General features: G+C 44.9%; 1 protein-coding gene across 1 annotated transcript; it reads left to right on the top strand.

The window, feature by feature from the left end:
• Nucleotides 1-45,787: 45,787 nt before the first annotated feature.
• Nucleotides 45,788-87,240, top strand: FRS3 (fibroblast growth factor receptor substrate 3). Its single transcript, XM_040421880.1, has 6 exons — nt 45,788-45,884; nt 51,471-51,553; nt 51,954-52,140; nt 57,152-57,313; nt 63,015-63,163; nt 86,166-87,240. Exons 2-6 carry the CDS (start codon nt 51,494-51,496, stop codon nt 87,153-87,155), a joined length of 1,548 nt encoding a protein of 515 aa, XP_040277814.1. The 5' UTR covers nt 45,788-45,884; nt 51,471-51,493; the 3' UTR covers nt 87,156-87,240.
• The last annotated feature ends 56,939 nt before the right edge of the window (nt 87,241-144,179 follow it).

Genomic DNA, 144,179 nt, shown 5'->3' with positions numbered 1-144,179 from the left:
ACCTAACCAAGGGACCTAAACTATCCTAAAACCTAACAGTCAATACTAGTGGAAAAAAAAAAGGGACAGTTTACACTGATCACTTTTTCCCCTTTCACTAGTGATTGACAGGGGCGATCAAGGGGTTAATTGGGGTGATGGGGGGTGATCTGGGGCGAAGTGTGGTGTTTGGTGGGTACTCACTGTGATGTCTGCTCCTCTGCTGGAACCAACCGACCAAAAGGACCAGCAGAGGAGCAGAGAAGCCATTTAACACCTTATATTTATAAATATAAGGTGTTAGATGGCTTCTGATTCGATTTTTTTAAAAATCAGCAACGATCATTGGCTGGCAGGTTGCTGACGAAATACTCCTTGAACTTTTGCCGGCCCGCGATGCGCATGCGCCGGCCGGCTTTGAGCAAAATCTCGCGTCTCGCAAGATGACGCGTATATGCGTGACTCTGCCTGCAGCTGCCGCCTCCGGAACGCGATCCTGCGTTAGGCAGTCCGGAGGCAGTTAAAGGGCTTCTGTCACCCCTTTAAACTTTTTTTTTTTGGTTACTTATAATCCCTATACTGCGATTTATGCATACATACTGTAATTAATCATTTTGGTTCAGCAGATTCTGTTAAAAACATACTTTTAAAATATGCAAATTACCTTGCTACCAGCAAGTAGGGCGGCTACTTGCTGGTAGCAGCCGCATCCTCCTATCCTAAAGACGCCCCCTCCGCATGTTGATTGACAGGGCCAGCGGACGGGATCGTCCTTTGGCTGGTCCTGTCTGCTATCAAGATCTCGCGCCTGCGCCGTAACGGTATTCAGTCGGTGCAGGCGCACTGAGAGGCGGACGCTCCTTCGGCCGCTCCTTCCTCAATGCGTCTGCGCCGATGACGTCACATCTACACCCGGCGCAGGCGCATTGAGGAAGGAGCGGCCGAGCGAGCGTCCTCCTCTCAGTGCGCCTGCGCCGACTGAAGACAGGTACGGCGCAGGCGCCAGATTTTTAATGCAAACAGGGCCAGCAGAGAAAGATCCCGTCCGCTGGCCCTGTCAATCAACATGCGGAGGGGGCGTCCTTAGGATAGGAGGATGCACCAGCAAGTAGCCGCCCTACTTGCTGGTAGCAAGGTAATTTGCATATTTTAAAAGTACGTTTTTAACAGAATCTGCTGAACCAAAATGATTAATTACAGTATGTATGCATAAATCGCAGTATAGGGATTATAAGTAACCAAAAAAAAAAAAAAAACAGTTTAGTGGGGTGACAGAAGCCCTTTAAGGAGCGGCAATACTTATACTTTCCATTGTGTTGTCTTCCGCTGTTACAGGAACACAGCGCCCATGGTTAACCTAGCCTCTCACTGATAACTGATTAAGTAAATATGTTTTTTGCAGGACTAGAGACACTTGTATAAGTGACAGGAATGGATAGTCAATAGTTCAAGACTGAAGCTGTAAACCATTTGAAAAACTGCTGTCATTCAACTAAGGCTATAAAAACTTTAAAAATGACTATGGGATTCTACTAGGGAAATCATGTTTTACAATAAATGCCCCTTCCCCGGCCCCTTCCTGGATCCTGCCACTGCCCTATCTTCAGCAGAAGATCGGCACACAAAGGAGAAGGCAGCAGCTTCTGCTCAACTACCTCTCTGCTATAAGAGCTTAGAAGAACTTGGTGGAACACATTGTGTTTGTCTTTTGCTTTAAAACTGTTCAATACAGTAGACTGTTGTCTTCCTAGCCAGTAGTTCTGTGGTAATGGCATGTATGTTGCTTTTCTTTCCTTCAAGGAATGTATAAAATACATTCGCATATTAAATACAGAGGAGTCGGAGTTGGAGCATTTATCTACCGACTCCACAGCCCTGCTATCACCCCAGACTCTGAGTTCCTTGGGGTGGTGGATGGATCGGCAAAAAAAACAAAAGAGTTCCTTGGATTAGGGAGGCAGTTATCCCCTTGACCACGGATGCGGTTGGGTAGCCCATGTGGGGTACCTGCTGTTAAAGGGGAACTGGGACAGCAGTTCTCTAGTCCAGTGTCACAATTTCAAGGAATTGAATGCCATAAAGATAGCCTTAGTACAGAGTCTCCCGGCTATCAGGGGCAGAAACGTGAGAGTCTACTCGGACAACACGACAGCAGTGGCCTACATCAATCGGCAGGGAGGTACAAGGGCTCAGGGCCTCATGTCTCTCACTCATCAGATTTTCAGTCTAGCTGAAGCTTGTCTTATTATCTCTTTCTGCAGTACATCTAAGGGGTTCAGACAATGTGAAAGCGGACTTCATCAGTCATCATCTATACCAGGGAGAGTGGTCTCTAGATCCGGGGGTATTAGTAACATAGTAACATAGTACATAAGGCCGAAAAAAGACATTTGTCCATCCAGTTCGGCCTGTTAACCTGCAAGTTGATCCAGAGGAAGGTAAAAAAAAAAACCCTGTGAGGTAGAAGCCAATTTTCCCCACTTTAGGGGAATAAAAAATTCCTTCCCGACTCCAATCAGGCAATCAGATTAACTCCCTGGATCAACGACCCCCCTCTAGTAGCTATAGCCTGTAATATTATTACGCTCCAGAAATACATCCAGGCCCCTCTTGAATTCCTTTATTGTACTCACCATCACCACCTCCTCAGGCAGAGAGTTCCATAGTCTCACTGCTCTTACCATAAAGAATCCTCTTCTATGTTTGTGTGCAAACCTTCTTTCCTCCAGACGCAGAGGATGTCCCCTTGTCACAGTCACAGTCCTGGGGATAAATAGCTGATGGGATAGATCTCTGTACTGACCCCTGATATATTTATACATATTAATTAGATCTCCCCTCAGTCGTCTTTTTTCTAAAGTGAATAACCCTAATTTTGATAATCTTTCAGGGTACTGTAGTTGCCCCATTCCAGTTATTACTTTAGTTGCCCTCCTCTGGACCTTCTCCAGCTCTGCTATGTCTGCATTGTTTACAGGAGCCCAGAACTGTACACAGTACTCCATGTGTGGTCTGACTAGCGATTTGTAAAGTGGTAGGACTATGTTCTTATCACGGGCATCTATGCCCCTTCTGATGCAACCCATTATCTTATTGGCCTTGGCAGCAGCTGCCTGACACTGTTTTTTGCAGCTTAGTTTGCTGTTTATTAAAATTCCTAGATCCTTTTCCATGTCAGTGTTACCGAGTGTTTTATCATTTAGTATGTACGGGTGACTTGCATTATTCCTTCCCATGTGCATAACTTTACATTTGTCAGTTAAACCTAATCTGCCACTTATCTGCCCAAGCCTCCAATCTATCCAGATCCCTCTGTAGTAGTATACTGTCCTCTTCAGTGTAAATTACTTTACACAGTTTAGTGTCATCTGCGAAAATGTATACTTTACTATGCAAGCCTTCTACAAGATCATTAATAAATATATTGAAGAGAATAGGGCCCAATACTGACCCCTGAGGTACCCCACTAGTGACAGTGACCCAATCTGAGTGTGTACGGTTAAAGGGGTATTCTCAACACGCTATTTGATACTTACCTGCTCCCGCCGCGCTGTCCACTTCCTGGTTTCGGCACTCGGCAGGGGGCGGGCCCCATCTTAATTGAAGTCTTCTCCCGGCCGGGCCGCTCGCTGTACTGAACGCGAACGCCGAGGCCGCGCATGCGCCCTGGTGACTTCTTACTGGCAAGTATACTATACTGGCCAGAAAGAAATCACCATAGCGCATGCGCGGCCTCGGCGTGCGCGTTCAGTACAGCGCGCAGCTGGCCGGGAGAACAGAAGAATTCATCTGCGCACGCGCGGCCACCGCGATTCCTGAGAAGAGTGGTGGCCGTAACCAGGGGAGACGGAAGTCAACAGTCAGGTAAGTATATGTTTTTTTACTTCTAACGGGTGGGAATTTGTTAATTAAATATATTTAGAAAAATGATCACTGTTAAATCATTAACAGATTTAACAGTGATCATTAAGATGAGAATACCCCTTTAATAACTACCCTCTGTTTTCTATCATTGAGCCAGTTACTTACCCACATACGGACGTTTTCTCCCAGTCCGAGCATTCTCATTTTATATACTAACCTTTTATGTTGGTACAGTGTCAAATGCTTTGGAGAAGTCCAGATATACGACATCCATTGATTCGCCGCTGTCAAGTCTAGAACTTACCTCCTCATAGAAACTGATTAAATTAGTTTGGCATGACCGATCCCTCACGAAGCCATGCTGATACGGCGTTATTTTCTTATTTCCGTTAAGATGCTCTAAGATAGCATCTCTCAGAAAACCTTCAAACAGTTTACCCACTACAGATGTTAAACTTACCGGCCTATAGTTTCCAGGCTCTGTTTTTGGATCCTTTTTGAATATTGGCACCACATTTGCCATGCGCCAATCCTGTGGGACATTCCCTGTCAGTATAGAGTCCGCAAATATCAGAAATAAAGGTCTGGCTATGACATTACTTAATTCCCTTAGGATACGGGGGTGTATGCCATCCAGTCCTGGCGATTTTGTCTATTTTAATCTTTTTAAAGTCACTGATTTACTTCTTCCTGGGTCAGACAGGACACTTTTAATGGGGAATTTATTTTTACATTCTGAATGTCATCTGACAGTTTATTTTCCTCAGTGAATACATTGGAGAGAAAAATATTTAACAGCTTTGCTTTCTCCTCGTCGCTCTCTGCGACTCCCCCCTCATTACTCTTTAACCACCTCAGCCCCCAGTGCTTAAACACCCTGAAAGACCAGGCCACTTTTTACACTTCTGACCTACACTACTTTCACCATTTATTGCTCGGTCATGCAACTTACCACCCAAATGAATTTTACCTCCTTTTCTTCTCACTAATAGAGCTTTCATTTGGTGGTATTTCATTGCTGCTGACATTTTTACTTTTTTTGTTATTAATCGAAATTTAACGATTTTTTTGCAAAAAAATGACATTTTTCACTTTCAGTTGTAAAATTTTGCAAAAAAAACGACATCCATATAGAAATTTTGCTCTAAATTTATAGTTCTACATGTCTTTGATAAAAAAAAAATGTTTGGGTAAAAAAAAAATGGTTTGGGTAAAAGTTATAGCGTTTACAAACTATGGTACAAAAATGTGAATTTCCGCTTTTTGAAGCAGCTCTGACTTTCTGAGCACCTGTCATGTTTCCTGAGGTTCTATAATGCCCAGACAGTACAAACACCCCACAAATGACCCCATTTCTGAAAGTACACACACTAAGGTATTCACTGATGGGCATAGTGAGTTCATAGAACTTTTTATTTTTTGTCACAAGTTAGCGGAAAATTATGATTTTTTTTTTTTTTTTTCTTACAAAGTCTCATATTCCACTAACTTGTGACAAAAAATAAAAAGTTCTATGAACTCACTATGCCCATCAGCGAATACCTTGGGGTCTCTTCTTTCCAAAATGGGGTCACTTGTGGGGAAGTTATACTGCCCTGGCATTCTAGGGGCCCAAATGTGTGGTAAGGAGTTTGAAATCAAATTCTGTAAAAAATGACCAGTGAAATCCGAAAGGTGCTCTTTGGAATATGGGCCCCTTTGCCCACCTAGGCTGCAAAAAAGTGTCACACATCTGGTATCTCCGTACTCAGGAGAAGGTGGGGAATGTGTTTTGGGGTGTCATTTTATATATACCCATGCTGGGTGAGAGAAATATCTTGGCAAAAGACAACTTTTCCCATTTTTTTATACAAAGTTGTCATTTGACCAAGATATTTATCTCACCCAGCATGGGTATATGTAAAAAGACACCCCAAAACACATTCCTCAACTTCTCCTGAGTACGGGGATACCAGATGTGTGACACTTTTTTGCAGCCTAGGTGGGCAAAGGGGCCCATATTCCAAAGAGCACCTTTCGGATTTCACTCCTCATTTTTTCCTGAATTTGATTTCAAACTCCTTACCACACATTTGGGCCCCTAGAATACCAGGGCAGTATAACTACCCCACAAGTGACCCCATTTTGGAAAGAAGACACCCCAAGGTATTCCGTGAGGGGCATGGCGAGTTCCTAGAATTTTTTATTTTTTGTCACAAGTTAGTGGAAAATGATGATTTTTTTTTTTATTTTTTTTTTTCATACAAAGTCTCATATTCCACAAACTTGTGACAAAAAATAAAAACTTCCATGAACTCACTATGCCCATCAGCGAATACCTTGGGGTCTCTTCTTTCCAAAATGGGGTCACTTGTGGGGTAGTTATACTGCCCTGGCATTCTAGGGGCCCAAATGTGTGGTAAGTAGGTAAATGACCTGTGAAATCCGAAAGGTGCTCTTTGGAATGTGGGCCCCTTTGCCCACCTAGGCTGCAAAAAAGTGTCACACATCTGGTATCTCTGTATTCAGGAGAAGTTGAGGAATGTGTTTTGGGGTGTCTTTTTACATATACCCATGCTGGGTGAGATAAATATCTTGGTCAAATGCCAACTTTGTATAAAAAAATGGGAAAAGTTGTCTTTTGCCAAGATATTTCTCTCACCCAGCATGGGTATATGTAAAATGACACCCCAAAACACATTCCCCAACTTCTCCCGATTACGGAGATACCAGATGTGTGACACTTTTTTGCAGCCTAGGTGGGCAAAGGGGCCCATATTCAAAAGAGCACCTTTCGGATTTCACAGGTCATTTTTTACAGAATTTGATTTCAAACTCCTTACCACACATTTGGGCCCCTAGAATGCCAGGGCAGTATAACTACCCCACAAGTGACCCCATTTTGGAAAGAAGAGACCCCAAGGTATTCGCTGATGGGCATAGTGAGTTCATGGAACTTTTTATTTTTTGTCACAAGTTAGTGGAATATGAGACTTTGTATGAAAAAAAAAAAAAAAAAAATCATCATTTTCCACTAACTTGTGACAAAAAATAAAAAATTCTAGGAACTCGCCATGCCCCTCACGGAATACCTTGGGGTGTCTTCTTTCCAAAATGGGGTCACTTGTGGGGTAGTTATACTGCCCTGGCATTTTCCAGGGGCCCTAATGTGTGGTAAGTAGGTAAATGACCTGTGAAATCCTAAAGGTGCTCTTTGGAATATGGGCCCCTTTGCCCACCTAGGCTGCAAAAAAGTGTCACACATGTGGTATCGCCGTATTCAGGAGAAGTTGGGGAATGTGTTTTGGGGTGTCATTTTACATATACCCATGCTGGGTGAGAGAAATATCTTGGCAAAAGACAACTTTTCCCATTTTTTTATACAAAGTTGGCATTTGACCAAGATATTTCTCTCACCCAGCATGGGTATATGTAAAATGACACCCCAAAACACATTCCCCAACTTCTCCTGAGTACGGCGATACCAGATGTGTGACACTTTTTTGCAGCCTAGATGCGCAAAGGTGCCCAAATTCCTTTTAGGAGGGCATTTTTAGACATTTGGATACCAGACTTCTTCTCACGCTTTGGGGCCCCTAGAATGCCAGAGCAGTATAAATACCCCACATGTGACCCCATTTTGGAAAGAAGACACCCCAAGGTATTCAATGAGGGGCATGGCGAGTTCATAGAAATTTTTTTTTTTTGGCACAAGTTAGCGGAAATTGATATTTTTAATTTTTTTCTCACAAAGTCTCCCGTTCCGCTAACTTGGGACAAAAATTTCAATCTTTCATGGACTCAATATGCCCCTCACGGAATACCTGGGGGTGTCTTCTTTCCGAAATGGGGTCACATGTGGGGTATTTATACTGCCCTGGCATTCTAGGGGCCCTAAAGCGTGAGAAGAAGTCTGGAATATAAATGTCTAAAAAATTTTACGCATTTGGATTCCGTGAGGGGTATGGTGAGTTCATGTGAGATTTTATTTTTTGACACAAGTTAGTGGAATATGAGACTTTGTAAGAAAAAAAAAATAAATTCTGCTAACTTGGGCCAAAAAAATATCTGAATGGAGCCTTACAGAGGGGTGATCAATGACAGGGGGGTGATCAATGACAGGGGGGTGATCAATGACAGGGGGGGTGATCAATGACAGGGGGGTTGATCAATGACAGGGGGGTGATCAGGGAGTCTATATGGGGTGATCACCACAGTCATTGATCACGCCCCTGTAAGGCTTCATTCAGACGTCCGGATGCGTTTTGCGGATCCGATCCATCTATCAGTGCATCCGTAAAAATCATGCGGACATCTGAATGGAGCTTTACAGGGGGGTAATCAATGACAGGGGGGTGATCAGGGAGTCTATATGGGGTGATCACCACAGTCATTGATCACTCCCCTGTAAGGCTTCATTCAGACGTCCGGATGCGTTTTGCGGATCGGATCCATCTATCAGTGCATCCGTAAAAATCATGCGGACATCTGAATGGAGCTTTACAGGGGGGTGATCAGGGAGTCTATATGGGGTGATCACCACAGTCATTGATCACGCCCCTGTAAGGCTTCATTAAGACGTCCGGATGCGTTTTGCGGATCGGATCCATCTATCAGTGCATCCGTAAAAATCATGCGGACATCTGAATGGAGCTTTACAGGGGGTTGATCAATGACAGGGGTGTAATCAATGACAGGGGGGGTGATCAGGGAGTCTATATGGGGTGATAACCACAGTCATTGATCACGCCCCTGTAAGGCTTCATTCAGACGTCCGGATGCGTTTTGCGGATCCGATCCATCTATCAGTGGATCCGTAAAAATCATGCGGACATCTGAATGGAGCTTTACAGGGGGGTAATCAATGACAGGGGGGTGATCAATGACAGGGGGGTGATCAGGGAGTCTATATGGGGTGATCAGGGGTGATCAGGGGCTAATAAGGGGTTAATAAGTGACGGGGGGGGGGGGGTGTAGTGTAGTGTAGTGGTGCTTGGTGGGACTTTACTGAGCTACCTGTGTCCTCTGGTGGTCGATCCAAACAAAGGGGACCACCAGAGGACCAGGTAGCAGGTATATTAGACGCTGTTATCAAAACAGCGTCTAATATACCTGTTAGGGGTTAAAAAAAACACATCTCCAGCCTGCCAGCGAACGATCGCCGCTGGCAGGCTGGAGATCAACTCTCTTACCTTCCGTTCCTGTGAGCGCGCGCGCCTGTGTGCGCGCGTTCACAGGAAATCTCGCCCATCGCGAGATGACGCATATATGCGTGACTCTGCGCAGGGCTGCCACCTCCGGAACGCGATCCTGCGTTAGGCGGTCCGGAGGTGGTTAAAGGGCCGACACCTTCAGATTTATACTTTTTAACATTTATATAATTGAAGAACATTTTAGGGTTAGTTTTACTCTCTTTGGCAATTAATCTCTCGGTCTCTAGTTTGGTCGCTTCTATTAGTTTTTTACATGTTCTATTTTTTTCCTTATAGTTTTTCAGTGCTTCCGTGCTACCCTCCTGCTTTAGTGATTTATATGCTTTCTTTTTGTCATTTATTGCTTTCTTTACAGTTCTATTTATCCACATTGGTTTCTTTTTGTTCCTTAACCTTTTATTCCCATACGGTATGTACTTCTCACAATGAGATTTTAGGATGTTTTTAAAGATATCCCATTTTGTGGCTGTATTTTTATTTTTGAGGACTTTGTCCCAGTTAGTTAGGCCTATGGCCTCTCTTAGTTGGCTAAATTTAGCTTTTTTGAAGTTTGGTATTTTTATTCCTCCCTGTAGAAACGCTCTTTTGAATGATAATTGGAAGGTTGTTACTTTATGGTCACTATTTCCCAGGTGTCCCCCAACCTGCACGTCTGTTGTTCTGTCAGGTCTATTGGTTAATAGTAAGTCCAGTATGGCCGTCCCTCTAGTCGGGTCCTAAACCAGTTGGAAGAGGTAATTGTCTTTGGTTATTGCCAAGAACCTGTTTCCCTTATGAGATATACAAGTTTCAGTTTCCCAGTCTATATCTGGGTAGTTGAAGTCCCCCATAATAACCACCTCATTATGATCTGCCGCCTCGTCTATCTCGTTTAGTAGTAGATTTTCTGTGGACTCTGGTATATTAGGTGGTTTATAGTAAACTCCTATTAGTAATTTATTGTTGTTTTTAGCTCCATATATCTCTACCCACAGTGACTCCACATGTTCATGTCCCTCACTTATATATTCACAGAGTGTGGGCTTTAGACAGGACTTTACATAAAGACAAACCCCTCCCCCTCTCCGGTTTTGACGATCCTTTCTAAACAGACTGTAACCTTGTACATTAACCGCCCAGTCATAGCTATCATCCAGCCATGTCTCAGTTATTCCCACTATGTCATAGTCCTCCTCACACATCACTAATTCCAGTTCACTAGTTTTATTAGTCAGGCTTCTGGCATTAGTATACATACATTTGAGAGGTTTATGTATATTTTTTACCCTACACCTTTCCTTCTGAACTGTTCTAGTCCCTCCTTCCATTCCTCCCCCAGTCCCACTACCTTGCCCCCGGTCTCTATCTGCACTATCTTCCCCTCCTATAGTGTAATTCCCCCCCCTCAGTCCCTAGTTTAAACACTCCTCCAACCTTCTAGCCATCTTTCTCCCCAGCACAGCTGCCCCTTCCCCATTGAGGTGCAGCCCGTCCCTACGATAGAGCCTGTAGCCGATAGAGAAGTCGGCCCAGTTCTCCAGGAACCCAAACCCCTCCTTCCTACACCAGTTCTTGAGCCACTTCTTAATCTCCATAATCTCCCACTGCCTTTCTTGTGTGGCTCGTGGTACAGGCAGTATTTCGGAAAATACTACCTTTGAGGTCCTTGCCCTAAGCTTTTGACCTAAATCCCTGAAATCATTTTTAAGGACTCTCCACCTACCTCTAACTTTGTCATTGGTTCCGATATGGACCATGACCGCTGGATCTTCTCCAGCCCCTCCCAGTAATCTGTCAACCCGATCCGCGATGTGTCGAACTCTAGCGCCAGGAAGACAGCACACTGTTCGGCGATCACGGTCTTTGTGACAGATTTCCCTATCTGTTCCCCTAATAATGGAGTCTCCCACTACCAGCACCTGCATTGCCCTGCTCTCCTGGTTCCCTGCTTACTGGAGCTGACATTCCCCTGACTGGCAGAGGAAGTGTCCGGCTGCAGCAGTGCCGTCCCTGGACTGACATCCCCCCCATCTGCCAAACGTGCAAACTTGTTGGGGTGTGTCAGATCAGGGCTAGCCTCCCTGGCACTCTTCCCTCGACCCCGCTTTCTAACTGTTACCCAGCTAGCTACCTCACTTTCCTCAGCCTCCTCTCTGTCACCCTCCCCCTCATCTACCGCAAAGAGTGCTTGCTCAGTGAGAAGCAAACTCTTTTGCAAATTGTCAATGCCTCTCAGTGTTGCAACTTGCCCGTTTTAGAGACTCGAATTGCGATTCCAAACGGGTAATTTGCTCACATCTTGAACAAAGATATACAGTCGTGGCCAAAAGTTTTGAGAATTACATAAATATTGGAAATTGGAAAAGTTGCTGCTTAAGTTTTTATAATAGCAATTTGCATATACTCCAGAATGTTATGAAGAGTGATCAGATGAATTGCATAGTCCTTCTTTGCCATGAAAATTATCTTAATCCCAAAAAAATCTTTCCACTGCATTTCATTGCTGTCATTAAAGGACATGCTGAGATCATTTCAGTAATCGTCTTGTTAACTCAGGTGAGAATGTTGACGAGCACAAGGCTGGAGATCATTATGTCAGGCTGATTGGGTTAAAATGGCAGACTTGACATGTTAAAAGGAGGGTGATGCTTGAAATCATTGTTCTTCCATTGTTAACCATGGTGACCTGCAAAGAAACGCGTGCAGCCATCATTGCGTTGCATAAGAATGGCTTCACGGGCAAGGATATTGTGGCTACTAAGATTGCACCTCAATCAACAATTTATAGGATCACCAAGAACTTCAAGGAAGGAGGTTCAATTTTTGTTAAGAAGGCTTCAGGGCGTCCAAGAAAGTCCAGCAAGCGCCAGGATCATCTCCTAAAGAGGATTCAGCTGCGGGATCGGAGTGCCACCAGTGCAGAGCTTGCTCAGGAATGGCAGCAGGCAGGTGTGAGCGCATCTGCACGCACAGTGAGGCGAAGACTTTTGGAAGATGGCCTGGTGTCAAGAAGGGCAGCAAAGAAGCCACTTCTCTCCAAAAAAAAACATCAGGGACAGGTTGATCTTCTGCAGAAAGTATGGTGAATGGACTGCTGAGGACTGGGGCAAAGTTATATTCTCCGATGAAGCCTCTTTCCGATTGTTTGGGGTATCTGGAAAAAGGCTTGTCCAGAGAAGAAAAGGTGAGCGCTACCATCTGTCCTGTGTCATGCCAACAGTAAAGCATCCTGAGACCATTCATGTGTGGGGTTGCTTCTCATCCAAGGGAGTGGGCTCACTCACAATTTTGCCCAAAAACACAGCCATGAATAAAGAATGGTACCAAAACACCCTCCAACAGCAACTTCTTCCAACAATCCAACAACAGTTTGGTGAAGAACAATGGATTTTCCAGCACGATGGAGCACCGTGCCATAAGGCAAAAGTGATAACTAAGTGGGTCGGGGACCAAAACGTTGATATTTTGGGTCCATGGCCTGGAAACTCCCCAGATCTTAATCCCATTGAGAACTTGTGGTCAATCCTCAAGAGGCGGGTGGACAAACAAAAACCCACTAATTCTGACAAACTCCAAGAAGTGATTATGAAAGAATGGGTTGCTATCAGTCAGGAATTGGCCCAGAAGTTGATTGAGAGCATGCCCAGTCGAATTGCAGAGGTCCTGAAAAAGAAGGGCCAACACTGCAAATACTGACTCTTTGCATAAATGTCATGTAATTGTCGATAAAAGCCTTTGAAACATATGAAGTGCGTGTAATTATATTTCACTACATCACAGAAACAACTGAAACAAAGATCTAAAAGCAGTTTAGCAGCAAACTTTGTGAAAACTAATATTTGTGTCATTCTCAAAACTTTTGGCCACGACTGTACACCCTCGAACGGCTGTTCCAGGACTGCATACATCATGCAAGATGTGCACTGGACTGCGTTGTCAATTGTGCAACACATACTAAATGGGGATTACAACAGTAAATATGATTTAGAATTAGACCCTGTCTGCTGTAGTTGAAGGACTACCTAGAATTAAGCCAACAACACACAAGGAAATTATATCCAACCTTAGTTTCCAACTCCTTTTCTTGAACTCCTTTTATTTTTTTTAACTCCACTTAATAAGAAGCCCACTTAGTAGAGCAAGCCTCAGGAAGAGCAAGCTCTAGAGCAGGGGTGCACAACCTGCGGCCCCCGTCCTCCTGGACAGAAACACGCGCAATGGATCATTACAGCCCCTGCCCCTGCACTGTAGCAGGACAGGTCGTCGGCTGTCAGTGACAGCGGGGGAGCCGAGGAAAAGGCAGAAGCAGTTTATCAGCGCTTCTGCCTTCTCCCTACACAGGTGAGCGCTATGTAGGGTGGACCCGGCTTGGGGGCAGAGGAGCGCAGAGCTGCAGGGTTAGGAGACCTGATCAGCTCTGCCTGTGTACAATGCCCCCACCGCAGGTTGGTTTCCCCTGTAACTGGGGCTCCTTTGGATGCCCTAGTTACAGTGGAAATAGTGCAAAAAAAAAAGAGTCTGTGTCCCCAAAGGTCTTTTAGTGACCTCTTGGGGACAAATTATGTGGAAAAAATATATTAAATAAGTTAAAAAAAAAATTTTTTTAAACTATAATAAATCACAAATAAAAGAAAAAAATAAATAAAATATGATGTGGCAAAAAAATATAAAATTATAAAAAAAAATTAAATTCAAATAAAAGGAAAAATTTAGGGGTGCACCGAAATTCCGGCAGCCGAAAATATCGGCCGAAAATGTACCTAATCCATTTCGGCCGATATTGTTACATATAGGCCGAAAATATGGGGTGTGGGATTTGTCACCCACCAAGTAGCTCACCATCTGCGGGCGGGAGCCGGGCGGGCGGTTTACTTTAAGTCACTGCATCTTTATTTTACCTTACAATCGTGACGCTCCAGTAACAACTCTGCAGGCAGAGCGGAGGGCGGCGTAACGTCACTTACTCACTTGACGCGCCTGCTCCGCCTCCTTCATTCATAAAGTGGGCGGAGCAGGTGCGTCACGTGAGTAAGTGACGTTACGCCGCCCTCCGCTCTGCCTGCAGAGTTGTTACTGGAGCGTCACGATTGTAAGGTAAAATAAAGATGCAGTGAGTGATTAGTCTGCTGTGAGCAGCAGGGCCGGGGCTGTTATGGGTAGGGGGATTGGTCTATGGCACTGCTATGGGGAGGGGGGATCTGTGCACTGTTATGCCCATAACATTGCACATATCCCCCCCTCCATAACAGCGCCACCCACAGATCCCCCTCTCCATAACAGCGCCACCCACAGATCCCCCTCTCCATAACAGCGCCACCCACAGATTCCCCTCTCCATAACAGCGCCACCCACAGATCCCCCTCTCCATAACAGAGCCACCCACAGATCCCCCTTTCCATAACAGAGCCACCCACAGATCCCCCCCTCCATAACAGCTCCACCCACAGATCCCCCTCTCCATAACAGCGCCACCCACAGATCCCCCTCTCCATAACAGAGCCACCCACAGATCCCCCTCTCCATAACAGCGCCACCCACAGATCCCCCTCTCCATAACAGAGCCACCCACAGATCCCCCTCTCCATAACAGCGCCACCCACAAATCCCCCTCTCCATAACAGCGCATTATTAATAAAATCATTAAAAAAAAAGTATTTTAAAAGTATTTGGGCAAAAAGGCAGTTTCGGTTTCGGTTTTCGGTCAAGGGCATCCTGAAGTTTCGGTTTCGGTTTCGGACCAGAATTTTCATTTCGGTGCACCCCTAGAAAAATTGCTAGGTAAAAGAGTGTTCATTGCCCCCTAACAGTCTTTTTATGATCCCTTGTCATTATGTGGCAAAAATATATTTATATTTAAAAAAAAATTGAAAATTAAAAATAAAATAAAAATTTTAAAAATTATAAAATACAAATAAAAGAAAAAAAATTTAAAGTAAAAAATAGTAGAGTGTTCATTGTCCCCCAACAGTCTTTTTATGACCTCTTGGGGGAGATATTATGTGGTGTGGGGATCCGCTCTGGTAGGCAGTGGTAGCGAGTGCAGTATAGAGGCATCACAGACCGGTCTTGGTGTAAAACACAATGCTTTGTTTATTCACACGGTGCATATTTGTGAAAGACGGTGCAGTTCATAGGGAGGGTGGTCACACACAGCAAAATAATAGTTCAAACACAGCAAGTCCCTGCTGCAGGCTACTTGAGGCCTGTTTCAGTCACATAAACAAAGTCTATTTAAAGCCAGGAGTAATGTCACCTTTTCTCCTTGGTGAAGTAAGTCCATGGGTCCGGCTCCTAGCCACAGGACATGGATCCCTCCTGGATTCAGCTGCGGGTCCCTGCACACTCCTTTACAGGCCTCAGCACGCAGCCCAGCTCACCTCCACTCCTCACTCTCACAGCCAGAGAACACAGAAGCTCCACACTGTGCACCACACCCTTGTTGCTGGTCAGGTTTTAACCCTTCCCTGCAAAACCTGGCCTGGACCGTGGGGAGACAGGCACCCGCCCGCATATCTGCCTGCTCCCAATAAGAGCCGGCCCGGATCTGTTGTTAACAGCGTAACCGCTGCAAAATGCACTTTTCCGGCTCTTACTCCAGCGGGGCCAGGACCCCCGCTGGCACGTACCTCCCGTTTACCACCACCCCAGGTACTCTCCTCCTACATATCCCCCCCTTTGTTCAACCCTGAAGGGTTGCACACCCTGTTCAATCCTGAGAGGTTGGACACACGTACAACAGTGTACCCGGGACAGGGCATCGGCATTCCCCTGTAAGCGGCCTGCCCTGTGTTCGACACTGAACTTAAAATTCTGGAGGGATAAGAACCATCTGGTGACCCGGGCACTCCCCTCCTTGGCCCGGCTCATCCACTGAAGAGGGGAATGGTCGGTCACCAGACGGAACCTTCTCCCTAACAGATAGTACCTAAGGGACTCGAGGGCCCACTTAATGGCCAGGCATTCTCTCTCTACCACGCTGTACCTGGTTTCCGCTGGGGTGAGTTTGCGACTCAGGAAGACAACAGGGTGTTCCTCCCCACTGATTTCCTGAGAGAGTACTGCCCCTAGGCCCACTCCAGAGGCGTCCGTCTGAACGACAAATTCCCGTGTGAAGTCTGGTGTCACCAAAACCGGGGACCCACACAGAGCCGACTTCAAACGGGAGAACGCCTCTTCCGCCTGCTCATCCCAGCGGACCATCACAGTCTTCCTCCCCTTTAAAAGTCTTGTCAATGGGGCCGCCACTGTGGCAAAGTTGGGGATAAAGCGCCTGTAATATCCTATCATCCCTAGGAACGAACGTACTTGCTTGGTGGTAAGAGGTCTGGGCCAGCTCTTGATCGCCTCAACCTTGTCTACCTGGGGTTTGACAACTCCCCGCCCAATCACGTATCCCAGGTACCGGACCTCCTCGAACCCGATCGAACACTTTTTTGGGTTGGCCGTCAGTCCGGCTTTTCTAAGTGAATCGACTACGGCCTGTACCTTGGGCAGGTGACTCTCCCAGTCCTGGCTAAACACGATGATGTCGTCCAGATATGCCGAAGCATATGGACGATGGGGCCGTAGGATGACGTCCATCAATCGCTGGAAGGTGGCCGGAGCGCCATGTAGGCCAAAGGGAAAAACTTGGTACTGAAATAACCCCTCGGGGGTGACAAAGGCAGTCTTCTCCTTTGCCGCCTCCGTGAGAGGCACCTGCCAATATCCTTTTGTGAGATCGAGGACCGAGAAATAGCGAGCTTTCCCTAGCCGTTCTATGAGCTCGTCTTCCCGGGGCATGGGGTAGGCATCGAATTTCGACACTTCGTTGAGCTTTCTAAAGTCATTGCAGAATCGCAGAGTACCGTCAGGTTTTGGGATGAGGACTATGGGGCTGGCCCACTCGCTCCTTGACTCCTCAATCACCCCTAACCTCAACATCGACCTTACTTCTTCTGAAATGGCCTGTCGCCGGGCCTCCGGTACACGATACGGCTTTAACCGTACCCTGACGTGGGGCTCGGTGACGATGTCATGTCGGACTACCGAAGTTCGACCAGGAAGCTCAGAGAACACGTCCCTATTTCGACTCACCAACTCTTTGGCTTCCTGAGCTTGTTTGGTCGACAGACCACCCGCTATCTTTACCGCGGAGGTGCCCTCCGGGACCTCGGGTGGAGCTGGGATCTTCCCCGCAGACAAGACAGTGCTTGGGCCGTCCCCAATGAGACACTCCCTATCTCTCCACGATTTCAGTAAATTTACATGATATACTTGTTCTGGCTTCCGCCGGCCTGGCTGGGATATCTTGTAATTCACTGGCCCTACCTTCTCTTTCACCTCGTAGGGACCTTGCCACCGTGCCAAAAACTTACTGTCAATGGTGGGGACTAGCACCAGTACCCGGTCACCCGGGTTAAATGTCCGGACCTGGGCACTCCGGTTGTATACCCGGCTCTGTGCCAGTTGGGCGGCCTCCATGTGTTCCCGGACGATTGGTAGGACTGTCTCGATACGGTCCTGCATCTTTTCTATATGCTCTATAATACTCTTGTGTGGGGTGGGCTGTTGCTCCCACGCCTCTTTAGCGATGTCCAGCAACCCTCTTGGCCGTCGACCGTACAATAGCTCGAAGGGCGAGAATCCCGTAGAGGCCTGGGGCACTTCTCGCACTGCGAACAATACGTACGGCAGCAACAAGTCCCAATCCTTTCCGTCTTTGGCTACGGTTCTTTTAAGCATAGTTTTTAGGGTTTTGTTAAAGTGCTCCACTAGTCCGTCGGTTTGAGGATGGTATACGGACGTGTGTAACCGTTTAACCCCTAAAAGCTTGCAGAGCTCCCTCGTCACCTTAGACATGAAGGGTGTCCCCTGGTCGGTCAGGATCTCTTTTGGAATCCCCACTCTTGCGAACATGCCCATGAGTTCTTTAGCTATGAGCTTAGCTGAAGTATGACGTAGTGGGATCGCTTCAGGATATCTGGTGGCATAGTCTAAGACCACCAAGATATGCTGGTGCCCTCTGGCCGACTTGTTTATGGGGCCTACCAGATCCATCCCTATTCTTTCGAAGGGGACCTCAATGATGGGCATGGGTACTAGGGGACTGCGATAGTGGGGTTGGGGGCTCGTCATCTGACACACTGGACAGGATTGGCAAAACCTTTTGACCTCCTCATAAACCCCGGGACAATAGAACCTTTGCAGAATCCGCTCTTGGTTTTTTTTTACGCCCAAATGTCCTCCCAGCACGTGGGAGTGGGCCAAGTCCAGTACCACACGGCGGTATGGCTGGGGTACCACCAGCTGCTCCACTACCTCGTGCTGCACTTTGTCCACCCTATACAGCAGGTCCTGGTTAAAAGCCAAATGGGGAAACACCGAGTCGGCCCCTGGGTGCTGAGCCACCCCATTTACCCCTTCCCTCACCCGCAATAATGTCAGATCCTGGAGCTGGGCGGTCCTGAACGTGTCACGGGATACCTCCAGGTCCGGGATGGACGGGGTTTCCACGGATTCGCCTGCCAACACCTCTAGGGGAAACCTATCGGGATGACACTCTACAGGTGATGTGGCGACCCCTACGGCTGGTATCCCCGCATCGGGATCCTTGGGCACTGGGCCAGATTGTCGTCTGTCCCTAAGGGAAGGCATATCGCTCTTCCATAGAGTCCAGAATAAAGGAAAATCCCTTCCCAGTATGGCGGCATAAGGGATTTGGCGTCCCACTCCGACGAAATGCTGCACCTCTTTGCCCAACACGGACATGGTAACCCTGGCAGTGGGGTACTCCTGGCGATCCCCATGGATACAGACAATGGACAGGGTTTGCTTCTCTGGGAGTGTCTCAGACACTAAGGACTCATGCACTAGGGTTACCAGGCTCCCAGAGTCCAGCAAAGCATTAATCGGATGCCCATCGATCAAGACTTGGCACAGAGGTGGCATATCGGCGTCCGGCCAGGCATCTGCGGTACATACAGGCCGGGCAAAGAAAGAGGACCGGCGAGCGAACCCGCAGTCCATGGGTTCAGGTGTTTGAGGACAGTTCGCTGCCCTATGTCCCAGGCCGTGGCAGTGCCAACATTGAATCCCCGTGGTCCCTCCCCGGTCTCTCTTCCCTGGAGTAGGACTAGCCTTCCCCCCCCTTTGTGGTTGGGTCCCTTTTTCCGGATCCCTAGCCTGAGAGGGAGCCTGACGGGATTCCCGTACCTGCGTTGCGTCCCGCACCAAGTCCTGGGTCGCCACATACCTCTCGACTAGGCTTACTAACTGATCCAGGTTGCCGGGGTCTCCCTGACCAACCCAGCGCTGTATGGCCCTTGGCAGGGTCCGCACCAAACGATCGACCACCATCTGCGAGGGGCTCAATGTCTCAGGCTGCAGCCATTTTTTTACTAGGTGTAACAGGTCATAGGCCTGGGACCGAGCAGGCCGGGACTCAGAGAAGGCCCACTGGTAGACTCGATGTGCACGCACATAGGTATTAACCCCAAGACGAGCCAACACCTCCCCCTTCAGCCTCTTTTATAGCTCTTGGCTTCCTCCTGACTGAGGTCGAAGTAGGCCTTTTGTGCGTCTCCCACTAAAAATGGTGCTACAACTTCGGCCCACTGTTCTGCAGGTAACCTTTCCTGTTCGGCAGTGCGTTCGAAGACCATCAGGAACGCCTCGATATCATCCTCTGGGCCCATCTTTCTTAACGCTGAGCGCACCTTATCCCGGGCAGCAGGTAGGACTGCGGTTCCCCCTGGGACGGCTTGTTGTTGTAACACACGCATGGACTCCTGCATAGTCGCCAGTTGCTGGGCCAGTAGATTATTCAACTGCCGCTGGTCTCTCAGGGCTTCCTCATGTCTCCGAGTAGCCTCCTCATTACTTTGCACCAAGTGTCTAATGGCTTCCTCCATCTTATCTGGAGCCACAAAACTTGCCGGCTTAATATATGACATACAGTTCAAACAACACAATTTTTCGGCCTCACTGCTGTTTGCCCGCTGAAGCCACCAATTGTGGGGATCCGCTCTGGTAGGCAGTGGTAGCGAGTGCAGTATAGAGGCATCACAGACCGGTCTTGGTGTAAAACACAATGCTTTGTTTATTCACACGGTGCATATTTGTGAAAGACGGTGCAGTTCATAGGGAGGGTGGTCACACACAGCAAAATAATAGTTCAAACACAGCAAGTCCCTGCTGCAGGCTACTTGAGGCCTGTTTCAGTCACATAAAGCAAAGTTTATTTAAAGCCAGGAGTAATGTCACCTTTTCTCCTTGGTGAAGTAAGTCCATGGGTCCGGCTCCTAGCCACAGGACATGGATCCCTCCTGGATTCAGCTGCGGGTCCCTGCACACTCCTTTACAGGCCTCAGCACGCAGCCCAGCTCACCTCCACTCCTCACTCTCACAGCCAGAGAACACAGAAGCTCCACACTGTGCACCACACCCTTGTTGCTGGTCAGGTTTTAACCCTTCCCTGCAAAACCTGGCCTGGACCGTGGGGAGACAGGCACCCGCCCGCATATCTGCCTGCTCCCAATAAGAGCCGGCCCGGATCCGTTGTTAACAGCGTAACCGCTGCAAAATGCACTTTTCCGGCTCTTACTCCAGCGGGGCCAGGACCCCCGCTGGCACGTACCTCCCGTTTACCACCACCCCAGGTACTCTCCTACAGTGGCAAAAATATATTTAAATAATAAGTAATAAACCAATTATTAAAAAAAGAATGCAATAAAATATTAAAATACAAATAAAAGTAATAAATAAAAAGGAAAGAGTGAAAAAAAAAAGTCAGTGTCCCCCAAATGTCTTTTATGACCTCTTGGGGCATATTATTTGTAGCAGAAATATATAAAAAATGAAGTTAAAAAAGATGAAAAATAATAAAATACATAAAAGAAAAAACACCCACACCAACCAAAACCATTGCCATTATCGCCCCATTCATGTGAAACTAACTATACATACAGTCCTGATCAAAAGTTTAAGACCACTTGAAAAATGGCAAAAAATCATATTTTACATTGTTGGATCTTAACCACCCCAGCTCCCCTAGCTTAAACACCCTTAATGACCAGACCACTTTTTACAATTCTGCACTACACTACTTTCAAGGTTTATTGCTCGGTCATACAACTTACCACCCAAATGAATTTTACGTCCTTTTCTTCTCACTAATAGAGCTTTCATTTGGGTGTATTTCATTGCTGCTGACATTTTAACTTTTTTTGTTATTAATCGAAATTTACCAAAATTTTTGCAAAAAAATGACATTTTTCACTTTCTGTTGTAAAATTGAAAAAAAAAAAAACATTTCTATATAAATTTTTCTCTAAATTTATTCTAAAATGTCTTTGATAAAAAAAAATGTTTGGGTAAAAGTTATAGCGTTTACAAACTATGGTACAAAAATGTGAATTTCCGCTTTTTGAAGCAGCTCTGACTTTCTGAGCACCTGTCATGTTTCCTGAGGTTCTACAATGCCCAGGCAGTAGAAAAACCCCGCAAATGACCCCATTTCGGAAAGTAGACACCCTAAGGTATTCGCTGATGGGCAAAGTGAGTTCATAGAACTTTTTATTTTTTGTCACACAAGTTAGCGGAAAATGATGTTTTGCAAGTGTGCGCACAAGATCAGGCCTGATCGGGCGAACACTGAGTTTTTTGTAGAGCCTATAGAACATGTCCTATTCTTGTCCGGACAAGAAAAGGCATTTTCTATATAGTTCTGGCAATGTGCGGATCCGCAAAATGCGGAAAGCACATTGCCGGTGTCCGTGTTTTGCGGATCTGCGGTGTCTGTGTTTTGTGGATCCGTGGATCCGCAAAACACATACGGACGTCTGAATGGAGCCTTACAGGGGGGTGATCAATGACAGGGGGGTGATCAGTGACAGGGGGGTGATTAGGGAGTCTATAGGGGGTGATCAGGGGTTAATAAGGGGTTAATAGGTGACGGGGGGGGGGTAGTGTAGTGGTGTTTGGTGCTACTTTACAGAGCTGCCTGTGTCCTCTGGTGGTCGATCCAAGCAAAAGGGACCACCAGAGGACCAGGTAGCAGGTATATTAGACGCTGTTATCAAAACAGCGTCTAATATACCTTTTAAGGGGTTAAAAGAATCGGATCTACAGCCTGCCAACGAATGATCGCCGCTGGCAGGCTGCAAATCCACTCGATTACCTGCAGTGCGGGTTCACAGGAAATCTCGCGTCTCGCGAGATGACACGCCGGCGCGTCCACTCGGAAGCACAGGGCCGCCGCAAAGACGCAATCCTGCGTACGGCAGTCCTGTAGTGGTTAACAAGGTTCCAAGTAGAGCTTCAACATGCAACAAGAAGAAATGAGTGAGACAAAACATTTTTTGAGCATTAATTGAAAATAACGATTAAACTGAAACAGGCTGTTTTTCAGCTGATCCAAATTTTAGGACCACATGTCTTTAGAAGGCCAAATCTGTGCAAAGATGTGGATTCATTGTCATTTTCTGTCAGGTAGTCACACGTTGTGATGGCAAAGGCAAAAAAACTCTTCCTTTTTGAACGTGGCCGGGTTGTTGAACTGCATAAGCAGGGTCTCTTACAGCGCGCCATCGCTGCTGAGGTGGGACGCAGTAAGACATTCATTTGGAATTTCTTAAATGATCCTGAGGGTTATGGAACAAAAAAGTAAAGTGGAAGACCCCCAAAGAATTCATCAGCACTGAACCGGAGGATCTAATTGGCTGTCCATCAAGACACTGGACGATCCTCGACCCAAATTAAGGCCCTTACTGGTGCTGACTGCAGCCCTATAACCATCAGACGGCATCTGAGACTGAAGGGCTTCAAAAACAAAAAACATCTTCAAAGACCTCGTCTCCTTGAACGCCACTGAACTGCTCGTTTAGACTTTGCAAGAGAGCACCAAACATGGGACATTCAAAGGTGGAAGAAAGTTTTATTCTCTGATGAGAATTTTTTTTACCTTGATGGTCCTGATGGTTTCCAACATTACTGGCATGACAAGCAGATCCCACCTGAGATGTTTTCTACGTGCCACAGTGGAGGGGGCGCCATAATGGTCTGGGGTGCTATTTCCTTCAGTGGAACAATGGAGCTTCAGGAAGTGCAGGGGCGTCAAATGGCCGCTGGCTATGTCCAGATGTTGCAGAGAGCATTCCTCATGACTGAGGGCCCTCGTCTGTGTGGTAACGACTGGGTTTTTCAACAGGACAACGCTACAGTACACAATGCCCGCAGGGACTTCTTCCAGGAGAATAACATCACTCTTTTGGCCCATCCTGCGTGTTCCCCTGATCTAAATCCAATTGAGAACCTTTGGGGATGGATGGCAAGGCAAGTTTACAAAAATGGACAACAGTTCCAGACAGTAGATGGCCTTCGTGCAGCCGTCTTCACCACTTGGAGAAATGTTCCCACTCACCTCATGAAAATGCTTGCAGCAAGCATGCCAAAACGAATTTTTAAAGTGATAAACAATAACGGCGTAGCTACTCATTACTGAGTTCATGTTTGGAGGTTGGATTTCTGTTTTGGGGGGGGGTTTCGTTTTTTTTTTGGAGGTGTGGTCCTAAACTTTTGATCAGCTGGAAAACAGCCTGTTTCAGTTTATTCGTTGTTTTCATTAAACTGAATGCTCAAAAAATGTTTTGTCTCACTCCCATTTCTTCTTGTTGCATGTTGAAGCTCTACTTGGAACCTTGTTAAGATCCAGCCATGCTAAATATGATTTTTTGCCATTTTTCAAGTGGTCTTAAACTTTTGATCAGGACTGTATAAATATAACAAAACGACCGACACAAAATAGGGAACTAATTATAATTAATTTATTTTGGTGTCAGTTTACATATTTAAAGAATAAGGAGCTATAGTTTGAAAAAAAAAATACTTTTTAAAAATGTTTTGTGCAGTTTTCCCCAAATAAAACGAAAAAATAAATTATAAGGCCCTATCTGTCAAGTGAGAAATTGTTGCAAAAATAATTTTGGTAGTCCCAACACATAAAAAAGTTACAACCGTTCGAACCACCAGGTGCACAAAAACACACAAAAAGTGTCTTTTCAGGCCTGGTTATTAAAGTGTTAACCAATAAGTGCTTTCCCCACTAGTAAGAGAAAGTGCTTACTTGTTATTGCAGGGTGCCTGTAACTGGCAGGAGGTGGTAATAACCAGGGAGCACGGCCTCTGCAGTGAGGGAAATCAGTGATTTATGAACAAGTTCTTGCAGCGTGGCCCCTCAACCAGAAAATGCATACTTACCTGCTCCATGCCGCCCTGCCCCCGCTGCCTCCCTGCTCCATGCCGCCCTGCCCCCGCTGTTTCCCTGCTCCCTGTCGCCCTGCCACCATGGTCACATACACCGCTCCAGTCAATGACTGGCTGCAGCAGTGACACGCTGCTTTTGGCCACATCACCGCTGAAGCCAGTGATTGGCTGCAGAGGTACATGTGACCATGGCCATGCACTGACAGGTGTAATCAGCGCCGGAAGCAGGTAAGTATAACTCTTCGGTTTATGGGGCCATGCTGCAAGAACTTGTTAAAAATTCATTTTCACTGGGAAATCCCTTTAAGCCAGGGTGGATTAGCCATAGATCTCACAGGGAAATTTCCCAGGGGGCCGCATGGGCCCTCCTCACGGCCAGCCAGTGAGAGTTTTTGGGGATGTATTTTATGCTCATGGCGGCAGTATTGTGTTATGAACTGTGGGGCAGTATAATGTGCCACAATATGGTATTGCTGGCCTAGACTTTCATCAATTTGTACCCGACTACAAAATGGGGCCACTGTTAGTATTTTTCCAGGTCCAGCAGCGAGATATTCAGGTCAATTACTGGAAACACGTCTTCATAGGGACACTCACTCATGATAACTGGCGGTATAATCGTGCCGCACATCTCTCTGTGTGATCAGGGATGTGCTACTGATAGTCAATGTAACTGAATGAAGGAGGAATGACTGTGATAGCGATCATTCCTCCCCAGTCACTTTACATCGGCCTGTGTACATTGCGGCCCCTTGAAATAGAGCGATGTGTCTGACAATGCAGCCCTCAGACCAAAAAAGGTTGTGCACCCCTGCTCTAGAGTCTAGTGGTTCAATTTATAGCACCTGGTTGCCCAGGCCACTCCCCTTAACCACCTCAGCTCCCCTAGCTTAAACCCCCTTAATGACCAGACCACTTTTTACAATTCTGCACTACACTACTTTCACGGTTTATTGCTCGGTCATACAACTTACCACCCAAATGAATTTTACCTCCTTTTCTTCTCACTAATAGAGCTTTCATTTGGTGGTATTTCATTGCTGCTGACATTTTTACTTTTTTTATTATTAATCGAAATTGACCGAAATTTTTGCAAAAAAAATAAAATTTTTCAGTTGTAAAATTTTTCAAACAAAACTACATTTCTATATACATTTTTCTCTAAATTTATTGTTATACATGTCTTTGATAAAAAAAATGCAATAAGTGTATATTTATTGGTTTGCGCAAAAGTTATAGCATTTACAAACTATGGTACAAAAATGTGAATTTCCGCATTTTGAAGCAGCTCTGACTTTCTGAGCACCTGTCATGTTTCCTGAGGTTCTACAATGCCCAGACAGTAGAAACGCCCCACAAATGACCCCATTTCGGAAAGTAGACACCCTAAGGTATTCGCTGATGGGCATAGTGAGTTCGTAGAAGTTTTTATTTTTTGTCACAAGTTAGCGGAAAATTATGATTTTTTTTTATTTTTTTTCCTTACAAAGTCTCATATTCCACTAACTTATGCCAAAAAATAAAAACTTCCATGAACTCACTATGCCCATCACGAAATACCTTGGGGTGTCTTCTTTCCAAAATTGGGTCACTTGTGGGGTATTTATACTGCCCTGGAATTTTAGGGGACCTAAAGCATGAGAACAAGTCTGGAATCCAAATGCCTAAAAAATGCCCTGTGAAATCCTAAAGGTGCTCTTTAGAATTTGGGCCCCTTTGGGCACCTAGGCTGCAAAAAAGTGTCACACATGTGGTATTGCCGTACTCAGAAGAATGTGTTTCGGGGTGTATTTTTACATATACCCATGCTGGGTGAGAGAAATATCTCTGTAAAAGTCAACTTTTCCCATTTTTTTTATACAAAGTTGTCATTTTAGAGAGATATTTCTCTCACCCAGCATGGGTATATGTAAAATGACACCCCAAAACACATTGCCCAACTTCTGCTGAGTACGGCGATACCACATGTGTGACACTTTTTTGCAGCCTAGGTGCGCAAAGGGGCCCAAATTCCAATGAGGGCATTTTTAGGCATTTGGATTCCAGACTTCTTCTCACGCTTTAGGTCCCCTAAAATGCCAGGGCAGTATAAATACCCCACAAGTGACCCCATTTTGGAAAGAAGACACCCCAAGGTATTCCGTGAGGGGCATGGCGAGTTCATAGAATTTTTTTTTTTTTTGGCACAAGTTAGCGGAAATTGATTTTTTATTTTTTTTTCTTACAAAGTCTCCCTTTCCGCTAACTTGTGACAAAAAGTTCAATCTTTCATTGACTCAATATGCCCCTCAGCTAATACCTTGGGGTGTCTACTTTCCGAAATGGGGTCATTTGTGGGGTGTGTTTACTGTTCTGGCATTTTGGGCGGGGCTAAATTGTGAGCAACCCTGTAAAGCCTAAAGGTACTCGTTGGACTTTCGGCCCCTTTACGCACCTAGGCTGCAAAAAAGTGTCACACATGTGGTATCGCCGTACTCAGAAAAAGTAGGGCAATGTGTTTTGGGGTGTATTTTTACATATACCCATGCTGGGTGAGAGGAATATCTCTGTAAATTGACAACTTTGTATAAAAATAATTAAAAAGTTGTCATTTACAGAGATATTTCTCTCACCCAGCATGGGTATATGTAAAAATACACCCCAAAACACATTGCCCTACTTCTCCTGAGTACGGCGATACCACATGTGTGACACTTTTTTGCAGCCTAGGTGCTCAAAGGGGCCCAAATTCCAATGAGAACCTTTACGATTTCACAGGGCATTTTTTACGCATTTGGATTCCAAACTACTTCTCACGCTTTTAGGTCCCCTAAAATGCCAGGGCAGTATAAATACCCCACAAGTGACCCCATTTTTGAAAGAAGACACCGCAAGGTATTTCGTGAGGGGCATGGCGAGTTCATAGAATTTTTTTTTTTTTGCACAAGTTAGCGGAAAATGTTTTTTTTTTTTTTTTCTCTTACAAAGTCTCATATTCCACTAACTTGTGACAAAAAATAAAATTTTACATGAACTCGCCATGACCCTCACGAAATACATTGGGGTGTCTTCTTTCCAAAATGGGGTCACATGTGGGGTATTTTTACTGCCCTGGCATTTTAGGGGCCCTAAAGCGTGAGAAGAAGTCTGGAATATAAATGTCTAAAAAATGTTACGCATTTGGATTCCGTGAGGGGTATGGTGAGATTTTATTTTTTGTCACAAGTTAGTTGAATATGAGACTTTGTAAGAAAAAACAAAAAAAAATAAAAATATCAATTTCCGCTAACTTGTTACAAAAAAAAAGATCTTCTATGAACTCGCCATGCCCCTCAAAAGTGATCTTTTTATAGCGCCGCAGCGATTTTACGGTGTTTTTGCAGTGATCAGAAAAAATTAATTCTGTCACTGCGGTGGGGCGGACTGAACGCAAGTGTGCGCACAAGATCAGGCCTGGTCGGGCGAACACTGCATTTTTTATAGAGCCTATAGAACATGTCCTATTCTTGTCCGCAATTGCGGACAAGAAAAGGCATTTTCTATATAGTTCTGGCAATGTGCGGATCCGCAAAATGCGGAAAGCACATTGCCGGTGTCCGTGTTTTGCGGATCTGCGGTGTCTGTGTTTTGTGGATCCGTGGATCCGCAAAACACATACGGACGTCTGAATGGAGCCTTACAGGGGGGTGATCAATGACAGGGGGGTGATCAGTGACAGGGGGGTGATTAGGGAGTCTATAGGGGGTGATCAGGGGTTAATAAGGGGTTAATAGGTGACGGGGGGGTAGTGTAGTGGTGTTTGGTGCTACTTTACAGAGCCAAGAAAAAGGGACCACCAGAGGACCAGGTAGCAGGTATATTAGACCCTGTTATCAAAACAGCATCTAATATACCTTTCAGGGGTTAAAAAAATCTGATCTACAGCCTGCCAGCGAATGATCGTGTAACTTTCAAGGATCTCTGCTTCAAACCACACTCAGCCACCTGCAATCACTCCCACAAAATCACACTCAGCACTAGAACTCCTTTTTTTTAAACTCAATCAGGTTGCAGCGTTGTGGGGGATTCCGGAGATAAATCTCTTTGCCACCAGGTCAAACAGAAAGGTAGAGGTCTTCTTTTCCCCATCTCCCGGGGAGCATCCGAGAGCAGTGGCGCATTGGCCCAATCATGGTAGCAGGGCCTTCTTTATGTCTCCCCCCCCACCCCCCCCTCCCTAAAGTTATTACCAAGGGTTCTCAGGAGAATCGGAGAGGAGGGAGCCACGGTGATAGTTATAGCTGCTTTTTGGCCGAGATTGGTGTGGTTTTCCTGGCTCCGCAAGTTGTCAATAGCGACCCTAAGGGTGCTTCCAGAGTCTCAGGAGCTTCTGTCTCGGGGTAATTGAATACACAGTGAAAAGTTGAAATGGGGCCACCAAGGAGATATTAATCACCACAATCCAATACTCCAAAAAAATAAAAATATGACAGTTATACTTTAAGTGTTTTGTTTGAGTTTAAGTTAGCGGAACATCCTTGGGTTAAAGGGGTTGTCCGGGATTGACGACATTGCTTTAAATAGTACAAGTGTGGCATACACATTACATACAAGCATGTAGTACCTCTGGCACAGATTTCCGCAGCCCTGTTTTCATCTTTGAAATTCACGGCCGGAAGTTCCTGTTTTCTTCTCCTCGTTGACGTACCAAGTTCCTTGCAGGCAAGCAAAGTTTCCTCTTCCGCTGCTCAAGGAGCCCGGTGACGTCACTGGCAGTATAAGGCTCCATTCACACGTCCGCAGCGTGTTTTGCGATCCACGGAGCCGCAGATCCGCAAAACACGGAAGGCGGCAATGAGCGTTCCGCATTTTGCGGACCGCACATTGCTGGCACTAATAGAATATGCCAGTTCTTGTCCGCAATTGCGGACAAGAATAGGACATGTTCTATTTTTTTGCGGAACGGAAGTGCGGATCCGCAATTCCGTGTCCGGGCAGCACATCGTGCTGCCCCATAGGAATGAATGGGTCCGCAATTAATTGCAGACGTGTGAATGGAGCCTAAGTAATTTATGCAGAGTGGATGGAGGGTCGGTAACTAGGCTGGCCGACATCGCGCTAAGCCCCGCCGCTCCAGTCCGGTGACGTCACCTGGCAAAGAGCTTTAGAATGAATGGAGGTGAATATTGATGAGGGGCGGAGTTACAGCGGAGCAGAGAGACAGCTGTAACCACCTGATGCTGTGCTGCCCCAGGACCCACAGGGCAGTGCAGCCAGAAGTTAGGGAAAGATAAAGAGATATGTAAACAATGAGTGGGGGACCGTTGGAGCCACATAAAAGTGGCGAAAATAGCTGAAAATATATGGAGGCACCTTTATTTAGATGTACATTGTGAGTAAATGTGTTTTTTTGTTTAAAACATTTGGTCCCGGACAACCCCTTTAAGGCCTCTTTCACACGGGCGTTGCGGGAAAATGTGCGGGTGCGTTACGGGAACACCCGCGATTTTTCCGCGCGAGTGCAAAACATTGTAATGCGTTTTGCACGTCATCAAAGGTCCTGCACCTGTATTTAATGCTCACCACAGGTCCTATTCAACAAAGGAGACAGAAGGAGATGCCGGGCTACGCGATCAAGTGGACTAAGGTGAGTTAAAATATATATTTTTTTTTTAACCCCTCCAGCGCTGTTTTACTATGCATTCTGTATTCAGAATGCTATTATTTTCCCTTATAACCATGTTTATAAGGGGAAATAATAATGATCGGGTCTCCAGCCCGATCGTCTCCTAGCAACCCTGCGTGAAAATCGCACCGCATCCGCACTTGCTTGCGGATGCTTGCGATTTTCACGCAACTCCATTCACTTCTATGTGGCCTGCGTTGCGTGAAAAACGCAGAATATAGAGCATGCTGCGATTTTCACGCAACGCATAAGTGATGCGTGAAAATCACCGCTCATGTGAACAGTCCCATAGAAATGAATGGGTCGGTATTCAGTGCGGGTGCAATGCGTTCACCTCACGCATCGCATCCGCGCGGAATACTCGCCCGTGTGAAAGGGTCCTAAGAGGTTTGTGACAGCAGTGTCCAAATTATCTCCGGTCTGTAAAAATAGAGTTCCTCCATGGGATTTAAATTTGGTCCTCTCTACTCTGACTTAAAACCGCTTCGAGCCTACAGATAAGATCTCCCCAAAGATGCTCTCCCTTAAACTTGCGTTTCTTCTTGCCATTACTTCGGCTAGAAGGGTTAGTGAGATCTCTGCTCTCTCGGTTGACCATCCGTACTTGGTAATCTTGGAAGATCGGGTGGTGATTTCTCCTGATCCTTCTTCTTTTTGATCAAAAGTCTCTTCACTTTTTCACCGTTCTCAGGAGATAGTGTTACCTTCCTTCGGTGCTTCCCCTAAAAATAAGAAGGAATTGTGGGATTTTACTAGTTTATGATGTAAAGTCATGATTTTATTAAAGACACGGAGGCGAGTATTGCTTAACTCTTTCTTTACTGTAACAACAGCAGCAAAGAAGACAATCAGAAAAACATTTCTCCAATGAGGATATAAGTCCCTCCCCTTAGTCCCCCATAAAGGGACCTCCTTCATATCTCCACTTCCTCTTTCTTTGGTAACGGAACTGCAAACCGAAACTGGAACGCCAAAATTCAAGAAGAAGAAAACCGGCGTGACTTCAACTGATGCCGAAAATCGGAACAATCTCCAACCGAAATCCTGGTAGGATGTGACAACACTGGGAAACGATCATCCACAGACTGCTGGGACCTGGAATCAACCTGGGAAGAAAATAAATATAAATAGCAAGGAGCCGAGGATGAACTCCAAACAGTAGTACTGATACATTAAAATGGAGAACGGACCCCAAAGGCATAACACAGAGGCAAAGGTTCCCTCGTCCAATTTCCAGTCGCTGGAATCGGACATGAAGCGAGAACTCCAATCGGCCTGAGTATTGTGGAGCCCCGGTAGATATTCCGCCACCACCGACACATTGTTGGAAAGGCAGAAATCCCAAAACTCCTTGGCCAGATGTGTTAACATCCTGGATCGGGTACCTCCCATGGAGTTGATATACCGAACGGCTGAAACGTTGTCCATCCGTAGACGAACACACGCCCTGGCCTTCCCCCTGGCGAAGCTGCGGATCGCAAAAGATCCCGCCAGGAGCTCCAGTGCATTGATGGGCAGACCCGCTTCGGATGCCGCCTAAGGACCTCCAGTGGATACCCCATCGCAATGGGCACCCCATCCCAGGAGGCTGGCGTCGGACTCCACGACAAGGTCCGGACGAGGGCCGAAAATGGCTCTGCCATTCCAGGCCCGAGAGGTTGGCAATCCACCAAACCAACTAGTCTCGAGTGTCCCGAGTCCAAAAGAATCAGGTCCGCATAAGTCGCCCCCGCCTGCAGGTGGGCAATCTTTAGGCGCTGTAAGGCCCGATAATGCAGTGGAATGGGAAAAATCGCCTGAATGGAGGATGATAAGAGACCTATCACCCTGGCCAGCTGGCGAAGAGACACCTGAGGCAAAGACAATGTGCGACGTAATTCCTTGCGAATCGCGCGCACCTTCACTGGGGGAAGGCTGAGAATCAAGGCTTCTGAGTCCACCAGCAAACCCAGGAACTCCATGGTCCTGGACGGGACCAGGCAGGACTTCTCCCGGTTGATAAGGAAGCCCAAGTTGGTGAGGAGGGACATCGTCAAGCGCAGGTGATCCTAAATGGTGGAGTAATACCTGGCCATGATCAAAATGTTGTCCAGATAGACTATGAGCCTCACCCCCCGGCTGCGGAGCCAGGCCATGACAGGGCGCCGTAGCTTGGTGAAGCACCATGGGGCGGAAGACAGGTGAAGCGCCACAGGGTGTCCTGCCAACGGAACTGTAATAGGTCCCTTGAGGATGGGGCAATCGGTACCGTGAGATATGCATCCTGCAGGTCTAGTTTCACTAGCCAGTCGCAGGGGAGGAGCATATCTCGGAGAAGGTGGATGCCCTCCATCTTGAAGTGGCGGTATCTTACAAAGGAATTTAAGGCCTTTAGATTTATTACTGGCCTGAATTGACCTCCTTTTTTCTCTACGAGGAAAATGTTGCTGATCACAGTTAGTGCCGTCCGAGCGAACGGCGGGGTCACAATGGGATACGGGGTCGACACCAGTTCTATGTGAAAACCCCGGATCGTGGACAAAACCCACGGATCCAAGGTGATTGAGGCCCACACATGCAAAAAGGACCAGAGTCTGCCCCCCACACCCTGATCCGAAAAAGGGAGAAGAACCGGTTGACTTACCAAAGGGACGGCGAAGGTTCGGCTGTCCTCGATAGGATCTACCCCGTCCAAAAGAGCCTCGCGACGGGAAGAAGGATGGAGGTTGCCTCGGGTCCTGCCCGGAGGACCGGAAGGAAGAAGATGAGGGGCCTCGTCCCGTGCCTCGGGACTGGAAGGACGAATGGCCGGCCAGACGGCCCCTTGTACTTCCGGCCTTGGAGGAAACCCGGCTATTGAAAACCTTGCGCATAGAGGTTTGTGCTTTATCAAGGGCAGTAAAAGTGCCTACGAATTTCCCCAGCTCCTTAACCACCTGCCATCTGGGCCATTTGCCCCCTTCCTGACCAGGCCAAATTTTGCAAAACTGACATATCTCACTTTATGTGGTAATAACTTTGGAACGCCTTTATTTATCCAAGTCATTCAGAGATTGTTTTCTCGTGACACATTGTACTTCATGATAGTCATAAATTTGAGTCAAAATATTTCACCTTTATTTCTGAAAAAATCCCAAATTTACCCAAAAATTTGAAAAATTTGCAATTTTCTCAATTTCAATTTCTCTGCTTTTAAAACAGAAAGGGATACCTCATAAAATATTTATTATTTAACATTCCCCATATGTCTACTTTATGTTGGCATCATTTTGGAAATGTTATTTTATTTTTTTAGGACGTTAGAAGGCTTAGAAGTTTAGAAGCAATTCTTCTTCAAATTTTTAATAAAATTGCCAAAACCCACTTTTTAAGGACCAGTTCAGGTCTGAAGTCACTTTGTGGGGCCTACATAGTGGATACCCCCATAAATGACCCCATTGTAAAAACTACACCTCTCAAGGTATTCAAAACCGATTTTACAAACTTTGTTAACCCTTTAGGCGTTCCACAAGAATTAAAGGAAAATGGAGATCAAATTTTTAAATTTCACTTTTTTGGCAGATTTTCCATTTTAATCAATTTTTTTCTTTAACACATCGATGGTTAACAGCCAAACAAAACTCAATATTTATTACCCAGATTCTGCGGTTTACAGAAACACCCCACATGTGGTCATAAACTGCTGTATGGGCACACGGCAGGGTGCAGAAGAAAAGGAACTCCACATGGTTTTTAGATGCCATGTCCCATTTGAAGCCCCCTGATGCACCCTTACAGTAGAAACTCCCAAGAAGTGACCCCATTTTGGAAACTAGGGGATAAGGTGCTAGTTTTATTAGTACTATTTTTGGGTACATATGATTTTTTGATCATTCATTATAACACTTTATGGGGCAAGGTGCCCAAAAAATTGGTTGTTTTAGCACAGTTTCTATTTATTTATTTTTACAGCGTTCACCTGAGGGGTTCAGTCAAGTGACATTTTTATAGAGCAGATTGTTACGGACGTGGCGATACCTAATATGTATACTTTTTCTCATTTTATTAAAGTTTTACACAATAATAGCATTTTTGAAACAAAAAAATTATGTTTTAATGTGTCCATGTTCTGAGAGCTATAGTTTTTTTTATTTTTTGAGAGATTTTCTTATGTAGGGGCTCATTTTTTGCGGGATGAGGTGACGGTTTTATTGGTACTATTTTGTGGGACATACGCGTTTTTGATCACTTGGTGTTGCACCTTTTGTGATGCAAGGTGACAAAAATTGCTTGTTTTGACACAGTTTTTTTTTTTTTTTTTTTTACGGTGTTCACCCGAGGGGTTAGGTCATGTGATATTTTTATAGAGCTGGTTTTTATGGACGTGGCAATACCTAATATGTATACTTTTTTTTTTTTTTTCTATTTTTAACTTTTTTTTTCATTCCTTACTTGGGGACTTTTTTTTTTTTTACATGTGAAACTTTTTTTTATTTTTTTATTTTCAACCTTTTATTTTAATTTTTTTTATTTTACACTTTTCGTCCCCCATAAGGTCATACAAGACCTCTGGGGGACATTTGCTTCACTTTTTTTTTCTTTTTTTTTCTTCACTGTTGATTTCTCCTGTAACTGGGGCTGACATAGTAGCCCCAGTTACAGGACAAATACACCCCTAGAGAGGCTGTACAGCAGCAATCCAGCGCTGTACAGCCTCAGAGAAGGGCTGATCGAGGTCTCTGAGAGACCTCACACAGCTCCTGCACTCTCCGGTCACGGCGGTCACATGACCGCCGGGCCGGAACAGGAAGCGCATAGCGCTTCATTCTCTGCATACACAGCGCTCGGTGAGTGCTGTGTCTGCAGCGATCTAGAAGGCAGGGACACCTGGGCACTGTCCCTGCCTCCTCTCTGGGTTGCCCTGCTGTCACTGACAGCGGGCAACCCGATCAGCAGCTGCACGATTAGCGTGCAGCTGCTATTTCTGAAAGGACGTTCTAAAACGTGCTTTCAGAAATAGACGTCCACCCATAGGACGTTTATATCCTATGGGCGGACGTAAAGCGGTTAATAAAGGGGTCACCAAATAAGAGCCCCGGGGCGTCTCTGCCCGACTCAGTGAGGGCCATGTTGGCCAATTTAGGCTCCATCTTTATTAGGATGTCCTTTCTGCGCTCAATGGCAATAGAGGTGTTGGCATTGCCAGCCAAACATATATAGCTCTTTGGACCCAGCCTCTAAGCTCATCGGGGTCCACCAGACGGCCTTCTGCTTTTGCCGATTCTGCCAAATCAAAGATCTTGGCCAGCGGACCCATAATGTCCAATAATTTGTCCTGGCAAGCCCGAAGGGCTGAGTCCAGGCCTCTACGGGGACTAAATCCTGATTTGGACAAAAATTGTAGGACCTTAGGGTCGACCGTAGGTGTTTTGCACACCTTGTTCGGTATTGCCGGACGGGGGCATTCGGCCCGAAGTTTGTTCCTGGCCTCCTTGCTAAGGGGCTTGCGGGTCATGGACTCTATGTAGCTTGCGACATGGCAAGCAGGCAGCCACTCAGATGACCTGGGGTGATGGAGAGAGTCCGGGTCAAATAAAGGGGAACCGGATGGATCTGTAAGGGATGCCTGCGCATCGGTCGTCGAAGACGACTTAGCCGCAGTCGGGCGGGAAACCGGTTCAGGTTGCCCCTCATCCAAGTCAAACTCTTCTCCCTCAGAGTTCTCTGGGGAAATCAAATTAACCTCCTCCTCAGACTCCTGAGAGTCAGATTCTGGTTGCGGCTGAAATCTAGCCGTTTTCCAGTTCCGTGCACTTTCTGCCTGGCGCAGACAGGCTCTTTTGCGCGACCGGGGCGCGCCGTCAGATGATGGAACTAGGCCATTAGTCAGAGAGTTTCTGGAGGTATTGGGTAGTGATACCGTAGTATCGTGAGTCATGGTCACCGTCTGGGCACAGAGGACCTGGGACAGGGAGCTGGTGAGGGCTGAGGAAACAGAGCCCATTGCGGACAAAATGGCGTCCGAAATGGAATGCTGTAAAGCCCTAGTTTGGGCATCTGCAGAAGGAGGAATAGCTCCCACGGGAGGGAGTACCGCTTGGGGCACAGCGGCTGCAGGGTTAGTCTCCAGAGTGGGGCTGGCTAGAAGCAATGCAGAGGTGGCAGGAATAAGGGGCATGTTGCAGCTTAACACTAGCGGCGTACAGGCAGGAACGGGGTAACACAGCAAACTGAAGTTGGCCGGAGCGCAGGGAGAGAGAGCGCGCTCGAGATCCAGCGATAGCGAGATTTCGGGCGCAATCCAAGATGGCCACCGAACTCTCGCGATGCTAGGATCGCAAGAAGAAGGAGACAAGGTGAAGATAAAGAAAAGATGGCGCCCGGGAACTGCGACCACCGAAAGAAGCCTATATAAATTCCCATCTCAAAATAAAAAATAAAAAAATAAATAAAATAAAAAAATATATATATACATGGAACTCTCTGCCTGAGGAGGTGGTGATGGTGAGTACAATAAAGGAATTCAAGAGGGGCCTAGATGTATTTCTGGAGTGTAATAATATTACAGGATATAGCTACTAGAGAGGGGTCGTTGATCCAGGGAGATATTCTGATTGCCTGATTGGAGTTGGGAAGTAATTTTTTTATTCACCTAAAGTGAGGAAAATTGGCTTCTACCTCACAGGTTTTTTTTGCCTTCCTCTGGATCAACTTGCAGGATGACAGGCCGAACTGGATGGACAAATGTCTTTTTTCGGCCTTATATACTATGTTACTTATGTACTATGTTAGGGTGGGCCATTTATATGGATACACCTTAATAAAATGGGAATGGTTGGTGATATTAACTTCCTGTTTGTGGCACATTAGTATATGTGAGGGGGGAACCTTCTTTTGAGCAAGATGGGTGGTGACCATGGCGGCCATTTTGAAGTCAGCCATTTTGAATCCTACTTTTGTTTTTTCAATAGGAAGAGGGTCATGTGACACATCAAACTTATTGGTAATTTCACAAGAAAAACAGTGGTGTGCTTGGTTTTAACGTAACTTTATTCTTTCATGAGTTATTTACAAGTTTCTGACCACTTATAAAATGTGTTCAATGTGCTGCCCATTGTGTTGGTTTGTCAATGCAACCCTCTTCCCCCACTATTCACACACTGATAGCAACACCGCAGGAGAAATGCTAGCACAGGCTTCCAGTATCCATAGTTTCAGGTGCTGCACATCTCGTATCTTCACAGCATAGACAATTGCCTTCAGATGACTCCAAAGATAAAAGTCTAAGGGGGTCATATCGGGAGACCTTGGGGGCCATTCAACTGGCCCACGACGACCAATCCACTTTCCAGGAAACTGTTCATGTAGGAATGCTCGGACCTGACACCCATAATGTGGTGGTGCACCATCTTGCTGGAAAAACTCAGGAAACGTGCCAGCTTCAGTGCATAAAGAGGGAAACACATCATCATGTAGTAATTTCGCATATCCAGTGGCCTTGAGGTTTCCATTGATGAAGAATGGCCCCACTATCTTTGTACCCCATATACCACACCATACCATAAATTTTTTTGTTCCAACAGTCTTGGAGGGATCTATCTAATGTGGGTTAGTGTCAGACCAATAGCAGTGGTTTTGTTTGTTAACTTCACCATTCACATAAAAGTTTGCCTCATCACTGAACAAAATCTTCTGTATATATATAATATATGTGAAGCGATGAAAAATAGCAAATTGGCCATTTTGATTTATATATTTTTTTCGTTACGCCATTCGCCGCATGGGGTAAATATTTTATTTTAGTAGCTAAATTTTTATTTCATTTCTGCGGAAAGGGAGAAGGATTTAAACTTTTTTTTATTTATTTATTTTGAAACTTTTTTTTTTTAAGCCCCCCCCCGCCTCCTCTAGGAGGCTACAACATGCAATACTTTGATTTCTTTTAGATTAGGGCTCTTTCACACTTGCGTTGTCCGGATCCGTCGTGTACTCCATTTGCCGGAATTACACACCGGATCCGGAAAAACGCGTAAGAACGCATAATTTTTTCTTTCCGGATGCATCTTTCCGGCTTTTTTGGTAGGAGACTGATCCCAAAATCCTGAAGCCAACATCAACGTTTCTTTTCTGGATCCGTCGTACGGATCCGGTATGGGGCCGGATCCGTACGACGGATCCGGAAAAAAAACGTTGATGTTGGCTTCAGGATTTCTGGAGCAATCTCTTTTCGCGCCAGCCAAGTCCTTCCTACTTCCTGGAGCAGGCGCAGACGCAATCCGGATCCGTCGTTGCGTCGTAACAACTGAAGATGTTAGGACGGATCCGGAATAATACATTTCAATGGGCTATTATTCCGGGTCCGTCGATGCGGCAAGTGTTCAGGATTTTTGACCGGAGCAAAAAGCGCAGCATGCTGCGGTATTTTCTCCGGCCAAAAAACGTTCCGGTCCTGAACTGAAGACATCCTGATGCATCCTGAACGGATTTCTCTCCATTCAGAATGCATGGGGATAATCCTGATCAGGATTTTTCCGGCATAGAGCCCCGACGACGGAACTCTATGCCGGAAAAGAACAACGCAAGTGTGAAAGTGTTACATTAACCATGACATCTAAATGGATTAAATGCCTGCGATTTACATTATCCAATAATAAAGCTTCGTTATTGGTCTGTTTGGGCAGGCTGCCGAACCATTCTGCACTCCGCTCTGAAGCTGTGGAGGGAGACACGTGCAGCAGCGCCGCAATCTTCAGTGCTGCTATCGAAGTGCCAGCCTGGCAGGGTAATCAGCCTCCTAGTGGGCAAGTGGGCTTTAGTTAATGTTGGTCAGGGCAATTATTGCCAAGTGATAAAGTACAGAAAAGTTAGATACAGTATATTGGACTGTACGTTATCACTTGGCTATAATTGCATGCTCTGCATTAACCCATGACACCTCCCAGTAAGGGAGTGCTGGTATATACATGGTACTGTATGTTGAAAGGGCTGGAGGAAGGGCATTGTTATTCACATGGGACTGTATGTTGAACGGTGGGGAGAGATGTTATTTAGATCAGTAATGGTTCCTCTGCATAAGTACCAACCTCTTAGGGCACATTCATCCTGCCACTATTTATTTCTGTTGCTCTGCTCTGTAAGAGGAGCAGAACAACAAAAATAACGGAAGTGTTGAATAGGGCACGTGACTGACATCAACGGAACTGAACAGATTCCTTTCACTATGATGTCCGTTTGGGATCCTTTTACCAGACAGGTGCTACATGCAAGGCTTTTTTGTCCACATTATGTAGGTTTATGTAATTATTTTAATTACTGCAACTTTTCAACCCCCCCTTGGCTAAAAATGCTCCTCAAAAATGGTGTGACCACGGCATCTGAGAGGTCCAGAAGTTGGAGCCGTGTGCTCCCATAACAGCTTTCCCTCCCTGAGTTCGGGGAACCTGTTACAGTATAGTAATAGCTGAAAGCCTCAAGCAGGAGATTGACCCCTGTAGGGGCAGGAAAACAGAGAAAGATTAAATTGTGGCCAGGACAGAGAGAGGCCTCTCTGCTTGTCAGGAGGTGAAGATGTATCTACATATAATTTTATTTTCCCCTGCAGGGTAACTCATCGGGGGCTGCAGGCCTTCATTGGGTTTATAAATCCCCTGTATCGGTTCCCCTGCTCTCTGGCGGTTGCTTACCAAAGCTGAGCAGGGGATATGTGCGGGCCTTGCATCTGTAGAGCGGATGCCTGTCCCGCAGCTGTGCGAGTAATGCGCACCTTCCTTTCCCCTGGTGGGATAAGCAGGTGTAGGCTGGAGATCCCACGTGTTGCATGCGGACGTCTGACGTCCCTTCTGGTGGCGTGCCCAGAAGTACGATTCACTGGGGTGATGTTTGGCAGCGTGGAAACCACAGAGGGTTCTGATCTGAGGTTTGAACATGTCGGCCCCTGAACAGCCTAGAGAGCTTGATGCTCCGGCGCCAGGGATCGTAAGTCCCCCACATGGGGAACCTTCTTTTGAGCCGGACTCAGTTACAAATAACTTTTTGGTTATGCAAAAAATGAATTTCAAGTATTGTGAGAGAGGAACAACCCTCTATGGTGGAGGAATTAAGGACCATAATACATGAGGAAGTTAAATCCTCTATGTCTTCATTAAAAGAAACCAGCCCGGGTCGTCTTCCCCTTTAACCCCTTAAGGACTCAGCCCTATTTCACCTTAAGGACTTGGCCATTTTGTGCAAATCTGACCAGTGTCACTTTAAGTGCTGATAACTTTAAAACGCTTTGACTTATCCAGGCCATTCTGAGATTGTTTTTTCGTCACATATTGTACTTCATGATACTGGTAAAATAAAGTCCAAAAAATTCATTTTTATTTATAAAAAAATACCAAATTTACCAAAAATGTGTAAAAAAAATTGCAAATTTCCAAGTTTCAATTTCTCTACTTCTATAATACAAGTAATACCTCCAAAAATAGTTATTACTTTATATTCCCCATATGTCTACTTCATGTTTGGATCATTTTGGGAATGATATTTTATTTTTTGGGGATGTTACAAGGCTTAGAAGTTTAGAAGCAAATCTTAAAATTTTTCAGAAATTTTCAAAAACCCAATTTGTAGGGACCAGTTCAGGTCTGAAGTCACTTTGCAAGGCTTACATAATAGAAACCACCCAAAAATGACCCCATTCTAGAAACTACACCCCTCAAGGTATTCAAAACTGATTTTACAAACCCTTTCCTGCCACTTATAATCCCTATCCTGCCATATTGCCATACATTATGTTATTAATAATTTTCGTTCAGTAGATTTAGCAAAAAATGTACTTTTATGATATGCTAATTACCTTTCTACCAGCAAGTAGGGCGTCTACTTGCTGGTAACAGCCACAGAAAACCACCCCCTCCTTCTGTTGATTGACAGGGCCAGCCGCGATCTCCTCCTCCGGCCAGCCCTGTCAGCATTTCAAAAATCGCGCGCCTGTGTTGATTCAGCGCAGGCGCTCTGAGATAAGGAGGCTCGACTCCTCAGCACTCCCTCAGTGCGCCTGCGCCGATGACGTCACCGAAAAAGAAGACGTCATTGGCGCAGGCGCACTGAGGGAGTGCTGAGGAGTCGAGCCTCCTTATCTCAGAGCGCCTGCGCCGAATCAACACAGGCGCGCGATTTTTGAAATGCTGACAGGGCTGGCCGGAGGAGGAGATCGCGGCTGGCCCTGTCAATCAACAGAGGAGGAAGTGAATTACATCAAATCCCTGGATGCTGCTAAACATAGTGGAGAAAGGATACAAAATAGAGTTCTCCTCTCTTTCCCCCAAACAAATACGTTGTCACATCCCTCTTGTCAAAACGGTTGAGAGACAGACTCTGGAAGGGTGTTCTAGATATGTTAAAACTAGGTGAGATTACGCAGGCTCCCCCAGCTCAAGAAAAGGAGTGGTTCTACTCGACTCTTTTCTTAGTGACCAAACCAGACAGATGATTCCAAACGATAATAAATCTAATGCAACTAAACAAAAATATCCTACACAGGAAATTCAAGAGGGAGTCACTGTTATCTACAATCCCTCTAATAAAAAAAGAGTGCACTAATGTGCACAATCGATTTGAAGGACGCGTATACATTCTGATTCAAGAGCAGTCTCAGAAGTTCCTGAGATTCGCCCCCAGAGTTTTTACCAAGAACGTAGTAGAAATGGTAGCTCATCTAAGAAAACAAGGTCTAATAATACCTTATTTAGACGATTTTTTTAATTTTGGCAGATTCCAAAAAGCAGATGGAAAGTGACCTATACTCTTTTCTAGTCCTCCTAAAAGAATTAGGATGGATAGGAAACTTAAAGAAATCCTGTCTTCTTCCCCAGACAAGAATAAGGTTTTTGGGAATCCTCCTAGACTCAGAGGTACAGTCTTCGTTCCTTCCAGATGCAAAGATAACTGGCCTACGACAAAGGGTGCAAAAATTCCCCCAAAAAAGTTCCTGTTCTATCAGAGAGGCCATGAGCTTATTGGGAGTGCTAACATCATGCATAACATCGGTCCCTTTGTCCCAAATCCACATCAGAACCTTTCAATTATGGCTACTGAGGAATTTGGACAGGTGTCCTTGGACCAGAAAGTTCTAATTCCAGAGCATGTAAAGTCATTGCTCACATGGTGGACCCAGTCCTAAAATCTCGACAAGGGTGTGGTTTGGCAGAAGAATCCATTAATCCAAATTCAGACCGATGCAAGCAAATCAGGCTGGGGAGCAAGCATAAACGGAAATTTTTGCCAAAGACGATATCGGAACAATCCTCAAATTACAGAGAACTAAGAGCCGTATGGGAAATGCGAAAAGCTGCATCAGATTTTATAGAAGGTCCTCATATAAAAATACTATCCGACAACGTGACAACAGTATCTTATCTGAGACACCAAGGTGCAATGAGATCGCGGGAGCTAATAAAGCTGTCAGAGAGGATATTCTCATGGGCCAAAAAACGGTGAAATCGATATCGGCAGTTCAAATAGCGGATTTTCTGAGCAGAAAAGCCTCGACCAAGGCGAATGGTCTCCAAATCGAGAAACATTGCAGTTTAAAAAAGGCCTTGGATAAACATCTCTTCATATAATCAAGAAAGTGAGTGCCGGTCCTCCATCGCTACATACTAGTGGGATGCCTTCCCTGGACGCGTGTACTACATGTAAACCGCAGTGCCGACCCATCTTCTTCAAATAAATCAAGAAACATTCAGCCTGATAGAAAAGAGATGGGGCTCTCCAGCTATAGAGCTGTTTGCCTCAAAAGTAAACGCAATAGTTCAAAGATTCTGCTCCCTAAATCCAAGAGACAACCCTTGGACAATAGATGCTTGCTCTCAAACTTGGAATTGGACCTTGGCTTACGTGTTCCCTCCATTTCAATTGATCCGAAAAGTGATTCAGAAGATTATTCAGGAAAGACCAAATCTTATCTTAATAACACCGTTTTGGCCAAAAAGAAGCTGATTTTCGATTCTCAAAAAACTGTCTATACTGGATCCTTGGATCCTTCCTATCAGAAAGAACATTCTAACACTGGGTTCTTCAGCCTAACAGCCTGGATCCTGAGTCGGAAATCCTAAGACAACAAGGTCTGTCAGACAAAGTGATTTCCACTCTTGAAGCTTGAGGGAAGAAGGTCATATCCGCAATATAGTTAAAGATCTGGAAGAAATTCTGCTCCTGGTGGGGATAAACAGATTCCAATCACTCAGTTCCATATATACAGAAAATCATGGATTTTGTGCAACAGGGGTTAGACATGGGTCTCTGTCCCTCGACCCTAAAGGTGCAGATTGCAGCCCTAAGTGTTTTATTTTACTTTGATTTAGCCGAGCACAGATGGATCAAAAGAATTCTGCAGGGCAGCTACCCGTTTAAAACCCTTTATTAGACCTAGAGTCCCGACCTGGGACTTAGACCTTGTAGGACTATGTTTAACAGTGAGCCCCTTTGAGCCTCTCTGGGAGGCCTCAGTTAAATTTCTCTCCCTTAAGACAGCTTTCCTTATATTCTGCTAGGAGATTAGGAGAAATTAAGGCCTTATCTATCAGACATCCCTATTTAACTATTTTGGACGACAGAATTATTTTTAAACCAGAACCGGGTTTCCTTCCAAAAGTAGTGCCAATATTGACTGGTATTTGGAACTGTTCATAATTCCCTCTAGCTTAACTAAGGCCCCAGTTCCAGCTGAAGAAAAACAGCCCCAAAGCATGATGCTGCGACCACCATGCTTCACTGTGGGTATGGTGTTCTTTTGGTGATGTGCAGTGTTGTTTTTGCGCCAAACATATCTTTTGGAATTATGGCCAAAAAGTTCAACCTTGGTTTCATCAGACCATAACACCTTTTTTCCCACATGCTTTTGGGAGACTTCAGATGTGTTTTTGCAAAATGTAGGCTGGCTTGGATGTTTTTCTTCGTAAGAAAAGGCTTTCGTCTTGCCACTCAACCCCATAGCCAGATATTCCTGCAGCAACTTTAATGTTGCGGTAGGCCTCTTGGTAGCCTCCCAGACCAGTTTTCTTCTCCTTTTCATCAGTTTTGGAGGGACGTCCAGTTTTTGGTAATGTCACTGTTGTGCCATATTTTCTCCACTTGATGATGACTGTCTTCACTGTGTTCCATGGTATATCTAATGCCTTGGAAATTCTTTTGTACCCTTCTCCTGACTGATACCTTTTGACAATGAGATCCCTCTGATGTTTTGGAAGCTCTCTGTGGACCATGGCTTTTGCTGTGGGATGCGATTGAGAAAATTTCAGGAAAGACCAACTAGAGCAGCTGAACTTTATTTGGGGTCAATCAGAGGCACTTTAAATGATGGCAGGTGTATGCGGACTCCTATTTAACATGATTTTGAATGTGATTGCTTAATTCTGAACACAGATACATCCCCAGTTATAAGAGGGTGTGCACACTTATACAACCACATTATTATTTTTTTGTTTTCTTCCCTCCACCTTCAGTTTTTCAGTTTTCAGTTTGTTTTTCAATTGAGTGGTACAGTTTATAGGTCATATTAAAGGTGGAAGAAGTTCTGAAATCTTTGTCTCATTTTTTATTTTTTTTTACATGACAGAAACCTGACATTTTAACAGGGGTGTGTAGACTTTTTATATTCACTGTATATCTGTAGACACACTTAGGCACCTTTCACACGGGCGAGTATTCCGCGCGGATGCGATGCGTGAGTTGAACGCATTGCACCCGCACTGAATCCCGACCCATTCATTTCTATGGGGCTGTTCACATGAGCGGTGATTTTCACGCATCACTTGTGCGTTGCGTGAAAATCGCAGCATGCTCTATATTCTGCGTTTTTTTAACGCAACGCAGGCCCCATAGAAGTGAATGGGGTTTCTTGAAAATCGTAAGCATCCGCAAACAAGTGCGAATGCGGTGCGATTTTCACGCATGGTTGCTAGGAGACCATCGGGATGGAGACCCGATCATTATTATTTCCCCTTATAACATGGTTATAAGGGAAAATAATAGCATTCTGAATACAAAATGCATAGTAAAATAGCGCTGGAGGGGTTAAAAAAAATAAAAAATTATTTAACTCACCTTAATCCACTTGATCGCGATGCCGGCATCTCCTTCTGTCTTCATCTTAGCTGTGTGCAGGAACAGGACCTGTGGTGACGTCACTCCGGTCATCACATTATCCATCACATGATCTTTTACCATGGTGATGGATCATGTGATGACCGGAGTGACGTCACCACAGGTCCTGTTCCTACAATCAGCAAAGAAGGAGACAGAAGGAGATGCCGGGCTGCGCGAGCAAGTGGAGTAAGGTGAGTTAAATTATTATTATTTTTTTTTAACCCCTCCTGCCCTATTTTACTATGCATTTTGTATTCAGAATGCTATTATTTTCCCTTATAACCATGTTATAAGGGAAAATAATACAAACTACAGAACACCGATCCCAAGCCCGAACTTCTGTGAAGAAGTTCGGGTTTGGGTACCAAACATGCGTGATTTTTCTCACGCCAGTGCAAAACGCATTCCAATGTTTTGCACTCGCGCGGAAAATTCGCGCGTGTTCCCGCCAACGCACCCGCACATTTTCCCGCAACGCCCGTGTGAAACCAGCCTTATACAGAGAAGGCTGTCAGTCACTGATAGTAAGTTGTGGCTAGTTTGGCTAGTGAGTTCAGAAAGAGCAGATTGAATGAATTCCAAGTTTTGCTGGATAATTTCCCATAATACTATACAGCAATCTGTTGTATTATTACCTGCATCATGTACTTCAGTTTCTGGCATAAATGAAAACAGAAATGTATGGCAGCTCTGCCCCTGAGCCTCATCTTACACTGAGTTTCTAAAAGTTTGGACCTTTCTTTTTCCCGACAGGTGATATCTGGATTGATGGCTGTCATGTAACCCTCTCCAGCCTCACTGGGTCCATGACATCAAGACAGGAGATGGTGCAGCAGAGTGGCATTTATGGCCCCTGATTACAGAGAATATTCTTCATCTATGGCCTCATTAAGGTACAAAATCCTTTTCTTTATATACTCAAGATATATATTTTAAGGCTGGGCCTTCATCAGGAGCCCTGGGTACTACTGTTATGTTTGTCCCTCCAGTATCTAACTTTGATAATTATTTTCTAGTGGGATCAGTGCACCTATGCTGTATGTTCTAAAAAAAAAAAAAAAAGATTGATTTTGCTCAGTGTCTTGATTTGTTGAATTCTCATTACGTTTTACATCCTTTTTCATCCTTTATCAATGGGAATTTAGGTTTTTGGGTTTTATACACTGGCTACATTATAGGACAGTATTGAACTCTGGGGCCAAAAATTCATAGCTGACCAGATAAGTGTTACAGAGAATTCCAAGGTGGCCACTTCCTTCTTTTTTTTCCTACCGGTTAGGGCCCATTCAGACGGCTGTAGTGCTTTGCGGATCCGCAATACACGGATAGCGTCTGTGTGCGTTCCTCAATTTGGTTCCGCACATGGCCGCAACCATAATAGAAAATCGCCTATTCTTGTCTGTGATTGTGGACAAGAATAGGACATGCTCTATTTTTTCTGCTGAGCCGCAGAACAGAACCACGGTTTGCTGTCCGCATCTTTTGCGGCCCCTTTGAAATGAATGGGTCCTCGCCCAGGACTCATTTATACGGCTTTCTGAATGAGCTCTTACAAAGAGATATCTCCCAAGGAAGGAGAAACATCTTGCTAGCACCATCTTGTGGTAAGGGGTACCTAAGAGTTAAATTTGGGACATAATGAGGGAATATAGCCAAGCTAAATATTCATCAACATATAGCTGTTTCATGGGTGCCTGCCAGGGGCGTAGTTATAGGGGGTGCAGAGGTAGCAGTCGCAACCGGGCCCAGGAGCCTGAGGGGGCCCAACGACCCTTGTGCTGCATATGAAGACAACAGTATTATAGAAAGTGCATGTTGTTCAAGTTAGACCTCTGACTGGAGGGAAGGGGTTAGGTCAAGTATTTGGCATGAGGCGGGGGTGCCGTTTCAATTTCTGCCTCAGGCAGCACGAAGGCAATGTGGCCACAAAGCACTGAGGGAAGGGGGGCCCAAGCTGAACTCTTGCACGAGGGCCCATGAGCCTTTAGCTACGCCCCTGGTGCCTGCGATACAGTGTAGGTTTCTGGCTGGATGAATGTGATGTCTGAGATGCAGCTTAGGTGCTTTCCTTAACCACCTCCGGACCGCTGTACGCACAGACGCGTCCTGGAGGTGGTTGATTCATTCCGCCTGGACGCATATACGCGTCATCTCGCGAGACGCGAGATTTCCTGTGAACGCGCGCACACAGGCGCGCGCGCTCACAGGAACGGAAGGTAAGAGAGTTGATCTCCAGCCTGCCAGCGGCGATCGTTCGCTGGCAGGCTGGAGATGTGTTTTTTTTAACCCCTAACAGGTATATTAGACGCTGTTTTGATAACAGCGTCTAATATACCTGCTACCTGGTCCTCTGGTGGTCCCATTTGTTTGGATCGACCACCAGAGGACACAGGTAGGTCAGTAAAGTAGCACCAAGCACCACTACACTACACCCCCCCCCCCGTCACTTATTAACCCCTTATTAGCCCCTGATCACCCCTGATCACCCCATATAGACTCCCTGATCACCCCCCTGTCATTGATTACCCCCTGTCATTGATCACCCCCCTGTAAAGCTCCATTCAGACGTCCGCATGATTTTTACGGATCCACTGATAGATGGATCGGATCCGCAAAACGCATCCGGACGTCTGAATGAAGCCTTACAGGGGCATGATCAATGACTGTGGTGATCACCCCATATAGACTCCCTGATCACCCCCCTGTAAAGCTCCATTCAGATGTCCGCATGATTTTTACAGATGCACTGATAGATGGATCGGATCCGCAAAACGCATACGGACGTCTGAATGAAGCCTTACAGGGGCATGATCAATGACTGTGGGGATCACCCCATATAGACTCCCTGATCACCCCCCTGTCATTGATTACACCCCTGTCATTGATCAACCCCCTGTAAAGCTCCATTCAGATGTCTGCATGATTTTTACGGATGCACTGATAGATGGATCGGATCCGCAAAACGCACCCGGACGTCTGAATGAGGCCTTACAGGGGCGTGATCAATGACTGTGGTGATCACCCCATATAGACTCCCTGATCACCCCCCTGTCATTGATTACCCCCCCTGTCATTGATTACCCCCCTGTAAAGCTCCATTCAGACGTCCGCATGATTTTTACGGATCCACTGATAGATGGATCGGATCCGCAAAACGCATACGGACATCTGAATGAAGCCTTACAGGGGCATGATCAATGACTGTGGTGATCACCCCATATAGACTCCCTGATCACCCCCCTGTCATTGATTACACCCCTGTCATTGATCACCCCCCTGTAAAGCTCCATTCAGATGTCTGCATGATTTTTACGGATGCACTGATAGATGGATCGGATCCGCAAAATGCATCCGGACGTCTGAATGAAGCCTTACAGGGGCATGATCAATGACTGTGGGGATCACCCCATATAGACTCCCTGATCACCCCCCTGTCATTGATTACCCCCCCTGTCATTGATTACCCCCCCTGTCATTGATTACCCCCCTGTAAAGCTCCATTCAGACGTCCGCATGATTTTTACGGATCCACTGATAGATGGATCGGATCCGCAAAACGCATACGGACGTCTGAATGAAGCCTTACAGGGGCATGATCAATGACTGTGGTGATCACCCCATATAGACTCCCTGATCACCCCCCTGTCATTGATTACACCCCTGTCATTGATCACCCCCCCCTGTCATTGATCACCCCTCTGTAAGGCTCCAGACATTTTTTTGGCCCAAGTTAGCGGAATTATTTTTTTTTTTTTCTTACAAAGTCTCATATTCCACTAACTTGTGTCAAAAAATAAAATCTCACATGAACTCACCCTACCCCTCACGGAATCCAAATGCGTAAAATTTTTTAGACATTTATATTCCAGACTTCTTCTCACGCTTTAGGGCCCCTAGAATGCCAGGGCAGTATAAATACCCCACATGTGACCCCATTTCGGAAAGAAGACACCCCCAGGTATTCCGTGAGGGGCATATTGAGTCCATGAAAGATTGAAATTTTTGTCCCAAGTTAGCGGAACGGGAGACTTTGTGAGAAAAAAATTAAAAATATCAATTTCCGCTAACTTGTGCCAAAAAAAAAAAATTTCTATGAACTCGCCATGCCCCTCATTGAATACCTTGGGGTGTCTTCTTTCCAAAATGGGGTCACATGTGGGGTATTTATACTGCCCTGGCATTCTAGGGGCCCCAAAGCGTGAGAAGAAGTCTGGTATCCAAATGTCTAAAAATGCCCTCCTAAAAGGAATTTGGGCACCTTTGCGCATCTAGGCTGCAAAAAAGTGTCACACATCTGGTATCTCCGTACTCAGGAGAAGTTGAGGAATGTGTTTTGGGGTGTCATTTTACATATACCCATGCTGGGTGAGAGAAATATCTTGGTCAAATGCCAACTTTGTAAAAAAAAAATGGGAAAAGTAGTCTTTTGTCAAGATATTTCTCTCACCCAGCAAGGGTATATGTAAAATGACACCCCAAAACACATTCCCCAACTTCTCTTGAATACGGCGATACCACATGTGTGACACTTTTTTGCAGCCTAGGTGGGCAAAGGGGCCCATATTCCAAAGAGCACCTTTAGGATTTCACAGGTCATTTACCTACTTACCACACATTAGGGCCCCTGGAAAATGCCAGGGCAGTATAACTACCCCACAAGTGACCCCATTTTGGAAAGAAGACACCTCAAGGTATTCCGTGAGGGGCATGGCGAGTTCCTAGAATTTTTTATTTTTTGTCACAAGTTAGTGGAAAATGCTGATTTTTTTTTTTTTTTTTTTTCATACAAAGTCTCATATTCCACTAACTTGTGACAAAAAATAAAAACTTCCATGAACTCACTATGCCCATCAGCGAATACCTTGGGGTCTCTTCTTTCCAAAATGGGGTCACTTGTGGGGTAGTTATACTGCCCTGGCATTCTAGGGGCCCAAATGTGTGGTAAGGAGTTTGAAATCAAATTCTGTAAAAAATGACCTGTGAAATCCAAAAGGTGCTCTTTGGAATATGGGCCCCTTTGCCCACCTAGGCTGCAAAAAAGTGTCACACATCTGGTATCTCCGTACTCAGGAGAAGTTGGGGAATGTGTTTTGGGGTGTTATTTTACATATACCCATGCTGGGTGAGAGAAATATCTCGGCAAAAGACAACTTTTCCCATTTTTTTATACAAAGTTGGCATTTGACCAAGATATTTATCTCACCCAGCATGGGTATATGTAAAAAGACACCCCAAAACACATTCCCCACCTTCTTCTGAGTACGGAGATACCAGATGTGTGACACTTTTTTGCAGCCTAGGTGGGCAAAGGGGCCCATATTCCAAAGAGCACCTTTCGGATTTCACAGGTCATTTTTTACAGAATTTGATTTCAAACTCCTTACCACACATTTGGGCCCCTAGAATGCCAGGGCAGTATAACCACCCCACAAGTGACCCCATTTTGGAAAGAAGAGACCCCAAGGTATTTCGTGATGGGCATAGTGAGTTCATAGAAGTTTTTTTATTTTTTGTCACAACATAGTGGAATATGAGACTTTGTAAGAAAAAAAAAAAAAAAAAAAAATCATCATTTTCCGCTAACTTGTGACAAAAAATAAAAAGTTCTATGAACTCACTATGCCCATCAGCGAATACCTTAGGGTGTGTACTTTGCGAAATGGGGTCATTTGTGGGGTGTTTGTACTGTCTGGGCATTGTAGAACCTCAGGAAACATGACAGGTGCTCAGAAAGTCAGAGCTGCTTCAAAAAGCGGAAATTCACATTTTTGTACCTTAGTTTGTAAACGCTATAACTTTTACCCAAACCATTTTTTTTTTACCCAAACATTTTTTTTTTATCAAAGACATGTAGAACAATAAATTTAGAGCAAAATTTATATATGGATGTCGTTTTTTTTGCAAAATTTTACAACTGAAAGTGAAAAATGTCATTTTTTTGCAAAAAAATCGTTAAATTTTGATTAATAACAAAAAAAGTAAAAATGTCAGCCGCAATGAAATACCACCAAATGAAAGCTCTATTAGTGAGAAGAAAAGGAGGTAAAATTCATTTGGGTGGTAAGTTGCATGACCGAGCAATAAATGGTGAAAATAGTGTAGGTCAGAAGTGTAAAAAGTGGCCTGGTCTTTCAGGGTGTTTAAGCACTGGGGGCTGAGGTGGTTAAAGAGGCCAGCCCTGTATGGAGACTTACTGGAAGTGCTCCATGTTATAGAGACTCATTAGCAATACTCCATGGGAAAACATTAAACAAAGAGGCATCTCCCAAGCAAAGAGAACCATCCTACTAGCGCCACCTTGTGGAAGTGGCTCCCTATGAGTTCTGATTCTTCATATCCATACAACAACATTGGTAGTAGGCTGTTACTTAGTTCTGTTGTTGCCATCCAAGCATTTTTTTCTGCCTGTGTTTCACTAAATGAACGCAAACGTTAATTTCTGTAGAAGGTAACCAATTTCTACTAATTTGTGCTTTCAGAGGAAAATTCACGTGCTGATATAATGGGAAGCTGCTGCAGCTGTCGAGATGGACTCCCAGACAATCATCCAACCAAGTTCAAAGTAACTATGTACCAAAGTATTAAAAGTCTGTGCAATTGAGCAGTTTTGTACCTAGATGGTAAATACTTTGAAGATGGTACTTGACCGGAGCAAAATTCTCTGGTCAGTTTTAAAGAAGATGCTTGCTTGTATACAGAGCTCAGAGTGACTCCTATACAGGTGTCAGTGATGCATTTAAAGTTTTTTTTTCTGTTTTCTAAAACCTAAACAAAAACCCGATGTCATATGAATCTGCACGTGTATGCCCTTCTATTTGTCCTATACTTCCTGATCTCTAATTGAATGCATGTTTCATAGGACGGATAGTATGAAGAAAAAGGGGTTGTTTGAAACGTTAGAAAGAAAAAAACTTCTAAAAAGAATCTCCTTTTTAAAATGAAACATTTACATTTTCTTGCAGGTCACCAACGTGGATGACGAGGGGACAGAGCTGGGCTCTGGAATTATGGAGCTAACACAGACTGAGCTGGTTTTACACACCAGGAAACGGGACGCTGTAAGATGGCCTTACCTCTGTCTCCGGCGCTATGGATATGACTCTAACCTCTTCTCCTTTGAAAGTGGGCGACGTTGTCAAACTGGGCAAGGTATTTTTCAAGCTTCTCTACAGCACCTTCGAAAAGGAAAAAGTAAAGGAGATTTATCAGTAGCGTTATAGGATGCATCAATGTACAAGATGTTATAATTTGGAAATGTGTAACAAATTTTGTGGTCCTATTCTCTTGTTACCCGTTGTGAAAATTAAACATCTAGGGCTAAAGAAACATTTTGAAAAAAATGAAATTTTTCATTTTCACAGCAAAGTGTTTCTAAGTTCAGTGAAATGCTTGTGGGGGTCAAAACCCTCGCTACACCCCTCAATAATATTCCTTGAGAGGTGTAGTTTCCAAAATGGGGTCACTTATTGACAGTTTCCACTGTAGGGGTAACTCAGGGTCTTTTCGAATATGACATGGCACCCAAAACCATTCAAGCAAATTCTGCCCTCCAAAAACCATATGGTGCTCCAAATTGGGTCATTTATGGGTGGTTTCTATTATATGAGCCCCTCAAAGTGACTTCATAGTCCTTTTAAAGTCTGTTTTGGAAATTTTCTTGAAACATTACTTCTAAGCCTTCTAACATCATGTAAAAATAAAATGACTTACAAAATGATGCCAAAATAAAGTAGCCATTGGGGAATGGTAATAACTATTTTATGAGTTATCGCTATCTGTCTTAAAAGCTGAGAAATTCGAATTTAGAAAATAGCAAATTTTTCCAAATTTTCTATAAATTTTTGACTTTTTTATAAATTAAAGGGAACGTGGCATCAGAAAATTATCTGCTGTTTAACTTTTTTATGTTTCACATATTTTTAATGAATTTTTGATGATGCTATTTTTAATTTTCCATACAGTTATTTTGCACCAGCCACTGTGTCTAATAATTGGCACCACTTCTTGGTTTGTACAGATTTGTTTACTGCCTGTAATGATATCACCTCTGTGTATAGATAAGACAGTATCCACCATTTACAAAAGGTGATATCACATCTTATCTATCCTTTCCTTGTACAATGACCTCTGCACATACAGCATGCCTAGAAAACTCTTCCATAGAAGTCAGTGAGGTCCCCTCCTGTCCATTGTGTCTATGGCCCATGAGGCTGCCATAAAGCAATTATCTTAAAGGGTTTCTGTCACCCCACTAAAGTGATTTTTTTGTTGTTGGGCTAGTTAAATTAGTTATATACCTTATATCTGAAAATATAATAGTGTTCCTTACTTTGATCCAGCAGTTTAGTCAAAAAACGAAGTTTTATCCTATGCAAATTCGGTCTCTACCAGCAAGTAGGGCGTCTACTTGCTGGTAGCTGCTGCAGAAATCCGCCCCCTCCTCTTGTTGATTGACAGGGCCAGCCAGGATCTCCTCCTCCGGCCAGCCCTGTCGGCATTTCAAAAATTGCGCGCCCGTGTTGAATCTGCGCAGGCGCTCTGAGATGAGGAGGCTCGTCTCCTCAGAGCTCCCTCAGTGCGCCTGCGCCGATGACATCATCGAAATAGAAGACGTCATCGGTGCAGGCGCACTGAGGGAGTTCTGAGGAGACGAGCCTCCTCATCTCAGAGCGCCTGCGCAGATTCAACACGGGCGCGCGATTTTTGAAACGCCGACAGGGCTGGCCGGATGAGGAGATCCCGGCTGGCCCTGTCAATCAACAAGAGGAGGGGGCGGATTTCTGCAGCAGCTACCAGCAAGTAGACGCCCTACTTGCTGGTAGAGACCGAATTTGCATAGGATAAAACTTCGTTTTTTGACTAAACTGCTGGATCAAAGTAAGGAACACTATTATATTTTCAGATATCGCTATATAACTAATTTAACTAGCCCAAAAAAAAAAAAATCACTTTAGTGGGGTGACAGAAACCCTTTAATACTTTGTAAATGCTGATAAGAACAGCTCACCCCCATAATCATGTTCAAGAAATAGAACAAAAAATCTTCAATCAGAAAATAAAAACAGATTAGAAAAAAAGGAGATGTTACTATCTGGTTTTAACTGGCAAATATCGACCACTAACGCAGTATAAGTTATTACCACATAAAGTGACACATGGCAGATTTGCAAAAATAAGCCTGGTCCTTAAAGGGGTTGTCCGGGTTCAGAGCTGAAGCCGGACATACCTCCATTTTCACCCCGGCAGCCACCCTGACAGGAGCATCGGAGCAGTTCATGCTCCGATGCTCTCCTTTGCCCTGCGCTAAATCGCGCAGGGCAAAGGCATTTTTTGGAGATCCGGTGACATACCAGGCTCTCCATGGTAAAATGGCTAGGGCAGCGCTAAAGCCCGTCCATCAGAGCCGGTGACGTCACCGAACACACTGCTGGGCGGAAGTTTCCGCCCGGCAGTATGTTATTGAAAACAAAAGAGACCTTGCCCTGCGCGATTTAGCGCAGGGCAAGGGAGCGCATCGGAGCATGAGATGGGGGCTGCCTGGGTGAAAATAAGGGTATGTCCGGGTTTAGCTCTGAACCCGGACAACCCCTTTAAGATGAAAATTGGCAAATCCTTAAAGGGGTTCTGCACTTTCATTTAACTGATGATCTATCCTCTGGATAGATCATCAGCTTCTGATCGGCCGGGGTCCGACACCCGGGACTGTTCACTTGAATGGAGCTTAGCCGCTCCCACGCTAGTTGATACTAGTTGTGACGTCAGTGGGCCGGCGGCTCAGCAGTAAACAGTGAGAAGGCCGCGGCGCTGCTGGAGCGCCGCTGCCTTCTCAAACAGCTGATCGGCGGGGGTCCCGGGTTTCGGACCCCCGCCGATCGGAAGCTGATGATCTATCCAGAGGATAGATCATCAGTTAAATGAAAGTGCAGAACCCCTTTAAAACAGAGGAATATCAACAAACAATGAAACATTTTTCATCTTCAGTGAGTGGAGAATGGCACAATTTTTCCTATTGTATCTACCATGTGGGTGGAGTAATATTAATGAAGCTTGAACCAGTTCTTCAGCCAGATTCAGTGCATATATCTCGTAGTGAACTCATGTAAGGGGCTTTTCAAATCACATTTTTGACACTGCGTTGGAGATATACATCATATACCTATGAGGAATGAAGACTATACGGTATTGTGCTGTCTAGGCATATGGTGGAATGTCTTCCATACAGTGCAGACTTAAAGGGGTTTTGTCAATTCAGCAAGTGGCATTTATCATGTAGATAAAGTTATTGCAAGCCACTTACTAATGTCTTGTTATTACCCATATTGCTTCTTTTTCTGGCTAGACTAATTTTTCCATCAAATTATACACTGCTCGTTTCCATGGTTACGACCACCCTGCAGTCCAGAAGTGGTGGTCATGCTTGCACACTATAGGAAAAAATGCCAGCCTTTCTGGTGGCCGGGACTGTGGGAGCTCACATAGTCTGGTGCTTTTTTTATAGTATGCAAGGATGGCCGCCACTGCTGCCGGATTGCAGGGTGGTCATAACCATGGAAACAAGCAGTGTATAATGTGATGGAAAAATGAATCCAGCCAGCAAAAGAGGCAATATGGACAATCCCCATACATTAGTAGGTGCGTTGGATTAACTTTCTCTACATAGTAAATGCTATTTGCTGAAGTGACACAACCCCTTTAACCTTTTCCTAGCAGCTCAATCCTCGCTCCATACTGAAAAACTGCACTTACACGATAATGAGGGGTTACACTAGGTTCACAGTAGCATTAGGCGATCGGGCAGCCTGTTCCGGTAGGCTGTTTCAGCATAAATGGCGGCTGTCAGCCAGACAAAAAATGCTGCATGCAGCATTATTTGTCCGGCGGAAAAGGACATGAATTGTAGCCTAAAAGGACAGGTATTCTAGCCAGATCAGGAAGGTGACCCTCACTACTAAAAGCTGTTTATATTGTTCAAAAAAAGCGTGCCCTGTACCTCCCCTACAGAGTCTGCTGGCCTTGAGGCTTTGCAGGCTTCTTGTACTACACTCGAAATGAGTGCATCCTGCATGGCCCTGAATATGTGAGCGCTCCGTGTCCAGTGATGCAGCCAATTTTCCAAGACTGGTAAGATTGCAGATCGCTGCTCCCGGGAACTGTAGTATGCAGAAGGTAGAGTAGCCACAGATCATCGCCTACTGTCCTGACACCTACATTTAACCCTTAGAGGACCCTGCGATTTTCCGTTTTTGTTTTTGCTTTTTTATTTTTCACTCCTCACCTTCCCAGAGCCATAACCTGCCTATTTGAGGCTCTGGGCTATCACTTGAATGTAACAGCTTCCCCGTTCTCAGCCATCGAAGGCTTTTATGGGGGCGCAGGGGCATGCAGTTCCATGTCTTTACCGCTCAGATGCCGTGGTCCCCTACGCACTCGCAAGTGGACGTCATCTTTAAAGTGACGACTTCTGCTGTACATATATACGAAGAAGGTCACGAAGGGATTAATGGAGGTCAGTGATGGATGCCATACAGTGGTGTCTGTCACCCATAGGCTGTTATGAAAACCGTTAACTGGACTCCACTGGTTGGTGTCTACTACACGATTTCTTACCTTACTGTCATATGATGGCCAAATGGAGGTTAAAGGGACAGTCTTGGCCATTGTCTGGCAATGGAAGGCTAATGACACGTTTAGCATGATGTCACATCCTTTCCAGGTAAGCAGACCCTTATTAAGGCAATAATCTACATTTATATTGGTGCATGAGGCAGATGCTTGGCTGGTTCATGAGCACCTCTAAGTTCCTAGGTTCAAAAGGACAACACCTGCATCGAGTTTGCAAGTCCTCTGCGTTTTTGTATATGAAGCTGGGTACACTGGCTTCCACCGAGACACTCAAAAACACTGGAAACCTGTGCATCTGATATTGGTGTCCTAATCCAACACAGGACATCATTTTTTTTTAGTCCTGGAGAACCCCTTTAATGGAAATAATAGCTGTTTGCCATGCACAGGAAAGTAATCCCTGCTTGCAGTGGGTTGTTTATTCCAAAAGAATAGGTGATATTCAGAATAATCTTTTTTACATAAAAATTTTTGTTACTGATATCTATTTTTATTTTTATTTATTTTTTCTTGCTTTTTTTCTTCATTGTCCTCTTAGGAATATTTGCTTTTAAATGCTCTCGGGCTGAAGAAATTTTCAACCTGTTGCAGGAACTAATGCAGCGTAACAGTATAAGTGTTGTTGAAGAACCAGTCATGATCACAAGGACTGGCCACCCAGCTGAATTGGAAATGCCCCGGACCCCACAGACGCCTGGAGGTGCGTAAAAACATATTTGAAAGCATGTTGTTAAATGGTGAACAAACTGCAGTTTCATAAAACATTACAATATTTACAGACAGTACAGTGTGACATATACAATATTTTTTGCTTTATAACACACACTCTCACCCCCAAAATAAAGGGGGGGGGGGGGAATAGCAGTACGTCTCATAAAGTGAATATTAAAGGGAACCTGTCACCTTCCAAAACCATCCCAAGCCGCCAGCAGTACCTGCGTGTAGCCAGCAGCGTGTTTCTGATGATGCCTTTCTTCCTGAAGGCAGATGCAGCAAAAATACTGAAAACGTTTTATCCCCTGCCCGGTGCGCTTTTCCACACATGCTTGAAGTCAAGGGGGCAGCGGCCTCCTTGCTTTAAGTCACTGTAACCACGCCCCTTTCCCCGCCCCTTCGCTGTGACTGACAGCGCTTATGCATGAGAGTTCAGCTGCCTTTGCGGAACTGCCGGCTGTCAGTCACAGCGAAGGGGCAGGGAAGGGGGCGTGGTTACAGTGACTTGAAGCAAGGAGGCCGCTGCCCCCTTGACTTCAAGCATTTGTTGAGAAGCGCCCCAGGCAGGGAATAAAACAACGTTTTCAGTACTTTTGCTGCATCTCCCTTCACGAAGAAAAGCATCATCAGAAACACGCTGCTGGCTACACGCAGGTACTGCTGGCGGCTTGGGAGGTGACAGGTTCCCTTTAATGAGCGCTTCCATTATGGAAGCAGTGACTGTAGCGCTGCTAGCGTTGGCTGTACTTGCTGCTGCTAGGTCTTTTTCCGGGTGCTTTTTGGGCTGTGTCCTGACTGCGTATAGTGTCAAGATGTAGGTGTGCACTATGAACTGACGCTATGCGACATCAGGCCACAGTTCAGCATGGCTCTGGCAGAAGACCAGGGAGCGGTGAGTGCAGGAAGGGCGTGCCGTCTGGGACCAGGAGAGGCAAATATAATAATTTATTTACTGTCTGATACAGATTGGTGGTCTGGTTTGGATGTCAAATGAAGATGAGGGGGTCTGAACTGAGGTCTGTTAAAGAATGAGCCTTTAGGAGTAAAGGGGGGCGTTGCTGTTACTCCTACAGGCTCAGCTCTCTCCAGAACTGCTGCGCCATCTGCATTTTGATTGACAGGGCCAGACAGTGTAAACGTTAGTCTTCAGCAAATCGAGCTTTGTTCAAACACTTTGTTTTAATGCTGTATTGAGACATCGTCTCCATACAGCATTAAAATCTATTGCCTCCGTGGAGGCAAAATTCATTTCACCTGTAGTTGCGTGAGACTTTGGAGAATGGATTCGGTATTCATCAACTTCAAAAACATTTAAAATTCTGAATTCGAATTTGGGTTTGGTACCAGCTGGTACCTTGGTACCAAACCCGACTTCTGATTGCTAATTTTAAATGTTTTTAAAGATGTCAAAATTAATACCGAATTCATTCACTGAAGTCTTGTGCGACTTCAGGTGAAATGAATTTTGCCTCCATAGAGGCAATACAAGTCTGCATACAGCATTAAAACAAAGTGTTTGAACAAATCGATTTCGGATCTATGATCCGAAGCTCGATTTGCTCAACACTAGTAAACGTCGGCAGCAGAGCGGGCACCATAGCCTCCAGTTTAAAACAGCACGTGACTAATGTATGTGATAGAGGATAACGTTGGACAAATGTGACCACAGCATCTGGTAGATTAAGGACCGGGAGCACACACTCCTGGCCGTTTACCATCTCCCCCTACCGAGGATCAGAAGAGAACTGGTGTAAAGTAGAACTGACTTAGTTGCCCATAGCAATCATTCAGATTTGACCTTTCATTTTTGACCGCTCCTTTGGAAAATGAAAGGTGGTATCTGTTTGGTTGCTATGAGCAACTAAGCCAGTTCTACTTAACCCAGTTTGATAAATCTCCCCCATAGTGTAAGTCTCATAAACTACAATGCAAAGTCTATAAGAAAAGCATTCTAATCCAAATTAAGTAAATAATTTTTTTTCTTTATTTCAATTAACAACATCATGGGCATAAATATATATAAAATATAAACATATTCATCCCATACTGCAAACGGCGAAATGGAGGAAAAAAGTCAAAATGAATGATTTGCTGTTTTTTGGGCACATCACCTCCCTCAAAAAATTTAATAAAAAGTGAACAAAAAGTCACACACCCCAGAATGATATCTATGCACAGATTGTCTCGCAAATAATGAGCCATTCACACAACAACGTACACATAAAAAAGTAAAAAAAAGTTTTGAGGGTCCAAATATGGCAGTGCAAAGAAAATATTTGTGTTTTTTCCAAACTTTTTATTTTTTCAGTATTAAAACACAAGATAAACTATACATATGTGGTATCGTTGTAATTGTACTGACCTGGAGAATAAAAGTAACAGGTCAGTTTTACCACATAGGAAACGGTGTAAAAAAAACCAAAAAAAAAAACCCGTAAAATTGTGGCAGAATGGTGTTTGTTTGTTTTTTCTAGCCCATTTGGATTTTTTTCCCCTGCTTCCCACCACGTTGTATGCAGCCGTAAATAGTTGAAAAGGGGTTAACTGTCTTGATGAAAAAAAATAATAATGTACACAGTGTTGGAAACGTGGATGAGTTGTTTGAAAAGCAGTGGCAAAGGTGAATTGAGTATCTGGGACTGGGGCTGGCAGATTTGGACTAGAATATTGAGATGGGATGGATACTGGAATAGGTTATAGTGAGAGGCATCACTGTGATATTTGGGGACGAATGGTGCAGTTAGTTAAAACAGGATGGGATCTCTAGTGGTCAAACTTTGGGTGGGATATGTTGGGGTGCACCGAAATTCCGGCGGCCGAAAATATTGGCCGAAAATGGGCCTAATCCATTTCGGCCGATATTGGTACATATCGGCAGAAAATATGGGGTTTGGGATTTGTCACCCGCGCCGGGCGGGCGGTTTACTTTAAGTCACTGCATCTTTATTTTATCTTCCAATCGTGACGCTCCAGTAACAACTCTGCAGGCAGAGCGGAGGGCGGCGTAACGTCACTTACTCACGTGACGTGCCTGCTCCGCCTCCTTCATTCATAAAGTGGGCGGAGCAGGTGCGTCACGTGAGTAAGTGACGTTACGCCGCCCTCCGCTCTGCCTGCAGAGTTGTTACTGGAGCGTCACGATTGTAAGGTAAAATAAAGATGCAGTGAGTGATTAGTCTGCTGTGAGCAGCAGGGCCGGGGCTGTTATGGGTAGGGGGATCGGTCTATGGCACTGTTATGGGGAGGGGGCATCTGTGCACTGTTATGGGGAAAGGGATCTGTGCACTGTTATGGGGAGGGGGGATCTGTGCACTGTTATGCCCATAACAGTGCACATATCCCCTTCCCCATAACAGTGCACAGATCCCCCTCTCCATAACAGCGCCACCCACAGATCCCCCTCTCCATAACAGCGCCACCCACAGATCCCCCCTCTCCATAACAGCGCCACCCACAGATCCACCTCTCCATAACAGCGCCACCCACAGATCCCCCTCTCCATAACAGCGCCACCCACAGATCCACCTCTCCATAACAGCGCCACCCACAGATCCACCTCTCCATAACAGCGCCACCCACAGATCCCCCTCTCCATAACAGCGCCACCCACAGATCCCCACTCTCCATAACAGCGCCACCCACAGATCCACCTCTCCATAACAGCGCCACCCACAGATCCCCCTCTCCATAACAGCGCCACCCACAGATCCACCTCTCCATAACAGCGCCACCCACAGATCCACCTCTCCATAACAGCGCCACCCACAGATCCCCCTCTCCATAACAGCGCCACCCACAGATCCCCCCTCTCCATAACAGCGCCACCCACAGATCCACCTCTCCATAACAGCGCCACCCACAGATCCCCCTCTCCATAACAGCGCCACCCACAGATCCACCTCTCCATAACAGCGCCACCCACAGATCCACCTCTCCATAACAGCGCCACCCACAGATCCCCCTCTACATAACAGCGCCACCCACAGATCCCCCTCTCCATAACAGCGCCACCCACAGATGAATTTCATTCATGAAAAAGAATTATTAATAAAATCATTTTAAAAAAAAGTATTTTAAAAGTATTTGGGCAAAAAGGCAGTTTCGGTTTTCGGTCAAGGGCATCCTGAATTTTCGGTTTCGGTTTCGGACCAGAATTTTCATTTCGATGCACCCCTAATGTTTTGTATTGTATTATTCTGCATGCTCTTCATTGGTGTATGTTTTGCAACATGTAATGTGTTTGTCTTTTATTTGCCGCTTATTTTTTTAATTAAATTTTACCTGATTTTAAATAGTTTGTTAGTTTTGATGAGGGAAACAGTCCCATCTGTTGTACTTTGATTTCAACAAAAAATAAGACCCAAGACTTACCGTATTTTTCGACCCATAAGACGCACCCCCCCCCCCCCCCAAAGTGGGGTAAAAATGCCCCTGCGTCTTTATGAATGAAGTAGGCGGCGCAGGCATGTCACGTGGCATCAGTGAGTTTCGGCCGCCCGCCCTGCTCTGCCTGTAAAGGACATTTAGTAAGTAGTACAGATGGGGCTGGGGATCAGAAGGTTATTAATATAAAAGGTTTAGTCAATAAAGCAGTGAGTGAGCGGCAGGGCCCGGAGTACAGTGACCGCACCGGCCCCACCGCATTTGCATGCCACCGGCCCCTCCTCCCTCCCCCCTCCCACAGGTTTAGCTCCGGTATATTAGGGCATCTGTGGATGCCACTATTATGGGGTGGGGGATCTGTGGGTGACACATATATAGCAATGCCATCCACAGATCCACCCCCCATAGCAGTGCCATCCACAGATCCACCCCCCATAACAGTGCCATCCACAGATCACCCTCCCATAACAGTGCCCCCCTCAGATCCCCCCCCATAACAGTGCCAACCACAGATCCCCCATAACAGTGCCATCCACAGATCCCCCCATAACAGTGCCATCCACAGATCCCCCCCATAACAGTGCCATCCACAGATCCCCCCCATAACAGTGCCATCTACAGATCCCCCCCATAACAGTGCCATCCACAGATCCCCCCCATAAGTGCCATCCACAGATCCCCCCATAACAGTGCCGTCCACAGATCCCCCCCATAACAGTGCCATCCACAGATCCCCCCCCCCATAACAGTGCCATCCACAGATCCCCCCCATAACAGTGCCATCTACAGATCCCCCCCCATAACAGTGCCATCCACAGATCCCCCATAGTAGTGTCATGCACAGACCACCATTAGTTCAAAAGCACACTATTTGGTTAAAAAAAAATATATATTTTTTTTCCTCCTCAAAAACCTAGGTGCGTCTTATGGGCATCTTTTTTTTTTTTTTTTCGTATTTTTCGCCCTATAAGACTTATAGGGCGAAAAATATGGTAAAAAAAAAAAAAGGCGCCCATAAGACGCACCTACGCACCTAGGTTTTTGAGGAGGTATTTTTTTATAGGGCGAAAAATACGGTAAAAAAAAAATCAAAACAAAAACCGAAATTTCTTTCAACATTGAAGTCAATGAATGCATCTGTTTTTCAGGCCGTTTAACAGATCCTTTTTTTTCTGTTCCTCTAATGGAACTGAATCTTGTAAAATTTAACACAGATGTGAAATTAGCCTTAATAGATTTATAATGTATATATTAAGCTTATCATCTTTTGTTTGCCAGCTATTTATTTTATGCTCCTCTCCAAGTTCTAGGATACACTGGTTTCCCCAATGGGTTTCACAATTTTCCACGTGATGGACCTTCTTACCCTTCAGCACGTCACCCATCAATGGGAAACATGAGGCACCAGTCTGTTGGGGAGGATTCTACTCATGGCTTAACTCCAGATGATCAGGTATCTAGTAATCCAGATAATTGTATGTGGCACATTTTTTACATACATTTTTTCATAGAATAGGGAATTGTACAGCTTTATAATATTTTAATATGTATAAAATTCTGCTCACATACATTTGTGATACTAGAGCATTCTCTGTACAATAAAGTAATAGCTTTAAAAGTATCCTCACAATGTGACAAATTATTTAAACTGTACCTAAACCTTGGAATATACTTTATAATAAAAATAATAAACTAATGTAACTTGCCTTTGTAATAAATAAATATACACTGCTCAAAAAAATAAAGGGAACACTTAAACAACACAATGTAACTCCAAGTCAATCACACTTCTGTGAAATCAAACTGTCCACTTAGGAAGCAACACTGAGTGACAATCAATTTCACATGCTGTTGTGCAAATGGGATAGACAACAGGTGGAAGTTATAGGCAATTAGCAAGACACCCCCAATAAAGGAGTGGTTCTGCAGGTGGTGACCACAGACCACTTCTCAGTTCCTATGCTTCCTGGCTGATGTTTTGGTCACTTTTGAATGCTGGCGGTGCTTTCACTCTAGTGGTAGCATGAGACGGAGTCTACAACCCACACAAGTGGCTCAGGTAGTGCAGCTTATCCAGGATGGCACATCAATGCGAGCTGTGGCAAGAAGGTTTGCTGTGTCTGTCAGCGTAGTGTCCAGAGCATGGAGGCGCTACCAGGAGACAGGCCAGTACATCAGGAGACGTGGAGGAGGCCGTAGGAGGGCAACAACCCAGCAGCAGGACCGCTACCTCCGCCTTTGTGCAAGGAGGAACAGGAGGAGCACTGCCAGAGCCATGCAAAATGACCTCCAGCAGGCCACAAATGTGCATGTGTCTGCTCAAACGGTCAGAAACAGACTCCATGAGGGTAATATGAGGGCCCGACGTCCACAGGTGAGGGTTGTGCTTACAGCCCAACACCGTGCAGGACGTTTGGCATTTGCCAGAGAACACCAAGATTGGCAAATTCGCCACTGGCGCCCTGTGCTCTTCACAGATGAAAGCAGGTTCACACTGAGCACATGTGACAGACGTGACAGAGTCTTGAGACGCCGTGGAGAACGTTCTGCTGCCTGCAACATCCTCCAGCATGACCGGTTTGGCATTGGGTCAGTAATGGTGTGGGGTGGCATTTCTTTGGAGGGCCGCACAGCCCTCAATGTGCTCACCAGAGGTAGCCTGACTGCCATTAGGTACCGAGATGAGATCCTCAAACCCCTTGTGAGACCATATGCTGGTGCGGTTGGCCCTGGGCTCCTCCTAATGCAAGACAATGCTAGACCTCATGTGGCTAGAGTGTGTCAGCAGTTGCTGCAAGACGAAGGCATTGATGCTATGGACTGGCCCTCCCGTTCTCCAGACCTGAATCCAATTGAGCACATCTGGGACATCATGTCTCGCTCTATCCACCAACGTCACGTTGCACTACAGACTGTCCAGGAGTTGGCAGATGCTTCAGTCCAGGTCTGGGAGGAGATCCCTCAGGAGACCGTCCGCCACCTCATCAAGAGCATGCACAGGCGTTGTAGGGAGGTCATACAGGCACGTGGAGGCCACACACACTACTGAGCCTCATTTTGACTTGTTTTAACCCCTTAAGGACGTAGGGCGTACCGGTACGCCCTATTTCCCAAGTCCTTAAGGACTCAGGGCGTACCGGTACGTCCTAACTTTAAATAGATATTCCGGCGCCGCGGGGGTTAATCGCAACGGGATGCCGGCTGAAATCATTCAGCCGGCATCCTGTCACAACGCCGGGGGGGGGTCATGTGACCCCCCCGTATCGGCGATCGCCGCAAACCGCAGGTCAATTCAGACCTGCGGTTTGCTGCGATTTCTGCAGTCCCTGACCGCGGGGATCAGAAACTTTAAAATGCCCAAAATGACGATTTGCACCCCTGCATGATTTATGTGGGTGGGAGATGCAGGGGGGGGGGGGTCGCAGGCGTTGCGGGCGGTGCGGCAGGCGGGATCGCGATCCCCCGCACGCCTCCCCTTGAAAATTCACTGGTGTCTAGTGGTTATACCAGGGTGTCAGCACATTGCTGACACCCTGGTATAAACGGCTGACATCTGTGCAGATGTCAGCCGTTTAACCCTTTCCATACCGCGGTCCGTACGGACCGCTGTATGGAAAAGGTTAACTGTCATCGGTCAGGGAGCTCCCTCCCTCTCCCATCGGGGGGCTGCTGTGCCTTTGCAGCCCCCCGATGGAGAGGGAGAGAACCCCCGACAGCCCCCTGCCGGCCCCGTGCTCACCCTTCCCCGTCTGCGAAGTTGTGGCAGACGGGGAAGGTTCCCATGGCAACAGAACGCCTTCTCAGGCGTTCTGCTGTCCATGGTGCTGAACAGATCTATGCTAAAAGCATAGATCTGTTCAGTGTAAGTAAAATACAGTACAGAACCCTATATGGTGTACTGTACTGTATTATACAGACATCAGAACCACTGGATCTTCAAGAACCAAGTGGGTCTGGGTCAAAAAAATGCAAAAAAAAGTGAAAAAAGTTAAGAAAAAAAAACCAACACATTTATCACTGAATAAAAATTAAAAAAATAAAATACACTACACATATTAGGTATCGCCGCGTCCGTAACGACCTGATCTATAAAACTGTCATGTTACTTTCCCCGCACGGTAAACGCCATAAAAAAAATAAAAAAAAACTATGAGAAAATTGAAATTTTGCCCACCTTACTTCCCAAAAAAGGTAATAAAAGTGATCAAAAAAGTCGCATGTACGCCAAAATAGTACCAATCAAACCGTCATCTCATCCTGCAAAAATCATACCCTACCCAAGATAATCACCGAAAAACTGAAAAAACTGAGCACCTGTCATGTTTCCTGAGGTTCTACAATGGCCAGACAGTACAAACATCCCACAAATGACCCCATTTCGGAAAGTAGACACCCTAAGGTATTCGCTGATGGGCATAGTGAGTTCATAGAACTTTTGATTTTTTGTCACAAGTTAGCGGAAAATGATGATTTTTATTTTTTTTATTACAAAGTCTCATATTCCACTAACTTGTGACAAAAAATAAAAACTTCCATGAACTCACTATGCCCATCACGAAATACCTTGGGGTGTCTTCTTTCCAAAATGGGGTCACTTGTGGGGTAGTTATACTGCCCTGGCATTTTAGGGGCCCAAATGCGTGAGAAGTAGTTTGATATCAAAATGTGTAAAAAAATGGCCGGTGAAATCCGAAAGGTGCTCTTTGGAATGTGGGCCCCTTTGCCTACCTAGGCTGCAAAAAAGTGTCACACATGTGGTATTGCCGTACTCAGGAGAAGTTGGGCAATGTTTTTTGTGGTGTCATTTTACATATACCCATGCTGGGTGAGAGAAATATCTTGGCAAAAGACAACTTTTCCCATTTTTTTTATACAAAGTTGGCATTTGACCAAGATATTTATCTCACCCAGCATGGGTATATGTAAAATGACACCCCAAAACACATTGCCCAACTTCTCCTGAGTACGGAGATACCAGATGTGTGACACTTTTTTGCAGCCTAGATGCGCAAAGGGGCCCACATTCCCTTTATGAGGGCATTTTTAGACATTTGGATCCCAGACTTCTTCTCACGCTTTAGGGCCCCTAAAATGCCAGGGCAGTATAAATACCCCACATGTGACCCCATTTTGGAAAGAAGACACCCCAAGGTATTCAATGAGGGGCATGGCGAGTTCATAGAAATTATTTTTTTTTGGCACAAGTTAGCGGAAATTGATTTTTTTTTTGTTTTTTCTCACAAAGTCTCCCTTTCCGCTAACTTGGGACAAAAATTTCAATCTTTCATGGACTCAATATGCTCCTCACGGAATACCTTGGAGTGTCTTCTTTCCGAAATGGGGTCACATGTGGGGTATTTATACTGCCCTGGCATTCTAGGGGCCCTAAAGCGTGAGAAGAAGTCTGGAATATAAATGTCTAAAAAATGTTACGCATTTGGATTCCGTGAGGGGTATGGTGAGTTCATGTGAGATTTTATTTTTTGACACAAGTTAGTGGAATATGAGACTTTGTAAGAAAAAATTCATAAATTTCCGCTAACTTGGGCCAAAAAAAATGTCTGAATGGAGCCTTACAGGGGGGTGATCAATGACAGGGGGGTGATCAGGGAGTCTATATGGGGTGATCACCCCCCTGTCATTGATCACCCCCCTGTAAGGCTCCATTCAGACGTCCGTATGTTTTTTACAGATCCAAGGATACATGGATCGGATCCGCAAAACACATACGGACGTCTGAATGGAGCCTTACAGGGGGGTGATCAATGACAGGAGGGTGATCAGGGAGTCTATATGGGGTGATCACCCCCCTGTCATTGATCACCCCCCTGTAAGGCTCCATTCAGACGTCCGTATGTTTTTTTACAGATCCACGGATATATGGATCGTATCCGCAAAACACATACGGACGTCTGAATGGAGCCTTACAGGGGGGTGATCAGGGAGTCTATATGGGGTGATCACCCCCCTGTAAGGTTCCATTCAGATGTCCGTATGTGTTTTGCGGATCCGATCCATGTATCCGTGGATCCGTAAAAAACATACGGACGTCTGAATGGAGCCTTACAGGGGGGTGATCAATGACAGGGGGGTGATCAGGGAGTCTATATGGGGTGATCACCCCCCTGTCATTGATCACCCCCTGTAACGGAACGCCTAGCACCCCGACCGGGTACCTCCGTCGATATATGCTCCTAGTGCTTCCCGAGGACTCCAAGCACTCCACTTGACACCGTACGCACTGCAGACCCCACGAACCGCAGCAGCTTGGTTGGGGTCTCACCGTCCTCCACCCACGCTGGACCCAAGACTGGGCTTCAGCTTCCAGTGGGTGAACCTCTCCTACATCCAGAGAGCAGGAACCATGAACAAGCTCTCACAAGAGCTTATACTCAGGGGAGTATTGTGATATAGCAATCTCCAAGAGTGTAGTTATCGCATTCCCCAAACATGAGCCAAAGCTTCATGAAGGTATAAAAGGAACCACTTTATTCTAACACACAAGCATTTTATACACATCTTCCAACAAGGCCACCACCCACAGGGTTTTGTAAAAACAGCCAATCACATGCATTTACAGTATTCAAACCTCCCCAGCAATTGTACACAAAATCCCCTTCCCTCTGTCTGTAACGCAATAAACAAAATACAATGAGCATTGTCTGAGACGCAATCCACAAAATACAATTACCAAACGTAATGGACTAACTTGAACCCTGGTCTAATTCGTGGGGGTGAGAGTTCAAGTTAGTCCAAGTCCTTTGTGAACAAATGAGGCCTGGCTGATGAGAGGGCCCATAATCCTGGGGCAAGAGGCTAGTAGCCAGGCCCCTCCAAAATCCAGTGGCGAGGTTGGTTTCGCCACACATCTCCCCCTCCCAGGGAAGACTAACCAGATACCTGACCTCACGGTCAGTACCTGAGTTAGTCTGGCAGTCCAACCGCAACCCAATACTGGACCTGTTGAATTTTGGGCCCTGGCTCTGTTCTGTATGTCCCCAGCTGTTGAGTGGGCATCTGCGACTCCTTGCTTCCTTGTGGTTCTCTACCTTGGAGCTGTAGGTACTTGGTGGGCAGAGGCCGACTGCGCTCTGCCCCGATGCCAGCTCTTCCGCTGGGGTAGCCAGTGGGGAGTCAGCCTCTGGACACGAGGATAGGGGAGGGCAGAGCCCGACTGCGCACTGCCCAGATGCCAGCTCTTCTGCTGGGGTAGCCTGTGGGAAGTCCGGCTCTGGAGAAGAGGATAGGGGAGGGCAGAGGCCGACTGCGCTCTGCCCAGATGCCAGCTCTTCCGCTGGGGTAGCCTGTGGGAAGTCCGGCTCTGGAGAAGAGGATAGGGGAGGGCAGAGGCCGACTGCGCTCTGCCCAGATGCCAGCTCTTCCACTGGGATGGGGTCAGGGAATCCTGCCCCCAGGCCCTTGTTGCGGATCAGCTGTGGAGAGGAGGGATCGTTTACCTCCTCCTCCTGGCATTCCTGCAGGGTTGGTGGGGGATCCGTACTGGCCGTCCAGCATCCTGGTAGGCCTGGTGCAGAGACTGCGGTCCCATCTGCACCTGCCGACTGGGGTTCCTCCCAGTACCAGTCTATGAAGTCCCCTACCTCCACAGTTGGTGAGGAAGTAGGGGATATCTCAGCTGTGACTTGCCAGGGGTAGGGCTGCAGGTCTGGGCCTGGTATCCAACTGTCTTGTATCTTGCGCTGGGCTTGAATGGAGCGAAACAACTGTTGATAATCTTGCTCCAGTTCCCACTCCCTTTGGACCAGAAAGGTCAGATCTGCCCTCACCCCACTAGTTGTAGGCCAATTGTGCAAGTCCCACCTGTAGTCAGTAATCTAGACTCTTCTGTGTCGTGACGTCAGAGCCTTTGGTGCCCGGCCCCTCTCTCCTGTATCTGGCTGCCGCGATCTCATTAGCATATCAATAGAGCAGCAGGGCTGTCATTACTGTGCAAAACAGAAGCTCCTGTGTTGCACTGAAAGAGTGTACAGGAGAGCTCTGATAAGGAAAGGGTTACCCAGGTGCTGCCAGTCGCTGTATTGCTGTGATCCAAGAGCAGGAATAAAGGACAGCTCAGCCAATAAAAGGGAGAAGGCAAGTCAGGACAGCCAATCAGATGGAAGACCCGCCCTCCCTGCAGTTTATACCGGAGAGTAAAGACATGTGCTTCTGCCTGGGCTCTTAGGTTTCCCGGGGAGAGGAAGGTGGGGGAGACTGCATTGTGTGTATGGAGGGGTGGGGGACACTGCATTGTATGTATGGAGGGGTGGGGGACACTGCATTGTGTGTATGGAGGGGTGGGGGACACTGCATTGTGTGTATGGAGGGGTGGGGGACACTGCATTGTGTGTATGGAGGGGTGGGGGACACTGCATTGTGTGTATTGTGTGTATGGAGGGGTGGGGGAGACTGCATTGTGTGTATGGAGGGGTGGGGGACACTGCATTGTGTGTATGGGGTGGGGGAGGGGGACACTGCATTGTGTGTATTGTGTGTATGGAGGGGTGGGGGACACTGCATTGTGTGTATGGAGGGGTGGGGGACACTGCATTGTGTGTATTGGGTTTATGGTGTGGGGGAGGGGGACACTGCATTGTGTGTATTGTGTGTATGGAGGGGTGGGGGACACTGTATTGTGTGTATGGAGGGGTGGGGGACACTGCATTGTGTGTATTGTGTGTATGGAGGGGTGGGGGACACTGCATTCTGTGTATGGAGGGGTGGGGGACACTGCATTGTGTGTATGGAGGGGTGTGGGACACTGCATTGGGTGTATGGGGTGGGGGTGGGGGACACTGCATTGGGTGAATTGTGTGTATGGAGGGGTGGGGGACACTGCATTGTGTGTATGGAGGGGTGGGGGACACTGCATTGTGTATAGCGGGGAGGGGGACAGTGACTACATAGTATATAGTCAACATAGATATGGCTGTAATATAGCTTAGATAGATATAGGTGTCATATATCACCCCTATATCTATCTAAGCTATATTAGATACATACACAGAGCTGCCTCAGAGCTTAGATACACAGAGCTGCCTCAGAGCTTAGATACACAGAGCCGCCATAGAGCTTAGATACACAGAGCTGCCATAGAGCTTAGATACACAGAGCTGCCATAGAGCTTAGATACACAGAGCTGCCATAGAGCTTAGATACATAGAGCCGCCATATAGATTAGATACATAGAGCTGCCATAGAGCTTAGATACACAGAGCTGCCATAGAGCTTAGATACACAGAGCTGCCATAGAGCTTAGATACACAGAGCTGCCATAGAGCTTAGATACACAGAGCTGCCATAGAGCTTAGATACACAGAGCTGCCATAGAGCTTAGATACACAGAGCTGCCATAGAGCTTAGATACACAGAGCTGCCATAGAGCTTAGATACACAGAGCTGCCATAGAGCTTAGATACACAGAGCTGCCATAGAGCTTAGATACACAGAGCTGCCATAGAGCTTAGATACACAGAGCTGCCATAGAGCTTAGATACACAGAGCTGCCATAGAGCTTAGATACACAGAGCTGCCATAGAGCTTAGATACACAGAGCTGCCATAGAGCTTAGATACACAGAGCTGCCATAGAGCTTAGATACACAGAGCTGCCATAGAGCTTAGATACACAGAGCTGCCATAGAGCTTAGATACACAGAGCTGCCATAGAGCTTAGATACACAGAGCTGCCATAGAGCTTAGATACACAGAGCTGCCATAGAGCTTAGATACACAGAGCTGCCATAGAGCTTAGATACACAGAGCTGCCATAGAGCTTAGATACACAGAGCTGCCATAGAGATTAGATACACAGAGCTGCCATAGAGCTTAGATACACAGAGCTGCCATAGAGCTTAGATACATAGAGCCTGTGTTTCTGCAATGTGACAGCATGATCTGTCTGTGTGAGCTAGGAGATGATCATGTGACTGGTTTATGCAAAGTTAGGATGTGCAGAGCAGGGTGAGGGGAAGGTCAGATTGTTCACGCCCACAAATATTCATGAAGCAGAGCTCAGGCTTTGTTGTTATACGCCCCCTCAGCATGTACTTCAGCATGTAAACAAAGCAATGACAGAACCATGAAAAGGTGTACATATGGGTTTTAACTTGATGAAATCTAGCTTAACCAAATGATATGTATATTCTGATGGGTTTTAAGAGTTTTTTTTTTTTATTAACTCGCATAACCCCTTTAAGGTGAAATAGAGCTGAGTCCTTAAGGGGATAAGGACATTACATCAAAGTTGGATCAGCCTGTAGTGTGTTTTTCCACTTTAATTTTGAGTGTGACTCCAAATCCAGACCTCCATGGGTTGAAAATTTTGATTTCCATTTTTTAATTTTTGTGATTTTGTAGTCGGCACATTCAACTATGTAAAGAACAAAGTATTTCAGAAGAATATTTAATTAATTCAGATCTAGGATGTGTTATTTTTGTGTTCCCTTTATTTTTTTGAGCAGTGTGTGTATATGTGTGTGTATGTATGTATGTATGTATATATATGTATGTATATATATATATATATATATATATATATATATATATATATATATATATACACATACATATATACATACATACAGTGGAAATAAAAAAAAAAGTTAGGTCAAGAAAACAAAAAAATTAACAAAAATAATGTGGTTGCATAACTGTGGGGATAACTGGGGATGTAGCTGTGTTTAGAATTAATTAATCACATTCAAAATCATGTTAACTAGGAGTCAGCATACACCTGCCATCATTTAAAGTGCCTCTGATTAACCCCAAATAAAGTTCAGCTGCTCTAGTTGGTCTTTCCTGAAATTTTCTTAGTCGCATTCCACAGCAAAAGCCATGGTCCACAGAGAGCTTCCAAAGCATCAGAGGGATCTCATTGTTAAAAGGTATCAGTCAGGAGAAGGGTACAAAAGAATTTCCAAGGTATTAGATATACCATGGAACACAGTGAAGACAGTAATCATCAAGTGGAGAAAATATGGAACAGCAGTGACATTACCAAGAACTGGACGTCCCTCCAAAATTGATGAAAAGACAAGAAGAAAACTGGTCTGGGAGGCTACCAAGAGGCCTACAGCAACTTTAAAGGAGCTGCAGGAATATCTGGCAAGTACTGGCTGTGTGGTACATGTGACAGCAATCTCCCATATTCTTCATATGTCTGGGCTATGGGGTAGAGTGGCAAGACGAAAGCCTTTTCTTACAAAGAAAAACATCCAAGCCAGGCTATATTTAGCAAAAACACATCTGAAGTCTCCCAAAAGCATGTGGGAGAACTTTCTGGCCATAATTCCAAAATATATGTTTGGCAGAAAAACAACACTGCACATCACCAAAAGAACACCATACCCACAGTGAAGCATGGTGGTGGCAGCATCATGCTTTGGGGCTTTTTTTCTTCAGCTGGAACAAGGGCCTTAGTTAAGCTAGAGGGAATTATGAACAGTTCCAAATACCAGTCAATATTGGCACAAAACCTTCAGGCTTCTGCTAGAAAGCTGAACATGAAGAGGAACTTCATCTTTTAGCATGACAACGACCCAAAGCATACATCCAAATCAACAAAGGAATGGCTTCACCAGAAGAAGATTAAAGTTTTGGAATGGCCCAGCCAGAGCCCAGACCTGAATCCGATTGAAAATCTGTGGGGTGATCTGAAGAGGGCTGTGCAAAGGAGATGCCCTCGCAATCTGACAGATTTGGAGTGTTTTTGCAAAGAAGAGTGGGCATATCTTGCCAAGTCAAAATGTGCCATGCTGATAGACTCATACCCAAAAAGACTGAGTGCTGTAATAAAATCAAAAGGTGCTTCAACAAAGTATTAGTTTAAGGGTGTTTACACTTATGCAACCATATTATTTTATTTTTATATTTTTTCTTCCCTCTACCTAAAAGATTTCAGTTTGTTTTTCATTTGAGTGGTACAGTTTATAGGTCACATTAAAGGTGGAAAAAGTTCTGAAATGATTTATCTTTTTTTACATCACAGAAACCTGACATTTTAACAGGGGCGTGTAGACGTTTTATATCCACTGTGTGTGTGTGTGTGTATATATATATATATATATATATATATATAATACAAAAATCGGACTGCACTCCAGAAGACTCTTCAGTAAGTCAATGTGTTTTTATTCACCCATGAAGTGGCAAAGAGCGACGTTTCGGTTCATACATGAGCCTTTCTCATGCTTGAGAAAGGCTCATGTATGAGCCGAAACGTCGCTCTTTGCCACTTCATGGGTGAATAAAAACACATTGACTTATTGAAGAGTCTTCTGGAGTGCAGTCCGATTTTTGTTCTATACAAGTGGGTAAGCACCTATTGCCATACTTGGACCTTGCACCCTCCTACTTTCCTTTTTTTCTTTTTGGATGGTGCTGCCGGTGTTTTTTTCTACTGGCGGCACTGGAAAAACAGATGCTGGCGGGTGCTAAGTCCAGGGATATAGCTGCTTACCCCGTATAGATAAAGACGAAAAGCGGACAGCACTCCAAGTAAAAAAGCAGTGAACACAGTGCATCATGGGGTATATATAGTCCAACCCCTATTACATCACAATAAAATCAATCAACATTTTATACAGAAATAAAGTGCAAATAATGCATAAACAATTCATGAATACATACAACATGTGCACAACTCATGTGCGGACAACCCGCAACGACATTAAATCATGTGTACAGAAAGAGGCATAGAAAATATACCATAAGGTGCAATAGACAATAAACAGATACATATGTGCATCAATATCAATGTGGGAGGAGAGATGTAATGCAATGATACAGAGAGGGAGTGGTAACATACCCCATATGGTCCTCTGTGTCGCACACGCCAGTAGCCGCCGAATCCGGCGTTCGGGTCTACACACTGCGCAGGCGCCAAGTTGCGTCAAAGGCCCACGGCATGACGTCACCACGTGTCGCAGCGGGAGCATGCGCACCAAGGCTAGGCCACTCTGTTGGCCATTTTACAATAGGTAAAAGCCTCCTAAGGGTCCATTCACACGTCCGTTTTTTCTTTCCTGATCTGTTCCGTTTTTTCAGGAACAGATCTGGACCCATTCATTTTCAATGGGTCCTGGAAAAAATCGGACAGCACAATGTGTGCTGTCCGTTTCCGTTGTTCCGTTCCGCATGTCCGAAAAAATATAAAACATGTCCTATTTTTTTCCGCAAAAATCGCATCCTGGACCAATACAAAGTCAATGGATCCGCAAAAAACGGAAGACATTCGTATGTCATTACGTATGTCATCCGTTTTATGCGGATTCCGTTTCTGCAAATTAGGCTTCCTCCCCAGTATTAAATGTGACCAGTGCGGCCCCCCTCCCTCTATATTCATTGGTGGCCAGTGCGGCAGTGCGGATTCCCAGTAAGTGTTCTACAGATCAGATTTTTCACTTTGTGAAAAACTCAGATCCGACAGTATATTCTAACACAGAGGCGTTCCCATGGTGATGGGGACGCTTCTAGTTAGAATATACTGAGAACGGTGTACATGACTGCCCCCTGCTGCCTGGCAGCACCCGATCTCTTACAGGGGGCTGTGATCTGCACAATTAACCCCTCAGGTGCTGCCAGGCAGCAGGGGGCAGACCCCCCTCCCTCCCCAGTATTAAATGTGCCCAGTGCGGCCTCACCTCTCCCCCCCCCCCCCCATCATTGATGGCCAGTGCGGATTCCCAGTATTAATAAATGTGCCCAGTGCGGCCTCACCTCTCTCTCCCCCCCCCCCCCCCATCATTGGTGGCCAGTGCGGATTCCCAGTATTAATAAATGTGCCCAGTGCGGCCTCACCTCTTCCCCCCCTCCCATCATTGGTGGCAGCGGAGAGTTCCGACCGGAGTCCCAGTTTAAATCGCTGGGGCTCCGATCGGTTACCATGGCAGCCAAGACGCTCCGGCCGGGAGCTCCTCCTACTGGTAAGTGACAGGTCTGTGCTAAAAGAGCAATGCGCCGCACAGACCTTTCACTTACAAGTAGGAGGAGCTCCCGGCCGGTCAGACATCACAACTCGCAGTCGTAGGTAAGTATTATGCTTGTATTTATTGCTAAGTAACCATGGCAGCCAAGACTGCAATAGCGTCTTGGCTGCCATGGTAACCGATCGGAGCCCCAGCGATTTAAACTGGGACTCCGATCGGAACTCTCCGCTGCCACCAATGATGAAGGGGGGGGGGGGGGGTGGAAGAGGTGAGACGGCACTGGGCATATTTATTAATACTGGGAATCCGCACTGGCCACCAATGATGGGGGGGGAGAGAGGTGAGACCGCACTGGGCACATTTATTAATACTGGGAATCCGCACTGCCACCAATGATGGGGGGGGGAGAGGTGAGACCGCACTGGGCACATTTATTAATACTGGGAATCCGCACTGCCACCAATGATGGGGGGGGGGGGGGAGAGGTGAGACCGCACTAGGCACATTTATTAATACTGGGAATCCGCACTGCCACCAATGATGGGGGGGGGGGGGGGGGGGAGAGGTGAGACCGCACTGGGCACATTTATTAATACTGGGAATCCGCACTGGCAACCAATGATGGGGGGGGGAGAGGTGAGGCCGCACTGGTCACATCCGCACTGGCCACCAATGAATATAGAGGGGGGGGCCGCACTAGTCACATTTAATACAGGGGAGGGAGGGGGGTCTGCCCCCTCCTGCCTGGCAGCACCTGATCTCTCACAGGGGGCTATGATTCGCACAATAATTGTGCGGATCACAGCCCCCTGTAAGAGATCGGGTGCTGCCAGGCAGCAGGGGGCAGTCATGTACACCGTTCTCAGTATATTCTAACTAGAAGCGTCCCCATCACCATGGGAACGCCTCTGTGTTAGAATATACTGTCGGATTTATTTTTTTTACATGTTTACGTTTTTTGGGGATCCCCAAAAAACGGATGACATACGGAAACATTTTCAGGAACGACGGATCCGCAAAAAACGGACCGAAAATCGGGATGTAGAAAAATACGGACGTGTGAATGTAGCCTAATAGTGTGTGTGCGCATGTCCATGTAAATAATAGACAGGACAGCGCATCGCGGAGAATATTCGGCGTTCTGTGGCATGGATATACTGGAGACAGGGGGGAGTCTGCATCTCGTTAGAGACACGGACCCTCAACCCATATGGGCATAATGTGACGGTGACCACGACGGAACTCGCCGTGCCGACCTACACAGAGTCCACTAAATCTCTCCAATAACCACCCCTAATCATAGACATACAATACAGAGGCTAATCTATAAAACAAATGCATATTTTGGCACAACTTGGGGATTAGCAGAGATACTGTCAATGATGTATAATAAACAAAGGCATGTGAACACAGTGTTCATAAACAGGGTACGTCCCACTTCTCAATTTCTCAGCATCCATCCCATCTGTGAAGATATAAAGAAAAGAGAATAAGAATAGTTAAATGGCTTATTCGTGTTCATAATACACTATATACATCCAGGAGTATGCCGTATGTCACATGCACGTACAATGTAGGGCAAACTGCTTATCTAGGAATACATCCCCGGATTATAATCCATATTGAGCCCATTTGGTTTCAGACAATTCAGAGTATGAATCCAGAAAAGCTCTTTCTTTTTTAATATCAATACTCTATTGCCCCCACATCTCGGCATGGGGACATGATCAATGGCCCAACATTTGAGATCCTTCTCTGAGTGTTTACAATCCGTGAAATGTTTAGGGACTGGAAGGTCCTGTCTTTTTTTACGTATCGTGTATCTGTGGTTGTTTAACCGTGTCTTTAGGTCAGTGGACGTTTCCCCCACATATAACAACCTGCATGGACAGGTCAAAACGTAGATAACAAAGTTAGAGTTACATGTGAGGTGAAAACGAATCGAGTACGATACACCTGTTGTAGGGTGGACAAATGCTCTACCCTTACCCATAAATTTGCAATTAACGCAACATAGGCAGGGGAAACTTCCCTTGCCATGTGTGGTCAAAGAGGTTTGTGTCAATATAGACTTAGGACCAACAAACCAAAGACGAGCAAGAGGAAGTGACGGTGATCAACCTGTCATCCAGGATACTCACCCCAGCTCAAGTGAGTGTTCTAAATAGAGTACTTTCTTTTTGTCCAATGTCTTCCTCAAATTGGTTTGATTTGGATGCCGATCTAGGTGCATTTTTCCGCAGAATCAAGCTCAAAGTTTGGTTCAAAAACAAGACTCAGATCGCGGCACCTCAGGCTAGCGAGTTCTCCTTGAGACACCTCGATCTGTCCTTGAAAAGTCACTTTACCCCATATGTCAATGAGCTCTCTGTAGATGCATTTATCACTGCTGTGAAATCGGATATAGCAATATACAAGTCGAAATGTAACAACAGTGCTCTCAAACATCCAAACCTTTCCAGCTTGGAGATTGAGGCACTGGATCAACCGAGAAGTGATCCCTCATTGACAGTTAAACCTTCCGACAAGGGAGGCGCAGTGGTCATCATGGACACCAACAAATATGTGGCTGAGGTCAAACGTCAGCTTGATGATACAGATGTTTATTCTGTTCTTCAGGCTGACCCTAAATTTGATATAGCAAAACTTATCAAGAGATGTCTGGCTGATGCGTATATGGCGGGGCACTATAGATGATGATTTGTGTGAATTTCTTACCGTTGACCATCCGGTCACGCCGGTTTTACATATACTCCCTAAAGTGCACAAATCTCTTAGTGACCCTCCCGGACGCCCAATTGTGTCCGGTTTGGACTCTATTTTTAGTAGCATTGCAATGTTTCTTGATAAGGTTCTACGCAACTTTGCAATGGGGGCTGAGTCGTATATACAGGATACGACTGACTTCCTTTGCAAGTTGAATGTGATTGAACTAACTGGTGTTCATGAGGTCCACTTGGCATCCTTTGACGTTACGTCTTTATATACCTCAATTGACCATAATTTGGGTATAGGCGCAATTGAACGTATGCTTTCATCCTATACTACATCTGCCAAGACGTTTATTATCGACTTATTGCAGATAATTCTGAGATACAATTATTTCCTGTTTCAGGATACATTTTTCCAGCAAAAACGAGGCGTGGCGATGGGGTCCAATGTAGCACCGACTTACGCTAACATCTTCATGAGGTGCTTTGAGGTTGATGTCATCTATGCGTCCCACCACCGCAGCCATTTGCTGCGGTGGTGGAGATACATCGACGACATCTTCCTCATATGGCCCGGCAGTGTTGTTCAGTTGATTGAATTCCATACATTTTTGAATAGTGTCAATAAAGATCTACAGTTCACTTTGGTTCATTCAGAGACTGAATTACAGTTTCTGGACACTACAGTTAAGTTCTATGAGGGCAAGCTACATACACAATTGTATACTAAGCCCACAGACAAAAACACCCTCTTATGTTTCAACAGTGGTCATCCACGCAATATGATTAAGCATTTACCCTTTTCGCAATTACTTAGGGTCAAACGAATAGTTTCTGAACCAGAAATGGTGGATCAATCTCTAAACATCATGGCAAAAAATATCCAGAAAAGGGGATACCCCTCCCAGTTACTTGATTCCCATATAACCAGGGTCCATGATCTGGATAGGAGCAGCACTTTGGAGAGGAGGGTGTCCAATAGGTCTCAGACCAGGATTCCCTTTATCTCCAAATATACTGAACAGAGTGAGGATATCAACTGTATTATCAAACGACATTGGGGGATTCTGGGAGGATGCCTTGGTGAGATCCATGAATTTAGATCTCTTCCACTATTTTCATATTGCAGATCTAGAAACTTACGTGATCAATTAGTCAAAGCAGACATTGGTTCTAAGTCTATATTGATACAAACCTCTTTGACCACACATGGCAAGGGAAGTTTCCCCTGCCTATGTTTCGTTAATTGCAAATTTATGGGTAAGGGTAGAGCATTTGTCCACCCTACAACAGGAGTATCGTACTCGATTCGTTTTCACCTCACATGTAACTCTAACTTTGTTATTTACGTTTTGACCTGTCCATGCAGGTTGTTATATGTGGGGGAAACGTCCACTGACCTAAAGACACGGTTAAACAACCACAGATACACGATACGTAAAAAAAGACAGGACCTTCCAGTCCCTAAACATTTCACGGATTGTAAACACTCAGAGAAGGATCTCAAATGTTGGGCCATTGATCATGTCCCCATGCCGAGACGTGGGGGCAATAGAGTATTGATGTTAAAAAAAGAAAGAGCTTTTCTGGATTCATACTCTCTGAATTGTCTGAAACCAAATGGGCTCAATATGGATTATAATCCGGGGGTGTATTCCTAGATAAGCAGTTTGCCCTACATTGTACGTGCATGTGACATACGGCATACTCCTGGATGTATATAGTGTATTATGAACACGAATAAGCCATTTAACTATTCTTATTCTCTTTTCTTTATATCTTCACAGATGGGATGGATGCTGAGAAATTGAGAAGTGGGACGTACCCTGTTTATGAACACTGTGTCCACATGCCTTTGTTTATTATACATCATTGACAGTATCTCTGCTAATCCCCAAGTTGTGCCAAAATATGCATTTGTTTTATAGATTAGCCTCTGTATTGTATGTCTATGATTAGGGGTGGTTATTGGAGAGATTTGGTAGACTCTGTGTAGGTCGGCACGGCGAGTTCCGTCGTGGTCACCGTCACATTATGCCCATATGGGTTGAGGGTCCGTGTCTCTAACGAGATGCAGACTCCCCCCTATCTCCAGTATATCCATGCCACAGAATGCGGAATATTCTCTGCGATGCGCTGTCCTGTCTATTATTTACATGGACATGCGCACACACACTATTAGGAGGCTTTTACCTATTGTAAAATGGCCGACAGAGTGGCCTAGCCTTGGTGCGCATGCTCCCGCTGCGACACGTGGTGACGTCATGCCGTGGGCCTTTGACGCAACTTGGCGCCTGCGCAGTGTGTAGACCCGAACGCCGGATTCGGCGGCTACTGGCGTGTGCGACACAGAGGACCATATGGGGTATGTTACCACTCCCTCTCTGTATCATTGCATTACATCTCTCCTCCCACATTGATATTGATGCACATATGTATCTGTTTATTGTCTATTGCACCTTATGGTATATTTTCTATGCCTCTTTCTGTACACATGATTTAATGTCGTTGCGGGTTGTCCGCACATGAGTTGTGCACATGTTGTATGTATTCATGAATTGTTTATGCACTATTTGCACTTTATTTCTGTATAAAATGTTGATTGATTTTATTGTGATGTAATAGGGGTTGGACTATATATACCCCATGATGCACTGTGTTCACTGCTTTTTTACTTGGAGTGCTGTCCGCTTTTCGTCTTATATTTATATATATATATATATATATATATATATATATATATATATTATATTTCCTTGCGAAATTGGCACATGAGGTTCAGGTGCCTATTGTGCTTCAGTATCCATACTCTCAAATGGCACTGTGTATGGGCGTACGTATTCCTCTTTGGCCACACAGAGTGCTATATAGACCAGAGCATCCCTACTCATGCCTGTAAAACCTGGTATAGCATCTTTATGCCAGGCTTTAGCAGAGCGGGCACAGGCAGGAGTAGCTCCCCTATGCTAATGCCTTGTGCTATGGAAGGCTTTAGCGGAGCAAGTGTGTGCAGGCAGGAGCTCGCATAGCACATTGCTGCTCCTGCCTGTGCCTGCACTAAAGCCTAGCATAGATATGCTATGTAGGGTTTAGCAGAACCGCTGTATTACAGGCAGAAGTAGCGATGCTCCGGCGCCTACAGCGCTCAGTGCGGTCAAAGAGGAATCCATACTCCCATACACAGTAGTGTGTGAGAGTATAGATTCTAAAGTGTCATAAGCACCTACATTTCATATGCCTATTTTGCAATAAAATAATGGGAAAAAAAATGTGAGCAATTTTCTTTTAAACTGTTGCAAATTTGTTGTAATGTTGTAAAGACTGGTAAATAGTACCGACTCTAAGGTTGTCATGTCATTTTTACCACATATTGAACTTTGGAAAACAAAAACAAAAAACCCTAGCTGAATAGCTTTTTCCGTACTTTCCAATACAAGCTATGGTACATTGACTGGTACCATTTAAAAAATAAATAAATTAAAAAAAACTTGTCCCACAAAAAATAAGTTCTTGTATGTCTAGGTGAATGGTAAATTTAAAAACTTATGAAAGGAAAATTGCTGAAGAAAATTTGCTGCACTTCAATGGTATGATGCAATTAAGGGTCCATTTACACGCCCGTATGTGTTTTGCGGATCCGCAGAACATGAACACCGGCAATGTGCGTTCAGCATTTTGTGGACCGCACATTGCCGGCACTCTCATAGAAAATGCCTTTTCTTGTCCGCAATTGCGGACAAGAATAGGACATGTTCTATTTTTTTGCTGAACGGAAGTGCGGATCCGGAAGTACGGACAGCACATTCCGGCCCCATTGAAAATGAATGGGTCCCCACCGGATGCAGACCCATTTTGCGGACGTGTGAATGGACCCTAAAGTGTTACTTTATTATGTAGAAAACATCCAAAGTTCTGATCCAGACATATACAGTACAGACCAAAAGTTTGGACACACCTTCTCATTCAAAGAGTTTTCTTTATTTTCATAGAAACATAGAATGTGTCGGCAGATAAGAACCATTTGGCCCATCTAGTCTGCCCAATATACTAATTACTATGGATAGCCCCTGGTCCTATCTTATATGAAGGATGGCCTTATGCCTATCCCATGCATGCTTAAACTCCTCCACTGTATTTGCAGCTACCACTTCTGCAGGAAGGCTATTCCATGCATCCACTACTCTCTCAGTAAAGTAATACTTCCTGTTATTACTTTTAAACCTTTGCCCCTCTAATTTAAAACTATGTCCTCTTGTAGCAGTTTTTCTTCTTTTAAATATTCTCTCCTCTTTTACCTTGTTGATTCCCTTTATGTATTTAAAAGTTTCTATCATATCCCCTCTGTCTCGTCTTTCTGCCAAGCTATACATGTTAAGGTCCTTTAATCTTTCCTGGTAAGTTTTATCCTGCAATCCATGTACCAGTTTAGTAGCTCTTCTCTGAACTCTCTCCAAAGTATCAATATCCTTCTGGAGATATGGTCTCCAGTACTGCGCACAATACTCCAAATGAGGTCTCACTAGTGCTCTGTAGAGCGGCATGAGCACCTCCCTCTTTCTACTGGTAATTCCTCTCCCTATACACCCAAGCATTCTGCTAGCATTTCCTGCTGCTCTATGATGTTGTCTGCCTACCTTTAAGTCTTCTGAAATAATGACCCCCTAAATCCCTTTCCTCAGATACTGAGGTTAGGACTGTATCACTGATTTTATATTCTGCTCTTGGGTTTTTACGCCCCAGGTGCATCAAGAGAATGCCAAGAGTGTGCAAAGCAGTAATCAAAGCAAAAGGTGGCTACTTTGAAGAACCTAGAATATGACATATTTTCAGTTGTTTCACACTTGTTTGTTATGTATATAATTCCACATGTGTTAATTCATAGTTTTTATGCCTTCATAGTCATGAAAATAAAGAAAACTCTTTGAATGAGAAGGTGTGTCCAAACTTTTGGTCTGTACTGTATGTATATAATAGGTTTATCCACCGTATAGGTCACCGGACGTTTTGGCCCATCAGGAGCTTCCTTAGTGGTGTAATCTGTGGTGTGGAAACGGCACTTGGGGAAGCTGGATCGCTGGCCTGCTCTGTGATAACACTTTAATTACATCATACCATTGGAGTGCAGTGACCAACGCATGAAAGGAGTAGTGCAGACCCTATTTTGCTTATATGAAACGAAAATTACGGTAGTAATTCCATAAGGTGTTAAGCCCCGGCCTGACTTTGCTTTTTCTTCACTGAGCTCCAAGAGCTGTTAATTCACCAGTGGGAGTTCCGAAAATTGCAGAGCAAGGGCACTTAGCTATTTTTGGAAGTCCCATAGCGGTGAATGGAGAGTGCACAGTGCATGCATGGTCACTTCTTCATTCACCACTATTGGACTGGTAAGAATAGCCAAGCGCTGCCTTGGCTATTTTCAGATTTAAAAAACTCCCATAGCAGTGAATGTAGAGTGGCCACGCTTGTGTGGTGAGCTGTCCTTTACTTTTGGGGGGCTCTTCTGGAGATAGAAGAGGGTCCCCAGAGGGATCCGCACCTAACTGATAGTCAGGCTTACGGCTGTGGACAGCGTACAGACAGCATCCTTGCGCTGTCCACATCTGTATTGTCCATTCTGCAAAAGATAGAACGTGTCCTATTCTTTGCCTAAGAATGCAGACCCGTTAAGTCAGTGGGTCCACAACAAAATGCGGATGCCACACAGACCACATCCGTATTTTTTGGATCTGCGATTTGTGGACCACAAAATGCATACAGTCATGTAAATGCTCCCTTATTCTCTGGGTAATTGACTACAACAATACCATACATGTATTTTTTAAAACCCTTAACATTTTAGAATTATTTTTTTTTCAAACTTATTCATTTAGGGCTACTTTCACACTAGCGTTCGGGTGTCCGCTCGTGCGCACCGTTTGAAGGGGCTCACGAGCAGCCCCGAACGCATCCGTCTGGCCCCAATGCATTCTCAGTGGAGGCGGATCCACTGAGAATGCATCCGCCTGCCAGCGCTCAGCCTCCGCTCCGCTCAGTGAGCGGACACCTGAACGCTGCTTGCAGCGTTCGGGTGTCCGCCTGGCCGTGCGGAGGCGAGCGGATCCGTCCAGACTTACAATGTAAGTCAATGGGGACGGATCCGCTTGAAGATGACACTATATGGCTCAATCTTCAAGCGGATCCATTCCCCATTGACTTTCAATGTAAAGTCTGAACGGATCCGCTCAGGCTACTTTCAGACTTAGAAAATTTTCTAAGTAATAATGCAGACGGATCCGTTCTGAACGGATGCAAACGTCTGCATTATCGGAGCAGATCCGTCTGATGAAACATCAGACGGATCCGCTCCGAACGCTAGTGTGAAAGTAGCCTAAACCGTATTTATCAGCCCATTTAGTGACTTAAAGCTATAATCATTTGTTCACATAAATAATGCTTTGAAATGCAGTGCATTCTGAAAGTCAGCCTTTAATTTTTTTTTTTTTCACATTTTGTTATGTTGGGAACTTCTGCTAAAATAAAATAAATAAAACAAATCCCCATGCACTCAATACCCCATAATGAGAGTGTAAACAGAATTTTTTTGATTTTAGCACAAGACCACACCATAACAAAATATGAAAAAAGTGCAAGGATCGGAAGGCTTTCTGAATGCGTTGTACATGGTAGCCATCGTACATCCCCTTTGCAGGGTGCTGAGAGACCGGTAGTTGGGATAAACTGGCTGCAGCAGGACCATGGCCTTCTGTTACAATAGCACTCTGCTGCATTCTTGTGTGTACACTGTGCAGTGCCAGTAAGATCCAGTGATGCATGTATCAATTGCTGAATGTGATCAATCAGCAGTCTGTGACTGATATGTCCACAGCACAGGGTTAAATTAAAGTCAATAAATCCTCTCGATAGGTCATTCAGTATTTGATCTGTGTGGGTGTCCTACACCCGGGACTCCTGACGATCAACTGTTTGACAAGGTAGCGGTGCTCACCGTATTGCCACAGCCTTTTCTCGGCTTACCAAGCACAGCGCCGTGCATTGTATAGTGGCTGTGCTTGATATCGCAGCTGCAGCTCAGCCCCATTCACTTCTATGAGGCTGAGCTGTTCCAAGGCCACATGACCGATGAACTTGTCATCACTGGCCTAGGAAAAGCAGAGAGAAGGCTGTAGTGCTCATAGGAGCGCTGCTGCCTTCGCAAACAACTGATCGGCGAGGGTCCCAGGTTTTGGCCAAGCGGTTACTAGTTACTTAACCAGTGCATGCCCACTGCATATCTGTATGCCTCTGCCCACAGTGGGCAATGTACTGCACATGCCTAGGCCCAGTGGTGAAGCACACAGGTGATGGATTATGAATGGAGATGAAAATTACGCCGCAAGGATACAGGGCTGGTCAGTCGATACAGAGGGGAGGAGTCAGGCACAAGTAAGGAAGGGAGCACTGGGCACTTGCAGCACACTCACCACCCCTGAGCACTTGCCATAGGTAATTTGCATATCTTTAAAACTTTGTTTTTGCCCCTTTGGAGACTCTGAAAAACTAAAGGCGCGTACCATCAGTGTTATGTATCTGCCTCCTACAGAGCTATATACGGTAATCAGTTTAAAACATGTTATGTAGATGACAAAGTCCCTTTAATAAAATAATTTAGATGATTTCTGCTATAGGCTGCCAAACTGGATAAATTCTATAACTGTGTTGTGAATGCATGTCTGTTGATGCAGTATCTGCCTGCAGTTGAATGCATCAAAACTGTGCTGTATGGCAGCACCCTAAGCCTAGAAACCTTCTGATAAAACTTTTTTTTTTTTTTTTTTCAGTCCCATACCTATGTGAATACAGCCAGTGGAGAAGAGGAAATGGGTGGTCGCCATTGCATGCACTCTTTGCCTGAGGCGCATGCGCCGTACCATGATCCGCCAAGGCATATGCTTGGCCCTGGCTGTTCCATGGAAGAGCGGAATCCACAAGTTTATCTGCAGCCTGGTGAAGTGAAATTTGTACTTGGTCCAGCACCAGCCTACCGACGACTGCCTCTGAGGGGAGATGGCTTTTGCCGGCACCATAGGGATTGTCAAGGCCATATCTGTGCTGGAGAGAGAGACCACTTGCCTCCTCATAACAACAATAATGAGTGCAAGGAACAGTGGGGTTCGCACAAGTGTGCCTATGAAAATATCAATGGCTTGGTACCATCAGGAAGTATTGCTCTGCGAAGGGGTACTACAAGCAGGAATCTCAAGTTGTCATCTGAGGGGCTGCCATACAGCGGCTGTTCGCATCGCAGGACGGCAATGTTACATTATGAAAACTTACCCCCCCTACCTCCTGTTTGGGAGTGTCAGTCTTTGCAACAGGATGAAGATGAGGAGGATGATGAAGAGGAAGAAGATTCAACTGATGCCATGACGCCATCTCTTAATGGATACCATGATGACCCTGTGCAGAACTACATGAATGCAGAGAGCGTCACTGCTTGTGGTGGACATCATCATCATCGACCTGACTGCCAACCACGAAGGAGCTGCCCACCCAGTGTGTTCAACTTTGACTTTAGAAGGCCACGCACAGAGCAGAGGCAACTCAACTATATCCAGGTGGAGCTGGAGGGGAAGAACGAAGGAAAAGGAAGGCAGATTCCTCAGATCACCTGTACACCTGCTCCAAACCATATGGCGCGCCGTGCAGACTCATATGCTGTCATTGACCTTAAAAAGACAGCTGCAATGTCCAGCCTACAGAGAGCTATGCCCCGAGATGATGGTACCTCGAGAAAAACACGACATAACAGCACGGACCTTCCTCTGTAAGATCTGCTTGTCCTAACACTATTTTCTTCTGATCTTTTCTAAAAGCCATCACTACAGCTGTTACCTTGGCTTATATTTCGTTTCCACACTAGACTCCTCCTTGTACTCTAGCATCTTCTACTTCTTTGCCCTCTGCAGTGCAAACTTTATTAAACTCCATAGAATGTGAAAGCTATCTTTCCAGAATGGGATGCAAAACATTAGTGGCTGCTGCAGAGAATACTATGGGTTTTTTTTTGTGTGTATTTTTGGCCTGGTTAACCCATTACTCACAGCAAAGCCTCTGCCGGCATATTGATTAAATGCTGTATGGTAATATATATATTTTTTATTTAATTTTTTTTTTTTACTGTTGCTTTTGTAGATAACATTTTTCATTGCAGATTAATTTATTAATTTAACTTATTTTTTTCTATTTATTTTTATAAACATTCCATGCCTTATTGTGTCCTATGGAGTTTAGTCCTGCTTCAGAGCAGATACTTAAGGTCACTTTTCTTGACCAATGTGCATTACTGGTTTTGAACCTGGTACCTCTAGCATGTTAGAGTAGAAAATATATATATATACCCCTCTTACTGCATTTTTTTTTTTTTTTTTTACACAGAGTCTAGGTGCTAATATTGAGATATGGTTGGCCTTATAGACAGATACATTTATATAGGGATTTAAGGGACTTGGGAAAGTTATTTCAAAGACTGAAAGTTAAATACAGGGAAAATGAACAAGTCCAATATTGTATGCATTTACTTGAATGAAAAGTGCCAAATGTTTCTACCTGTGCCATGAAATTTAAAAACACCCAAACATTCCTTTAATCCGGCTCCTTTAGCAGATTTATTTTTTACTATTTTAAAGGGTTTCTATCACTTCATATCACATATTTAGGTGTCAGACACTAGCGATCCGCTAGTGTCTGCTCTAACAAACCATCCTAATATGATAGGTTTTGGGGCAGCCGTTTTGCTAAAATAACAACTTATATCGATATGCTAATGATCCTCTAGGTGCTATGGGGGCGTAATTAGCACCTAGAGGCTCCGTCTACCTTCCTAAACTGTCGCCGCCCAGCGCGTCCCTCCAGCCCGCCCATCTCCTGCTGAATGCGATCTTCTCCATGTGCGTCTCTGTTCTGCGCATGCGCAGTGAATGTCTTACCGCTTCCCTGCTCAGACATCTCCACTGCGCCTGCGCCGATGACATCATAGTGCTCCGAGGAACAGGCGCAGTGGAGATGTCTGAGCAGGGAAGCGGTCAGACATTCACTGCGCATGCGCAGAACAGAGACGCACACGGAGAGGATCGCATTCAGCAGGAGATGGGCGGGCTGGAGGGACGCGCTGGGCGGCGACAGTTTAGGAAGGTAGACGGAGCCTCTAGGTGCTAATGACGCCCCCATAGCACCTAGAGGCTCATTAGCATATCGATATAAGTTGTTATTTTAGCAAAACGGCTGCCCCAAAACCTATCATATTAGGATGGTTTGTTAGAGCAGACACTAGCGGATCGCTAGTGTCTGACACCTAAATATGTGATATGAAGTGATAGAAACCCTTTAAAGTTCGTTGGGAAAGTTATTACATTTCTGTGCAACCCAAAAACTGAGTAGGACCTTAAAGCAGCATAGTACTATAAGGTTAATAATATTACATATTAATAATTAATATTAAACTAAATATTACTAGTATGTATACGTGTGACCTAAATGCCTAAAGATAAAGTATATGTTCACAAAAAAATACATTGTTTATGTATTTGCACCCAAACCAAATTGCCGAACTGTTAAAAAAAAATTATTCTGTATGTATCAAGTTTTTTAAAATGGAAAGTGATATGGGCCCATTGGTGTCAGAGCAGCTTGTTTATGTTCAGAGGCCTTGTTCACACTGGAGTCAGTAGTTCTGTTTTTTTTTTTTTTTCTTGCTTTTGTTTTTTCATATAGAAGATCCATGAGTGTTGTCCCAGATCCTAAGAAGTACTGTAGACCTAAAGGGAATATATCAGGGAATATGTTTTTTTTTTAAAAAACAGATAATGGTATGTTTTTATTTCCTGATGTTAGTTTTTATTTTATTTTTTCATTTTTTATTTTTTGGGGGGGCAGTTATTATAAACAGCATTTAGAGAGTTTATTTACAGCAGCCACATGGGAGAGTTTTCTAGAGGTCATTTTACAGGGAGGGAGTAGATAAGCTGTGACCTCACTTATTGTAAATTATGTTTCTTGTGTTGCCTATATAGTGCTGCTCATAATTATTCATACCCCAGGCAAATTGTGACTTAAAGTTACTTTTATTCAACCAGCAAGTAATTTTTTGACGGGAAATGACATAGGAGCCTCCCAAAAGATAATAAGACGATGTACAAGAGGCATTATTGTGGGAAAAAAAACATTTCTCAGCTTTTATTTACATTTGAGCAAAAAGTGTCTAGTCCAAAATTATTCATACCCTTCTCAATAATCAATAAAAAAGCCTTTATTGGCTATTACAGCAATCAAACGCTTCCTATAATTGCAGACCAGCTTTTTGCATGTCTCCACAGGTATTTTTGCCCATTCTTCTTTAGCAATGAGCTCCAAATCTTTCAGTTTGGAGGGTCTTCTTGCCATCATCCTGATCTTTAACTCCCTCCACAGATTCTCAATTGGATTCAAGTCTGGACTCTGGCTGGGCCACTCCAAAACGTTAATGTTTTCTGCTAACCATTTCTTCACCACTTTTGCTGTGTGTTTTGGGTCATTGTCATGCTGAAATGTCCACTGGTGCCCAAGGCCAAGTTTCTCTGCAGACTGCCTGATGTTGACGTTGAGTGTTTTTTTTTTTTTTTCATGGTGCCGTTTACTGTGAACTGTGATTAGATTCCCTGCTCCATTGGCGGAAAAACACCCCCAAAGCATTAGGTTCCCACCACCATGTTTGACAGTGGGGATGGTGTTCTTTGGGTTGAAGGCTTCTCCCTTTTTATGCCAAATGAAGGAAACATCATTGTGACCAAACAATTCAATTTTTGTTTCATCTGACCATAACACAGAAGACCAGAAGTAGTCTTCTTTGTCCAGATGAGCTTTTGCAAAGACTAAGCAAGCTTTTGTGTGCCTTATCTGGAGAAGTGGCGTCCTCCTTGGTCTGCATCCATGTAACCCAGCAGTGTGCAGTGTCCGTTGGATTGTCTGCCTTGAGACATTGCCACCAGCAAAGTCCAGATTCACCAGGATGGCCTTGGTGGTGATCCTTGGATTCTTTTTCACCTCTCTAACTATCCTCCTGGCCAGCACAGGTGTCACTTTTGGCTTCCGACCACGTCCTTTGAGATTTTCCACAGTGCAGAACAGTGCAAATGTAAATAAAAGCTGAGAAATGTTTTGTTTTCCACAATAATGCCTCTTGTACATCGTCTTTATTATCTTTTGGGAGACACCTATGTAATTTCCCGTCAAAAAATTACTTGCTGGTTGAATAAAAGTAACTTTAAGTCAAAATTTGGCAGGGGTATGAATAATTATGGGCAGCACTGTATATAGGTGCCATCCTTCATTTAAACCTGCCTGTGATAATAATGAGATGACTGCTGAAAAGTGATTAGGCTTAGTGGTCAGTGTGAAAACTCTGGGATTGCAGGATTTTTTATAAATTTTTTTAATACAGATGGTGACCTAGAAATGTAAAATCTGCAATTATTCTTAAACACATGTTTTAAATAAAAAAAACAGTTTAAATAGGCTATTTTCCTATGCATTCCCTTATTTTTTTTTTTATATATATATATTTTTTTATAGACCGAATAATGCAGCACTCTATGCTATTTTGCTTTTTAGATGGTGGATAGCTAAAAGGACTGATCATGACACCAGTATGAACAAGGTCTTATTTTTGTACTCAGACTCTTCAAGTAAAGGGAGGGGGATAGTGTCTCATGTTAATTCCTCCATGCCAGAACATCATTAAAGTTGGTGAAATTGAGGGTGAATTATCTATAAAGACGACTCTTCAGGTCATTTGCACGAAATTTGTAGGATTTGCTGGAAAAAAAAATTGCAATACAAGCTTAAACATGGGTGAATGTGCTCGTCGGTTATCCAGCAAAAGGATTGCTATGCTGCTGTCTGGCTATTCTTGGCTTATCTCCCCCACCATTGTTACAAGTTGTTACATTTGTGCCTTTAATTTTTGTTTTTCGAGAAACCAGCAGCATAAATGATTTTCAGAATTCTTAATTCGACATGGCATGGGTGCAATGTCCATGTTCTTTATCATACTGTACTGTTTCACAACACACACATGTATTATTATTGTCTGCCTATTGCTGTTATTAAGGGGCCTTCTTGTAGCTCATTGGCCCCTCGTAGTGAAGCAACATGCAACTGATAGCTACATGTACCTGTGCATTGGAACAAAGTTTTGTAGTGTATAGATGTATCCTAATAGGTGGACAGTCCTGCCTGTAACACGGCACATTGGTATCCAGTGTTTTTTTATTGTAATTTTTTATTTATTTTTGAAAAAATTTTGGGAAACCTTTTTGAAAGGCTGTACGAGTGTGGTGTCTATGAGTTCATAGGGAAATAGATTTTTGTTCAAGGGTTGGCTTGTGTTTTATTTTGTCTTATGCCACAATTAACCTATCGCCACCAAACTCTGCTCAGCTTGCCAGAAGCATGTCTTTTGCTGAGCAGGCATTTCTTAAGACTTCAAGCGTACCTACACTTTCAGATGACTTTAACTGGTGCATAATTATATGACTTGAATATGGCCTTTTTAAGCAGTTTGCCTCTGCAGGCTCCATCTCTTATCCTCAGTTCCCCCTGAGCTAAATTTCCCATAGTGTGCACATGGAGAAGCACCATATAGGACATAGAGCAGTACTGAACAGTATTGATGTGACTAAAGCACTTAGGGTGTCCTATAACACCTACTGTTAGCTATGTCAGCCTCTTTAGATTGACTTATGCAAAGTTGTGTAAAAACGTACTGACCATCTTTGTACTTCTTTTCTCTGTTTGTTGATGGTTGCCTATTGGTGTCTTTTAGCACCCAGTGTAAGCTTGAAGAGGCTGGTTGTGTCTCAGTGGGCTTAGTGAGAGGAATTGCAAAGAAATGTCTGCAATTGTTATTACTTTTTCACATATCTCCAGTTCTAAAAAGCAATTCCAGAGGAGCATGTATAGCTTAGAAGTATCTTCACACCGATTAAGGCGAGGAGAGCCCCCCCCCCCCCAAAATCCGGATTTGTTCTGTAAGCTGTACGTACAGCAGCTGCCGACTTCAGTATTCTTCCCAGTGTCTGTATCCATAGAACAATGGGTGAGCAAATCCACAGTTCTGAACATGTTGCTTCACTTCTCTTGTACCATCCCCTTCGCAGCAATGGCAGGTTTGTTCGTGAGTTTAAATTGCATTTAGGGCTATTTTTCAGATTTGTGGGATTTGCAGACTATTGTTTGCCGGATTAAAGGACGTGTATTGTATGTGTGTATCCTTCAAATTATTATTACTGTAATTCCTCATCAATTTGCTAGTCCCCTTGTATAAATAAAGTACTAATGGAGAGTGTGGTGTTGCCAATACTACAGCAGTCCTATACCTGGTTAGTCCATTCTAAGTATTGTGAGGCAGTTTTTCTGAAATGTACTCGTCAGAGTTATAATCTGTTTCATAGAGGTCCATTATGAATAAAGAATAATTAAACTGTTAATTTAAAATGTACAGTCTAACGAGACAACCACCCAAACTACATTAAAAGGGGTCTTCTTGAAGAAGGCCAGAATGGTAGAACTGAAGATCTGTCATGGTAAATCTAGTCTAAATAATACAGTCGTCTTTTGGAGAGGTTTCATTTATTTGCAAAGAGTACATTTTCCTTTTTGTTTTGTACCGTTTTATTCATTTTTGGGATATGTAGCATACCAGAATGCTGCTATGTCAATCTGTTACCTGCTGTGTACTACTCATCTCTGTTCAGTTGTGCTGTCTTATCACACACATATCAAAATAGATCACTATTTTGTTACTTCTTTTTGGTTTACATTGGACTTGTATGTGCTAAATAATGGTCTGTTTTGCTGACTGTTTACACTGATGTCAACTTTTTTTTATCTTGTTATACTTCTATTGTACTCACAAGACTAGACATTTCCATAATGCCATTTTATTCCAGTAGATTGTTGGTCTCCTGTTTGTATGATATAATATATACTTTAACAGGTTCACTGTGCAAGCAAAAGTAATGTGATCATCTGTAAGTATAGTAATATTACTGATGTACAATAGCATTGCATTTGCTATTGTAAACAGAATAAGTTCTTTCTGCTGATGTCATGGAAATTTAGTGCACTTTAACCGGAGCTGTAACCCAGCTATAAAACCGGAAAGGGAGAAATATATTAAGAACTAGTTTGGCAGGTTTCTTATAAATATTAAAGTTAATAATGTCATTAAGTTATTGTGGCATAACATTTAATATGCGTGCTGTGAGCTGTTAATAATCTCCATGTTGTAATTGTTTCCACCATGGGATTAAAGGGTTTTCTTAAAGACAAGAGTTTTTGTCTGCTAATACTTGCACTTTACATCTGGCCTCCTTTTCCACTTGGTAAAGCTTAAACCGCGTGTTAGGTCTTCTTAAAGAGACGAGCTGTGTTTGGAGACTTACAAGCTATGCTCCTTGGGAAAATAATATGCAACGAGAGATCCCCAAAGACAACCATCTCGCTAGTGCCACCTTGTGGAAGTGGCTACCAACGAGTCGGATTTTGACTCGTAGGGAACCACTTACAGGTCGTGTTAGGCGAAGGAAAGCTTGAGAAAAGCAAGTTTTAACCATCCAAGTACTAAACTAGGAGTTATCTTTTTACCCGCCATAGATTGCGTACCCCAGAATAAGAAGACTTTTTATTTATTTTTTGTGCAAGGTGAACAGAATACAGTTCTGTAGATATTGGTGTAACTTTTTAACCCACTGAAATCATTTTGTTACAAATTGTACAGTAGGTATTTTCGATATTGTATTTCTATCGCGAGCCCATCACGCTGGTGCTCGGCGCTGCAGCTTGTACTTGTCGCGCTGCCTGTCCCCGAGACCATCCGCAATGGGCTTGCGATGCATTCTCAAACTGTTGTTGCTACATGTAACCACGGGGTGGCGCTGGACAAAAACCATTGTGCGCATGTCGGCTTTTGTTCAGTCCTCCTCTGAGACCCCGGTTCGATCCCAGCCAAATCAGCCTGAGCGGGACATACATACTGATGTATTATTGCATTATGCATTATGATGGCAGTGTCTGAGGGATACTACAGGACTCACTATTATGGAAAAAATCTTTGCAAAATCACTGGAAATCTCCTCTGCTTGCGCAAATGTGCCGAGGGACTCTTCCTGGTATTTTGGGGGGGGGGGTGGTGGAGTCATTTGGTACATCTTCTCTCACATTATGATGGCAGTGTCTGAGGGATGGGTGCAGTCAGTACAGGGACAACTACTGTTCAATTCCGCTTTACCTGATACAGTGGCACCAATCAGTTGCAGTAATACTACAGGACTAAACTGTGATCGATTGGTGAAAATCAAATTTACTGCTTTACATATACTGTATGCCCTTCTTTAAGTAAATCTGCTGGTGGTCCAGCGGCAGCGTGTCAGCCTTGTAACACCTAGTGTCTAGGGTTCGATTCCCCTGTTAACTTTTTTTTTTTTTGTGTGTCTTTACTTAATAGAGTTCACTCCTGTATATTCGAGTACAGTCTGTACAGTACCTATACTCCTGCAGCCCTCACTATTATGGAAAAAATCTTCAGAGGCTGGGAGCGCGGGATTGAAGAGAAGGTGCTGGCAAGAGTCAGGACCTGTAGCCAGAGCTCATTGTCTCAGTGTCTGCAAGTGAGGAATCACGTAGCTCATTTGCATAACAATGCCGTATTTAACACCTCCGTCTTAGATATGTGAAGTGGACTGCTTAATGCTTTGGGGGAGGGGGGGGGGGTTAAATAATTTACAATGCAAATTGTAATATAGCACATGGAGCCTGGAGGGGGTTAATGTACTCACCTAAGTATTATCACACAGTGCATGCTGCAGACATGCGTCTAGCACGCAGAGCTGTCTTTTACTGGCTTGGGGATGTTTAAAGTGTTGCATGCATCCCAATGCTGGCATCCCATTTATTTCTACTGAGACACACAGCCGCTATATCCCAATATGTCATGCGTGCGGGTCCCAGAATGCATGCAGGGTGCGTTCAGGGACCTGCACCAGCATGTCATATTGGGATAAAGTGGTTGTGTGTCTCAGTAGGAATAAATATGATACCAGCATTGTATAATAATAGTATAATTTTGTATTCTCCCAAAAAAAGCCAATAAAAGCTACATTTTAAAGATACCTGTACCTTTGAGTATTTGTGTGTGTTTTTTTTTATTTATGTTTAATGTGTACAGTTTTATTTTGTATTCTCCACAAAAATCTAATAAAAGCTACATTTCTCCACAAAAAGCTAATAACATACAGTATTGTAATGTTGAATTACAATAGAATGATACTTGTGCTGTAGGCATACTCTGCCAGTTGGGGTTTGGAGCTAGTTTACAGGCACCCCCCATGGTGCCAATTCTCCTCCCTCCTTGGCTCTCAAGGTTGCAATGTGAATAGAGTGGGGGGAGGGGAACTGTAATTTAAGCTTATGGGTGGGGAAAAAATACAGATAGTATTGTTGACAATAACAAAGACATCACTATTCTAAATAGAAAAGTAGAAACATACTGTAGGTGTAGGAAGAGTCCCTCGGCACATTTGCGCAAGCAGAGGAGATTTCCAGTGATTTTGCAAAGATTTTTTCCATAATAGTGAGGGCTGCAGGAGTATAGGTACTGTACAGACTGTACTCGAATATACAGGAGTGAACTCTATTAAGTAAAGACACACAAAAAAAAAAAAAAGTTAACAGGGGAATCGAACCCTAGACACTAGGTGTTACAAGGCTGACACGCTGCCGCTGGACCACCAGCAGTTTTACTTGTTCATATGCCCAAGAAATTGACACACTCTTCTGCAGCCACAGTAGTACTGTAGTGTGACGACAAATAGAAAACAAAGCGTGCATGACACCTAGCGGTGAAAGTGATTTAGGCAGGAATCCAGAGGGAAAAAAAAAATGAATGAGCGACACAGCTCGGTGCTGTCTCACGCGACAGGGCTCACAGAGGGTCAATATCGCCGATGCAAACCCAGTTTTATGCACAATCTCGCGATCACCTACTGTACCATTGCCTTTTGCTTGCCATGTGTTCAAATGAAAAGGCAAATTTTTTTTCCACAGTTGGGTGGATATTTTGGGTTTTTAAGCTTTAAAACACTACTAGATTCTGTAGATTGGTCGACTATTGAGAAATTATGGAGACTTGAGTTGGTATGTTTCTCTACAGCATACATTCTTGTTTTAAGGCCAGATCCCGACAGCCATTACAATTTTTCCATCTGCAAAACACTGATGTATCTGGTCATACATATGGTGCCTCGGTGCATCCATTTTCAATTCTGGGGCCCTTCATTTGAATAATGGAAAAGAGACAAGAATGGAGCGGGCTGCTGCCGAAAAATTGAAGTGCGGTTTGGACCATTTACTTTATTAGGTCTGTGCTTTCTGAATTAGGCCTTTGTGTACCTTTTACACGCATTTCATTTTCAATTTTATATAGATATCATTTAATTTGAGAAACTTTGTTAGTATATTTCTTGTACTGATCCTGAGTGCTGCGCATAGATTTCTGCAGGTTGCTTCTGGATCCAGGCAATAGGTTTTTAACATTTTTATCTGAGCTCATTCAATTAAATCAAATTCTGCTACAGTGAGCAGTCCCTGTAGACACTGAACCTGGAAGGGTCACTTGCAGATGTGTGTTTAGTAGCCAGTAGAAAATTGAGAATGGCCTGTAAGACACATTAAGAACAATTTACATAGGCCAATGATTGGCAGACTAGCGTTCATAAGGGCACTTGTTCCCAATCATTTCCCAGTGTAAACAGGACAGCGAGCAGCCAGCTAGCAAGCAAACAATTGTTTGTCAGCTGATTGGATATTTTGCACTCACTTGTCAGCAGCACATCTCCCTGATAAAACAGGGCTTGTGCTGCAGACATAATGTAAACTATCCTCTGGATAGTTCATCGGTAACTGATCAGTGGGGGTTTGACACTTTTGATCCCCACTGATCAGATGTTTGAGAAGTCACCGGTGCTCCTATAAGCACCGCAGCTTTCCCTAGGCCAGTGACGTCACGTTCATCAGTCACATGGCCAGCAATGGGACTGAGCTGCGATACCAAGCATAGCCGCTGTACAATGTATGGCGCTGTGCTTGATAGGCTGCGGTGCTTACAGGAGTGTCGGTGGGGTTCCCGAGCGTCAGACCCCCACCAATCAGTTAAAAAGTCTTTGAAAACCCCTTTAAAAGCTAGCATCTCATTGCCAGAGATGCAGACATTTGTAGTGAAAATGGGTCAGTCTGAAAGCAGTGTTCAACCAAGTATTGTGCATCCATGTTGCATGCGTAACACATCTTTACAATATTTTTTTTTAACATAAATTACTGTTTGAAATAATCTTCCTCACCTTTGAAATATTCCAAGGCTAGTTTTATCATCCACGTCTTAATAATATGAAGAAAGCAGGGACTTGAAGTATTTGTGCGTTTCTTTGCGTGGGGTTATGCCAGCTAACAGGAAAAAGTTAGGATACAAGTCGCACTAATTGTGCAAGATAAATGACCAAGCACAAGGACAATGCACCAACACCAAATATTTTGGTTTGTAGCTTGTGACTTTGAATTTAACAATTTTGTTCCCTCCTCTAGTGTTGCATTTATGCAATACGGTAAATTCACCTTCTCTGAATTGTGTGTATCATTTTTTTTTTATCTATTAGTCAGGTGTGTGTATTATTGGCCAAGTGGGCATTTCCAGAAAAATAATTCTGTGACTCTGTTGTACCTATCTGTGGTTGTGTTTTTTTAAATATTGAGTATTTTACAGGTAGAGAAAAGTTCTTCAAACTCTTCCTGTTTCAGTTCCATTTCTGGTTCTACGTGGAACACTTTTTTCCATTCCACACCTCTTTATAGTCCATCTATGAAATTATTAATGCAAATAAAATTGATAAGTGATTCCAAACTGGCAAAAGCTAATGTCTTATTGTGCGATTCATGCATTAGGTGGCTGCATGTGCAACATCTTAATTACAGTACATTGGAGATTCGGAAACCATTGTTGTCTATCCTAGATCTCATCAGGTATATATGCACAAAACATACATAAAATTCTCTGAAACGTCTGTTTTGTTATACAGTGAGGAACAGAAGTATTTGAACACCCTGCGATTTTGCAAGTTATCCCAATTAGAAATCATGGAGGGGTCTGAAATTCACATTGAAGGTGCATTCCCACTCTGAGAGACAGAATAAAATATTTCAGGAAATCACATTGTATGATTTTTTTTTTAAATTATTTATTTGTCTTGCACTGCTGAACATAACTATTTAAACACCTGAGAAAATCAGTGTTAATGTTTGGCACAGAAGCCTTTGTTTGCAATTACAGAGGTCAAACGTTTCCTGTAGTTCTTGACCAGGTTTGCACACACTGCGACAGGGATTTTGGCCCACTCCTCCACACAGATCTCCTCTAGATCTGTCAGGTTTCGGTGCTGTCTCTGAGTAACACAGAGTTTCAGCTCCCTCCAAAGATGTTCTATTGGATTTAGGTCTGGAGACTGGCTAGGCCACTCCAGAACCTTGATATTATTTTTACGGAGCCACTCCTTGGTTATCCTGGCTGTGTGCTTCGGGTTGTTGTCATGTTGTAAGACCCAGCCACGACCCATCTTCAATGCTCTGACTGAGGGAAGGAGGTTGTTGCTCAAAATCTCAAAATAAATGGCCCCATTCATCCTCTCCTTAATACAGTGCAGTCGTCCTGTTCCCTTCGCAGAAAAGCACCCCCAAAGCATAATGTTACCACCCCCATGCTTCACAGTAGGGTGTTCTTGGGATGCAACTCATCCTTCTTTTTCCTCCAAACACGACGAGTGAAGTTTAGACCAAAAAGTTCTACTTTGGTCTCATCTGACCACATGACTTTCTCCCATGCCTCCTCTGGATCATTCAGATGGTCATTGGCAAACTTCAGATGGGCCTGGACATGTTATGACTTGAGCAGGGGAACCTTCTGTGCAATGCATGATTTGAAACCATGACGGCGTAGTCTTCTACCGACAGTGACCTTTGAAACTGTGGTCCTAGCTCTCTTCATGTCATTCACCAGCTCCTCCCTTGTAGTTCTGGGCCGATTCCTCACCTTTCTTATCATCGGTGATACCCCACGAGGTGAGATCTTGCATGGAGCCCCAGTACGAGGGAGACTGACAGTCGCCTTTAGCCTCTTCCATTTTCTAACAATTGCTCCAACAGTTGATCTATTTTCACAAAGCTGCTTGGCAATTGCCCTGTAGCCCTTTCCAGCCTTGTGGAGGTCCACAATTTTGTCTCTGGTGTCTTTTGACAGCTCTTTGGTCTTGCCCATGGTAGTAGTTGGCGTCTGACTGTGGGGTGGACAGGTGCTACTAAGTTAGATTAATGAGTGGAGAAGAGGTGGACATTTTAAAGGCACAGTAAACCGGTCTTTGAGGGGCAGAATTCTTGCTGTTTCTCAGGTGTTCAAATACTTATGTTCAGCAGTGCAAGACAAATAAATTATTTAAAAATCATACAATGTGATGTCCTTTTAATTTTTATATATATATATATATATAATTTTTTTTTTTTATTCTGTCTCTCCGAGTGGGAATGCACCTACAATGTGAATTTCAGACCCCTCCATGATTTATAATTGGGAGAACTTGCAAAATCGCAGGGTGTTCAGATACTTCTGTTCCTCACTGTATATTCCTATGTAAAAAATTATTTCTTGCACAATTACTAAGGACTGACATACAAAATAAAAATTATGCTGTAAAAGTAAGATGCACCAAATTCATTAAGAAGTGCAGGCTTTGTGATATATTTGTTGCATTTTGCCCTGGCTTTCTGCCTCAAACCAATCTACGTTAGCTATGGGCTGGTGAATTGTTGTTAATGTCGGGCAGCGGGTCCCCCACTCGTTTCTACTAAGCTCTATCTCTTTGGGCTCCTACACACCTGTTATTGCACTGTCTTTTTCTTTTTCTTTTTTTTTAACATAGAAACTTCCCTGTTTTTTTCCATACAGCATGTACTTTTTTTTTTTTTTTTTTTTTTTACTGCTGTATTTCTTATAAAGGAGATGTCAAAACACTAGATGAAAACATGATGTGTTAAAGCAAAAAAAAAAAATACCAGAGACCCAGAAAACACCACCTAATTTACGAAAAGGCCTGTAGCAAAAGATGCTTGTCTGCCCGTGTTTTATATTTTATATTTCAGCTAACATCTGGAACTGCAAAACCACAGGTTGAAAAAATTGCCATTAAATACCGATGTGTGAACTCACACTTACTTTTTTTTTCTTCCCACCTTCCAAGGACCATAACTTTCTGTTCACTTAGCCATATGGATTATTGTATTTGTAATGGCACCATTCAATTTAAAAGGGGTTGTGTCACTTCATCAAATGTCATTTATCATGTAGAGAAAGTTAATACAAGGCAGTTACAAATGTATTGTGATTGTCCATATTGCCTCCTTTGCTGGCTTGATTCATTTTTCTATCACATTATACAGTGCTCGTTTCCATTGTTACGACCACCCAACAATCCAAAGTTGCATATACCTCCCTAACACGTGTTGGAACTTTCCATACTTTTTATTTACAATTGGTCAGAAGACCATTAATGTCCCTTGATTAATATGTGTTGCTGAATGTAAAATTTAACATTTATTTCTTATCATTAAGGGCTCTTTCACACTTGCGTTGTCCGGATCCGGCGTGTACTCCACTTGCCGGAATTACACTCCGGATCCGGAAAAACGCAAGTGTACTGAAAGCATTTGAAGACGGAACCGTCTTCAAAATGCTTTCAGTGTTACTATGGCACCCAGGACGCTATTAAAGTCCTGGTTGCCATAGTAGGAGCGGGGGAGCGGTATACTTACAGTCCGTGCGGCTCCCGGGGCGCTCCAGAATGACGTCAGAGCGCCCCAAGCGCATGGATGACGTGTCCAATGCGATCACATGATCCATGCGCTTGGGGCGCCCTGACGTCACTCTGGAGCGCCCCGGGAGCCGCACGGACGGTAAGTATGCTGCTCCCCGCTACACTTTACCATGGCTGCCAGGACTTTAGCGTCCCGGCAGCCATGGTAACCATTCAGAAAAAGCTAAATGTCGGCTCCCGCAATGCGCCGAAACGACGTTTAGCTTAAGGCCGGATCCGGATCAATGTCTTTCAATGGGCATTAATTCCGGATCCGGCATTGCGGCAAGTGTTCCGGATTTTTGGCCGGAGCAAAAAGCGCAGCATGTTGCGGTATTTTCTCCGGCCAAAAAACGTTCCGTTCCGGAACTGAAGACATCCTGATGCATCCTGAACGGATTTCACTCCATTCAGAATGCATGGGGATAATCCTGATCAGGATTCTTCCGGCATAGAGCCCCGACGACGGAACTCTATGCCGGAAGAAAAGAACGCAGGTGTGAAAGAGCCCTAAAACATTTAGAACATCTTAAATTAAAATTGTCAGCTCTGCCTGTCTTTTGTATTTTTGTAGTCACTCAGGGTCTGATTGTTAGGTGTATCCCCTAGGGGGCGCTCTTCCCTATTGGCTATTGGGGTCTCTATTTTATTATTATTATTATCATCTGCGCTCAGTTAGTGCACAATGTTGCTTTCACAGTGCGCTATTCACTAGCGATTTTATCCCCTCTTGTAGATACACTCCTCTTAACTGTATCAAACAGACCTATGTTGGCTAGGCATCCGCTGCCTAAAACACCCTAATAACACTTTCTGCTTCCCGACATGTTTCGCCAAGCACTTGGCGTCTTCAGGGGTATGAGCAGTGAATAGTGTGTTGGGGGCGGAGCCAACCTTTTAAAACCTCCCTCCATGTGTCATAGTTCTACGGACATTTGAAGACAAATAAGTCACAGGGGCCTGATGAGATACACCCAAAATTATTTAAAGAGCTTAGTGGTGAGCTGGCAAAACCGTTAACAGATTTATTTAACCAATCATTAGTAACAGGAGTCGTCCCGGAAGATTGGAAATTGGCAAATGTCGTGCCCATTCACAAGAAAGGTAGTAGGGAGGAATCGAGCAACTATAGACCAGTGAGTCTGACATCAATAGTAGGCAAATTAATGGAAACCCTATTAAAGGATAGGATTGTGGAAACTCTAAAATCCCATGGATTGCAAGATGAAAAACAACATGGGTTTACTTCAGGGAGATCATGTCAAACAAATCTTATAGATTTTTTTGACTGGGTCACTAAAATAATAGACGGTGGAGGTGCAGTAGACATCGCATATCTAGATTTTAGTAAGGCTTTTGACACTGTCCCACATAGAAGACTTATCAATAAACTGCAGTCATTGAGCATGGACTCCCATATTGTTGAGTGGATTAGGCAGTGGCTGAGTGACAGACAACAGAGGGTTGTAGTCAATGGAGAACATTCAAAACAAGGTCATGTTACCAGTGGGGTTCCACAGGGATCTGTACTGGGACCAATTTTGTTTAATATCTTCATAAGTGATATTGCAAAAGGCCTCGATGGTAAGGTTTGTCTTTTTGCTGATGACACAAAGATATGTAACAGGGTTGATGTTCCTGGAGGGAAACGCCAAATAGAAAAGGATTTAGGAAAACTAGAAGAATGGTCAGAACTCTGGCAACTGAAATTTAATGTGGATAAGTGCAAGATAATGCACCTGGGGCGTAAAAACCCAAGGGCAGAATATAGAATATTTGACACAGTCCTGACCTCAGTATCTGAGGAAAGGGATTTAGGAGTAATTATTTCTGAAGACTTAAAGGTGGGAAGACAATGTAATAGAGCAGCACGAAATGCCAGCAGAATGCTTGGATGTATAGGGAGAGGTATAAGCAGTAGAAAGAGTGAAGTGCTTATGCCGCTGTACAGAACACTGGTGAGACCTCACTTGGAGTATTGTGCGCAGTACTGGAGGCCATATCTCCAGAAGGATATAGATACTCTAGAGAGAGTTCAGAGAAGAGCTACTAAACTAGTACATGGATTGCAGGATAAAACTTACCAGGAAAGGTTAAAGGACCTTAACATGTACAGCTTGGAAGAAAGAAGAGACAGAGGGGATATGATAGAAACTTTTAAATACATAAAGGGGATCAACTCGGTAAAGGAGGAGAGCATATTTAAAAGAAGAAAAACTACCACAAGAGGACACAGTTTTAAATTAGAGGGGCAAAGGTTTAAAAGTAATATAAGGAAGTATTACTTTACTGAGAGAGTAGTGGATGCATGGAATAGCCTTCCTGCAGAAGTGGTAGCTGCAAATACAGTGAAGGAGTTTAAGCATGCATGGGATAGGCATAAGGTCATCCTTCATATAAGATAGGGCCAGGGACTATTCATAGGATTCAGATATATTGGGCAGACTAGATGGGCCAAATGGTTCTTATCTGCCGACACATTCTATGTTTCTAATCTGTGCCTCTGTTGCTCTAAACTAGTGCTGCTGACCTATCGTTGTGTGTCTAACAGTTGAGGCTCGATGTTAACTCCTCCCACTGTCTCATCATCCAATAAGCATTCGCCTGCGCAACGATAGGTCAGCAGAACTGGTTTAGAGCAACAGAGGCATCGAAGTGCGCATGCACCGTCTTCCTGGCCTCTGCCAGTGCGCCTGTGCGAGATTACGGCGCTTCTCTTCAATTTCACAGAGGCAAGTGCAGTGAATAAATTAGCTAGGAAGCGGCTCTGGGTGGGGGGGATATCTGTGGAGGACACTGAAGGGGGATCTGTGGAGGACACTGAAGGGGGGGATCTGTGGAGGACACTGAAGGGGGGGGTATCTGTGGACGACACTGAAGGGGGGGGATCTGTGGACGACACTGAAGGGGGGGGGATCTGTGGACGACACTGAAGGGGGGGGATCTGTGGACGACACTGAAGGGGGGATCTGTGGACGACACTGAAGGGGGGGATCTGTGGACGACACTGAAGGGGGGGATCTGTGGACGACACTGAAGGGGGGGGATCTGTGGACGACACTGAAGGATCTGTGGACGATACTTAGGGGGGGATCTGTGAACAACACTTAGGGGGATGTTGGGGTGGGAGGTCCAATAGGTATGTGGGGGTGGGAGATCCGGGATGGGGGGGCCCATAATTTTTTTTGCTATGGGGCCCAGTCATTTCTAGCTATGCCCCTGATTGTTAAGATTGGGCGGGCACTGGAGCGATAGAGCGCCCTGCTGTAGGAGAAGCCAGCGGGAGATGAAAGGAGGAGGGGTCAACTCCTGGTGGTGTCGGGCACGCATGGCGGTGGAGGATCTGACTGAAGCCTAAAGACCAGACATCAAGGTAGACCTGCAGAAGAAGGTGACAGCGCAGTATGTGATGTAAACGTGTGTAATGTATGTAGTGCAGTGTGTGATCATCACATACTGCACTACATACATTACACACATGTATACATCACATGCCCCCTCACAGTAATAATGCCCAGATATGTGCCCCCTCACAGTAATAATGCCAAGATATGTGCCCTCTTCACAGATGTAATGCTTACACATGCCCCCTCACAGTAGTTATGCCCAGATATGTGCCCCCTCACAGTAGTTATGCCCAGATATGTGCCCCCTCACAGTAGTTATGCCCAGATATGTGCCCTCTTCACAGTAGTTATGCCCTGATATGTGCCCTCTTCACAGTAGTTATGCCCTGATATGTGCCCTCCTCACAGTAGTTATGCCCTGATATGTGCCCTCCTCACAGTAGTTATGCCCTGATATGTGCCCTCCTCACAGTAGTTATGCCCAGATATGTGCCCCCTCACAGTAGTTATGCCAGATATGTACCCTCCTCACAGCTCACAGTAGTTATACCCTGATATGTGCCCTCCTCACAGTAGTTATACCCTGATATGTGCCCTCCTCACAGTAGTTATGCCCAGATATGTGCCCCCTCACAGTAGTTATGCCAGATATGTACCCTCCTCACAGCTCACAGTAGTTATACCCGGATATGTGCCCTCCTCACAGTAGTTATGCCCAGATATGTGCCCCTTTCACAGTAGTTATGCCAGATATGTGCCCTCCTCACAGTAGTAATGCTACACGTGCCCCCTCATAGCGTTTGCATTTCTTTCTGGCAAAGCTACATGGTTCCGGCCCGTGAAATTTATACCAAGTCTAGTGCAGCCCTCAGACGAAAAATGGTTGGGCACCACTGCTATAGGATAAAGCACCAGCCTATGTGCACTCCCACGGTCCTGGCCAGCACTTTTTTTCTGTAGAGTGCAAGCATGAACACCACTGATGGATTGCAGGGTCATAACCATGGAAACAAGCAATGTATAATGTGATGGAAAAATGAATCAAACCAGCAAAGTAAGCAACATGGATAATAACAATACATTAGTAAGTGCCGTGTATTAACTTTCTCTACGTGATAAATGCCACTTGCTTAAGTGAGACAACCCCTTTAACACAGCTTGTATTGTAAAACTTGAAAATTATTCTTTGCGTGGTGAAATTATAAAAAAATGCAATCACTATGGGTTTTTATTTGTTTATTTATTTTTCTTTGCACTTAAAATGACTAGTTAAAAAATATACAGACTTAAAAAGAAATGACTTCAGATTGCCATATTCTGTTTTATTCTTTTTTTTGCAGTGGGGGGTGGTCAGGGGTTAGAGGGGCCCAGCAAATTGGCAGTTTTTCTTCTTTCTATGGTGTTCACTGTGCAACTATTTTTTATTTTGTTTTTATGTTTAATTTTTTTCATAGTTTGGACATTTTTGGATATGACTGGTGTATTTTTTTGCTTCTTTTTGTATGTAAAAATGAGACACTGTGATTTAAATTGTTAATATTTAAAATGTTTTACTGTACTGTTTAGTTCCCTTAGGGGACTTGAACATGCAATCTTCCGATTGCTTATATCATAGACTGCAATAGAATGCTATTGCAGTCAATGGGTGTTAACCAGGCATTTTGTTAATCTCTGCTATAGGCTGGGCTTTACAGGAATCTTACTAAGACAGGCCTGGAAGCTTACCCAAAGCCCTAAGCTGCCATAGTAAGTGATAGGAAGGCTCAGATGCCATGGTTGCTATTGACCATGTCATCTGAGGGGTTAAATTAGCAGGATTAGAGTTATCTGTAGTCAGTGCCGGTACCAGTTATGTATGTAGCAGCAGGGGCGTAACTACCATAGTGGCAGACCATGCGACTGCTATGGGGCCCAGGGCAAAAAGGGGCCCAGTCTTAGTTGGGATTATCTCCTCTTCTGCTGGAGGTGAAAACTTTGGTCAGGACTCTACCCTCTAAAGCAGGGGTGCACAACCTTTTCTGGTTGGGGACCACATTGTCAACCTGAACCAATTCCAAGTGCCGAAAATAAACTTTAAAGGGGTATTACCAAGTGAAATACTATATTTATGGCATATTGAACTTACAGTATATATCATAAATGTCTAGTTACACCTCCAGGGATTCCCATCTAATGGGACAATACACGAAAGGTTCATGTGAGCAGCCACAAGACATAGACATACATGTCTGCTACCAGATGTTTGGGGGCCACATAGAATGGTATTGAGGGCCGCAGGTTGTGCACCCCTGCTCTAAAGAAACAACTTTTAGTTTAGTTGTTTAAATAAAGCAGTGTAAAAATGGCCCAAGGGTCATTGAAAGGGGTTTAGGTAGAAACCACTCTGTCCTGTGTGGGGGCCTGGTTTGATTTTTGCTATGGGGCCCTCACTTCTCTATGTACGCCACTGTGTAGCAGGATCACCTCATAAGCCCACTCTATACATCTCTTACATGCAAATGACAGATATGACATTTTGCATTAAGAAGTTAATGTATTTTTCTGGGAACAGGTGGGTAATTCATACAGTGCCTTGAAAGAGTATTCATACCCCTTGAACTTTTGCACACTTTTTCACGTTAAACCCACAAACATCAAATGTATTTTATTGGGATAAAAGCATACATTTCTAATAGCAAAATAGAACATTGTTAACTTATGATGACATGGATATTTCCAATTCAGACACGTATGGCATATGTCATAAATCACTGACAGAAGAGGATCTCCCTAACCTGCACCTATTTGGTGAATTAGTTATTTTTCCTGTGTCATGCATGTGAAGAACGTGGAAGTTACACCGAGGAGTAAACCTGTCTGCTGCATTAAGAAATCGTTCACGGCCTTCCTCTGTACAGGCGGTCTAACATCTGGAGCAGGGAGTTCCAACAGGTGGAAATGTCACATATCAGGTGGTGTTGGGCAAGAGCATTTTGCCTTTGCAGCTCAAGGAGGGTTTGTGTAATGCCCCAGAGTGGCATTACCACTTCTACACCCTGCTACTATCTCTAATGGGCTAACAAAACGTAATCTTATGTATTTTGTTTAGGTCCTAAACACTGTGCATTTCTAATGTTTGCTACTGTTATGTTTACATGTAATATGCCTGGTTCACCAGCAGGTGGCAGCAAACATGGCAGAGCTGTACTTGGGTAGAATGGAGCATTCCATTCTAACCCCCACTCTGGAGAGGAGTGGGCGAGTCCCACTTCCTGCAGGAAGGGTGGGGACCAGTGAGAGTCTAGCTTACCCCCTGCTTAGGGCAGGTGTGCAGGCACGTCTCTGCTGGACATGCCCAAGCCAGCCAGAGCACCCTTAGCTCTGCTGGACATGGAGGCCACAGCTTGAGCTTCAAGAGCCAGGAGGAAAATGTTTCCTGGCCTAATCTAGAAACAGACCATACTACAGAAAGTAGTGCAGCATATAAAAGAAGCAAAGTCATACAGTCAGCCTGTCAGTACAGCAGAGCCAGAGAGAAACAGATGTAGCAGAGACAAGTTTGCCTGCCAGTTTTAATGCTAAAGCCTGCTGGGACTAAGATGAAGCTTGAAGATTTTTTTCTGATGAATATTTATGCAACGTAAAGCTGCTATTCAACTACATACAAGGTCTGAACTTAATCTTTCTTGCAAATTTCTCAATTATTCCCCCTATTTATTGCTTCAGAACCAAAGCCTGGTGTCCAGCTGTATCCAGGTAGGAGCACTGTCACGCATATAAAGGGACATTTTAGGCCGCACTATACCACTCAGCATTCCTATACTTGGGTCGCATTACATAGAGGGCCCTAGGGGGAGGCTCCCGTTGCATGTGTTTTGCACAATAAGAGGTGCTGAAGTGCATGCACAGTTTTCTGGACATTTTTTAACAGCTCATGCTGTTCAGTGGAAGACTTGAGTAATCGGTGCCAACGAGATTGAACATGTGCGCCATGCAGGGCACATGGGTCAGCCCTCACTGATGTAGCGCAGACAAAATGTTTTTTCCATTATCGGTAACCATGGTTCCTATCTCTTATTAACGAGGATTGTTCAATTTCTTTATTGGTTCAACAATCTCTGCACATGTTCCTTTTTTGATCTCCATCATGCACCCCACCATTGACTTCCTTTTGTCCCAACATTGAGAATGCAGTCACATTTTTCCATACAAGCTTCTATTTTACGTAGATAAATAATTATATGGCAGAAATAAATTTTTCAACAAGGTCAGACTTCCACAGATATCTGTTCTTGTTATGCTTGGCAGTTCTTTTTAATAGGTCATGGTCTTGAAGTTTGGCTATGTAAATTTCAAGGTAAGATAACTTTTATATTGTGGCTACTTTGTAATTATTTGCTTTCAGTTGATTTTTCTGTTACTAATAAGTAATGGTTTAAAATAATATATGCAGGCTATTTATCACTAGAGATGTCACGAACATAAAATTTTCCGTTCGCGAACGCGAATTTCCGCAAATTTTCGCGAACGGGCGAACCGCCATAGACTTCAATAGGCAGGCGAATTTTAGAACCCACAGGGACTCTTTCTGGCCACAATAGTGGTGGAAAAGTGGTTTCAAGGGGACTAACACCTGGACTGGGGCATGCCGGAGGGGAATCCATGGCAAAACTCCCATGGAAAATTACGTAGTTGACGCAGAGTCTGGTTTTAATCCATAAAGGGCATAAATCACCTAACATTCCTAAATTGTTTGGAATAACGTGCTTTAAAACATCAGGTATGATGTTGTATCGATCAGGTAGTGTAAGGGTTACGCCCGCTTCACAGTGACAGACCAAGCTCCCCATTTAACGCACCGCAAACAACCGCAAACAGTCCATTTGCACAACCGCAAACTCCCCATTTGCACAAGATTGGATACCAAGCTAGCCATGTCCCGTTCCTTGTCCTCACTGATGTCATTGAAGGTCTCTTCCTCCACCCAGCCACGTACAACACCAAGGGTCCCCGAAAGGTGACAACAAGCCCCCTGGGACGCCTGCTGTGGTTGTCTTCCACCTCCTCAAAGCCACCTTCCTCCTCTAACTCCTCTTCTTCAGACTCCTCTCTCTGCGTTGCCTCTCTCTGCATTATTATAAGGTGTGTTAAGTAGTACTATTCCTATCAGTTTAATCCCTGTTACGTCCCCCATCAGGGGACGTGTATATGGAATCGATTTTAGGAACCGGGAGATGGAAAAAAATGCTTGGTCGGTCCTCCTACGTCCAATTTGGGGCACTGCGCGTGCAATCTACTGTGCCACCAGATAGGAGCGGTGTGTTAAGTAGTACTATTCCTATCAGTTTAATCCCTGTTACGTCCACTAGTATTAGTGTTAGGGCTCATTCAGACGGCCGTATGCTGTCCGCAAAAATACTGAATGCTATCCGTTTTTTTGCGGATCCGCAAAAAAAATGTAACATGTCCTATACTTGTCCGTGAAAATCAGGACATGGCCCCATTGAAGTCTATGGGTCCGCAAAAATACTGAATGCTATCCGTTTTTTTGCAGATCCGTTTTTTTGCGGATCCGCAAAAAAACGGATAGCATTCAGTATTTTTGCGGACAGCATACGGCCGTCTGAATGAGCCCTTAAGCAAAGAAGTTTGCTGAATTTGTGGGAGGGGAGGCTCATTACAAGGCTACTTTCATGCACCTGTGAGCCCAGGCTGGCTGGTTACTAGGCTATTTATAGGCACCTGTGGGTCCAGACTGACGCCGATTCAGCTGATTTTACTATCTCTGGCTCAGCTCTAGGATACAGCAGCATGGTGTGGAGGCTCCTTACGGCTGGGCGGCGCTGGTATCCATGGTAGGATCGGAGTTGGTTGTACGGGACCCACGCTGCGGCCCGCGATATGTTAGCGCTCTGGGATACAGCAGAGTATGGGTGCTAATGGTCAAACCATGGTTGTTTGTCTGGCTATTCAGAGGCCTGATGGGGCCATTGGGGTAGCATGTGCTTAGAGTGGGCATGGTTGTATGTTTTCTGATACCTGGTTTACATGCGGGGCGCATGTCTGCAGTTGGTTCAAGCTACGCGTGCTGGGTTTAAGTGATGGTAAATGTGGATCAATGGTCGCTGATTTCTAAAAAAAAAAAAAAAAACACCTGCAGCATCATGTGGAGGTTCGGTTGCGCCTGGGCAATGGCAGAAGGTGCCAGGCAAGTGCTGGCATTCACGGTAGGATTGGACTTGGTTACACGGTCCGTGACTTGTAGCGCTCTGGGGCAAAGGGGGTTGGGCTTCAATGATCAAATGATCGTGGTTAGGATTGTTACCTTCAAAGCTACGTCCGTGTGTCTGCATTTACATTTTGTCCTATACACCGTTCACTACTAGAGCTGCGTTCATACGTCCGCTGTTGCATTACATTAATACTCTGCTCACTTTCAGATTGCATTCATATGGCTGCTCTATACCATGCTCCTCATATTCATACACAGAGCTGTGCCCATAACATGTTTTTAGGCACCACTCACATCCAGAGCTGCATTCACCCACTTGTTCTTACATCATGTGTTATACTCTGCTTCCACTTAAAGCTGCATTTCTTTTCATTGCTACATAATGGTTACTCAGTATTCTTACTAGGGCTATCAGCACACCGCTCTGATACTGCTCTTCCGATAAAGATAGCCGCTTTCTTTTCAGGCTTACGTTTTGATATCTGCTTAAAAAAAAAAAAAAAAAAAAAAAAGTGTGGCGTTTGTTACCTTTTTTACATGTGGGGGCACATCCGCAGTTTACGCCAGACATGCTAGGTGTGGGGGTTTGTATATCAGTGGTCTGTATATGGGTACTCAAGCAGATCGGTCTAGGTGCCTGTATTTGAGTTCTGATGCTCTTGTATGGAAGTGTGTTTAATCTATAAACCGTATGTTATGGGCACGCATGTGTCAGCGGTTTTGTGCTAGGTCATAGGTGCACTATATGTTGATTAATTGGCGTTGCATCAGGGTTTATGTTCAAAACGCATTTATGTTTTCTTGGGTGGTGGTGGTGACCATTCAAAAAAAAACCCTACAGCATTATGTGGAGGTTCATTCGCACCTGGGTAATGGCAGAAGGTGCCAGGCGAGTACTAGCATTAACGGTAGGATTGGACTTGGATACACCATTGAGGACTTGTAGCGCTCTGGGGCGAGGGGGGTGGGGCGCTAATGGTCGAATGATCATGGTTCGGTTCGTTACCTTCAAAAGCAACGTCCATGTGTCTGCATTAACAATGTTATACTCCATTTACTACTAGAGCTGCGTTTATGAGTTGCTGTTGAATCACATCAATACCCTGTCACTTCAGGTTGCATTCATACAGCTGCGTTATACCTTGCTCTTCATGCTCAGAGCTGGGCCCATACCATGTTTTTAGGCACTACTCACATCCAGAGCTGCATTCACCCACCTGTTCTTACATCAGTTGCTGCATATTCGGCTTCCACTTAAAGCTGCATTTTCCTTTTCGTTGCTACATCATGGTTACTGAGTATTTTCTCTAGGGCAGTCAGTGCACCACTCTGATACCGTTCTCCCGATAAACATAGCTGCTTTCTTTCAGGTTTACGTTTCTTTCCTCACTGGTGGTTATGTTATAGGCCTACTTTTTCTGTTTCACTTCAGCAGAAAAAAAAAAAGAAAAAAATCAAGTGTCCTGTTCTTTAGTCCTGGTTCGCATTCACTCAGACTGGTCTCCTTTACTTCTGGTTCGCATTCACTCGGATTGGCCTCCTGCCCCAGTTAACCATGCAGTCCTCAGCGGTTAGTGGGCTAATAGGAGTAAGATTCCTACTATGTTTCACAAGTAGTTCATTTGTTTTCACGATAAGGGTCTTCTCTTAGCGAACTGTAATGCCTCTGGCGCTTTTCTCCCATCTGTTTATTCACGGTTGGTTTAATGTTTTATTTAGGCACGTGGTTCGGTTCACTAACGTCGATGCATATCCCATCAGGTCTAGCCCACATTTTAATTACTTATCGTCACTGCGATGTCATCGAGTGCAGTCTTGGCTTCGGGGGCCTGATGATCTCTTCAGCCTCATGGCTCCGTGGAGCCTATGACCGATCTTCATGTTTGTTAGGGGTACGATATGGTTATAAGCTTGTTCGTGTCCTAGGTTTATTGTCGAAGGGGGTCATGGTTATGCAAGTCCCCAAGTCATACTGGTGCTGCATAAGTGGATAAAAAAATAAAATAAAAATATTAAAAATAAATAATAATAATAATAAATCGCCTTTTGTTTCGCATTCATGGCTACGCCATTAGAGTCTCTGACGCATTGCTTCTCCGTTTAAGTTTGACGCGCATGGCCCCGCCATTAGTGTCTCTTGCGCATGGCCCCGCCATTAGTGTCTCTTGCGCATGGCCCCGCCATTAGTGTCTCTTGCGCATGGCCCCGCCATTAGTGTCTCTTGCGCATGGCCCCGCCATTAGTGTCTCTTGCGCATGGCCCCGCCATTAGTGTCTCTTGCGCATGGCCCCGCCATTAGTGTCTCTTGCGCATGGCCCCGCCATTAGTGTCTCTTGCGCATGGCCCCGCCATTAGTGTCTCTTGCGCATGGCCCCGCCATTAGTGTCTCTTGCGCATGGCCCCGCCATTAGTGTCTCTTGCGCATGGCCCCTTTCGCGCTTGGTTCCACCATTAGTGTCTTTAGTCCCTCTAGCGCTTGGTTCCACCATTAGTGTCTTTAGTCCCTCTAGCGCTTGGTTCCACCATTAGTGTCTTTAGTCCCTCTAGCGCTTTAGTCCCTTTCGTGCTTTGTTCCGCCATTAGTCTCTCACGCATGTCTTCTCAGTTTACATTTTACTCACACAACTCACTTTCTCACATTTAATCTCTCTAGGTTCTTGAATTATAGACCTATTCTCCCAGGGAGATGACCCTGGGGTCTCACAATTCCGCTTCTCAAGGGGTTGTTCAAAAAAAAAAAAAAAAATACTATGGCATCAGGTTCGTCCACAGGGAGTCCGGTCACCACTACAGGTGATTACGAAGTCTGTCACGACTACAGACTAATAAGTCCTGTCACGACTACAGGCGATTTACGAAGTCTGTCACGACTACAGACTAATAAGTCCTGTCACGACTACAGGCGATTTACGAAGTCTGTCACGACTACAGACTAATAAGTCCGGTCACGACTACAGGCGATTTACGAAGTCTGTCACGACTACAGACTAATAAGTCCTGTCACGACTACAGGCGATTTACGAAGTCTGTCACGACTACAGACTAATAAGTCCTGTCACGACTACAGGCGATTTACGAAGTCTGTCACGACTACAGACTAATAAGTCCTGTCACGACTACAGGCGATTTACGAAGTCTGTCACGACTACAGACTAATAAGTCCTGTCACGACTACAAGCGATTTACGAAGTCTGTCACGTTTACTGACACGATAAGTCCTAGCACGACTACAGGCGTGGAACTGCTGCATCCTTTCCGACTTGCGGTAATTCGGTAACATTTCAGGCACTTTCTGCTTATACCGGGGGTCTAGTAGCGTGGCCACCCAGTACAGGTCGTTCTCCTTCAGCCTTTTTATACGAGGGTCCCTCAACAGGCACGACAGCATGAAAGACCCCATTTGCACAAGGTTGGATGCCGAGCTACTCATGTCCCGTTCCTCGTCCTCAGTGATCTCACTGAAGGTATGTTCTCCCCCCCCCCCCCCAGCCACGTACAACACCACGGGTACCAGATAGGTGACAACGAGCACCCTGGGATGCCTGTTGTGGTTGGTCTTCCTCCTCCTCAAAGCCACATTCCTCCTCTGACTCCTCTTCCTCACAATCCTCTTCCAACGTTGCCGCAGGTCCAGCAAGCGATGCTGATAAGGCTGTCTCTGGTGGTGATAGTGACCACAACTCTTCCTCTTCACGCTCATCTACGGCCTGATCCAGCACTCTTTGCAGGGCATGCTCCAGGAAGAAAACAAATGGTATGATGTCGCTGATGGTGCCTTCGGTGCGACTGACTAGGTTTGTCACCTCCTCAAAAGGACGCATGAGCCTACAGGCATTACGCATGAGCGTCCAGTAACATGGCAAAGAAATTCCCAGCTCCGCAGATGCTGTCCTAGCACCCCGGTCATACAAATACTTGTTGACGGCTTTTTCTTGTTGGAGCAGACGGTCGAACATTAGGAGTGTTGAATTTCAACGTGTCGGGCTGTTGCAAATCAAGCGCCTCACTGGCATGTTGTTTCGCCGCTGGATATCTGAAAAGTGCGCCATGGCCGTGTAGGAACGCCTGAAATGGCCACACACCTTCCTGGCCTGCTTGAGAACGTCCTGTAAGCCTGGGTACTTATGCACAAAGCGTTGTACGATCAGATTACACACATGTGCCATGCACGGCACATGTGTCAACTTGCCCAAATTCAATGCCGCCAACAAATTGCTTCCGTTGTCACACACCACTTTGCCGATCTCCAGTTAGTGCGGAGTCAGCCACTGATTCACCTGTGCGTTCAGGGCGGACAGGAGTGCTGGTCCGGTGTGACTCTCTGCTTTCATGCAAGTCAACCCCAAGACGGCGTGACACTGACGTATCCGGGATGTGGAATAGCCCCTGGGGAGCTGGGGGGGGTGCCGTTGATGTGGAGCATGACGCAGCAGCAGAAGAGGACTCGGCCGATGGAGTAGAGGAGGTGGCAGCAGGCCTGCCTGCAAGTCGTGGCGGTGTCACCAACTCCTCTGCAGAGCCACGCATTCCATGCTTGGCAGCCGTCAGCAGGTTTACCCAATGCGCAGTGTAGGTGACATACCTGCCCTGACTGTGCTTTGCAGACCAGGTATCAGTGGTCAGATGGACCCTTGCCCCAACACTGTGTTCCAGACATGCCATTACTTCCTTTTGCACAATCGAGTACAGGTTGAGCATTGCCTTTTGTGAAAATAAATTTCGGCCGGGTACCTTCCACTGCGGTGTCCCAATAGCTACAAATTTTTTGAAGGCCTCAGACTCCACCAGCTTGTATGGTAAAAGCTGGCGGGTTAAGAGTTCCGACAAGCCAGCTGTCAGACGCCGGGCAAGGGGGTGACTTTGTGACATTGGCTTCTTACGCTCAAACATTTCCTTGACAGACACCTGACTGTGGGCAGATGAGCAGGAACTGCTCAAGGCGAGAGACGGAGTGGCGGATGGTTGAGAGGGGGCAAGGAGGACAGCAGTGGTTGACGTGGCTGAAGATGCTGGACTAGGAGGAGGATGGCAGCTTTGAGTTTGTGTGCTGCTTGTACTCATGTGTTGATCCCATAGGCGTTTGTGATGTGCGATCATGTGCCTTCGCAAAGCAGTTGTACCTAGGTGGGTGTTGGACTTCCCACGACTCAGTTTCTTTTGGCACAGGTTGCAAATGGCATCACTGTTGTAAGAGGCAGACACACAAAAAAAATGCCACACTGCTGAGCTCTGCAATGACTGCATTCGGGTGGTGGCAACAGCATGCGTTGATTGGCGTGCTGTCTGGCTGACCCCGGGTGCCGATGCATGCTGTCTGACTGTGCAACTAGCTCCTTACGACGACCTCCCCCTGCTTCCAACTCGTCTCCTCCTCCTCTCTGTCTAACCATCAGAACTTTCCCCCTGTTCTTCTTCAGTTCGAGCGGGCACCCACGTGACATTCACGGACACATCGTCATCATTAACTGCTTCACTTGTATGTAACAAATCAGCAAAGGAAGCAGCAGCGGGTACAACATCATCATCATCATCACACCGTACGTCCATTTGTGTAATGCTGCCTGACAGACATATCCCTGTTATCTACATCCTCTGGCAATAATGGTTGCGCATCACTCATTTCTTCCAACTGATGTGTAAATAACTCCTCTGACAGATCAAGTGAAGCGGCTGTGGTGCTAGTGTTGGTGGTTGCGGCAGGCGGGCGAGTGGTAACTTCAGAGGTGCCTGAAGCTGAGCTGGAGGAGGATGGTGCGCCAAGGTTCCGAGCGGAAGCTGTAGAAGATTGGGTGTCCTGTGTTAGCCAGTCAACTATGTCCTCAGAACTTTTCGAGTTCAGGGTACGTGGCCTCTGAACACTGGGCATTATTCTAGGGCCAAAGGGAATCACAGCACCACGACGGCCCCTGCGGCGTGGCCTGCCTCTGCCTGTCATTTTTTTTTTGATTCGTTAAGTTGTACTATGCGTGCAAGCTGCTGTGACACCAGATATGAGTTGCGCTGGTGACACTATGCACTTGCAGCTGGGCCTTATTTATTCACAGTCAAAATTGTTGTTTTTCTTTAAATGGAATCGAATGTGACACCAGATATGAGTTGTGCTGGTGACACTGTGCACTTGCAGGGCATGAAACACACGCGCATGCCGGCAACTGACTGCTATTATATTACAGTCAAAAAAAAATTTAATTTTTTATTTTTTAATGCAAGCTACTGTGACACCAGATATGAGTGGTGGCACTGGGCAAGTGGGCACAGTATACGATGTGAGCCTGATACACACGCTGGCAGGCAGGCAACTGCAATTAGATTAAACAGGAAAAAAAAAAAAAAAGCAGACTGATGTTCTAGCCCTAAAAAGGGCTTTTTGGGGTGCTATCCTTACAGCAGAGATCAGATGAGTCTTTCAGGACTGTAGTGGACACTGAATACACCAGCCTAGCTATCGATTTCCCTATTAAATCAGCAGCAGCTACACTGTCCCTCCTCTCACTAAGAATGCAGCTTCTGAATGAATCTAAAATGGATGCTGTCCAGGAGGTGGGAGGGTCTGGGAGGGAGGGTCTGCTGCTGATTGGCTGGAATGTGTCTGCTGACTGTGAGGTACAGGGTCAAAGTTTACACAATGATGACGAATAGGGGACATCTCTATTTATCACTAGTACATACTGGAAAATATTTTTTTGGACTTCTCAAGTACTGATATGTGTGTCTATGGTAAATGTCTTCATTGTGGCATACATAAAAAAAATTCTGTGATCTAGAATAATGGCTAAAAAAAATAATGGTCTCTGGCCTAACTAAAACCCAGAATGACTCAAATGAACATAGTCACATTATTATGGATTTGGATGAAGTATACAAGAAAATGGCCCTTAAAGGCCTCTCTGGATTAGTCCACTTGGAACTTCCCTAATAAGATCATTTTTTTTATATCTACTATACACTAATAAAAAGAAATCTACATTACCAGTAAATGAAAAAAGAGCATCTAGAAGGACTTAGGATTTTAACTTCTTTTACAATATGACAATACTGGAAATAGTTTGGTGATCGACGTTACAATATTCTTACTTTTCATACAGCTGCTCCACAGACTTTTTTTGGTCTGGCATCGCTGTTTTTTGACTGATAGCACTGGGTTCTTCTCACTAGCAGGATTGTTGATTGAGTGTTGTTGAAGTGTTCACTATGTCTGCTAGACAAAAGCATGCATTTGAAAAAAATAAGGGGTTGGGTCAGCACAACCTGCTGCAGGTGCACATCACTATGGCGAAATACATATACAAACGGAAAATGCAAATGTGATCGCACACTGCATCCAGCACTCTGCCCTCCATGCTGGATGAGACATTGGTTTATATTTTGGCCAAAGCATAGTAAGCCACTCACCGCGTCAAGGCTGTCTCATGAGTGGTCCCTAACTCTTGTTCCTACCTGTTCATGGGCCATGACAGCCACATAAAATCCAGGGAATGCAGGTCAGCATGCAAGCCAAGTACACTTTGCTTGTAACCCCGTCCGGTGCCATTACAGCTTTCATCGGATCCAGGGATGCAAGTACCAACATGCATGCTGAACCTACCATATACTTCTCCTGGAGCCAGATGGCTAATGGTAGGTTCTATACAAGCAGACTCAGTTTTATACTGACTTTAAAACCAGCCTCAAGGACAGATTAACTGGTCAGGTGTGCAATGACTCCAAGGAGATCGCCACGCCTCCAATATATACTACAAAGAAAAAAATAAGGGGTTGGGTCAGCACAACCTGCTGCAGGTGCACATCACTATGGCGAAATACATATACAAACGGAAAATGCAAATGTGATCGCACACTGCATCCAGCACTCTGCCCTCCATGCTGGATGAGACATTGGTTTATATTTTGGCCAAAGCATAGTAAGCCACTCACCGCGTCAAGGCTGTCTCATGAGTGGTCCCTAACTCTTGTTCCTACCTGTTCATGGGCCATGACAGCCACATAAAATCCAGGGAATGCAGGTCAGCATGCAAGCCAAGTACACTTTGCTTGTAACCCCGTCCGGTGCCATTACAGCTTTCATCGGATCCAGGGCTTGGCTTGCATGCTGACCTGCATTCCCTGGATTTTATGTGGCTGTCATGGCCCATGAACAGGTAGGAACAAGAGTTAGGGACCACTCATGAGACAGCCTTGACGCGGTGAGTGGCTTACTATGCTTTGGCCAAAATATAAACCAATGTCTCATCCAGCATGGAGGGCAGAGTGCTGGATGCAGTGTGCGATCACATTTGCATTTTCCGTTTGTAAAAGCATGCATTTAACAGACTTTGAAAAGAGCTGAGTTGTGGTACTTTGAGAAGCTGGATGAAGTTGAATGAGACATTTCTGTAGTGCATCGGTGGTGTCGAGGGTGGTCAGACGTACAGTCAGGTCCATAAATATTGGGACATCAACACAATTCTAAATTTTTTTGCTCTATACACCACCACAATGGATTGGAAATGAAATGAACAAGATATGCTTTAACTGCATACTTTCAGCTTTAATTTGAGGGTATGTACATTCAAATCAGGTGAACGGTGTAGGAATTACAACAGTTTGCATATGTTATATAGTAAACAGGGCACTCAAGGAAACCGTGACCATGTATTGGAAGCAATTATGAGCTTTATTAATGAAACAAATATAGTTAAAAAAGTAAATCGCAATTGGAGATGCAATGCAATAAACTACAGATAAAATATAATCGACAGATAAAATATAATCGATTGGCCAGACCAAAGGAATAATCGATAATCCGATCTGATATTTCTTCGGTCCAATATTTATGAACATTCAAAAAAACGTTGTCATCCGAAAAAACTTATTGTAGATAAGTTTGCTCGTTTTGTCGAGACCACAGTCATTTGACTTACAATTGTTCACTTTGTTACGGCGGCGTCCCGCCGAAGCAACGTGGGTAGCGGCACTCGCTACTGAAAAGCTTGCAAGCAGATGCGTTTTTTGCTTTAATGTATGTAGGAATTTGCAATATATAACCAGATGAAATTGTAGAAAAATTATGAATTGCTAAAGTTGTTAAAAGTACTTTTTAGTTTCTCTGCATGACATTTTCTCTGACATTTTCTCTGTGATTGAGTGATAATGAAGAACATCTAAAGTGAATCGACAAGCAGGATATGACGATCAAATTGGGACCAATGAGAGTATAGAACATTCAGTATAAAAGAGGGGTTTGGAATGGGGTGAAGCATGCCACTGAGGAAGGGGTTGAACCCCGAAACGCGTCTGGTGCTACACCCCATCTTTGCACTGAGAGACCTACCTTACCAATGAAACGACCATAACCGAACAGAGAGCCGCTGCCAACCTCCTGATTGAATATTGCTACAAACATCAAAGGGCATATCCTGGGAGTGAGTACATCTGAAGACTCTTGTGATAATATCGGATGATTTTTTTTGGTCGACTCAAAGGTAAAGGATTATATTTGCTTGCAAGCTTTTCAGTAGCGAGTGCCGCTACCCACGTTGCTTCGGCGGGACGCCGCCGTAACAAAGTGAACAATTGTAAGTCAAATGACTGTGGTCTCGACAAAACGAGCAAACTTATGTACAATAAGTTTTTTCGGATGACAAAGTTTTTTGGGATGTTCATAAATATTGGACCGAAGAAATATCAGATCGGATTATCGATTATTCCTTTGGTCTGGCCAATCGATTATATTTTATCTGTAGTTTATTGCATTGCATCTCCAATTGTGATTTACTTTTTTAACTATATTTGTTTCATTAATAAAGCTCATAATTGCTTCCAATACATGGTCACGGTTTCCTTGAGTGCCCTGTTTACTATATAATATATGCTCTTTTGTATTGAGTGAGTGGTCCCAATCTACAGGAGCACCTGGTGCCGTTTAGGTGTTCTTAGTGCGACATCTTACCTATTTAGTTTGCATATGTGCCTCCCACTTGTTAAGGTACCAAAAGTAATGGGACAGAATAATAATCTTAATCAAACTTTCACTTTTTAATACTTTGTGGCAAATCCTTTGCAGTCAATTACAGCCTGAAGTCTGGAACGCATAGACCTCACCAGACCCTGGGTTTCATTTCTGGTGATGCTCTGCCAGGCCTCTACTGCAACTGTCTTCAGTCCCTGCTTGTTCTTGGGGCATTTTCCCTTCAGTTTTGTCTTCAGCAAGTGAAATGCATGCTCAATCAGATTCAGGTCAGGTGATTGACTTGGCCATTGCATAACATTCCACTTTTTTCCCTTAAAAAACTCTTTGGTTGCTTTTGCAGTATGCTTTGGGTCATTGTCCATCTGCACTGTGAAGCGCTGTCCAATAATTTCTGAAGCATTTGGCTGAATATGAGCAGATAATATTGCCCGAAACACTTCAGAATTCACCCTGCTGCTTTTGTCAGCAGTCACATCATCAATAAATACAAGAGAACCAGTTCCATTGGCAGCCATACATGCCAACGCCACGACACTACCATCACCATGCTTTACTGATGAGGTGGTATGCTTAGGATCATGAGTCGTTCCTTTCCTTCTCCATACTCTTCTCTTCCCATCACTCTGTTACAAGTTGATCTTGGTCTTATCTGTCCATAGGATGTTGTTCCAGAACTGTGAGGGCTTTTTTTAGATTTCGTTTGGCAAACTCTAATCTGGCCTTCCTGTTTTTGAGGCTCACCAATGGTTTACATCTTGTGGTGAACCCTTTGTATTTACGCTGGTGAAGTCTTCTCTTGATTGTTGACTTAAACACATACACCTAACTCCTGGAGAGTGTTCTTTATCTGGCCAACTGTTGTGAAGGGTGTTCTCTTTACCAGGGAAAGAATTCTTCGGTCATCCACCACAGTTGTTTTCCGTGGTCTTCCGGGTCTTTTGGTGTTGCTCAGCTCACCGATGCGTTCCTACTTTTTAAGAATGTTCCAAACAGTTGTTTTGGCCACGCCTAATGTTTTTGCTATCTCTCTCTGTTTTTTTTTTTTGCCAAATGATGGCTTGCTTCACTGATAGTGACAGCTCTTTGGATCTCATCTTGAGAGTTGACAGCAACAGATTCCAAATGCAAATAGCACACTTGAAATGAACTCTGGACCTTTTATCTGCTCATTGTAATTGGGATAATGATGGAATAACACACACCTGGCCATGGAACAGCTGAGAAGCCAATTGTCCCATTACTTTTGGTCCCCTAATAAGTGGGAGGCACATATGTAAACTGTTGTAATTCCTACACCGTTCACCTGATTTATATGTAAATACCCTCAAATTAAAGCTGACAGTCTGTAGTTAAAGCACATATTGTTCGTTTCATTTCAAATCCATTGTGGTGGTATATAGAGCCAAAAATGTTAGATGTTGTGTACATGTCCCAATATTTATGGACCTGGCTGTATGTACTCCTACATGTAGAGAGAGTTCTGGACTGTTGTGACATAGATGCATGCCAAGCTTGCTTTATAAGAAGAGATTCTATATCTCAAAGGACAGCTGTAGCATCACAAATTTGTTCTACTTGAAGCAAGAATGTTTAAACCTACTCTGCTAGTTCATTTTGCCACTGACCTCTCATTATCACCAAGAGTACCTACAATAGTGCCGCAAAAGAGCCCATTGCAGACATGAATGGCAGTAGTGTTCATTGATGAAAGCAGGTAGTATGGAGACTAACAAGAGCAACACCAGGTGTCATGGTGTGGGGCACAATTATCTACCTTGGCCGTTCCCGTCTGGTTTTCATGAAGGGAACATTGACCAGTGTTTGGTATGTCTAGGACATCATAGAAGCAGTCCTACTGCCTTTTTTGACTCCAGAGATGACATTTAAACAAGATAACACCCACACACTGCACGCACTACACAAGGTGTTCTTCGGGTTATCCAGCAGCTCCCCTTTCCAGCTCGATCACCAGATCTCTCCCCCATTGAGTATGTCTGTCTGAGATTGGACCGGGTAACGGATCTCCCATGTGAACAACCCCAAATAACTGCTTTGACTGAATTACAGCTCCAAGTTGAAAGAACTTGGAATCGCATACCACAGGAGGATATCCAGCATCTGTATGACCGATACCATGACGGAGTGGTACCTTGTATTGTTGCCAAGGGGAGATGCTACGCTGTATTCATTTATTATTCAGTTTTTAATTATTGTTGAAATGTCATCTTTATTGGATGTGTGCTGTATTCTTAATCCCATTGCCACATCCCACATTGTTGAAAATATTATGTGATGTACGCATTTCATGTATTTTTGGGTGCATAAGAAGTTAAAAGGCCTTACCTACTCTTACTAGGTGGGACTGTTATCACCCTCGCCACAGGGAGTGGTTAGAATGTGAGACAGTTGACTTCTGGACAGTGTAGTGTACTGAGACAGCAGAAGACAGCCAGCAAGAAAGATTAACACCAACTAAAAGTATTGAAAAGAGTAAAAAAAAAAAAAAGTGTTGGAATGAGGTGCGTGGAGGAGCTCTGCGGAGATAAGCACTCTGAAAAGGCTTCATAGGCTCTACAAGCAAACTTGTTCTGGCGATTTAAGTCATATGGTGCCTAGACACGCAATAGAAAACAACCTCACCAGCTATAAGAAGAATACTGCATCCTGCTGAGGATATTTTGGAAATCATAACGGAGTACAGCAACCTGTGAAAAAGGTGTGAAACTTAGTCTGATATTAGGAGCCGTTCAGTGGTTTAATAGTGAAAGAGAAGTGTTGCACCACTATTTCTGAAATGCTTGTTCCTAAATCAGCTAGAGAAGTGCAGTGTGAGGAAAATTTCTTTGAAGAGACATCTTGGTTTATTAACTACTTCTGCAGCTATGTAACCTTTTGAGATCTGTGGAAACTGCATGTTGTTTAAGAAGTGCCAGTCCATTCATGCTGAGATTACTGTTTCGAAACCTGAACTCCAAGTAAAGAACTTTTTCTATTGCCTCTTCCACTGCTGCAGGAGACTTGGCCTTGCACCTCACAATTCATAACCATCAAGGGCACCTCGAACCACCATTGGGCAGGAGAATCACAAGACCAGGGTGTGCCCCGAAGGAAGGAAAAAATGCCACCTTTTCATCACTGCACTGCCCAGGGAGCAACATAGTGAGGACTGCCACTGTGAGTACAATTTCCATCCTCTCTGTTCTCCTCCTGTCGCTGCACCATTGAATGGGAATATATGCACTACTCCCTATCCAATGAAGCCTGGTCCACGATTAACTATGTCTAGAAATGGCCTACAGAAAATGTGTTTTATCTGCCAGTTAAATCCAGTTAGTAGCACATATCCTTTTTTGTTTTTATTTTCTGATTGTAGATTTCTTTATTGTATTTCCCTAATATGATTATGGGGGCGGCCATTTTGCTTGAGCTGTTCTTAACAACATTTAGAAAACATTTGAAAATTTTTATTTACGGCCGGCTCAATGGCCATAGACACAATGAATCAGAGGGGGCCCCTTCAACTTCTTTGGGACTTTTCAATGCATGCTCTGTGACCTGTGCAGAGTTCATTGTACAAGGAAAAATAGATAAGTTTTGGCAATCACCTTTTGTGAATAGTGGATCCTGTCTTATCTACAAACAGAAATTATATAATTACAGGCAGGATTAGAATGACAGATAAGCAGGTAACTGCAGTAAAGTGATTTGTACAGACCAAGTAGTGGCACCATTTATTAGGCTTACTGGCCAGTGTGAAGATTTTACAATTTTTGTTTAAATATAGATATTGACAAAGACATTGGAAATTAAAAGTAACATCAAAAATTCATTACAAATGTGTTTAACATAAAAACATAAAAACATCATTTAACCACCTCAGCCCCCCTAGCTTAAACACCCTTAATGACCAGGCCACTTTTTACACTTCTGCACTACACTACTTTCACCGTTTATTGCTCGGTCATGCAACTTGCCACCCAAATAAATTTTACCTCCTTTTCTTCCCACTAATAGAGCTTTCATTTGGTGGTATTTCATTGCTGCTGACATTTTTACTTTTTTGTTATTGATCGAAATTTACCTAAATTTTTGCAAAAAAATGAAATTTTTCACTTTCGGTTGTAAATTTTTTTTTCAAAAACGACGTCCATATATAAATTTTTCTCAAAATTTATTGTTCTACATGTCTTTGATAAAAAAAATGTTTGGGTAAAAAAAAAATGGTTTGGGTAAAATTTACAGCGTTTACAAACTATGGTACAAAAATGTGAATTTCCCCTTTTTGAATTGAAGCAGCTCTGACTTTCTGAGCACCTGTCATGTTTCCTGAGGTTCTACAATGCCCAGACAGTAGAAAAAACCCACATATGACCCCATTTCGGAAAGTAGACACCCTAAGGTATTCGCTGATGGGCATAGTGAGTTCATAGAACTTTTTATTTTTTGTCACAAGTTAGCGGAAAATGATGATTTATTATTTTTTTTTTCCTTACAAAGTCTCATATTCCACTAACTTGTGACAAAAAATAAAAACTTCCATGAACTCACTATGCCCATCACGAAATACCTTGGGGTGTCTTCTTTCCAAAATGGGGTCACTTGTGGGGTAGTTATACTGCGCTGGCATTCTAGGAGCCCTAATGTGTGGTAAGTAGTTTGAAATCAAAATGTGTAAAAAATGACCTGTGAAATCCTAAAGGTGCTCTTTGGAATGTGGGCCCCTTTGCCCACCTAGGCTGCAAAAAAGTGTCACACATCTGGTATCGCCGTACTCAGGAGAAGTTGGGCAATGTGTTTTGGGGTGTCATTTTACATATACCCATGCTGGGTGAGAGAAATATCTCGGCAAAAGACTACTTTTCCCATTTTTTTTTTATACAAAGTTGGCATTTGACCAAGATATTTATCTCACCCAGCATGTGTATATGTAAAATGACACCCCAAAACACATTGCCCAACTTCTCCTGAGTACGGAGATACCACACGTGTGACACTTTTTTGCAGCATAGGTGGGCAAAGGGGCCCACATTCCAAAGAGCACCTTTAGGATTTCACAGGTCATTTTTTACACATTTTGATTTCAAATTACTTACCACACATTAGGGCCCCTAGAATGCCAGGGCAGTATAACTACCCCACAAGTGACCCCATTTTGGAAAGAAGACACTCCAAGGTATTTCGTGATGGGAATAGTGAGTTCATGGAAGTTTTTATTTTTTGTCACAAGTTAGTGGAATATGAGACTTTGTAAAAAAAAAAAAAGAAATAAATCATCATTTTCCGCTAACTTGTGACAAAAAATAATAAATTCTAGGAACTCGCCATGCCCCTCACGGAATACCTTGGGGTGTCTTCTTTCCAAAATGGGGTCACTTGTGGGGTAGTTATACTGCCCTGGCAATTTAGGGGCCCTAATGTGTGGTAAGTAGTTTGAAATCAAAATGTGTAAAAAATGACCTGTGAAATCCTAAAGGTGCTCTTTGGAATGTGGGCCCCTTTGCCCACCTAGGCTGCAAAAAAGTGTCACACATTTGGTATCTCCGTACTCAGGAGAAGTTGGACAATGTGTTTTGGGGTGTCATTTTACATATACCCATGCTGGGTGAGATAAATATCTTGGTCAAATGCCAACTTTGTATAAAAAAATTGGATAAGTTGTCTTTTGCCGAGATATTTCTCTCACCCAGCATGGGTATATGTAAAATGACACCCCAAAACACATTCCCCAACTTCTCCTGAGTATGGCGATACCAGATGTGTGACACTTTTTTGCAGCCTAGATGCGCAAAGGGGCCCACATTCCTTTTAGGAGGGCATTTTTAGACATTTGGATCCCAGACTTCTTCTCACGCTTTAGGGCCCCTAAAATGCCAGGGCAGTATAAATACCCCACATGTGACCCCGTTTTGGAAAGAAGACACCCCAAGGTATTCAATGAGGGGCATGGCGAGTTCATAGAATTTTTTTTTTTTTGCCACAAGTTAGCGGAAATTGTTTGGTTTTTTTTTTTCTCACAAAGTCTCCCTTTCCGCTAACTTGAGACAAAAATTTCAATCTTTCATGGACTCAATATGCCCCTCAGTGAATACCTTGGGGTGTCTTCTTTCCAAAATGGGGTCATTTGTGGGGTGTTTGTACTGCCCTGGCATTTGAGGGTCTCCGCAATCATTACATGTATGGCCAGCATTAGGAGTTTCTGCTATTCTCCTTATATTGAGCATACGGGTAATGAGATTTTTTTTTTTCCGTTCAGCCTCCGGGCTGAAAGAAAAAATGAACGGCACAGATTTCTTCATTCGCATCGATCAATGTGGATGAAAAAATCTCTGCCAAAAAAAAAAAAGGAGGGGAAAGGCGTCTGCCAGGACATAGGAGCTCCGCCCAACATCCATACCCACTTAGCTCGTATGCCCTGGCAAACCCGATTTCTCCATTCACATCAATCGATGTGGATGAATAAATCATTGCCGGGATTTTTTTATTTATATACAAAGTGTTTGCCAAAGTATATGAACACCGCCGCCTCCTCAGCTCATATGCCTCGGCAAACGTATCTTTTACTGCAGAGGAGAAATCTCGTCTTGCAGCGCCGCATACACTGACTTTTGTGTAATCTGACAGCAGCGCAATGCTTCTGTCAGAATGCACATCAGTGCTGCAGCTAGTCGATCAGTTGGTCCACCTGGAAGGTAAAAAAAAACAAAACAAAAAAGAAAAAACCAGGCCGCAACGCTTTTATAGGGCAAACCTCTCCTTCCCCATGGGACAATGTGCAAAGCGCAAATCGCCCAAAGATGTGGCGAAGTACATTATGCACTTTATCCCAGGTGAAAGGAGAGGTTTGCAGCAGTTGTGAGTGTAAGGGCCCTAATAGCCCTGTGTGCCTGTCCTGTGAGATGCAATCCCTATGCTAAGTGTACCTGTGTGTGGTACTTCCGGAAACACTCCCCTAAGCATAGGGCAGGGTGGTCAGGGCAGTCAGGACAGAAATAGCGGGTGTCACGCCTTATTCCACTCCTGCTACAGAGACAACATCTTTTTCGGGGTGACGGTTGGGTTGAGGTACCAGCAACGACATTGGGGAAATGTCGCTCGTGTAGACGGCTCACTACACTGGTGTTTGGGGCCACGGAAACTCCTGGATACAGGAGGTTCGCGATGATCTCTTCCTGAAATTTGAGGAAGGATCCCATTCTCCCAGCCTTACTGTAGAGAACAAAACTATTGTACATCACCAATTGAATCAAATATACAGACACCTTCTTATACCAGCGTCTGGTGCGTCGGGAAACTAAATAGGGAGCCAACATCTGGTCATTGAAGTCCACCCCTCCCATGAGCGCATTATAGTCGTGGACTGAGAGGGGCTTTTCAATGACACTGGTTGCCCGTTCAATTTGTATTGTCGTGTCTGTGTGAATGGAGGAGAGCATGTAAACGTCACGCTTGTCTCTCCATTTCACTGCGAGCAGTTCTTCGTTACACAAGGCAGCCCTCTCCCCCCTTGCAAGACTGGAGGTAACGAGCCGTTGGGGGAAGCCCCGGCGACTAGGTCGCACAGTGCCACAGCAGCCAATCTGTTCTAGGAACAAATGCCTGTAGAGAGGCACACTTGTGTAAAAATTGTCCACATAAACATGGTACCCCTTGCCAAATAAGGGTGACACCAAGTCCCAGACTGTCTTCCCACTGCTCCCCAGGTAGTCAGGGCAACCGACCGGCTCCAGGGTCTGATCTTGTCCCTCATAGATCCGAAATTTGTGGGTATAGCCTGTGGCCCTTTCACAGAGCTTATACAATTTGACCCCATACCAGGCGCGCTTGTTTGGGATGTATTGTTTGAAGCCAAGGCGCCAGGTAAAATGTATTAGGGACTCGTCTACGCAGATGTTTTGCTCAGGGGTATACAAATCTGCAAATTTCTGGTTGAAGTGGTCTATGAGGGGCCGAATTTTGTGGAGCCGGTCAAAAGCTGGGTGGCATCTGGGACAGGAGGTGGCGTTGTCGCTAAAGTGCAGGAAACGCTGGATGGCCTTAAATCGTGCTCTGGACATAGCAGCAGAGAACATGGGCATGTGATGAATCGGGTTCGTGGACCAATATGACCGCAATTCATGCTTTTTGGTTAGACCCATGTTGAGGAGAAGGCATAGAAAAAAAAAATATTCGGAAACTTGGACTGGTTTCCACCGGAAAGGCTGGGCATAATAGCTTCCCGGGTTGGCGGCTATAAAATGAGTGGCATACCCAGGGCCGGCCTTTGGGGTGTGCGGGCTGTGCGGCCGCACAGGGCGCCATAGCAACAGGGGCGCCGGGCGGCCGACAGCTCGCAATGTAATATGCGGCAGGCGAGGTGGCACTTGTGTTCTCTCTCGGGGCGGGCCCCCGCCCCCTCCATCTCCCCCTCCCCTGTATTTAGCAGGGGGCGCCCGGCGCCCGTTGCGGTTTAAAAAAGAAAAGAAAAAAAGTTGCTTATATAAGTTTGGGCGGCCGGCGGCGCCCCTCATGCTGCGCCGCCTGAGCGGCTGAGCCTGAGCGCTTGCCGCTCTAAAGAATCCTGCCTGCGCCTGCTGTGTGCTGTTAATGTAGCGTGGCTGAGCTCTGTTCGATCTGCGGTACAGGAGCTTTTGTTTCCTGTACCCGGCCGGACTGACAGGAAGTGCTCACTTAGTGTGCACTTCCTGTCAGTCCGGCCGGGTACAGGAAACAAATGCTCCTGTACCGCGGATCGAACAGAGCTCGGCCACGCTACACTAGAGGTGGAGGTGGGAGTAGAATGAGAGTGACAAGGGGGGAGGGGGGGTGGAAATGAGTGACAAGGGGGGGAGGGGGGGGAAATAATGAGAGTGACAAGGGGGGAGGGAGGGGAAATAATGAGAGTGACAAGGGGGAAGAAATAATGAGAGTGACAAGGGAGAGGGGGGGGGTAATAATGAGAGTGACAAGGGAGAGGGGGGAATAATGAGTGACAAGGGAGGAGGGGGGATAATGAGTGACAAGGGAGGAGGGGGGATAATGAGAGTGACAAGGGAGGGGGGGTGAAATAATGAGAGTGCCAAGGGAGAGGGGGGGGGAATAATGAGAGTGACAAGGGGGGAGGGAGGGGAAATAATGAGTGACAAGGAGGGGGGGAATAATGAGAGTAACAAGGGGGAGGGAGGGGAAATAATGAGAGTGACGCGCGGGGGGGGGGGAATAATGAGTGACAGGGGGGGGGGAATAATGAGAGTGACAAGGGGGGAGGGGGGGTGGAAATAATGAGAGTGACAAGGGAGAGGGGGGGAATAATGAGAGTGACAAGGGAGAGGGGGGGAATAATGAGAGTGACAAGGGAGAGGGGGGGAATAATGAGAGTGACAAGGGAGAGGGGGGGAATAATGAGAGTGACAAGGGAGAGGGGGGAAATAATGAGAGTGACAAGGGGGGGTGGAATAATGAGAGTAACAAGGGAGAGGGGGGGGAATAATGAGAGTGACAAGGGAAGGGGGGGGGAAGAGAGTGACAAGGGGGGGGGGGGAGAAGAGAGTGACAATGGAGTCCCCAGAGCCAGACTGCAGCCAGATTCCAGATCATCATTTTGTCCTGGTGGTAAGTAGACAATGCAATATGTTTATTATTTAATTGTTTAGTTATTAATACTACATTTGAAACTAATTTTCTCAGCTGGACACCGGCCGACACTGCGCATGCGCTGGGAGCCTCACCAGCGGTTAGGGTAGGGAAAAAGCACTGGCCCGTACGTAATTTTTTCCTTCCCTAACCGCTGGTGAGGCTCTCGGTGCATGCGCAGTGTCGGCCGGTGTTCAGCTGAGAACATCCATCCGATCACTGCGCCTGCGCATTGGCCCATAGATTTTCCCTACCCTAACCGCCGGCGAGGCTCCTGGCGCATGCGCACTCTGCTGTGAAATTTCCCTAACCTGTCGTTGTGCGCCTGTAACCCTTTTGGAATGCCTCATCTGTAGTGCAGTTCCTCTGTGCGCGGAGCTACTGACCTACCGGGATACCTCTTTTTAGAGGGTTTGGATTCCAGGGATTCCAGCTAGACCATTGTAAAAGGTTGCTCGTGTATGTTGGCTTGTGGTATATGTCAGTGAGTATGTGGCCACCAGAGCCCTTAGTTATTTTCAAGTCCGGAAAGCCGATTTCTTGGGAATGTATTTCCTAAGTTAAATGCATACCTATAGCTTTACAGTTGAGTTTACATAGAAAAACCAGAAAGGTGTAATGATCCCGCTTCCAAAATATAATCAGTAAATCTTCCCCAGAAAAGTGTGTGCCTAGTGAATTGTGAAAGATCTATCTGGTGCTCCCACCACCCAAGAAATAAGTTAGCATAAGTAGGTGCACATGGCGTGCCCATCGCTGTTCCTTTTGTTTGGTGGTAATATTTACCATTAAAGAGAAAGAAGTTGCGCATACGTATGTAGCTCAGTAGTGTTAAAACAAAATTGTTATGTAAGTGAAATGAGGGCTGCCAACTGTTCAATACTGAGATTAAGGATCTCCTAAGGTCTCTTGGTTGACAGCCTCTCGGTGTCGCCATACGGACTGATAGATGACACAGCCTGACAAACCTTAGGACTGTTTTAAGCCTGTTGCGGTTATTTAAGCTTTAGACCACTAATCTGAGTGCAAATTACATTTATGCACCCAGCAGAGCTGAGAGTGCAGCCAACATGAACTCCACATAGCTTTACAGGTACTTCTGTATCCTTATAATAGCACTCTCAATGACACTTTATTCTTAAAGGCAGCAGTGTAATGCCTGCTTACAATGAGCGTGTAATAGCCATCTCAGTTGTTGCAAAGTAGTCTCTCGACTTGCAACTTTTGGGGTCATTTAACAAACTGATGTAAAGTACAACTGGCTTAGGGCTCTGCTCTTTCACACTTGCGGCAGGACGGATCCGACATGCTGTTCACCATGTCGGATCCGTCCTGCCGATATTTCGCCGTGCCGCCGGACCGCCGCTCCATCCCCATTGACTATAATGGGGACGTGGGCAGAGCTCCAGCGGTGCACGGCAAAAGCCGCCGGACTAAAAAGTCGGACATGCCGCAAGTGTGAAAGAGCCCTTAGTTGCCCATAACAACCAATTAGATTCCACTTTTCATTTTCCAATGGAGCTGTCAAAAATGAAAAGAATCGGATTGGTTGCTATGGGCAACGAAGTCAATTCTACTTTTATACCAGTTTGATGAATGACCTCATTTATTTCTCTTGTGATACCTCGGACACAACTTCCCCCACACACACCCATATATAAACTCCCAAGAATGTGTGGGACTGACTGATCATTTTAATTTCACGCTGTGGGTAATTTTTTGGATATATATATTTTACTATAATTAATAAGCTAAGTTTTAAAGCCTTTATTAAGGGGGTCTCTAGTGGGATTTATTAGGCCTTATGACCCTATTTTCTGTGGAACATGTCCATATAATTTATTTAGGTATAAAATTGGGGAGAGGTCAGCGGCTTTCCTATATTCCCTGAATATACTGTCTCCCTTATCCTAAAAATTGGGCGGGAACTGGAGAGATGGAGTCATCTACCTACAACGTTCTTGGGCTGTGCTCTCCTATTGAAAAGGAGTTTCCCCTAAGATACTGTACCCCTGCAGACTTTGCCTGTTTTATTGAAGCATGCGGATATTAAAAATTGCAATCAGCTTTGTGACAAGGTGAAGGGTCTGTTGGTTGATGGAAGGTATTTTCCTCCCAGCATATGCTGCAGAGACTGATTGCAGCAAGGTGTGGTCAAGCACTGGGCCAGATTTCCCTTGCCGGTCCGGGCTTTTGCGGACGGCTAACTCTCATTAAAGGCAGCTAGAAGGTGGGATATGGCTGTCTGTGTTAAGGTATGAGGCTTGTGCCTGGATGAATGATTGCGACCTGTTTGGGGAAGACGGGTCGACTAAATCCTGGACTTAAACTTTGGTGTGAACCTGTTTGCAAAGTGTGAACACATGCCTTGACTTGGACTCTTTTTACGGGATCTGCAGCATGGTGTGAACTTAACACCAGGACTTTCAACTAAGGGGAAGTTGTTTGCTGAACTGTTAAACCTGCTTGTGTGAATAAAACACAGCATACACCTCTTTTCTGTGACAAAAGAGGAGGCCGCACATCACATATGCTAAACTAGTGATGTCAAAATGGGATGGAGGCAATCAACTACCTGTACCTAGACTATATAACGTGGCTACACTGTTTCGGCATATTCAAGACTGGGTTTTGGGGACTAATACATATCTCCCAACCATCCCGGATCCTGTGGGACAGTCCCGGATTTCAGTGGCTGTACCGCTGTCCTGGTACGGGGGAGGTATGTCCCGCTTTCTGGCAGCTGTCTCTGCGTCCATAGGAAGCAGAGACAGTTGCCTGTATTATGATGAAGCAGAGATGTCCTGCTGCTAGGAAGAAGGTAAGTATGTAGTGTGATGATGGTACCCCAAGTAGAGCCCCTCTTTAAACACACACACACACACACACACACTCTCTCAGACCTAGAGGTCCCCTTTACTCTGTTTTAAAAGAGATATCCCTGGAGCTGCTTCCTGGTTAATTGAAAACAACACTTCCCGGTCTTAAAGATAAGGACATGAGCTTCAAAAACCTCCTGCCAAGGGTCATCGTAAAATATTAGATCCTGGAATAGCACGAGTAAGACCTTCTGACTACAGTCCCAGCAGGATACCAGGGACAGATGTGAAAGCGACCTCCCGTCGACCTTTTAGGAACTCAAACATTGTCATTTTTCATATCTCAGGTTGCATGCATAATCTGCGCTGACTAAGGCCGGATTCAGCCTCTGTGGACCATTGAAAGGCTGAAAAGCCAGCTTTAAGCCTTCCTGGGGAACCATAAGTCCCAGCAGTGTTAAGTTTGGTCTTGTTAGACTTGTAAAATTATAATGGTCATTAATACCTGAATGTCATATCTGTGTTTAATGATTCCACTGAGTTGTGGGCCCCGCCAGAATAGTGACATTCTGGGCTTGCCCTAGCTGGGTCATCAACCTTGATGACCCCTCCTCGGCCCTGCCCACACGTTGGTACAATTGGTGGGCAGAATTGCTGGCACCTCCTGTTTGAGAACTGTTAAAAGATGCTGGCAGGATATTGTGAGGACCCTGCCTTACCACCTGGATTTATTGCATTCTGAATGTCAGTGATCAGGGTCCACTGATATTGTACCAATCAGATTGTACAACGACTTCAAGGAATGAACCAGAGAAACTTAAGTATACTTTTCATCCGTTATCCCGTTTATTTTAACTGTCGTGAATTATTGTCTTGAATAGTCATTTTTTCTGTATATATATATATATATGTACGTTCGTGACAACTGGTTGGCAGCTTGTGGGATGTTCTGTATGCTTAGAACATTAGCGCATGAAGTTATGAATGTAACTCTACACTAAAGGATTGAAAACTGGGCGGAAACAGTTCTGGAAGACAAAGCACAGTGCATTTGTTTTTATAGAGTGATAATTCACAAACAGTACCCTACCCTTTCTCTTGTTTTCTGTCCTATCTTTTGTTTGGCAATAATGGCCGAATCAGTGAATTATGACTCAATGAGCGTGGCTGATGTCGTAATTCTGTGCGAACATAAAGGCATCGATGTACAGTACAGACCAAAAGTTTGGACACACCTCATTCAAAGAGTTTTCTTTATTTTCATGACTATGAAAATTGTAGATTCACACTGAAGGCATCAAAACTATGAATTAACACGTGGAATTATATACATAACAAACAAGTGTGAGACAACTGAAAATATGTCATATTCTAGGTTCTTCAAAGTAGCCACCTTTTGCTTTGATTACTGCTTTGCACACTCTTGGCATTCTCTTGATGAGCTTCAAGAGGTAGTCCCCTGAAATGGTTTTCACTTCACAGGTGTGCCCTGTCAGGTTTAATAAGTGGGATTTCTTGCCTTATAAATGGGGTTGGGACCATCAGTTGCGTTGAGGAGAAGTCAGGTGGATACACAGCTGATAGTCCTACTGAATAGACTGTTAGAATTTGGGGGCGTGGCCTAGCGGAGTATGTGAGCGGACGTGCGGCACGGAGCTCCTCTGCTACCTCGGCTATTTATCCTGAAAAACTCCTGACTTCGGCTGATTCCGGTTATACCCTGTCGGTAGAACTGCGGAGGATTCATCTGCGTTGGTGGGGAGGCAAAAACCGAGCACTATGACCCGCAGAAAAGAGCAGAAAAGTTTGGAGAAGGAGAGTCAAGATGGCGCTGTCGCCACTCCTGGACGCTCTGGCCGCGTCACAGAACTCCAGAAAGGCGCGGCAGCTAAACTAGAGAAGTATGCTCGGCTGTCATCCGCAACCCCTGTGAAAGACACCCCGAGAAAGCCTGCAACTAAAGGTGGGCTGTCTGATGAGGACTCTGATATTGAGGGACCTGATCCAGAGGATATTCTGACGATGCGGTCTAGCTGATTTGGCGCCCTGGCTACTGTGAGTGGTTCCCTGCCCTCAGCAGCGCCTGACTCTGATACAGAGGAACCTACTTTGAGGGATGTCATGCAGGCTATATCCAGGTGTGGCAAGTCGCTCAACACCCTTACCATGCAGGTGGGGGCCATTAAGGAGGATGTCTCCATAGTGCGGCACGATATGCGAAAGTTGGCAGACCGCACGACTGCCCTGGAAGGCCGGATAAGTGAAATGGAGGACGCCGTGATACCTCTGACCGCAAGCATGAGGAATTATTCCATGAGACTGGACACCATTGCTGCGAAACAAGATGATCTTGAAAACAGATCCCGACGGAACAATGTGCGTGTGGTGGGGGCACCGGAGAAAGTGGAAGGGGGAAACCCGTCTGAAATTTTCGAATCCTGGCTGAGGGACAGCTTTGGCGCAGATGTTCTAACCCCCTTATTTGCTGTGGAGAGGGCTCACAGGGTCCCTATGCGTCCGTTGCCACCAGGTGCCCCACCTAGGACAGTCCTGATCAAAATCCTGCATTTTAGAGAACGGGACATTATTCTGAGGAAAGCGCAGGATAAACCTGATCTGTCGGTTGATGGGCATAAAGTAGCACTCTTCCCAGATTACTCCCAAGATGTTCAGAAACGGAGGGCTAAATTCGCGGATGTGAAGAGGCGTTTAAGAGCACAAGGGGTGTCATACTCTATGATGTACCCAGCCAAGTTGCGAGTAGCTGCAATGGGGAACACACATTTTTTCGAGGATCCTAAAGAGGCGGCAAGGTGGATAGACCGGCATGAGAGGCAGCTGGCGGCGGATCATGAGTGACCCACATATTGAGGGGTGCCGTGCTGTTTACTGAATCAGGTCGTATGATTGATGTGGCCTGGTCATGTCTGGGTGTGAGTGCTCAGGAATGCTGCTATGCGGGATGTGGGAATGTGAAATGAAGATCCTGATGTAATGTCATTGGAAAGCATTGTGTTAGGGGTATAACCATCACTTACTATATTTCCACTTATGTTTGTCCGAGGAGCAAAGAAAGCCCGTTTAGTGTGCTCACTGTATAGTAATTGTATACCCACGTTCTGTTCTATTGGGTATGAACTACTCTTTTCTATCTGAGACAAGAGAAGAGAGTTTGGGCACTCGTCTGCCTTTAATAGCGGGTACGGCGTTTTCTTCCCACAGGCCTTCTTTAGGTGATATAGTGGGACCCGTTATAGAGGTGGCCGCAGTGTTAAGTACTAACGTTTACACTGTTGGGGGGGTATTTTTCAGGGAGGGGGGTAGGGGGGTGGTTATGTTTTACCTGAACGCACACACTGTATATGAACATGAAGGTATTGGTCTACTGTCTGTATGCATTAGGAGCTACTGCTGTATCGGCTCACCGGGTGCTAGCAGTCTAATAGATGTATTTGTGTATTTCCTGATATCTAAGTATGGCGAGGAGGGTTAATGTGCTTAGTTGGAATGTGCGAGGGGTTAAGGATGTCATTAAAAAAAGAGCGATTATGGATTGTTTGAATTGGCATCAGCCGTTGGTTTGCTGCATGCAGGAGACTCATCTCTCCCCTGACCAGATTCATCTGCTTACTCCTAAGTGGGCAGGACACTGCTATCATTCTACTTTCTCGTCCTATGCAAGGGGGGTGAGTCTCCTGATACACAGATCAATTGCATTCTCCTGCATCACTAAAAGGGTGGACAAAGAAGGGAGGTACGTGTGTTTACACTGTGTGATGTATGCAACTACCTGTGTTCTGGTGGGAGTATACATCCCGCCGCCGTACTCACCTGGGGTGCTTAGAGAGATACTGCAATTTATTGCGGATGTGCCTGACGCTCCTGTTTTATTAATGGGGGACTTTAATAATGTCCTTAATTATAATCTGGATAGGATGGGGGTGGGTCAAACCCCTCCTACAAATGGAATGTCGCCTTTTGGAGTCTTGATGCAGGAGGCTATGATGTTAGATTTTTGGAGGCTAAAAAATCCATCTGTGAAGCAATTTTCTTGCTGTTCAAGTACTTATAATTCCTTATCCAGGATTGACCTCATTGTTGGGAATGCTCTTATGGGACAATATATAGGAGACATACAATATTTACCGCGCAGGGTTTCAGATCACTCCCCGGTGGTGGCGGTGCTGGACTTTAGTGCATCACGTAAACGTGGTGGTGGGGGTTGGAAGTTTAATCCTTATTGGCTGCCTCTCCTGCCGGATGCTGGGGGAATTGGTGTAAGACTTGCAGAATTCTTCCAGATTAATCTTCCGTCCGCGTCTAGATTGGTGGTATGGGAGACTATGAAGGCGTTTTTGAGGGGTCTGCTTATTGCAGAAGTTAATAAAAAGAAAAGTGAGTCTAGGGCGCGCACGCAGAAGTTAATTGCGGAAATGGAGGGGGCGGAGGCAGAATATATTTTGAGACCGCAGGAGGAAACTAGGGATAAATGGAAGGAGGCCCAGCAGAAGTTAAATGACCGGTTGTTAGAGCAGGCAAAAAATAAACGTTTTTTCCAGAAACAGACCTTCTATGAAGAAGGGGAGAGGGCAGGTAGACTTTTGGCATTGGTGTCTAAGGCTCAGATGCAGTCCACGTACATCGCGGCCCTGAGGGATGTACATGGTGTTATCCAGAAGGAACCGCCCAATTTGCTCCAGGTCATGTACTCATTTTATTCCACACTTTATAAATCCTGGCTACGTGTTTCAGACACAGAAATTGATCTTTTTCTGCAACCCCTAAAATTGGGCACTTTATCAAACGAACATAAAGGGCGGTTAGATGGCCCAATTACCATCCAGGAGTTGGAAGTTGCATTAAGAACAATGTCCAACAATAAAGCCCCGGGCAGGGATGGTTTGCCGGCTGAGGTATACAAGCGGTATTCTGACATTTTACTTCCCCAGCTACTTGAGGTCTGTAATGAGGCTAAGCAGAGGGGAGGGCTCCCTGACTCCATGAATGAAGCGGTCATTATCCTCTTGCCTAAACCAGGTAAAGATGTACTTGAAGCTGAATCCGCCAGGCCCATTTCTTTACTTCCAGTTGATGTTAAACTTTTAGCAAAGGTGTTAGCGAACCGTCTGAATTCAGTGATAACTACTTTAATATGTCAGGATCAAGCAGGCTTTATGCCTAATATGTCAACAGCGGTTAATATCAGGCGTCTGTTTCTGAACATCCAAGCGGCGCATGTCCACACCTCGACCGCGGCGGTCGCATCTCTTGATGCGGCCAAAGCGTTTGACAGTGTGGAATGGCGTTATTTATGGTTGGTGCTCAGGAAAATGGGTTTTGGAGCCGAATTTATTTCTTGGGTCCAACTGTTATATGCGTGTCCCAGAGCGGCTGTGAGGGTTAATGGTGATTTGTCTGATCCATTTATGCTTTTTAGAGGTACGAGACAGGGGTGTCCACTGCCACCGCTGCTTTTTGCGGTGGCGGTGGAGCCCTTGGCGGAGGCGTTGAGAATGTCAGTCAGGGTCAAGGGTCTCCAATACGGACCTAGAACAGAAAAAGTGGCATTGTACGCTGATGACTTGCTTCTATTCATGGATGATTGGGAAAGTTCCCTTCCTGCCGCAATGGAAATCATTAATCGATTTGGGACTATGTCAGGATTGGTCATCAATTGGTCAAAATCCTCCCTATTACCCTTAGATAGCGAGAGTATTAGGCCCTTACCTGATACGGGAGGGTTGCAAGTAGTGTCATCCCTAAAGTATTTAGGAGTGTGGGTTACTACGAATCTAAGTGACTATGAACGCCTGAACTTAGTACCCATGCTAGGTGAGTTTCGAATGAAGATACGGGCCTGGAGCAAATTGCCTTTGTCAGTCATTGGTTGAGCCAATCTCTTGAAAATGATACTAATGCCGAAACTTCTATATCTCCTCCATAATGCACTGGTTTGGATCCCGCTTAGGTTCTTCCATACTGTAAATGCAATTTTCAGAGATTTGATTTGGAGGGGAGGTGTGCCGAGAATTAAGCTTTCAACCCTGCAGAGACTTAAAACGCAAGGAGGTTTGGCGGTGCCAGATCCATGGTCTTACTATATTGCAGCCCAGTTGCAGCATCTTAGGGGATGGGGAGATGAGTCCAGACTGAATAATTCAGGTCGTATTATTCAACATTTAATACTACGCACTTGCTTACTGTCTGCCTTGGAGGATGGATCTTTTCGTTCTTATGGCACTCAATATCCTGTGCTATCTATGATACACAAAATCTGGTGGAAAGCTAAAGAGAAATTGAGTATTACAGGGTATACTGCCCACACACCTATATGGCCAAACTATTTGTATCCTGAACTGGATAAGGTTAGTGGAGTGCAGCAGTGGAATCAATATGGGCTGGGTAAGATGGCTCAAATGTTTCTGGGTGGGGCACTGAAAAGTTTTGAAGTGTTGAGGCAGGAATTCAATATCCCTCATAGGTACTTTTATGTATATCTACAGCTACGACATGCTATTCAGACTCAGGAGAGGAGGGGGAAGATACGGCAGGCAGCTAGATGCGTTATCATTGAGTATACTGCACGGGCAGGGGCCACTGGTGGGGTGATCTCCCTTTACTACAGCACGCTCAGGGAGGAAATTGACAAATCCAATCCATTGCAGTTGTATGACAAATGGAAGATGGACATTGAGGGCCTGACGGAGGAGAATTGGGAGAAGACTCTCACTGATTTGCCTACACTGTCGCTAAGCGAATCTTCTAGGATTTCTCAATTGTATCTTCTTCATAGGGTCTATAGAACACCTACATTGCTGTTAAAAATGGGCTATAGGACGGATGATAAGTGTCCACGTTGTAATGTATCGGGTGCGAACTTGATCCATTTAATGTGGAACTGCCCACGTTTAAGGAGGTATTGGGGGGAGGTGGTGGAATTCATTAATAGAGTTTTTCAAGTGAGCTTGGAGGTTAACCCGCTAATTTGTTTACTGGGCCTTGTGGAAGTGCCTAGGACCATGTGGAAAAGGAAAATGGCTATTATGAGAGTGTTATACCAGGCAAGAAAGTGCATAGCATTTCATTGGATAGATGAGGTGGCCCCCACTAGCCAAGAAGTAGTGAGTAGGGTGCATGCATTGGTTAAATTGGAGGAATATGTTACCTGAAAAGGGATTCGAAGAAGAAATTTGAAGCAATTTGGTCTTCATGGATCTCGTATTATGAGCTGTCTTAATGTGGCTGTACACTTTGACTGGAATGAAGGACTTGAAAGATGTTGATGTGGGTGAATGGTGGAATGATGGATGATGGTTGATGCCTGAATGCTTGTGCCGTAAAGCTACGTGAGGAACATGGAAATCCATGAAGTTATATACTCTGCCCTAGAAGATTGGACGGTGATGCCTTCAAGAAGAATGCCACGAACTTACAACTACGGACCATACCTGAATTCTTCTTCTAAGTGACTGTGCTTTGGGAAAGGGGGGTGGGAGGAGGGGGGGGGGGAAGGGGTTATAGTTGTGTATTTGTTAATGCACTTACTTGTAAAAACAAAATAAAAATTATTTGATCAAAAAAAAAAAGACTTAGAATTTGTATTATGGCAAGAAAAAAGCAGCTAAGTAAAGAAAAACGAGTGGCCATCATTACTTTAAGAAATGAAGGTCAGTCAGTCAGCCGAAAAATTGGGAAAACTTTGAAAGTAAGGGCTATTTGACCATGAAGGAGAGTGATGGGGTGCTGCGCCAGATGACCTGGCCTCCACAGTCACCGGACCTGAACCCAATCGAGATGGTTTGGGGTGAGCTGGACCGCAGAGTGAAGGCAAAAGGGCCAACAAGTGCTAAGCATCTCTGGGAACTCCTTCAAGACTGTTGGAAGACCATTTCAGGGGACTACCTCTTGAAGCTCATCAAGAGAATGCCAAGAGTGTGCAAAGCAGTAATCAAAGCAAAAGGTGGCTACTTTGAAGAACCTAGAATAGGACATATTTTCAGTTGTTTCACACTTGTTTGTTATGTATATAATTCCACCTGTGTTAATTCATAGTTTTGATGCCTTCATAGTCATGAAAATAAAGAAAACTCTTTGAATGAGAAGGTGTGTCCAAACTTTTGGTCTGTACTGTATATGGAAAGAATAAGACTGTCCTTATCCAGGAGTTATGTGCATTGAGGGATCAAGTCCCACCCCCTCGGAGTACAGCTGTGTCTGATACCCCCCAGCAAGAGGGAACTAGTGCTGAGCCTGTGAGTTCAGAGCAATCAGCCCCAGCCCAGCCGGGTGTGGATACCCGGACTGACTTTAATGGAATTTCGCCGACAACCTCTGGGAGACCGCCCCAGCACAGGAGCCCTGGACTAGATTCCTCTTTTCTACACTCAACTGGGTTACAAGCAATGCTGAAAAAGTTAAGCCAGTCCAGTCCTGAGATGTACTTGAGGTTCATCAGTGAGGCTGTAGAACGTGAGGCTGCCCAAAAGCATGAACTGGAGATGGCAAAGCTGCAGCATCAGCAGTCAGATCGACCCGCAGTGGGCGGAGAGATACCTCTAGTTGCGAGAAACAAATTTCCAGTTATGACTGCCTGAGTCGCAGTGTGCCAGTTGATGCCAGAGGTCTACAGAAGGAAGTTTAGATCCATGGAAAAAGGACCTGCCGACTCCTTTGCTGATGCGACGAGCAACCTATACAGGTCTTTCGATCAGTGGGCTGACAAAGCGACTGTTGTCACCTGTGCGGCCCTGAGAGAGTTGATGGTCTTAGAGCAGTTCTGTGAACTGTACCACAAATACCTAGACGTCAAGAAGTATGTGGGGAAGCGCAAGCTCGCAACAGCTGCTGAGGCAGCAGACTTAGCCAACGAATATCTTGCTTAGGTGACACCTGAACCACACGGCTATTCATTCTCCCTGTCCTGAGAAGAAGTCAACGCCACCTGGCAAGCCTGCCAGCAACCCATCATCCGTGCTGTTGGTGAGCGGGAGTGCTAAGAGCAACACAGACAACCTACGGGCTGTTACTGTGGGCAACTTGTGCACCACGAGCTTCCGTGACCCCGGCGCAGAGGTCATGCTAGTCCGGCCCGAACTAGTGCACAACAAGGATCTTATTTCAGGCAAAAGTCTCACAATCACTGGAGTTGGGGGGTTGAGTCCCAATGTTTCCCTTGCTCGTGTCTTTCTTGATTGGGGAGCTGGAAGTGGAGTAAGAAGTTGGGGTCTCAGGGGAGATCCCTACAAACGTTTTGTTAGGCACTGACCTCTGATGATTGGTCTCTTGCTATGTGCCCCCTGGAAGAATTCAGGACTCGCCCATCCCAACAGAACTCCCTGGACATACCGCGGTACTGCATAAGGATGTTTGTATAATGCCCGTTCACTTTGGGGATGGACAGAGGGAAGTGGGAAGTGGGGTGTGTGGGAGCAGGTAACAGATGTATATTTATCCAATTCAAGTGATGGGAATGTTGAATGTGATAATATTGCTGTACCTGTTTTGCCTGTCACTTGCAGTGCTGCAAAGGCCGCAGCGGAACAGTCCATCGGGGACGAGCAAGTGGAAGTGTCCCTTTCCACCTGTTCTGACTCAGTGAGCCTTAGCAGCTGTCATTGTTTGCCACAGGACAGTTGGCTGGTACTTGTAGTGCCGCCTTTGAGCAGGCCCTGCGGGATGACCCTGGTTTGGGGCAGCCGAGAGATTTAGCTGCCAGCCCTCCCACAGAGGGAGATAAACACAAGGTGTATTGGGACAATGGGAAGCTGTATAAAGAGGACACTTCCCGCAGTGACATTAGGGTGGGGCCTCTTCAAAGGCAGCTCATTGTACCTGTGCAGTTCAGGGGACATTGATTCCAATAGTAGGTATAGTACCACTTGAATTTAGAATGATCCCCATTTCTCAGGTTTACTGCTTAAATGTGTGTGCAGCCATTATTTTTTCATTTATTATGTTTGCCTTATGGATGTGCACCCATGACTATGATTATGAATAAGAATATGCCAGTCTAAACTTTCTTGTAATATTTATCTGAGGGTGGCGCCTCTTTTAGACTGAGCACACGCCCATCTGCCTGGAGCTTCTGAGCAAAGTACAAATGAAGCTGGTTCCTTCACTGCCCTGATAATGTGGCCTTGGATAAGTCCAAGAGAGGCGGTATATTAGTGATAGGGACCCGTCCGCGGAAGCCACCATGACGCTTGGTGGATGGGCCCAACACAAGTTTGATCATAATGTGCGCTAAGAGCTTCCATTGACTCAAATAGTAGGTATAGTACCACTTGAATTTAGAATGATCCCCATTTCTCAGCTTTACTGCTTAAATGTGTGTGCAGCCATTATTTTTTTATTCAGTTCAGGGGACAATTACTGCAAGTGGCTCACGAGATCCCCTTACCTAGGGATAACAAAGACAAAATCCCGGGTGATGCAGAATTTTTTCTGGCCTGGCATCGGAACAGACCTGGCAAATTACTGTAGGTCCTGTGACACCTGCCAGCGAGTTGTCAAAGCTGCAGATGGTCGCATAGCTCAGCTGAATCCCTTGCCTGTAATTGACAAACCTTTCAGGAGGGTGGCGGTGGACATTATTGGTCCATTGGCCATCCCCAGCAGTTCAGGCAAATGATTCATCTTGACCGTGGTGGATTATACCACTCGCTACCCTGAAGCTGTGGCATTGTATTAAATTAGGGCGGACAAAGTTGTGGACACCCTGCTGGGGATCTTCACAAGAGTGGGGTTCCCAGCGGAGCTTCTCAGCGACCAAGAACCGCAGTTTGTCTGAGCTGCTACAGGGACTCTGCAGCAAAATACAGGTGAATCATATTGTGACCACCCGCAAACAAACGGCCTGTGTGAGCGCTTCAATGGCACATTGAAACAGATGCTAAAGATGTTTGTGGGGTCGCAAGGGAGGGACTTGGAGCGGTA

This window comes from Bufo bufo, chromosome 3, assembly GCF_905171765.1.
Source record: "Bufo bufo chromosome 3, aBufBuf1.1, whole genome shotgun sequence".
NCBI classification, from domain to species: Eukaryota; Metazoa; Chordata; class Amphibia; order Anura; family Bufonidae; genus Bufo; species Bufo bufo.
Note: the sequence above shows the minus strand (reverse complement) of the source record. Positions and strands in the feature narration are given on the sequence as shown.

What these genes read in the sequence shown, in the direction of transcription:
- FRS3 (XM_040421880.1), top strand. Translation starts at nt 51,494, where the DNA reads ATGGGAAGCTGCTGCAGCTGTCGAGATGGACTCCCAGACAATCATCCA. An exon ending in ACGTTGTCAAACTGGGCAAG is followed by an intron (nt 52,141 to 57,151) that starts GTATTTTTCAAG and finishes TTGTCCTCTTAG; the next exon opens with GAATATTTGCTTTTAAATGC. An exon ending in GCTTAACTCCAGATGATCAG is followed by an intron (nt 63,164 to 86,165) that starts GTATCTAGTAAT and finishes TTTTTTTTTCAG; the next exon opens with TCCCATACCTATGTGAATAC.